Below are 144,179 nucleotides of genomic sequence, written 5' to 3'. Positions count from 1 at the left end.
GAGACAGTGAGGTGGGTCCCTAAGAGGAGCTTAAAGGTTACCCCAGGCTATGCCTCTCAAATTCTGAAGAGTCTAGATTCTTATTTTCTTCCAGGAATCTTTTGATTTTCTCTTTGGATTCATATCTGACCCATTGTTTGTGCAGTAGTGAGTTACTTAATTTCCAGGTGTTAACATTATTTCTCCATTTCTGTTTGTAATTCACTTTTTTTTTAGTGTACATCGTCAGAGAAGATAGGTGATAAAATTTCTATCCTCTTGATATTATGAAGGTATGTTTTATGCCAAGCATGTGGTCTATCTTAGAGTTGTCCCATTTGTATTGGAGAAGAATGTGTATTCAGATTTTGGAAATAAAAAGCCATATATGTGGAGCCTGAGAGATAGCATGGAGGTAAGGCGTTTGCCTTTCATGCAGAAAGTCATCAGTTCGAATCCCGGCATCCCACATGGTCCCCCCGTGCCTGCCAGGAGCAATTTCTGAGCATGGAGCCAGGAGTAACCCCTGAGCACTGCCGGGTGTAACCCAAAAACCACAAAAAAAAAAAAAGCCATATATGTGTGTGTATATAGGTCAGATATATACATTTATATATATATGTAAATATGTTATATAATATATTTAATATATATAAACATATATAACTAAACCACACTCATTTCTTCCTTCAAAGTCAGTATTTCTTTGTTGAGTGTTAACTTGGTTGACAGAGCAGTATTGAAGTTTCCAACTACTACTATGTTGTTACTGATGTCTTTCTTCAAGTCTATTAGCAGATTTTTAAAATTATTTTGCTCCCCCATTAAGTGCATATATGTTTAGTAGTTTGATTTCTTCATGTTTTACATATGCCTTGATTTTTAAAAAAAAAATAACACTCTCTGTCCCTTATAACTTTTTAAAGCCTGAATTCTATGTCATCTGATATTAGAAGGCAACTCTAGACTTTTTAAGCTGGTTGTTTGCTTGAAGGATTTTATTCTAATCTTTAACTTTGAGTCTTTCTTTGCTCTGAATATTAAATGTGTTTCTTGCTAGCAGTAAAATGTTGGATTTAATTTTCTGATTTATTTTGCCACTGTCTCATAACTGGTTCATGTATTTCATCTATGCTGAGAAAGATAATTTTCATGAGGTTTTATGTCATCTTGTAGAAGTTTGGTGTGTTTGAGAGGCTTCTTTGCTTTAAAGAAAATCTTCAGTTTTCATTTAATGTTGATTTTGAATCTGTAAAGTTCCTGAGCTGTTCTTTATTTACAAAAGTGTATATTCTTCAAACCTAAATGAAAATCTGGGTAAAGTATTCTCAGTAAAGTATTCATTTTAATAGTTTTTTTCCCCACTATTTCCCACCAATGCCTTCAATCCTAGAGGATTGCTCATTATAAGTCTGCTATAATTTTTTATTTTTAGTTTTTGGAACACACTGGCAGTACTTGAGGGTTACTACTGGCTTTTCACTCAGAAATTGCCCCTGGCAGACTCAGGAAGCAATATGGGATGCCGGGGATGGTATCCAGTCTATCCAGGGTTGGCAGCATTCAAGGCAAATACCTCATCACTGTGTTATCACTCTAGTTTAAATCTGCTGTAAATCTTAAAGATGCTTCCTTGAATGTTATTTTCTTCTTTGCTCTTTTTAATATTACATATCTATCTGTGATTTTCATCATGGTAACTAGGATGTGCCTTGGATTACTTTTATGTAGGTCTCTTTTATCTGGTACTCTTCAAGCATCCAAGAAATGGCTCATGCACTCTTCAGCTCTGGGTACGTCTCAGCTAAGATTTCTTTAAGCGTTTCTTCTTTATGGGCTTTCTTTTTCATTTTTAAATATAATTTTATTGAAACTAATATGAATTACAAATCTTTCACAGTTATATTTACAGTACACAGAGACAGTGAATTAGAACAATTCCAACCACCTCTGTTAACCTCCCTCCGCCACTTTTCCCAGGATGCATCCCATATCTGCAACTTAGCCCCCTGGTCTGCTAGTTTAACAGGTCCATTTTGTGTATAGCTTGTTATAGTTTGGGTCTCTTTATTCTATTGTCATTGACTTTGGGTTGAAGATTTAGGTCTGATTATTTTTTATTTCTACTCAATGTTCCTGAGACTGCTTTGCCCCTGGTACCATCCACTCGCCCCTCAATTTGTAGGAAGACATATAAATATGAGGCAGAACAAGATGATTTATATTCTATGGTTCTGAGAAATAAAAGAAAACAAAAAGCAGGATACCCTATCTAGCAGCTATAAATATAAATTTAAAAGGAGGGAAAAAAGAAAAGAAAGAAAGAAAAGAGAAAAAAGGGGACCTGGGGGTGATTTCTGGGCATAGAGCCAGGAGTAGCCCCTGAGCACTGTTGGGTGTGACCCCCCAAAAGAAAGGAACTGAGGGTAAAGAGCATTAGTAAGGCAGGATATCGGATTGGATTGGGATTTGGGGATGTAGGAATAGTAGGATTTCTGAAGGTGGGAGGTGGGATAATATATAGAAGGGGCTATATACACCATAGGCATGGATTGTTTTCAATTTAGGTTTGACTCTCAGAGAGGAGTCCTCTGTCTATGAAGTACCTTAATTTTTTTATGTATAAATTAACTCCTCAACTTCCACAGAGGTTCTTGGAGATATTGGATAGACATCCTAACTTCACAATTTGGTGCTTTAACATACTAGACTCCATATACAGTGTTTATTATGACAATGTCCGGATAAAATACTTCAATATACCTATTTCATTTTGAATATGTCTTCTACTATGATCTACGCTTATGACGACAGAGACCACTGAAATAGGCAACTGCACACCATAGACTTATATTATAGGTCTTACTCATTGAGTATGTTTTTGCAAATTACTAATATCCCTTTTCTTTCCTTTTTTGTTTTGTTTTATTTTTCTCCTTTTTCTTTCTTTCTCAATTCAAGCTATGTTACTATTATATCATAATACCCTTCTGTCAGGAACCTTGATGCACAAGACATGGTGGCTTATACTACAAAGGGTATACTTCACTTATAGTGCTCACTACCATATTGCTTAATATCTTGATGTGAAAATTATGATTATCCTAAAATGTTCCTTGCACAATCTAACCCCAAAAGTTTCATTTAGCAGATTTCACCCCTGCCATTGATGAAGTGCCTAGAAATTGGAAAACTTTTCCCCTCCAATATGCTAGCCCAATTTATGTATTTATTTTTCTTTTTTCTTTTCTTCTTTATAAAATCTATTTTGATTAACTATTTTTCTTAATTCAATTAGGTTTTTTGTTTGTTTGTTTTTCTTTTTGTTTTGGGACACACCCCGAGGTTCACAGAAGTTACTTCTGGATCTACACTCAGAAATAGTTTGGGGAACCATATGAGATGCTGGGATTTGAACCCAAGTCAGTCCCAATTTGGCTGCATGCAAGACAAACATGCTACTGCTTTGCTATTACTCTGGCCCTCTCAATTATTTTTTAAGCACTTTGACCCACCCTCTAAGGGGCAGGCCTCCAACTATAACTTATGAATATATCTCCAATGTCTGTCTATAAGTGGGCATGAGTTTTATATAGTGGATTCCTCTGTTTGCTAACCTATATCATAAACAATCCATGCCTATATTGTATATAGCCCCTTTTATATATTATTCCTCTTCTCCTCCACCCCCTTTCAGAACTCCTCCTATCCTTTCATCTTCTCAATCCTGATTCATGGCATTTTCTTCTTGGATCTCTGGATCCAAGATTTTCCTGGATCAATCAATATACTGATTTTAATATTTTTTCTCTTGAATTCACCCCAGAATTCTATTGTCATCTGTTTGCTTATCTTGAGGACTTTTTCCATCTTCTGTTCATTATTTTAAGGTTCATTTCCAACCTCTTCTTTTGTATGGAGGTGTTATGCAACTCATTCTATTCTCTACAACTGTTTCTCATTTTTTTAATATTACGTTTTAATTACTTTATTAAGGTGGTTATATAAGGTTGTTCATAATACAGTTGTTTTTGTTACAAAGTTATTCTTGATTGAGTTTCAGTCATACAATGTAAAATAACCTTCAGCAATGCACATTTCCCACCAACAATGTCCGAGTTTCTCTCCTCAGTTTCTCTCCACTCTCCTGCCTGCCTCTATGGTAGACATTTTCTTTACCTCTATCTCTAACTCCTCTTCCTCTCAATATCTCTCCTTCACTTTCTGCTGTGGCTTCCAGAGTTTTCATTCCATCAGTTTTTCATTTTTGTCATTTCTGTTTTGAATTTTCTCATTTCTACATTTATATCCTTTAGAATCTTACTGGCTTCTAAAGGATATTGAGTCCATGAATTCTTTGAATATCCTCAACATTTTCTCTCTAAAAACCTTTTTAGAGAATCTACATAGGTGGCTGATACTAATTGGATCTTCAGAATTGCCCTCTTTTTTTTTTTTTTTTTTTTAACTAAGTGCAGTTGGGTTCTGTATTGATTTTCCATCGAAATATTTTGCACTTTTGCCATACTTTTTATGTGATGTTCTGGAGCTCTTTTACTAAAAGAACACACAGCCCCAGAGTGAACGAGAGCAGCTGTACACTTCTTGCAAGGCCACTGATCTGGTGCAAGTCATTTCCCTGATGAAAACTAATCAAGTTTCTTATTAGCCTAGATTGGTCTTCCCACTGCCCCCTGCTTCAATTTTCTCACTGCAATCAGTAGGTAAATAGTGGTTTGCTCACTCTTTTTTTTTTGTCCCCCAATTCACAATACATACCCGGCAAGGGGCCTGTGTTGAGGTGTATATGGGGTGCCTTTACTGTACCTCCTCTTTCTATACAGCCAGTGTAAAGAACACAGCCTGTGGTAAGATTTGGGAGGCCTTATCTTATCTTTTATTTATTTTATTTTTTTTTTTTTCTTCAGAGCAAACTAAAGTTGTTTTTTTTTTTAAGTAAGAATTCATTTAAAGGACAAAATTGATTAACATAATGAGGTAAACTAATATAACATAATATAGTGACATAACATAACATATAATATCATTGATATAATAATAATACATGTAAGTCAAAGAAAATTTCTGATTAAAAACACAATTTTTTTTTTTCATAATGGCTTACATATCTTTCACTGTAGTATTTTGGGTACATATTCACATTGAATCAGGGGAATACCCATCACCTAATATGTCCTCTTCTCAATCAAAAATCAAATATGCTGAAAATAGGCAGAGTCCTGTCTAGAGGCTTCCAACCTCAGTTTGAGAGAGGATGCGAAAAAAGTAATTAAAATACCACAACAATACACACACACACACAAAAATATCGAATTAAATAACCGATAAGCACCACAGCAATAAAGACAGGCACCACACAATAATCTCGGTTCTGAAATCAAATCATCATTAGTGAGACTGGTCTGTAGTTTTCTTTTTTGGTGGTGTCTTTGCCTTCTTTAGGAATGAGTGTGATATTAGCCTCATAAAAGGAGTTGGGGAGGATTCCTGTTTTTTCTATGGTTTTGAAAAGCCTATGGAACAGTGGTAATAAGTCTTCTTGAAATGTTTGATAGAATTCACCTGTAAATCCATCTGGGCCTGGGCATTTGTTCTTAGGGAGTCTTTTAATTACGTCTGGGCCTGGGCATTTGTTCTTAGGGAGTCTTTTAATTACGTCTTCAATTTCCTCTGAAGTGATTGGACTGTTTAGAGTTTCTAGGTCTTCCTTTTCCAGTCTTGGAAGAGGGTGTTTGTCCAAGAATCTGTTGATTTCTGGTGGGTTCTCTAGCCTAGTTGAATATAGTTGTTCATAATATGATCTCATGATATGTTGTATTTCTTGGGGTTCTGTTGTAATCTCTCCCCTTTCATTCGTGATCCTAGTGATTTGGGTGTTTTCCCTCTTTTTTTTTGGTAAGTTTTGCCAATGGTTTGTCTATCTTATTTATTTTTTCGAAAAACCAACTCCTGGTCTCATTGATTTTTTGTATTGTTTTCTTAGTCTCTATGTTGTTTATTTCTGCTCTGGTTTTATGGTTTGCTCACTCTTAACAGAATTATTTTTTGTTTATTTGCTTTTTTGGGGCAAAACCCAGTACTGCTCAGGGGTTTGTCCTGGTTCTGATTTAAAAATTTGCTGCTGGTTCAGGGAATCATATGGGGTGCTGTGAATTGAGCCCAAGCGTTTGCAAAGCAAATGCCCTACCACTGTGCTACCACTCCAGTCCCATTAACTGAATTATTTTTAAATGAATCCTTATTTAATCAAAAATTGCAGGTTCCATGTAGTTAACATATGAAGGACTTTTAGGCAGGTTTTTTTTTTTTTGGACACATGAAATAGAAATAAAGTATAAGCAGTGGACTCTCTAAGTTATTGAAGAAAAAACTCTACCAATTTTGAATCCTTCCCTATGTCTTTTACTTTATTTTATTTTTACTTTACTGAATAAAATTGCTGGTTGAATTTTTACTAAAAATGAAACAAATATTTGGCCAGCAAAGTTGCCACTGCTTTCTGCTTTAACCATGCTTTCTATCATCTACTTTTATTCCAACCCTGCTGTCCCAGGACTACCAGCAGTACTGGAATCTGAAGAGAGATCTCTCAAGAATTGATGTATCTGTCAAATGCAGTGGTGACTCAGAAGTGGCCACAAAGGAACCACTTGTTTTTTAAGCTGGCAAGTATTATTGCCTTCAAAAAGTTAAAAATGAGCTTGTATTTTTCCATACTATATCTTCATATTCAGGTTTGAAAAACCATTATGTAGCAAAGCTATAGGATTAACTAAATAATTCAGCTAACATGGATTATGGAAAGTAGTGAGTAGGTACATTGACTAAAGGGGGAAACTGCGAACTAACTATAACATTTTTTTTGAGTTTTACCTAATAGGTCATTGAATCTAGGTAGTGTTGTAGGTTAACTTTGGTCTGCCAGATCTCATGAACTGGCTCTTGGGGTCCTGATGCAGTAGAGGGCATCTTTTAAGTCCTCTTTGAGGAGAGTGGATACACAGATGGTGAAATATGAAGAAAATGAGACAACACAGTGAATGTATTGGAAAACAAGTTCTGGCAAGCATGTTACAACTTTAATATCCATGCTAGGAGTATTTAAGGGGAAAAATGACAATCTTAGGTATGAAAGAATTTCTGCATTGATAAAGAGCAGAAAAACAGAAACATTAGCAGTAGGTTTGTTGGATATACATAACAATCTAGCTGTCTAGGCAGCTCAGATGAAAAGGATCTTATCTGAGAAGTCTTGATTTGGAAGGGGGAAAGTTAGCATATCAAAAAGGAGGGAGCTGCCTGACTGATAGGTTCTGCAGGCTAGCAGGGAAAAGCTGCTTTTGAGTAAAAGAGAGCAAGGTTGGGGCTGGAGCGGTGGCGTGGAGTGGTAAGGCATCTGCTTTCCTGGAGCTACCCTAGGACAGATCGCAGTTTGATCCCCTGGCATCCCATATGGTACCCCAAGCCAGTAGCGATTTCTGAGCATATAGCCAGGAGTAAACGATGAACGCCATCAGGTGTGGCCGAAAAACGAGAGAGAGAGAGGAGAAAGTGAGGAGAGAGAAGAGAGGAGAGAGAGGGGAGAGAGAGAGAGGGGAGAGAGAGGAGAGAGAGAGAGAGAGAGAGAGAGAGAGAGAGAGAGAGAGAGAGAGAGAGAGAGAGAGAGAGAGAGAGAGAGAGAAAGAGAGAGAGAGAGAAAGAGAGAGAGAGAGAGAGAGAGAGAGAGAGAGAGAGAGAGAGAGAGAGAGAGAGAGAGAGCGCACAAGGTTAAAGAAATGTAAGTTTTGTACCTGGCTAGGAGTTATGACTATAGCTAAGTTTCTGATCAATTTTTAGATATAAATAGGCTGACAGAAAGAAGAAAATTGTCTTGGTTTTGTTTAGTACTGAAAATTCTCTGGACAAAAGAATGTGTTTGAGACCATTATTTGGCCTTTAAGTATACAAGGTAGAATAATATGAAGGACATATAATGTCAGTACCATGACATGAATTTCAGAAATATCTCTTTGGGAATTCCTCAACTCTCTACACAGGGGTAGAGCTTCCACAGCTTGCCTATTGATGAAAATCCCATGGGGTTTTTCAGTTCTTCATGGCAGAAAAATGTAGGAATTTTATCTGGCTGGCCTACTGAACCACCCTTTAATTAGAGATATAAAAATTATTTATCAATGGCATAGAGATAGTCTTAATGTGCATTGGTGGCACATTGTAATTTTGAATCATGTAATTCTTTGTGAAGGTGATCTCCTATTCATAAATAGAAGCCTTTTCCCAAGCTTTATGACAGTGATAAATAGCCTTCAGTCTTGAAAAATCTTCTGTAAATTCTAATTCATCACATAATCAAGAACTACAATATATAAACTGTTTTATTCAACCTTGTTATATTATAATAGTAGTGAGAACAGGATCCATACCAGTACTGAGAAAAACAAGTTATAAGAGGACCTGCTTCTGTTATCAAAATTTATTAAAGACTTTGAGGACTTACTATAATCCTATTGAAATTTTCAGGAGCTAGAGTGGTGGCACAAGTGGTAGGACATCTGCCTTGCACGTGCTAACCTAAGACAGACTGTGGTTTGATTTCCCTGGCATTCCATATGGTCCCCCAAACCAGAACAATTTCTGAGTGCATAGCCAGGAAAACCCCTGAGTGTCACCAGGTGTGGCTCAAAAACCAAAAAAAAAAAAAAAAAAAAAAGAAAAAGAAAAAGAAAAAAATTTTTCTATCATGATCTTACTAATATTTGGTAAGGTTTTTTAAATATCTTCCCATAATGTGATATGTAAGTAAAACTATATTAATGCATTTTCTTTAAATGTAGGATATTGTTAATGCATTTCCTCTTCTCCTGGTGGATAGGAGTTTGGGTATTATTATCCTAACCAATGCTTCCAATAGTCCCATAGTATAATATTTTATAAAATAAAGAGTAGCTCTTTGCATGGCACTGGCATTCTCTACAGTCTTTATCAATGTCTTTTCTTTAGTTGACTAGCACAGTTTGCTAATTCTATGAGGGATATTATGTGAATTTGACCAAGGAAAGCACTAGTTACTAGATAGATAGATAGATAGATAGATAGATAGATAGATAGATAGATAGATAGATAGAGATAGGTAGATAGGTAGATAGATAGATAGGTAGATGATCAAACAGGTAATTTACAAATTTTTATCATTTAATTTTAAGGTTAATCCAATAATTGTACTCTGAGGAAAGGTAACTAGAGATTTAAATTTAGATGATAGAGGAATTAGAGAATTTTAAATATAAGTGGTGTTCTTGGATGTGTGGTATTTGAAAACTAAACAATTTCCCAAGGAACTTTCTAGAAGTACTTCAGTGCTTATATACTGATTCATGAAGTCTGGTTAGTAGGTGCCTTGTTAATTAGGAGAAGAGCTTTAAATGTTTTGAATATGATGTGAGGTAAAAGTGCTTTGGGGATTGTAACATACAGATAATTGGATTCTAGTCATTGGGTAATTGAAGCTGACTGATTATAAAAGGCAAAAAATAGGACAAGGAGACCCTAATACCGAGTAGATCTTGCCTTAAATCTAAATAACTGTCTATAACTGAATCTATCTTTTATAATGTACTTCCTCCACATTTAATGATCTTATTTTCATTTAATCCTCTCAAAATCCCTGAGAGGTGAGCAATATTATTATTCTCCATCAGTCAAATTGAAGGGCAGAACTGTGTTTGGAAACCATGGCTCTCTTTGATTATTTATTGGTTTTCTGGATTCCAGAAAATTTAACAAATAAAAGAGACAAATATTCAAAATCTTCTGGAGATGTCACTGTTCATCTTTTATATAAATAAGATTTTATTGAGTTTGGATTATATTGTATCAACATTGTATATCTTTGTGGGCTCATTGAAGAAGTATATTTAATTTCCTAGATTGAAGGAGAGGCTGGGATGAATGTGACCATCATAAGAAGCAGCAAAAGAGCAAGGGCATGGCACCCCAGGATGCTACTTACTGATCTAGAGCCAAGGTAGATCTGAATTCATTAAAAATTTCTTAGTCATCTTATCCCCTTTTCTATATTCAGCACTTCTACTTAATAGTTCCTTTTGTGACTTTTTCTTCATGATATATTTTTTGAGTTGAATTCACTCAATTAAAAATAAAAGCGATTTTGTAAAGATATCTGCACCCCTATGTTCAATGCAACACTATTCACAATAGCTAAAACAATCCAAGTGTCCAACAACAGTTGAGTGGATAAAGAAATCATGGTATCTACAATAGAATACAACTATGCTATAATGTAAGAGAAAAATATGCAATTTAGTGTTATGGGGAAGAAGCTGAAGGGTATTATTTTGAGTGAAGTCAGACAGAAGGAGAGAAACAAATTCACTCTTATGTGGGAAATAAAGAAGCATAATAAAGTAATGACAAATGGTCAAAGGTAATAGGTAGAAACAGTCTACATAACAATGACAGAAAGGAGAAGGGTTTCAGGAATGGTGACCCTGAATCAGTGGTGGCAGGAAGTAGAGGATGTGGACTTGGGGGCTCGGGATATATGAAAACCTATAAAAAACAGTATTATAAATCCTGGTGACTTAGTAAAATGTTTAATTTTTAAATAAAATGGTGAAAAGCAGAATAATTTCAGCTTTGTATTCATTTAGAAAAAGTTGAGCTTCCAAGCTGAGACTTTGGAAAAATGTTCTAAACACCCTGGGACAGAAGATAGATCGAAGCTGTGAGGAAAATAACTGAAAAGAGATGATGAGCTTTCTTCTTTTTTTTCTTCAGTTTTTGATTAACTTACCTATTTTATTATTTAAGAATTCATAACATTTATTTTTGTTGTTTTCCCCTCTCTTTTGGATGCTCTCAGCAGTAGACTTTGGGCTACCAGAAGTATTACCAGTAAGTACTAGAGATATCAAGTTGCATGTAGGAGTACCCAATGTCATGCAATGTTAGGATTCAAACGTGGGATATTCTCCCAAAGATATTTGCACCAGATCTTCGAGATATCTCTTCAATCCCTTCCTTTTATGATTAATATCATGACAAGGTGTAAACACCTTGATTTGTTGTACTCTGACATATAGGAGATAGCACACTTTTGCAATGTAGGGAACCTTAAACAGTAGAGTAGCAGGGACCAAACTTAACAAGACTCACAGTGTGGGGGGAGGGTCTAACTCAAGATCTAAACTAGCAAGGCAAGTGCTATTTTCCTTTAGAACCATACCCAAACTAGCTGGCTCCAGTAAAACTTGAGAAGGAAGGGGAAGGAGGTGGGGGTGGGGGTAGGGACATTAGAGACAGATGCTACTATAATTCGATCATAACATCTAACGTCCGATCAGAATATTAATGTTTACATTTATGTGTACTCATTCTTTCTGTCTCCATCCTGTCATCTTTGATATAGATTTGATATGTTAAACTTTATTTTTTTTTCTCTGTCTTTACCTGATCTGAAAAGGACAAAGCCTCAGCTCATGATAATGTGACTGTCTCCTTGTACACAAGTGTCTTGCTTGAAGTTACTAAAAAAAAAAAAAAAATCAAGATTCCTAAGTCATATAGAGAAAATCAGAGAATGAAAACATTTTGCTGTAGATTCTCTTGAAAGCATATATGGAGCTATAGTGGGATTGGTCCCTTAGGGGGGTCAGCACTTTGCCTGACTCCTCAGACAGCATCACCATACAAGAAGGAGGCATGTCTACAAAAGGTCCTCAAGGGAGCCATTGGAAACCCCCAACTGCTAAGTTTATGGATTTAATTTATACTTCCTTCAAGTCAGAGAATTTTTGGCAATAATTGGGGTGTCAGTGAGCTTCTTAACCTGTTTTTCCTATGCAGGTGGCAAGTCAATGGTGAGCGAGAATTCTTTCATTCTATGACAAATCTGCCCTTCACATAGAGCGTACTTCCTGACAAGTTAAGTATTAGTCTAGCCAATGGCCTTCATTGTGACTGAAAAAGACCAATCACACCCACCACCACTGAATATTCAGAATTGGATAGAAAAAAAGGAAGAAACCCTTTTCTTAGTTTCTATTTAAAGGTACTCATTTTCTAGAAGCACACACAAAGACAAAATTGAAGGAACCATGTTGGTAAACATGCATATCCATTTACCTTAAGGAAAACAGTCACCACCAGAAACTCAGAGCCCACAGTTTGCTTTTAGGCTTTCAAAGATTATTTTGATTGAAAGACTCACACCAAAGTAGTCTATTTGCAAGTCTTCATGGAGGAATGTCCACTTTTTGCATAGGCACATCAAATTTAAAGTTCTTCCCTTTAAGATAACTGAACTAATTATATTTATGTCTAATTAAAATTATGTCTTTTATTACCATTACTATGAATTCTGGAACAAGTATGAGTGTCAAGGGAAGTTTTCCTCAATATGAGCATAAAGAATTAAATGAAGGAAAGCAAACCTGCTTCTGCTTCTTAATGCTGGAATGGTTTTGCCTCGCAGCCTTTCCATTTTTATGTTGGAAATGCTGAAACAAATAAATAGCTTCCCACAATGTTAAATTTAAAATTTTGGAGGCAGTAACAGTATCTCAAGAGATGTATTCTCTTTGGTCTTATAAAGCATATACTCACAAATTTGAATATGTGTACCCTAAGGAGTTGCTTTATATTATTGTTGTATATTATTTTATTTGTTCTATTTTGTTCTGTTTTGGGGCCATGCCAGTCATGCTCAGGGACTATTCCTGATTTTATGCTCTGGAGTGACCCCTTAAAGTGCTCTTTGGATCTTATGTGATGCTAAGGATTCAAAATATGGTCAGCATGATGTAACAAAAACTGCTGCAAGCGGCTTCTGTCTTACAGTGCCAGTGTGATTTCGGTGAATCCAGTTCAGGGAGAGTGGGTTGCTCGAACCGGCATACGGAGAAATATGAAATATGAAATAAATGAAACCACACAGAGAATATGGGGTCAACATGATTCTGGCAGGAGTGTGACAAGTTTAATTTTTGAGCAGGGGGATTTATAGGGGTAAAATTAGCCACAGGTGAAGAATAATTGTAATCACAAAGCCTAGTACAACAATAACAAATTTAAGCTATGGGTGTGACTATAAAAATTCTAAGTTACAAGAGAGAAGGTCACAGCTCAAGGTAACTCTTAGCAAGCTTGCTTTAAATGCAAAATCAGGATTAGAAGATAGATTAGATTAGAATAGGAGATATCTAGAAACTTGGTCTTTCTAGGCTGGACTCTATTGTTTTAGAGGTTAAATGAAGGGAGGTACCAAATCTCCAAGAATGAGCTTCCCTATTTCTAAAGGAGGGTCAAAAGTCAAAATTTGTATTCTGGTTATGCCCTTGATTAGCAGAAACTGCAGCTGCAAAGGACATATTTGAAAAGGAGAGAAAAATTGTCTTTGCTTTTAGGGCTGACTATATCCAGAAAAAGGGGTTCTCAAATAAACTTTGGTGCTGGAATTTCTAAGCCAAATTATTTGATAGAGGCTATTATTTTGCCTGATATATAAAAAGGAGAGATAGTCAAATACTGGCTGAAAATGTAATGCCAAGTGTCTCTTTGGAAATCCCTCAACCATCCATGCAGGGGCCTTTTGAGGAACCCCATGGGGGTTAAATTAGTTCTACCCACCAGGAAAATCTGAGGATACATCTGGTGGGCTGAGTCCTACTAAAAGCTTAGACATGCCCTGGCAAAAAACAAAAATATTTTCTATTTCTAATGCCACTCTTTATTTTGCACTGCACTCTTTGATTAGACATAAAGGGGTTTTGTGTGTGTGTGTGTGTGTGTGTGTGTATGTGTGTGTGTGTGTGTGTGTGTGTGTATCTTTGAAGAATATGCTCTTAATAAACATAGAATTAAAGCCTCTTTCTGTGTTTGAACCTTCTTAAATTATATTTTCTTTGGAGACACCTGTTCTAAACATGTCCAAACGTAAGACAATTCTAATACAGGGATAGGAAAGGATTCCCACTGAAAGAAATGGTGTGACTCTACCAAGCAGCCCTTCATTGTTGTCTTTGTTCTCTGTCCTCACACTGTCCTCTATCCTCATGGCACACCTTTCTTTCTTGTTGCAAAAATAGTAAAACAGAGTCTAAGAGGGCAATGTGCTAACATTAGCAAAAGAGAATTTTATGAGTGAGCTATAACATTTGAGGATTACTATAACTTCCAACCCATTGGAGAACAGCTAGAGGTGAGATACAAAAGTAAATATTACAGTTACCATAGAAACTAAAATTACCTTGTACCAGTAGCACTAATAGTTGAGATTGCACTCACATTGCTTCTGGACAAGCTAATCATGATCAAAAAAAGAGCAGCAAACACATTTAAAAATCAAAATCATTTTTTCTCCAAACAATTTAAGAATTGTTAGTAACTTTTGTTCTCTATAAAAAAAAATCTCCTAGGACATAATTACCTTTGCATTTACTGACCATCTTTACTACATTAGTTTCAGAGAGTGCTAGTAACTTTTCAAGGTGCAGAAAGGCATTTAGATATTTTCCTAACAAAGAAATTAAATTTTGTTTTATTATTCCCTCTTTTTATAAATATACACATATTTAGAACCTAGGAATTCTAGATTACTGTAATGTTTTAGATTTTAAATGTCTATGGTTTTTTTCCTTACTTAAGTTTTGACAGTCTATTAAGTATATGATGATATCAAGAAGTCTGTTATGGGACAGAAATAAATTATTGTTGTTCAAACAAAAGAATTCTTTATAGAATGTAGAGATTAAAAAAGTCTATCTGGCATGGTTGGTTGGATTTAAGTTGTTCTGATTTTAAAAGAAAAATATCTTTATCAACAAAGAGACCATTCTTATATGTTTCTTAGACACTTCAATGACTAAGGAATACATAATTACTTTTATTTTTCAGGTAAATATTTTTATATTATGAAAATATTTTTAAATGATAATGCCAAACATTTCAGATGTTTATAAATTGATGAGTAATATTTTATTCTGGACAGTAATATTAATGTAGGATAATTAAGATGATAAATTGCAAAACTTCCGAGAACATACCTCAATTTCAGAGGTTTAATTAAAGATTATCAGTTGCAAAAAATCAATTTGAAGAATATTTACAATTTTTGGGAGGTTTTGGGCCACATCTGGTGGTGCTCAGAGGTTACATTTGGCTCTGCACTCAGAAATTGCTCCTGGATTGGGGGACCATATGGGATGCCAGGGGATCGAACTGTGGTCCTTCCTAGGTCAGCCATATGCAAAGCAAACGCTTGACCACTGTGCTACTGCTCTGCCCCCCTGTCATTTACAAATCTTAATGCCACTAAAAGAGAACCTCAATTCAGATGTGATTCTTAAGGGGATTCAATGAGAAGCATTAATATCATCTATATCATGTTGTGCCAAAATGCCTCACTGATCAAACAACTCACATACAGGAAATATGGAATAGAGGCGCTTGTCTAAATACCAGAAATATGCAATCAACTAACTCCAAAAAAAATAGATGACACAAATTTAGATCTGTGTGGTTTCTTCAGCAAAAATACTACTACTACTACTACTACTACTACTACTACTACTACTAATAATAATAATAATAATAATAATCTTATTAAAAAATTAAAAGGAGGAAGCAAAAGACTAAAGGTTATTTTGATTAGTTAACCAGCTGTGTTGTATGGTCATTTTGTGGCTTATGAGTTGATATTAATATGAAAAAAATCAACAGAGAAAAACAATAACATTGTTGGGTAAATTTAATATCAACTCAGTATTTGACAATACAAAGAAATTTTTGTTGTGATAACATTGATAAAAATTACAACTTTAGAATCCCAGAGAGAGTGTAGCAATAAGGCACTTGCTTTGTACACAGTTAACCTGGGTTCAATTCCCAGGACTACATAGGGTTCCTATAGCACCAAGAATTGATTGACCCCCTCCCCCCAGAACAGTCAGAAGTAAGTCCTAGTATTGTTGACTGGGCCCCCCAAGTATTTTCCAAATCATAAATTGTTAAAAGTAAAATGGTTGTCCAAAATGGGTGTTCACTTATGAAATTATGGTGTACAAAAACAAGAAAATTAGATAAAAGTTTTAGAATTAATCCTATATTTTTATGAACAGGTTCAGAAGTTCCAGTGTCCCATTTCATTCTTTATCTTTTACCATGAAGGATAGTGACTATGTTTTAAAGTCTAAATTGACATCTGTCTAGAGGAATAGATTTCTCTAATACTTTTTACAGTAATTAAATTCTGACTCTAGATTAGAGTTTGTTATATTTCACGAAGTTCTGGAACTCTCATCATTTCCAAGAGATCTGTGAGGTCCAAATTGTTTGCTTAATAAGATTGCATTTGCTTCTCACTCTTATTCTCTCATGATAATACAAAGGAGTTTTCCAGAGGCTAAATGATAAATAGAAATTTCATTGCTTTGGCATAGAATGGGGCCTGTGTTTATATTTTCTGAAGTCCACCATTATGTTTTCAGATATATTAAACCCACAGACTTAAGCTACATGCACAACATTTCTTTGAACTTGTTGGCAAATAGTTACTGAACTCTTAAATTTGATGCCCATTACTTAAACATCATGTCTCTCTTGAGCAAAACTGTCTCATAAGGTGATAACAGTTTCAAGACACATTATCACAAAATACATCATCTTAGCTCATTGCACATCTTAAACTGAAGGAACTTGAAAAAGCAGAATCAGGAAGAGCATTCTGACATTGCCTACTTTCTCTTCTTCCTTGAGAACAGGAGAAATGTTTCCTATGTGAAACCTAAGTTTCTTTTCACAACTTAAGAAGGGGACACTCATAGGAAACTGGAGCCAAAACGACTCTAAAATCATGTTTCATTATTTATTACCATTGACTCAAATCTTTATCACAAAATTTCACAAATATATTGTTTTCTTCTCACAGATACAAAAACTGTTATGCTTTGTAAACTCCTTTGGATCTTAAATCTCCTGTGAAGGCCTCCTTAAAAGCACATTGTAAAATGTAAAAAAAGTAAATACTGGTGACACAGAACTGATTAAAACTTTTTATAACTGAAAATATATTAAAATGTTTATTATATTATAAATATGTATAATAAATATATGATCTCTATATATTGTATTGTATTACATATAATAAATAATTATATGTATTATGTTAATATAATATTTGTTCCAGCTAATCTTGGACAGTCTAATTTTTACACTCAAATTGAGTGAGAGAAATGTTTTTTTCCCTTATCATATAGATGTGTAAAAATTTTTGTAAAATTAGAAATTTACCAATTTCATATAATAAGCTGTTTTTTACATATTTAATAGTATTTATATTGTAATAGAACTTAGTAGGAGATATGCCTTCATTATAGCCTAATAGTAAGGTAAGGACTGAGACTCGTGGTGAATATGATCAGCAGCTAAGAATGAAAGGACTATTTGCTCTACCTTGCTTTTATGAGTTTCTGTCAGTAATTAAACCAGACAATGTATTCTCAGGAGATTTGAAAATGGAAGTTCAAGAAGTAAATGGAGGATTAAGGAAGAAAGCTGAACAACTATAATGACATAAAACATCTGGATAGAGATAAAATATGAGGGGAGAGAAAAAGCCTGCTAGAGACAGAACAGCAGATCCCAGAAAAAGAAGGTAATGTGAACTTAGCTTTTTTCCCAGAATTACTAAAAAAAACAACATTTTCTTTTCTAACCCTGCTCTGGTTTTTTTTTTCTTGAAGAAGCCTTGAGGACAGTCAAAAGAAGGATAACTTCCTCTACCTCCAGCCCCACCTGCTTGCAAAATTCTGAAGTGACTTACTGGAGATCAAAGAAAGATAGCTAAATGTGATCACAAAGACACATGTTAAATTTTTTTCCTAGGTCCTAGTCAAGTACATCTAATTAAGTACTTTTTCAAGTGTAATTAAAATATATAAAACTATGCTTCTTACGTTTTTAGAAAATTTTGCTTTAGCCCTAGGATTTACCCCCTCCTTTTTAAAAACGATTATTTTAGTGTCAGAATAACAAACTGGTCTTAATGATTTTTGAGTTTCTGGGTTATCTCAGAAATATTTCTTTCAAGACTTTCAAGTCACATTCAGTCTCTTTAGTCTAACTCCATTCTTCCACTTCTCATCATTTATTCTGTCAGTAGGGTTTTACCAGGGTGGGGGGAGTGGTTGGTTTCATACATTTACAGGAAAAAGTAAATCAGAAAAGCAGGAAGGTGACCCAGAACAGAGCGGATAGTTAGCATACTTCAAGAGATGTGAAGTAGAGACCATAGTTCAGAGACCTAGTCCACTCAGTTAAAAGAGTATTTGATTATTTGAGCTGTGTAAGCTCCTTAAGGAACTGCCAACATTTTAAACTAAAAAATTTTTTGAAGTACCTAACACAATGTTCAATACAAAATTTACTTTTAAAAAGTGATGATAATAGTGGCTGCATGAGAGGGTAGATCATGGAAGACATTTTATTTTGTAAGTTGCACAGTGTCATTTTGTGTGCATCTGTCAAAGTGATGATATATTGTTTTCATAGACAGTATTATAATCCAAATGTATGTATAAGTGATTTATGAACAATCTAAAAGCATGTAGTACAGGATCAAAGAAAAACCCAGACATAGTTGAGAGACTAAATAAAAAACAGTCAGTGACAGGAAGAACAAGAAACAGAAATGTGAAAGCTCTGGCATGAATCCATTATCCATTGTCCAAATTAAGGTAGGACACAGATGTGAATTCAAATTATACCTTAGGTAATTGTGCAAAGAAGTGGAGGGAGGATTGTATAAGAGTAAACCATAAATATTATCTGAAACTCTAAAATGAATAGTGGATCAAAAAGTCCAAGGTGTGAAACTCATTTAGATGAAGAAACAGTTTCTCAGATTTCAGAGGCTAAGAGAATGTGTGAAGAATTGATAGAGGGTCTTTTATCTGGTAGAATAGCACTAGAATTTTGGTATGTCTGTGATAAATACTCCATTCATATTAAGCTATACTCCTAAAACTCTTTAGTATTGGAGGCAAATAACTAATCAATTAAAAGGAGAAAGTATACTAATATATATACATTTGGTTTTTGGGCCACACCCGGCGGTGCTCAGGGGTTTCTCCTGGCTGTCTGCTCAGAAATAGCTCCTGGCAAGCATGGGGGACCATATGGGACACCGGGATTTGAACCAACCACCTTTGGTCCTGGATCGGCTGCTTGCAAGGCAAACGCCACTGTGTTATCTCTCCGGGCCCGTATACTAAAATATTTTAATATGATTTTTATTCATTTACTAAAATTAATTCTATCAAGATACTTTTTAACTTGGAAAGGAAACTATTTACATCTAAATTACAACTATTTACATTTAAATTCCTATTTTAAGAAATTTTGCTCTTGATTCTTGATGTATATTTGCAAAATTTCAATTAAGAGCAGTTTTTTATTTTAAGTTTAATAAAAAATGAAGGTAATAAATGCCATGATCAGGTAATGTTGGGATTCCTAAGGGACTAGAGAATGAGAGAGCTGTGCTATGCCACCACAATTCCTTGGTATATAGTTTGTTGACTTTGATCTCAAGAAAAATCTTGAGTATCATACCCCTCACTCTACACCCTACTTGGTGAACTTGTACATTACAGACACTGAGTGAATGGCAACTTTTACAGTTTACAATTACTATGGTTTTTGTGCCTACTGATATATCTTTGCTAACAATGTCTTTTGTAGGGGAACATGAGGCAGTGCTCAAGCTTAGTCATTTCTCTGTATTCAGGAGTCACTCCTAGCATGTCTTAGGGGTCTATATGGTGTACTGAGGATGGAACCCAGGTTCTCGGGTGCAAGCCTAACCTGCTTCTGTATTAGCTCTCCAGTGAAACAATTTAACTTATAACTTAAGTGTGTTTTATCTTTTTGTCTCTCCAACTGTATTTATTAAATCCTTAGATATTCCAAAACACAACTTACATATTATAGGAGCTCAAAAAAAGATAAATGAGAAATACCAACTGAAGATTATCAACTTGATTATAAATTCACGAAATCCATAAATGGACACTTTCTTCGTTGGTAAAGTGGAGAGATGTTTTATTTCAAATAGAGCTTTATATGCTTTAAAATAAAACATATAGAATAAGAGAGTAATATAAGGGGTCGGAGAGAGCACAGCAGTAAGGTGTTTACCTTGCAAGCAGCCGACCAACGGTGGTTCAAATCCTGGCATCCTATATGGTGCCCCATGCCTGCCAGGAGCGATTTCTGAGCGGAGAGCCAGGAGTAACCCCTGAGCGCCGCCACCAGGTGTGGCACAAAAACAAAAACAAAAAACCCAAACAAACAAACAAAAAAGGAAAAGTAATATAAAATATAGAAAACTAATATTCAAAAGGTTATTTACTAATCCCTTAAATAGTGAGCCTCCTGTGCAACTTAGAACTACTACTTTCTATTTTTGTTTGTTTGTTTTGGGCCACACCCAGCAGTGCTCAGGGTTTACTCCTGGTTCTGCATTCAGTTGTTCCTGGCAGCTCAGGGAACCATATGGGATGCCAAGAATCAAACTAGAGTCTGTGAGGGGTTAGCCAGATGCAAGGCAAATGCCCTACCGCTATGCTATCTGTCTGGCCCTATACTTTCTAATTTTTTAAATGTAAATAGCCTCTAGAATTACTTTCATTGGTTATTCTAACATCAAATGTCTAAGTATATTTATATGTTAATTGCTCCTTTAACTTCTTGTAATTAATTTATGGACAATTTTATGTCTTATGTCCTAATAATGTTCCTAAGAAACTGCATATTTTCTCTCTCAGTTATTATAGTATTTTACAGACAGCAACATAAATATAAGAGAGTAAAATATAGTCTATAATTTTCACCATGAAAGGTACACGAATTCTCTCAATATACATTGACAGCACAATATTTACCAGGGTTTGTTCATAAGGTTAAAATAAAACATATAGAACACAAAAGTAATACAAAGTATGTAAAACTAATGTTCAAAAGGTATTGACTAACTCTTTAAATAATAAATAAAACTTCTGTACAGCTTGGAACTAACTTCTACTTTCTATTTTTTTTAAAAATATAAATAGCCTTGGGGCCGGAGAGATAGCATGGAGGTAAGGCGTTTGCCTTTCATGCAGGAGGTCATCGGTTCAAATCCCGGCATCCCATATGGTCCCCCGTGCCTGCCAGGAGCAATTTCTGAGCCTGGAGCCAGAAATAACCCCTGAGCACTGCCGGGTGTGACCCAAAAACCACAAAAAAAAATATAAATAGCCTCTTCATAAGATGTGAAGTCTAAAAAAATAGAAATATTGATAAATTAGTCAATAAAATATGGTAAGTCAATTCTAAAGTCCCTTGAACTTTCAAATATGCAAGAAAATTAGGATCATACATGGATTGACGATAACCTTTATTCTGATCAGTGACTCAACTCTTTGTTGAGCATAAGAAGAAACAATAATTAACACATTAACTATATTTTAGAAATATATAACCTCAATCTTCTGTCTCTATATTACTTTTTAGGTGTATAATATTATGATGTAAAATTAAATAATTTTATCATACTCTCCTTTAATATATAAATCAGATAACATGATCATATCATTTGATGAATAAAAATGAAAAAGATAAGTAAATAAAAGAATTTTAAAAGTCTGAATATACCTCAAATTACATAGAAAATATATTTTTAGTTATTATTTGCTCTTTGAGCTATATTTAGTGGTGTTCATCAGCTTACTCCTGATTCTGTGGTTAGAAAACACTCGAGGTAAAGCTGGCTGCATACAAAAGAAGTGCCCTATCATATAAATACTAGCTTATTTGTTATTTGATATTTAAATATTTGGGATAAGGTTATATTTTCAGGATTATACTACTTTATTTTCCAAAACTCCAGAGTAAAATAAATGACATATCAAAATTTTTTTAAAACTTCTAAACATTTTCTAACAAGCCTATATCACTAAATAAGGATCATGTGCCAAAAATATGGTTCATGTTTCCCTTAGATTCTCTCAGAAAAGACTGTTATTCTGTTTATCAAATAATAATGAGTATTCTATAGAATATGTGGTAATTAATTATAACCTGTAATAAATTTGAACAAGTTTCAAGATCCTTCATGTTTTTTGCTTATACATATCTTACTTGTTGGCTGAGATAGCAAGTATACCTAGGTTTAATACCCTGGCACCTCACATGATCCCCTGAGCTTTGCCAGGAATGATTGTTTTGTTTTGTTTTTGAGTCATACCCAGTGGCACTTGGGGGTTATTCATGGTTCTGGGCTCAGAAATTTCCCCTAGCAGACTCGGGGGACCATATAGGATGCCAAGATTCAAACCACCACCAGTCCTGGGACAGCTGCATGCAAGGCAAATGCCCTACTGCTGTGCTATCTTTCCAGCCAGAAATGATTCTTGAGCAGAGTTAATCCCTGAAGCACTTCTGGTGTGGCCCAAAGAAACAAGCAAACAAACAGCAAAAAATAAAAACACACAAACTAAAGCAAACCATAAACCACAAAAGAAACAAAGAACCTTGAGTACCACTAGTGTGGACCCAAAACAAAGTCAAAATAAAAATAACACTTATAAACTGGAAATAGTGTGGACCCAAAACAAAGTCAAAATAAAATAACACACACAAACTTGAAATAGTATTAGATTTTACACAAGCTCATAAAAATGTAGGCACCTTTGAAAGATATTTCTTTAATTCTTCAATGAACAGACTGGTAAGTAAATTTGAGTTCCTAGGTTATTAATATTATAAATAACAACACTAACATATTTATAATCTAGACTTTGAAAATGCTGTAGGGGAAATATGTACCTATTGAACACAGAAAATGAGTGCAAAAAATAATTACATTAAAAAAATAATCACTGAACAGCTTTGAGCTATTGATGACTCATTACTTGACAATTTCAAATTAATGATTAATTCACTACCTTTAGGGTGACTGATTTAGAAATGAGCTGATATAATATATGAATGTATACTAAAATGTATTTTAATGTCAAATATGAAGTCTCAATGCTTCAATGGTTAAGAACTATAAACTTTTCTCTGTTCCAAAATAAAGTTTAACAGTGCCTTTTGCTATGTATGCATTGTCAATAAAGATTAAAAACATATGGCTTTCTCTGCTCTATTTTTCAGATTCCATACTTCTCATATTCTCACTTTCCTCTCAGTATATGGAAATTAATAAATATGAATGCAAATGAGTCACTTTTTTCTATAGAACTGCTTAAAATATGATGGTTTACAAGGGTAAAATGGTATAATTTTCATGGAATATTTACATAATTAATATATTGTAACACCAGAAACCAATGCAGGAAATAAATGCTAAGAACTAAATTCTAAACTATGCCTTCTTTAATGTTCCCAGTATATCATTTTCTTTTATGCCCACACCATATGGAAATTTCAATGCTATACTTTTTGCCTACAAATTTATATCTTTTTATCTTGTCTCCTAATAAGCTTAAAATATATTAATCAGGTTTAACATTCTTTTTTTTTATAGAATAACTAGACATAAGGTTTGATTAAAATTGAAGAAGATGTGCAATATCTTTATACCTAGTTTCAAGGTATAAAGATTCTGGCACTAATTTATATATAATAATGTGTGTCAGTTTTAATGTCTTAAATTCCAGATCTGTATATTTTTATTATGATGTATTTTATATTTTGTGCCAAAAATATGGTGGGGTTCTTTAGAGGCAACTTCTCTTGAAACAATTAAAATTAAAACAGAATCAGGAGTCACAATCCATACTATTTGGAACTAGAGAATATTAGAAATAGCAAGCTATTAATTGATGAATAGAGAGGAGACAAAAGTTAAAATAATTTCCTTAAATATTTCTGTAATAAAATAGGTACTAAGCCAACTAGAAGTAAATAAAGCGATAAAAAATAAATAAACAAAGCTTTAAATCATGACAAAAATCAACCTGTTATGTTATGATGTTATGAAACCATCAAGATCTTGAGTGCAGATGTTTTCTATACACACTTTTTTTTTGCCACACCTAGCAATGCTCAGCAGTTACTTACTCCTGGCTCAATAATTAGGAATCACACCTGACAGATTCAGGGAATATATGGTGCCCAAGGTCAAACTCATGTCAGCTGTGTGCAAGACAAGTATCCTACCCAATGTACCACCACTCTGGCCCCTCCTAAATATTTTTACTATGTATCTTCTTTTTCTTATACTTTCAGTTAAAAATATGTGTGTATACTTATTTGTATATGTATTTGAATAAGTTTGACTAATAATATAGAAAGGTTTAAGCAATCATTTTTGTCACTTTAATGAACCCTGTTTTGGGATGTCTGATTTATAATTATCATTTTAAGATGCCTTTTTTCAGTACTGAGTATAAAAAACTTCAGTAAAGCAGGTATTTTTCTCTCTTGTGCCATTATCCTGGATGTGAAATCACCCCAGATAGATGGATCTGAAGAAGGCTAGCTGCACTTGCCATATTACCAACCCCAGGTGGATGGGTCTGAGAAGGGCATCTGAGAAAAGGTAATAAACCAAGCCAGTCAAGAGAGAATCATGGAGTCAAGTTGGCTTCTCACCTCATGGTTTCTCTCTGTGCTCTAAGTCAAACTTGAACCTTTATATTTCACCAATATAAATTCAATTGGCAGTGGAAGGGTCGAATGAGATTCAGATGGACTTTTAAATATCAAAGTGATAGGAGTAAAGGAAAGAGGAAGTTGGGGAATGCCTTTGTTTTGGGTAATAGTTGGTTGTCATCTAATACTGGGGAGAAAAGCATATAGAGAAACCAACTGAATTACATCAACTTAAATTCTTAGCCCAATGGACTAAAAATCATAGGATATTGATTATCAGTGTTATACAGCCTACTGCTTATGTAAGAGCTGACCTGGGATTTTTTTTCTCCCTTTGGACTACACCTAGAGGTGCTTAAGGGGTTAATTCTGGCTCTGTACTCAGGAACTGCAACTTAAAAAACTAAGGCACAATTAAAATTGAGAAATTAATTGAACTAGTACGTTGTTTACTCAAGGATAGAACTGTGGTAGCAAAGCCTACTTCTTATGGACACATCCTATATTATAGGCTAAAATGTGTCTTCCTCAATTTTATGTTAAAGTTACTCCATTACCTTAAAATAAAACTATATTTGGAGTTATAAAGAAATGGCCGAGATTAAATGATACTGGTTGAAATGGTTACCAGTATCACTGGTGTCCTTGTGAGAGAAAATATAAACTCAAGTGGTGCACAAAAGTTCATGTGAAGTCACAATGACATTATAGTGAGAATATAGTGGTCTTCTGCTAAACAAGAAGTCAAATCTTAAAAGAAATCAAATATCTTTTTCTTAAACTTCTAGCCTCTAGATCTGTGAGAAAAAATTCTATTGTTCAGTGTGGTGTAGGGTCATAAGATTTTGGTTTATGCAGTAACTTTGTACATCAGAACTTTAAACTTTAACAATATTGTAACTATGTTACTTAAGCTATAATAAAATATTTTAAATATAAATTTCTATAAATCCCTTTAATTACTTGTATTGTTTTAGCTGTCTGGCAACTGGAACAACTCTGAGTTTGAGGCTTTCAGGTCATGGATTTCCCAGAGGTAGAAACACAGTTTATAAGTAATTTCCAATATTTACAAAAGCCTAAAGAAATGTTCAAAATACAACCTTAACTAAATTATAATTTTCACTGCTTTGGGGTAGAATTAAAGTAAGTCAATATGATTATATTAACTCACATTTCTCTGAAGCTTTAATTAGCAGGAAGTTTTTGATGAATTTAAAATAAGGAAATTATCATTGATTAAAATTTATTTTTGATATATAAAAACTTGGACTAGTAAATGGAAAGGTTTCACTGGTTTGAGACACTTTGGGTTTTCCAGGACTTATGCTATTATGTCCTCTTCAAACTGTTAGAACACTATCATGGGATAATGGAGCAAATTACATGGTTTCAGTTCTTTTCACATTAGAAATGTTGACTGGCATGCCTGGAACCCAGAGTCGGTCTTATGCCAATAAACTTCTGGGGTGAGGCCTTCCTATAATCAGGCCAAGGATTTTTTTTTTCCATTTTCCCCATGTTTTTCTAAGCCTATGCAAACAACAGAGATTGCCACGGTCATACTTTTCTATTGTATTTTTTTAACACTTATATAAGGAAAAAAACAGCTTACTGAACTTAAAACAAATAACTGAAGTAGAATGCCTGTCTTGAATACAGGCAGGGGATGGGAAGAGGGGGTTGAGAAGGGGGGCCTTGGGAGGGGGGGAAACATTACTCTGGTGAAGGGGGATATTCTGTTTGTGACTGTAACCCAACTATAGTCATGTTTGTAATCATGTTGCTTAAATAAAAAAAATAAAAAAGAAATGTTGATACTGTTTTTGTTTTTGGAAGTATTAGACTTGATAATGCCATATTTATCTTATATATAGTTATTGTCATCAGAGTAAATAAAAATGAGGGACATGATATAAAGTAGAAGAAATAGAAGTAGATAGAAAGGGAGAGAGAAAGAGATTAAGAGAAAATTACAGATTTGTGGGCGATGAACTTCCATTACAACTCTGAGAAGGATCCAGGAGTTGGAAAACTCTAGTTAACCAGAAAGCCAGGGAAATCTATGGCAGGTCTCAGACTGAGTTCTAAAACCTGAGAACCAGTAGCTTCAATATCAGAAGGAAGAGATAGATGCTCTGCTTAAGCAGATAGGGAATGCAATCCATCCTCTACCGTTTTGTCTATTACACTGCATTAGAGAAGTTGATCATTCTATTTACAGTCTATCACTAATATCACTGGCAGATACTCCCACATATATTTTTTTCAATTTGGCATCTCATAGCCCAGTTACATTTATATATAAAATAAACCACCAGTCCAAATAGAAAAATAGTCTAATTCAATTGGCCAGTGATTCATCTTTTTAAACTAATAGAAACATACTTAAAACGTCCATAGCACCAAGGACATACATAAGGGTATAGATCACCTTTAGTAGAATTCATCTGGAGAATTAATAAATAGTACTTAAAACAATAAAATTTATTTTAAAATAATAGAAAATATATGAACATAGAGTTCTACTAAGAACATAAGTTTATTTATAGTAAAATACTGAGCCCACTCTATTATAATACACAGGTTGATGTTCTAATAAGTAACACTGTGATTAAATTTAAGCAAGCTCAGGATGTCAGTACAAGGTGATATTATGAGAAGCTACAAATACAGAATTGTTTCCTCTTACTTTTTCTCAACATCTACAATATTGACAGTTCAGAAATATTAGGCATTGGGAAAACATTTATAAAATTTCCTGAGTATGCAATTAAACAATTATTAATGAAAAACATCAACTTTTTATGATGGAAACAAGATCCTTAAAATATCTTTATCTGCAGTAACTGAGAACCACAATTGTAAGAATTGGTTACACCTTAGAATGTCCTTGGACTCATAAGGACTTCCAGTACAAAGTAAATTTCAAGGCAATTTATTACCAACCAACTATTTTTAACTCCAAGTTAATACTATGTAAAGACAATAAGAAATGTAACATTCAGTGATTATTCTCCAACTACCATGATCAAAAAATTGAGAAGATATAAGGATGTGAAAATGAAGATCTATTGGATGAATGTACAGATGGCTAGAAAAAAAAAGACTGTGATTAAGAGTATCTAGCACATACTGTATTCATTGGTCAACAGTTTTTTATGTATATAAATACTTCAAGATAAAATTTCTAAAACTATATTAATTATTTAATTTTTCAATTCAATTACAAACAAATTTTAATTCTGAATATCTAAAGTAACAGCTAATAGTATTTTTAATATTTACCTCTAAGACTATCTGGCATTCTTAGCCATGGCTCTGGAATACATGATCTCTTGATAAAAAGTCATGAAAACATAACTGATTTTGGAAAATGCACTACTTACCTAGTATTCACAATAAACTTAACTAATTCATAGTAATTAGCTCATCTTTAATCAATTCATATTATTTAACTCACATAGAAGCTAGATCTTTTGCTTTTAAATTATTTAACCAAATCTATGCTTAAACAATTATTCAGAAAACCATATCGAAGACTTTTTATGTGCACTCAATTTATAACTTATAATTATATGTTCAGTCTCATGTCCAAATTTAGTGCTTCAAGCCCACACATTAGTGTCCTAACTTTTCCAAACTGAGCTCTTTGTTCTATGAATATACTCATCAACCAGCAAATATAAAAGTAAAGTAAGTGATCTTTAATAATGATGGTAGCATTTTGTATTCATAGTAATTAAAGAGATCATGCTTTTAAGACTGGGAAAAACATGTGATAATAAAAAGGATTACAATGATGAATAACCCAAACATAAAACCATGTCCATTACAGAATTAAGCAGCCACATCTAGTACACAACACACCATTTCATTTAAAAGGCTTACAACCAATTCTCTATCAAGAAAACAATGGTAAAAATAGTTTAAAATATATAGCCTGCAAAATTATATATTTTAACATTAAAATCTTGTCTCAGATGTTCCTCGTTTTAGGTTATTACTCAAAAATTCATCATGTTCAAAACTCAAATTATTGTGAGATCTTGAAATCATAAGAAGCTTCTCCTTATTGGTAAAGTCTTTCTTGATTACAACTTGGGGCACAAGCAACCTCTCCATTGGGTCTTCTTTGTTCTCTAGTTTCATGTATCCTTTGCTGTTGCTTCGATCCAAACGAGGCCAACTTGGGTGCTTCCGTTGTTCTGACTGAACAGTTAGGGTGGAAGGACCTCGGTCTAAGTCTAAAGATTTTGAGTGTGATGAGAGCAAATGCAAGGATGTGTTGGAGCCAAACTGTCTTCGAGCAGCCCCAGGAGACAAGAGCTTTCCAGATCCAGGTCCAAGAGTCATAGAAGACTTATACTGGCTTGACAATGACTCCCCAATAGAATGATTCCGTGGCAGTAGAGTGTTGACTGGCTGAAAGGATTCACTGGTGTTGGGCAAAGGCAGAGAATCCATTGATAAATTTCTTGACCTATGTTTGAGATTATCAACATCCTCAGTAATGTTATCTATGCTGGGTTCATCAATAACACAGTTATTAAGTTTGATCACAGGCAAAGTAAAAGCACTGATGGATGATGACACAATAGACTTTGTTTCACATTTCTTAGGACCACTGTTCTTATTATCCACTGTCTTGGAATGAGGTGCATAGAGGCCAAAGACCGAGACAGAGCTGTTAGAAAGTAAAGGGGGCATGAGATGCCCCAAAGTCTTATTATTTTCATTTAATGCAATTTCATCTTCTTCCACAGAGCTGTCCATCCGAAAACTACTCCTAAAACCCGAGAAAGAGGCAACACTATTCGCTGCCAGTTTTGAAGCACAAGAGCTCCCATTCTGTTTTATTTCTGTTTCTCCCATCAAACCAGTGTAGATTCCATTCATATGCTTTTGCTCCTTTATTCTTAGCGTGTGGATGTCAATGACTGTAGAATAGATGTCCCTCATGTGTATGATTTTGGTTTCTCTGTCACGATTCTCATGAAGAATGGCATTGGCACAAATAAAAATAAAAATGCCAATTCCCATTGTGAAAGGGCCAAGCATTTTCATTTTATTAGAATGTAAATGTTGCTCAAAGAAGCGAACTACAACACCACCTTGGTTTCTAATGACTTGGGTTTCATTTGTTGACAACGTTGTCTCAGCATCAATAAAATGCTCTTTTTGGGGCCAATATCCCAGGACTGCCATGGCAATTCCTACAATGGAGATAAGCACTCCTAAAATGAGGAAAAAACCAGATGGCGAATAAAGCCTGATTTTGCCTCGAACAACCACTATATCAGCCCTCGGTCGACGCCTGACTGGTTTCTTCTCTTGAGCCGTGGGTGATGGGCATATATTGACATGTTGCTGTGATCTGGCAGAGTCTTGCCTTTTCAGAGCAGCCAAGCCAGTTATCACTCCACCAGTTGCTATCATAGTTCAGTCTTTTATTCTGAAATGAAGGGAAAACATGATGATTACATAAGATCTTGATGATTATAAAAAAATACTTCTCAACTCAGCAGTTGTTTATATATTTGCTGCTATCAATTTCTACAAGTTGCAGAATAATATCAAGAAAGAAATTCCGTATTGAGTAACAAAAAATTCTAGAGACTACTTTGTCTCATTAACAAAAGAAACACTCTTTAACAATTTCACAATTCTAATTCTTCATTGGAGTAAATATTCTGCTAGGAATAGCAGTAAACAAACTGCTAACAAAGTGGAACTCTTCTATCATATACCAGCTCCATTTGTTTTATTAATGTAATGTGAACTCAAGATACATTAAACTTAAATTATTTGATCACTTAAGGAAACAAGTCTGGTTATGATAATGTCTGTCTCTTTTTCTACACACACACACTGCATTATCTGTTATTTTAGAGAAAGAACAAATATTCCAGAAAATGTAATAGGCCAAAATTAGAGAATGCTTTCCAGCAATTCACAGTTTTAAGAATGTTCCTGTGAAAGTCACCAATAACCACACTTAATTTCACTTTTTAAATTCTCATCTTCCTTCCTTGTAATGCTCTCTTGCCTGGTCATTTATGATATGATTCCTGGGTTCTTCTCTGAGCTCATTATTTTAGTGTTTGCCCATCTTCCCTCACCTGAAAGTAGATCAATTTCCCGCTAAAGCTTTGCCCTTTGCCATAAACTCTCACAAATCTTTGACATTCACAGCCACAGCCACTCCTACGACTTCTACCACTGCCCTTTGCTAATGTATCCTTCAGCTCATTTACAATTGTGGCCTGAATTTCAACTTCACATTTCTAACTTTCCTTTGGGGGAGATATTTACATTCATAAACTCAGCAAAATGGAATTCATCTTCCACCATATACCAGTTCTATAATTTCATTTCCTTGATTTTTAAATGGTGTCAGTACTATTTGATTTTTTAATTATCTTTATTGCCTTCATTTCTTCCACTTCTCATCTCACTTTTACTATTTATTTAATGTTCCATTTCAGTACTAGTCTTCCCTGACTAGAGCAGCTCTTATCAACACATTAGTGTTTTATTTATTGCTCCCGTTTTATTCGGGGAGCGGTGGGCCATATTCAGCAGGGCTTGGGGGTTACTCTTTTTTTTTTTTGTGGTTTTTGGGTCACACCCGGCAGTGCTCAGGGGTTATTCCTGGCTCCAGGCTCAGAAATTGCTCCTGGCAGGCACAGGGGACCATATGGGACGCCGGGATTCGAACTGATGACCTCCTGCATGAAAGGCAAGCGCCCTACCTCCATGCTATCTCTCCGGCCCCTGGGGGTTACTCTTGACTTTGCACTCAGGAGTTACTTTTGACAATGCTTGGATGACCATATGGGATTCCCAGGATTGAACTCAGGTTGATTGCAAGCAAGGCAGCTGCCCTAGCCAAAGTACTATCTTTTTAGACCCAAGCTCTGCCACTGTTATTATGAAAACCATACCTAATGAAACTCAGGTGAAGAACATTGCAAGTAATTTTCTGAAATAAAGTTAGGACCTTGCATATGCAATATATGTGCTCTATGCCTGGCCCTCAACTATCACCAGATCACTCTAATAATATCCTCATTAATTTGTTTTTTTCATTCCATATTATCCACCACCAGATTTATTGTGTCCCACATTCCAGATTTATCCTTCTCCAGTTACAGTATTAACTTCTCTAGTTAAAGACACAGACAAACAAAATTAAAAGCAATGGTAAAGGCAACGTTTTGTGAGTTGGTAAAGATATTTGTCATTATTTATTATCCCCTTCCAGATTCTCCTTTTAGATTAGGATAATCTAAAGTAGATTATCCTAAAATATAGCTCTAGAGTTGTTCAACGAGTAAATTTTGAATAAATTATTTCCTATCAAAGTTGAATCTTGGATTTCATATCCAGAGAGTTTGGCTTTATCTCTAAATGTACCTTTTAATTTAATAAAATAAAAAACTTCCAGTACTGCTTTTACTCTTTTTTTTAAAACTGTTTCTGAGATACTGCTCATATGTTTCAGATACCCTGACTACCAACTCTCATATAATCACATCTGGCAAGTTCTCAAAACTCATACTCTACTTTCTTTATTAAATCTTCTTTAACTGAGTCAGCAAATCCCATACTAATTCTGATTTCAGCAATGTTTCTATGGCATTGGCTGAATGCAGTGCCTTAGTTCTTTTATATCTGTGTAAATACAATTACAATTCTTAATTTTATTAACAGAAACATTTAGTAGAGTAATGAGTAAATGAGTAAAATGAGTAATCCTTCTCCTGAGATGTACTGGCTATCATGTTACAGTATTGACTTCACTAGTTAAAGACATAAACAAACAAAATTAATAGCAAGGAAAAAGGCAACATTTTGTGAGTTGGTAAAATATTTGTCATTATTTGTAATGAATAGTTCTCAAGCTGCCAAATATGACTGGAGGAAATGAAATATATTTTAAACCCGCAAGGTCTCAGGCACATTTTTAGAGTTTCTTCAGCATCTTGTCTTGCAAAATCCAGCTCTCTTTTTCATTTGCTATTTATGATTTCTGAATTGTGTTTAAATAACAGGACTGTGAATAGTGTCAACAGTTTTAGCTAGTTGTTCAAACTAGAGAGTAAAGCCAGCCTTCAGTGGAATTATAGCTAGAAATAAAGTAACTTTAGAAGAACTAAGTACATTATAATTCATAGCATTAGTCAATAAAATTTTATCAATGAATATATATTATTGCTTACTATATATTTCTAAATTTTCAATAAAACAAAACTTTACTTTCTTAAACCAAAAAGAAGTTGCAAATTGTCTGAACACTATCCTCTACTTCAGTCAATTCCAGATGGTGGGGGTAAGAATTTAGACTCAAATATTTCTGAACAGAATGACAACAAAAGCAAAAATCTTACACCTAGTTTTAAAATAACCACCATGAATTACCATTTTGTACACATTCCTAGTCCACTTGTTAAAGCATGATTGATAAGCATTGTCATTTGGGGGGGGGGTTGGGGGGGTGGGCCCCACCCAACAGCACTCAAGGGTTACTCCTGGCTCTCTGCCCAGAAATCGCTCCTGGCAGGCACAGGAGACCATATGGGATGCAGGGATTCGAACCACCAGTGGTCCTGGGTCAGCCGCTTGCAAGGCAAATGCCCTACCGCTGTGCTATCTCTCTGGCTGCAGAATTGCCATTTTTGTTGTTGAACTTAAGAATGGAAGGGGAGCTGCAAGGAAAACATACTTTAAGTATAGTAGATGAAGATAGGAAGGTGAAAAAGAGATATGAACGACTGGGGCTCCTATATGGGTAAACAAAGCAGATTGAACTGGATAGGGTGAAAAAAAAGCAAAAACAGTTTAAAAGTGTTTAAAATGAAAGGAGTAAATATCCTGATGGAGTTTAGAAATGGATATATTAAGGGGAGAAACTGTGCAAGGCATAGATAAAAGAGTCTTAAGAGCTTCATTTGTGCTCGGCAAGAATAACAACTTCTAAGTATCGGCCAGCTCAGTTTGGGTGTGACTATTGTCTTTTAATTTAGTTTAATTGAGTTCCACACTAAGGGATCTTCTATTGTTAGGAAGTTGATCTCAATAAAATGTATAGGTAAGATAACCCCCCCAACCGCATTTTTAATTTGGCAAGACATTTACAGATTTCAGGTGGGCATTAGCAGAGTAGTTTAACATTTAGCACGGTAAAAAAGATATCTTGAGATGGGCAGGATAAATATAATATAGGAATTAAGGCATTTTTTTATATAGCAACTACATTTGAATCTCTGGTACCACATATGGTTACCTGACCAAGAGTGATTTCTGAGTATAGTAAATCCAGAAGTGAGCCATGCGCACAAGACAGATGTGACCCCTCAATCCCTCACCTCCACCCCTGCCAAATGTTAAGCAAACAGCAATTCTGGTAAGATCAGGGCAAGGATAGAAAACAAAGGGCACTGTGGACTTCTGTTAGTATTTAGTATAACACCAACAAACAACAGGTAAAAAGCTAAACAAGCAAAGAAAAGTGGTAAAAGTCATTGCTAAACGCATAAGTTTATATTCAGATACCGAGGGGCTGAATTAGAACATAAGAATGTTACTGCTACCTGAGGAAAATCAATCTCAACTTAAAGATGAAAGTAGAAAAGGGAAATAGGTACTGGAAAACTTCAGGAACACCTAACTAACACTCTAATGAAACTATAAAATCTCTGAGAGTTGTACAGGTCTCTGCATCTTCAAAGTAAAATATCAACTTGATACAAAATGATCAATATATGTAAAACCTCAGCTTAAATCTATTTTTTAACAAGGCTGTCAAACCTTATCTTCCATACAACACTTTCATCACTTTATTTTTTTATAGGTGACAGCATGAATAGGCATTATTTATTCCATAAAGTTCTCTTCTTGGTAAAAAGTGCTATGTCCTTCCAAGTTTTAATAACAGTAATGATAGTAATACTGCCAACACACACTGGCCATACACTTTTCTCGTGCTTTATATATAAGAACATATTTATATTCAACAGTCTGCAAGTGGACATGATCATTATGTTATTACGCAGAACAATGACCTTCAAAGAGTTTGAAAAATGGTTTGGATGAAATGTAGTGTTCTTATGTACTTTGAGGTGAGGTGAATGCACTGATTTTTCTTTCACCTAAGTTTACTTTCATTGTTTTCCATTTTCCTTTTCTTAGTAAAATAGGACCGACTCACAATTTGAAGCTCACCACAAAGTAGTGAATGCTGTTAGGGAAATAACTACACTAACAACTAGCATGACAATGTTAAAGAATGACAAAGAATGTCTATCTGGAATACAGGTGGGGGATGGGGGTGGAAGAAAGGGGGCATTGGTGGTGGGAATGTTGCACTGGTGAAGGGGGGTATTCTGCTTATGAATGAAACCCAACTACAATCATGCTGGTAATCATGGTAATTAAATAAAGATTTTTATAAAAAAAAAGAATATAGGTACTCACAAAAATAGTTTTATTTATGGAATATGGGGAGTGAAGAAGAGAAACAGAAAAAGAGAGGGAGTAAGTATGTATGTGAGAGTGGGCTTCTTCAGAGAAAAGAGAACATAGGGCACCACATAGAGTTAAGAAAAATAAACATCCTAAGATGAAAAGTGGAGGATCTCAAAATGGGGACATAAGAATGTTTTTGTTTTCCTGTTCTGTCAAAATAGCAAAGCCTAAAGTTTGCCTTTAAAAATAAATAGTTTGATATAGTGCTATTTGTTTAGTTTTGCTTTTAGTTTTTTCAAAGTACAAATATTTTGAACGGCAAAAATTTGGAGGCTAAATTAAAAACACAAGCTACTGATTAGGGGAAAATATACACACATATACATAAAGAACAAGCTACTATCCAAGATACACAAAGCACTAGTAACAAAATGAACAATAACTCATCCAAAAAATGAGATTATTTGAACAGACAGTTCTCAGAAGATAGAAATTAAGAAAATGAATTTGTGTCACTTATTATCAGGAGATGCAAAACAAAATAACAGGATATCATCTCACACCAGTGAGAATGATGTATATCAAAAAGGTAGAGAATAATCAGCATTGGCAATTCACAAAGCTACTACTCACAATAAGGAAAGATGTAGTCTGGCAGTTTGCTGCAACTTGGATGGCGCTAGAAGGTATCAATCTAAATAAAAATTATTCAGAGAGAGCAGCACAAATACCAGATGATCTTTTCATCTGCAGTTTATAAGAAACAAACAAAGGAACTGGACAGTATTAAGTGATGGCAAACACTTGGTGTTTAACTATGGAACTAAAATGAGCAAGCAGTGTGGTGGAGGAATAGAGGTTAAGGAAGAGACAGAGTAGAAATGAGATTAGGAGGCAAGGTGGAGAATCTTTGACACTTTGGTGGTGGTGAGGATGCAGCAATTTAATAGATCATAATCATAAATATCAACACTAGTATAACCCTACTACCTAAATTACAGTAATAATTAAATAGTTGGATATTAAAAAAATAAAATGGTGAATATAAATCAACCAACTTCTTTAAATTTCACTGATATTCTGGGAAACTCAATAGGAAATAGATTGGATTAAAGGTGTATACTTGGAAAGCACTGGGCCTTGCACACCTGCCCATGAAGCCCCAATATATATATGTGGAGACTTATATGTAGGTGGAGACTTCCACACCTCTCTACTCCAGTCTGCTTTCTACCATTACTGACAGGGAAGATTCAGGACCTACTTCTCAAATTTCCAAGGGAAAAATTTCATAACACTGAGTTTTATTTTGTTAACCTGGGCACAAAATATTTGCTTATCAATCCATTTGTATCTAAAAACATTACCCAAACATATGGTATCTAAATGAAGAAGAAACAAACCCTTATTATATTCCTACTAGAAGGAAAATTTTGATTTTATAGATTTTAGTCCATATAATTAGTAAAAACTGATACCATGCACTGCTATAAAGGGCTCAAAATATATTCCCTCACCTGGAGAATACAAGAATTGGTAACTAACTGTTCCTTTCAAGAGACTGTTCCACTCATTATAAATAAACCCAACAAGAAGGTCAGTCACATTTAGTGTTCACGAAATGTTCTCAAAAAAGATATTACTGTCAAAAGTCAAATTTAAAAGTAGATATGCTGATATTCTTCTGTTGACAAAAAGAGGTTTCTTTGAATTAACTACATACTATTCTCAGTAAGCAAAAATCAGCCATGATATTGCTAACAATAGCTCTCAGAGTTAAAGGCTAAAAATTGGACAATACATCTCTCTCACTTTGTAAAGTAGGACCCATTGCCTTGTGGCCTACTTAGTAAAGTTTTCAGAATTCATCATTAGGAATTTGGTCTCATTTCTTACCTTTTTGTCTTCTTCTCCATCTTCTTTTTATTTTAAATCATTTCTTGCCTTTTTTTTATCTCTAGATGTAAACTCATACATTTGTTTAAACTATATAGTTTTGGGTACGTACACATTTAAAAGTTTATTTCTGTTTTCTGTAGATTAATTTTTTCTTCCAACCACACTGACACACTGTTCTAATCACACAATAAGCCTACTATACATGAACATGGTGGTAGTTGCATATATATATATATATTTGATATATAAATATATATATAAATATATATGAAATAATGACAGGTAAATAGACTTACAGAGTTGAGAATCTTGGAAGTCAATAAATACAGATAGTTCTTTAGCTTATTAAAGCATGAATAATATTGCCTTTTGGCTCAATAATTAGCAGAGAGAATAACACTATAATTCAATTTTTTTGATTTTATCTTATGACCAGCTAATGTTCATTCCTAGTTGAATAACCTTTCTTCTATTATTCTTCATATTATTCCAATGCTCAGAACAGTTCATTGAATATCAGCAAGTGTCCACTGATTATGAACTGATCTGATGAATGCTTCAGTATGACTGAAATATACATGGCATCAGGAATGAGAAATTAATAAAAAAAAAAAAACCTGATATCAGTTTTCAATGAGCTGGTGAGAAATCGAAGCACACAGTTAAATTGAAATGAATTTGTTGGTGGGAATGCCACCTAGTCCAGCCCTTATAGAAAACAATATGGAGATTACTAAAAAAAAAAAAACAAAAACCAAAAAAAAAAACCCAAAACAACAACAACTGGAAATTGAGCTCCCAATTGACCCAGTTATACCACTTCTAGAGATATACCCTAGGAACACAAAAATCCAATACAAAGATTCCTTCCTCACACCTATATTTATTGCAGCACTATTTACAATAGCCAGACTCTGGAAACAACCAAGATGTCCTTCAACAGATGAATGGCTAAAGAAACTGTGGTACATATACACAATGGAATATTATGCAGTCTTCAGGAGATGAAGTTATAAAATTTTCCTGTATGTGGATATACATGGAATCTATTATGCTGAATGAAATTAGTCAGAGGGAGAGAGAGACAGAGAATATTCTCGCTCACCTATGGGTTTTAAGATAAATTAAAGACATTGAAATAATTCCCAGAGATGAGGGCAAGAAGGACTGGCTCAAGATATGAAGCTCATCACAAAAAGTGGTGAGTGCAGTTAGAGAAATAACTACACTGAGAACTATCATAACAATGTCAGTGAGTGAGGGATGTAGAAAGCCTGTCTCAAATACTGGCGGGGGTAGGGAGGTAAGAGATGGGGGCATTGGTGATGGGAAGGTTGCATAGTTCTTGTTATGACTGAAACCTAACTACAATTATGTTTGTAATCACGGTGTTTAAATAATGAAATTATTTTTTAAAAAAAGAAGGAAAAATGCCACAAAAAATAAAGTCATAGTTTCCAAGCATCTATTATCACCCTAGTCTGAAATCCATACAGGTGAGAAAAATCCCATAAAGAATACTGTTATATTAACGGGATATGGACAATAGAAAAATAAAGTGAATTGAACTAATTGCTATAATGGTGTGATGGAAACATGGGAAAATACTTTACCATAGTCTTAGAAAGAATCAATGGAGGCTTCTAAGAAGAAACTGAAGCTCATGAAGATTTTGTACAATAGGAATTTGTCATGAATATAATCTGCCACATCTATGCCACTGATTGCTTCACTTGTGTGTGTGCCCTATGGTTTTGCGTCATCTTTGTTGAAGTGTTCTGATGATTCTAACTATATTTGGTCACGTCTTACTTAGACATTTGAATATTCATTTTCACTTTCAGGTTTTAACATTCACCAAAATATGAGACTGTTAAAAGGAAATAAAAATTAATTTGTGCCTTCAGAACTAAACAAAAATTATATAAATGTCACATGTGGTATTCAAAAATGTGACAGATGGAAATATTATCTGTTCAAGCAATAACCTTTTTAGGATCTTCTTCCCAGTGACTACATTTAAAATTTTGGAATAGAATTTATATATACATATGTATATACCTTTATACATATGTATGTATAAGGGATGAAATGCCTTTAATTGACTTATAGTTTAGTCATATGTCACATTAAAAATTTTAAAATAGAATAGAAATGTTTTTGTTTTAGGACCACATTTGGTGGTATTCAGCTACTCCTAACTCTGGCTGAAATGCCTGGTGATTTGGGGGGAGAATCAAGTAGCACTGGGGAGTAAACCTGCCTTCCATGTGCTTAATCCTTTTTTTCACCTCTTTAGCACATGAACATTGTAATCAGAGAGACAGGGACTCATATCCTTGCTTCCTGATAGTTATTATTCAACCGTGAAAATTTTCTTTTAAAGTTTTATTATTTAAGTTTATTCATCAGGAAAATCTTCAGTGCATCAATCTTATTTAGTACACAGTATTAAGTACATTGGAGGGAGACCTGGGCATGAGACTTAAGCCCACACAGCAGTAAATATCCAGTCTTGAATACCTGTTTAATCTTTTTGAATCTCAATTTTTCACAAGAACAAAACTGGTAAGACTTTTATAAAATGAAGGAAAGATGATTGATTACAAGTTCATTTACTCAGCTCACTGCCTAGAAATTAAAGTATCAGCTGTGTTTTAGCAGAAGGTAATTTTAAGGGCTTAACAAAGAAATATATATATATATATATATATATATATACATACTATATATTGACTAGAGCAAGTTCTCAAAAACTACTCTATTATTAATTTTAATATCTCATATTATAGACAGTTTAATAGCTCAGCTAGGCCTCCCAAAATATGTCCTAATATTTAAACTACATAAATAATAATGGCTTACTACAGAAAGCAAAGAAGAATAAAAATGACCAAAAAAGAGATTTCAGGTTTATATTAGAATTTTGAGTGAAAAAACTACATAAATAGCAACTATATTTTTGTTAGTTCATTAGTTTGGGAATTACACCTAGTGGTGCTCAGGATTTCCTTCTGTCTCTGTGCTCAAGAAATCATTACTAGCAGGGATCAAAACCAGGTCAGCTGCAAGCTGCATGCAATGCAAGCCCTTACCTACTTAACTATTTTCCACTCTGGAGTCAGTATTTCAGTAACTTGAATAATTTGATAGATGAAAAAAGGAGTTGAGTTTTTATTATAGCAATAGTTTGAAAGTAAAGAACTCAAAGTATTTTAAGTCATATATATTAGAAATTTATAACAAATAAAATGAATAATAAAAGGAAAGAAAAACAAACCAATTCAGCTGCTATTTTGCTTCTTATAAGTGAGCAACTGAATCAAATACATGAGTAATCTGAGTAATTCTGAAAGTCAGCTTCTGTTTTCTTTCAGACATTTGTGTAGAATATAAGACTTCAGGATATTAGGGCTATAGGATCTGCAATGCCATTAAGAATGATTTACATAGGGCTGGAGCAGTGGCGCTAGAGGTAAGGCATCTTGTCTGCTTTGCAAGTGCTAGCCTAGGATGGACCGTGATTCAATCCCTAGGCGTCCAATATGGTCCCCCCAGCCAGAAACGATATCTGAGCACATAGCCAGGAGTAACCCCTGAGTGCCACCGGGTGTGACCTCAAAACAAACCAACAAAAAAGTGATTTATATTAAAAAAATTTTAATGCTATTTTTTAATATTATTTTGGGCCACACCCAGTGGTGCTCAGGGGTTATACTACTGGCTATGCACTCAGAAATCTCTCCTGGCTTGGGGAACCATATGGGAGGCCGGGGGATGGAACCGAGGTCCGAAGTCTGTCCAGGGTCAGCCACATGCAAGGCAAACGCCCTACCATAGTTCTGGTCCCAAGAATGCTATCTTTTGTGAAAAGAAATCTGTCACGATTTTACATACATTCTGAAGAACTTTGCAAGTCTGTCTTGGAGTTACTGGTTTCTTAATATTCAGTATAGTCCTATATTCACATGAATGCTTAAGCCAAAGAGAAACAGAACTTTTTTGATGAATAGCAGAATAACGCTCAAGCTTACTACATCAAACACAAAATATTTCTGTATACCTGAGTAAATCCAAAGTATTAGACAGTCCTGAATATAATATACTTGGAAGCCTATATATGTTCCTTTCCATTGACTCAAAAACTGTCAGATACACAAATTGTGAAATATTAGTCCTAACAAATTCTGAGCTGTTTCACAATGACATGGAACAACTACTCTCCAATAAGGATAAAAATTCATGCAAGTCCAAGGAACACAGAGCCTTCAGGAAGCCAAATAATAAACCCATAATGAGCTATTAGAAAAAGACCTGCTGAGACACACTGGAAGGAATTTTCCCCAGGAACAGTACATATTAGAAGCTACTTGCTCAAAGTAGGAAAATTTTCCCTGCCCTGTATTCAGTTCTTTAAATCTAGACAAACTCTTACCATGACTATCAAAATTCTATTCACTATATTTCCTTGCAAAATGTCGGTATAAAAGAGGGATAAAGAAGCTAACACCAAAGAATGTTACAAATTTACTATAGTTAAGGAAATTAGCTATAATATACTGAATAGAGTTGAAGCATTTAAAACTTAAAAAATTGACATTTTATCTGGGTCCCTATTCTGCAGAGCACATCCAGTAACTTTACATAGTAATATGGTACATCATGTCAAGTTTTTCCAATAAAAAGTATTGCAAAGTGAGACTCTGCCAAACTTTAGAAGTCTAATCAGTATTATTCTCTTCTTGCAGTAATTTTAAATATTTAGAAAAAATTTTAACATATTGTTGATATTTCTGTAAGAGAAGGAACATGTCTTAGAAGTTACAAGACAAGTTATACTGTAAGACAAGAATAAAGCTGGAAGGAAGTGATAAGTTTCCATTCTATTTATTCCTTTTATTCAATTTGTATAAGTCTACAGTGTTATATATAACATGGCTATGACAATACTATTTAGCATATTCAAGTTTTTATTTTCTTATTTATAACTAATAGAAACATCTTTTGCTAGGGTAAAACATCATCAAAATTAGCAATGATCCGTTTCATCTTTTAATCAAGAGTAACATAATGTATATCAGATTTTTTTTTACAAAGTTTTTCAAACTGGTAGCTCAAAACTGCATTCACATTTTAATCTATAACTTTTTGTTTTGTTTTGTTTTTGTTTTTGTGTCACACCTGGCAAAGTTCAGAGTTTCCTCCTGGCTCTGCTCTCAGAAATCTTTTCTGGCAGGCTCGGGGGATCATAGGGAATGCTGGGATTCCAACCAGGGTCCATCCTGGGTTGGCCGACCACTGTGCTATGGCTCTGGCCCCTTCATTAACATTTTAAAATCCTAAAAAAGTTAAGGAAATAGGTAAATAGGTAAAGTAAATCCTTCCCTTGGAGAATTTTATTTCTCTGTAAACAAAATCTGTTTTTTGTTTGTTTGTTTTGAGGCCACACCTAGTGGTACTTAGGGGTTACTCCTGGCTCTGCACTCAGAAATTGCTCCTGGCTGGCTTGGGGAACTTTCTGGTAATCAAACCTGAATCCATCTCTGGTTGGCCACTTGCAAAGCAAATGGCCTACTTCTGTGCTATAGCTCAGGCCCCTTTGTAAAAAAAAATCTGAGCAGAATTACTCTTAAAACAAGATATAGACAAATGTGAATAAGTTATGAGAAGTAGCAAGATCAAACTCTGTGTCACTCACAGAAATAATGAACACAGATATATAAGTTGCATTTTACATTTTTGTTTTGCAATGGTGATGGGGTTTGCCCAGAAGGCCCAGGGTGGGTTTTTTTTTTGACACAGAGTTATAGTTATTCTTACTACCTAGAGATAAGTATAATTTATATTTTAGTATATTTATACTCTCTGTACAAATATATATAAATAAGTATAAAATTTCTGCTGACAAATTTTCTCCTACTGGAAATATAGAATTAATTTGAGAAAAGTATTGCAAACTTTTAGGAGTAATTGATATTCAACAATCCATAGCAGTTTTAATATGGGAGACATATGTGATGCCCAGTGACTATTTCTATTGTCTCTCTTCTACATGTAAGATTAGTGGCTACAAGATGATTGAGGAAAATGAACATTTTTAGTCTTTGAATGAAAATAAAGCATACATCAGTTTGCCTTTCTCCTACTTAGTTGGAAACTTCTTGTGCTTATAGTAAAAACTCGGCATATCAAGCAGTGCAAAGTAAAGCTTACATCTTTTCCAGTTCTGGGTTTTCTAGTTTTTTTCAAAAAAATATTTTGCATGTGCTCTGGTGGTACAGTAGTGAGCATAGTTGCCTTCCAAAGATGGAGAATTTTTTCTCCTTTGTCTTTCAGAATTGAGATATATATATAAATATATATATATTTATATATATTTATATATATTTTATATATGTGTATATAAAAAGATATATATATATATAAAACTCTTCACATATTGAAAAAATACTCACTCATTGTAATATGAATAAAGTGTATATAATATATATTTTAATATTTTATATTATCTTTCACCAAATAGAAAATTTTGATTGAATATGTTATTTTGCATAGGCACAATAAATCAGTTTGCTGATCGATGGTTTCTATATAATAATTACAAAGAATGATTTTATTGTCTAAATCTCTTAAGATTGTTTTCAGATATACCTTTAATATTTTTTAACACTATGGCAGAATTCTTTTTACAGGCAAGGGATCTCCCCTCCCTAGGCTTGAAGTGATACTATATCACCTACTTTATTAATCATATGACATTGGATTAACATTATTCTGGGCCTGGAAAATGGCTCAAAAGCACCTAGGGTTAGTTTCCTGGCATAATGTCCCTGATTACCACAGAGAATAGTCCCCCAGACCCACTAGGTTTTGCCACATCCCCAAATAAAAGCACGTCAACCGAATTACCATTCTGATCTGTTAATCTACCTATTTTCCTGAACCTGATTTAATATGCATTTGTATTAAATTGTATTTGTATCAAAATACATACTTGAATAATAATGAGACTAGCTTATTTTCAATTCTACCCTCTTCAGAAGTTTATTCAACGCTCTATGTTGCTCATTAACTTTAAAATAAATCAGGTTAGTGATTTAGTTGGGATTATGCTAAATCTTTATAAAAAATAGAAGGGGATCTAGAGAGACAGTATGGTGAGCACCACATATGTCTTACATCTGGCCAACTCAGGTTTCATCTCCAGCTCCTCTATAACTTGAGTGCAGCTAGGAGTGATCCCTAGGTGTAAAATATATCCCCACATTGTGAAATTACCCAAGACAGATGGGTCTGAAGAAGGGTAGCCACAAAGTATTACCAAACCAAGCTAGTGAGAAGAGAGTCATGGAGTCAGTGGCTTCTCCCTCAGTTTTTCTGCATGCCCAAGCCAGACTGACTTTTCTTTACTCTCTTAGTACAAATTCCACCAGGCAGGGGAGGATAGAGTGAGATCCAGAAGGGCTTTTACATATCAAAGGGATAGATTTAAAGGAAAAAGAAAGATGGGGGAACACCTTTATTTTGGGTTAATAGCTGGGTGTCATCTCACAATTTCACCCTTTCTGTTCAAAACAAAAAAAAATGAAAAAAATTACAAAAGTTTTATTCTACTGTTCTCTGTCATAGGCAGGAACCCTATATCAGAACTTATAAAAGTGGTTGTTATTTTGCATAGGCACAATAAAGGATGGCTGTAAAAAAGCATCAAAGGTTAGATTGTATACATCATTCTCAAAACAATCAGCTTTTTCTATATCCTTGTCTTATACCTATTACAAAAAAATTTTTATAATCTTTTCTTAATATAAAAATTAGAACCTTAGGGCCGGAGAGATGGCACGGAGGTAAGGAGTTTGCCTTTCATGCAGAACAGTGGTTCAAATCCCGGCATCCCATATGGTTCCCTGTGCCTGCCAGGGGTGATTTCTGAGCATAGAGCCAGGAGTAACCCCTGAACACTGCCGGGTGTGACCCCAAACACCCCCCCAAATTAGAACCTTTCTGCAAGCTATACTTAATTTGAAAATTCTTCAATGTTCTTACACTGAGCATTGTAATACGAGTCTAGAACATCTGAGTTTCTTTTCTATAAACTTCCCTAAACAAAATCACAAGAAAAGAAAATATCTGCAGATATAGTTTGAAGATAAGTTTGATAAATCATTCTTATAATGAGCACTATAATAAGAATCTATTATTCAAGTTCCTTTTTAATTGACTTCTGTGAATAAAGATATTAGAACATATTTCCAGACATAATTTGAGAATAATTTGTTACTTAATATACACAAACATCGTAGCAATTGGGAAACATTCCCAATTAGATAGCTGAGAATCATTAAAAATCTAACAGCATAATGCATTTCCCCATAACTGTGCAAACTAATATTAAACAACTAAAGTTGAATACAAAATTATATCTTTGCAGTGGGGCATGGGACAAATTAATAGAATACACAGTTTAATCAGGAATACAATGATTGATATGAATAGGGTCAAGAGATTAATCTAGAAGAAAGTTTCAGGAGGTTCTGAAAGCAGATTCTCCTTATTTTGGATTCAGCTGGGCTTGGATTTTCCATCCTCTCCATTTTCACCTTCGGTAGCAGGCTGTTGAGGTCATTTGGGACAGAAAGGCTTTCAGTACTTAGCCAGAATCTAGGTGAGCTGACTCACTCGTCTCCATGCTTTTTGTTCCCCTCCAATGGGGCTTTGTCTTTAGGTTCTACCTTATCAGTGACAATGATAAACTGCTGCAGATTGGAGGGGGCTAAGGTCCTGACACAAAGCACTTTTGGTTGAAAACAGACAGTGAGCCTTGGCCTCTGGGATGCTGCTTAGTGTCTTCAGCTCTCTCCCCTTCACTGCCTGCTTCTGCCCCACCTGAGGGGCCTCTGCCTCATTCAGAACAGGGGCTATGTGCACTGTTGTTCTGGCACAGCACACTCAGTCCAGCTGAAGGAGGATGTCATGATGATTAGCCACCAGAGGGTCAAATCACTCACCATCACTGGGGTCTTCTTGAGTCCTCAAGTTACTATTTGAGCACCACTTGTAAAATATATCCCACGTTGTGAAATCACCCAAGGCAGATGGGTCTGAAGATGGGTAGCTGTGAAGGATTAATAAACCAAGCTAGTCAGGAGAGAGTCATGGAGTTAGTGGTCTCTCCATGTGCCCAAGCCAGATTGCTATTTCTTTATTCTCCCACTACAAATTCCTCCAGGCATGGGAGGGTAGAATGAGATTCAGGTGGGCTTTTACATATCCAAAGGATAGGTTTAAAGGAAAGAGGAAGGTGGGAAAACACCTTTGTTTTGGGTTAATAGCTGGGTGTCCTCTTATACCTGGTACAGTTCTGGCACATATAGTTCAGGACAAAGAAAACACACACATACAAAAAGAATAGCCATTGTTATCTAATTTATTTTAAAGCATTTTTTAAATTAAAGTAAAAGACATGATCTTTCCCACTTCTTGCCTCTTTTTTTCTTGAGTATTTTGCCATTATTTTTTATATTGTATATATTCTTTGACATGTTTCTATCTCAAGGTTGTAGTATATAGGAAAACTCATTTTTCTTGTTTTGATCATTAATTTTGTACTGAGTTCTTAGACATCTTTGTTTGGGTCAGGATGTGTGTGGAGTGGGAAATCACAAGTAGTGTTAAGAGGACTGGGAGGTTAATCCTGGTGATCCTTGGCCAAAAGAACCTGGTGAGGGCTCAAGGGTACATTGTTATTTAGGCACTGTGGTGTTAGGATACAGCAATGTTTGGGAGTCTATAAGAGTATTACCTGGAGATAAATGGAGGAACATGCGATGCTCTATTAATGCATACATCTTAACTCTTTAACTGCTTATCTGGCCCCATTATGACCATCTTGGCTTACTCCTAAATTTAATGTGAACACTTACTATTTCACTACTGAAGTGATCATGACAGCAAGAAATTTTAACCTAGATTCCACAGACAAATTGTTTTCCAGCTACTTTTGGAAAAGATCTCCCAAACTGGAGAGAAAAATAAAGAAATTCAAAGAAAGGTTTGAAGGTTACAGGGAAAAATGGAAGAAAAAGGAAAAATTAAACATAGATATAAAGGCCGGAGAGATAGCACAGTGATAGGGCATTTGCTTTGCATTCAGTCAATCCAGGACAGATGGTGGTTTGAATTTCAGCATCACATATGGACCCCCAAACCAGGAATGATTTCTGAGCACAGAGCAAGGAGTGATCCCTGCACTTTGCCGGATGTGACCCCCCCCCAAAAACAAACAAACAAACAACAAAAAAGGTAGACAGTGGAAAAAAGGAGAAAAATATCAGGGAAAATATTTGTTTATATGAAACTGTAAACAACTCCTTTATTTTTGCTTAAAGTTCCTTACTTCTACCATCTCTTCACTTATAGTGTTTAATTTATTGGGGAGAGCTTCCTTTGATAATTTAGCCAGGGGGTGTGGTTGTAGGTCTACCAGTTCAGGAACTGAACTCATATTGGCCATGTTCAGTGTGTTATACTTTGTTGGTCACCAAACTTTAGGCCTTCTAGCATACAATAATGTGCTGAGCCCCCTTAGAACTATCTGGAATTTTCTTTCTTTTATGGGGTAAAAATATTGGGCCATACCCAGTGGTGCTCAGAGCTTGCTCGAGATTTTGTATTCGGGGATCACTCTTGGAAATGCTCAGTTGTACATACACACACACACACACACACACACACACACACACACACACACACACACACACACACACACACACACACACAGTGCCAGGGATCAAAACCAATGCTGCATGAATTGGCCAGGTACAAGGCAAATGCCCTATCTCTTAATTGTTCTGTGTACCCTCATCTTTTATTTAAAAAAATATTTATTTAAGAACAGAAATTGACCCACGATTATTAAATCAACTACCAAATTCTGACTATAAACATGTTAGTAAGAATAAAAATTGAGAAGAATGATAAATTGCTTATAGGAATATTAAAATATGAAAAGGACTGGAAAGAATATTTTCCAGTGAAAATGGTTTCAAGGGAGGTCAAATTTAACAACAGAGAATTTGACTATGTTTCCAAAGCACCATACATGTGTATTACTGCTTTCTAAAAGGGAAGGGTAATTTTGTATTAAACTTAAGATATTATTAGCTTCAAATATCTGTTATAATTTTATAGTTATTGGTTTGATTGGAAATTTCCTGTGCAAGAAAGAAATCAATGGGAAAAATAAACAAAGGACATTAATAGCCAATTCACAGAACTTAAAAAAACAAAGTTTAACAATGAAAAGAGTAATTCAATAGTATGCACATATGCATCTTAAATCAATTTCAAAGGTAAACCTATACTTCATGTACTGATTGACAAAACAAAAACATTGATTATATCCAAATTTGGTAAGCCTTAAAGAAGCAAAATTATCCAAAAAAGAACAAATTGACATTTTGGGGGAAGTTATTTTAGAAATGACTTCTAAAAATTTAAACTTTTGCTTGCCTCACAACATTTACTCCCATAAATAAATACTTTATCAAGATTTGAAGAATACTCATAAAAATATGCCCAAACTGTAGTAATAACATCAGTATAAATAATAAATGGAACAAAATATATGAAATGGAAGCAACTTAAATATCCAGCCTCAAAAGTTTGACTAAATTTGTAGATGGTGCATCTTATATTGGAATATTTTCCAAAAAGTTAAAGTGTTTCACAGATACCAACAAAGAAAATAATTTTATATCAAATACACAGAGCAAGAATTGTTCAGTGATAGAGTACCTGCCTGGGTTTGATCCCTAGTAGGGCAAAACCAACCCACCAGTCAACCTATCAACATGTTCACCTTTGTGAGAATGGAATGCCAAATTTCTGCTTCTCGTTTCCATTTGGAAAATACTTGGCTAAAAAAAGTTAGAGTTGAGCAGAAAGGTTAAACAATCTAATAATATATATTTGAATAATTAGATAAACTTTCTAATTTAGAAAGTCATGTAGCTCTTGATATAAAAATATAGAAGTAGGGCCGGGCGGTGGCGCTGGAGGTAAGGTGCCTGCCTTGCCTGCGCTAGCCTAGGACGGACCGCGGTTCGATCCCCCGGTGTCCCATATGGTCCCCCAAGCCAGGAGCGACTTCTGAGCGCATAGCCAGGAGTAACCCCTGAGCGTCACAGGGTGTGGCCCAAAAACCAAAAAAAAAAAAAAAAATATAGAAGTAGAGGATATAGATGGTGTTGAATGTCAGTAGCCAGCTGCATCCAGAAATTCAGGTAAGAGAGACTCATAGTATGTTTTACTATAGTACAACATAATCTTGAAACAAAAGAATTTTTCTATTGGGCAATACTTGTGTTCACTGTATTATGTGTGTTGTCAATAATTTTAAAAGGAGAGTTGGGAGATGGGGGCTTGTCCTGAAATGTTATTGTGGAAATACATTTTCCTTCTAAATTTGAACCTATAATGCATATTTGCATGAATCTTTGGGAAGGCAATAGTACATCCTTTGCAATTGTTTGAGACATATTCATTCTAATGTTGAGCAAAGTCTAATAATTTCATGCTATTTTATTCTGAGTTGCAACAATACTTTAAATCTTGATTTTTCCATCCAAACCAAATACAAATAGATTATAATGATAATATGAGCATATTTTAAGACAAATGCTTAGCATTTGCTTATGTTTTTGATCCTTAATGTTATCTACACATGAATAGAATTTATTACTAATAAATTACTAATACTGTTTATATCTTCTATTGGTACATAATAAAGCATATATTTTATTTATATTCTTTAGAAATCAAATAATTGTTAATATTTTGTTAATATATGCCAATCAAATATTATAACCTTGGCTCATTAAATACTCATAACTCTCAAGAGAAGTTATCAACATCCCTCTATAAGAATGAGTAAAAATATCTAAAAGACATGTAATTTGTATAAAAGTTAGTAGACTTCTAATTTAAATTCTGACCATAAAACTTCTGTAGCCACTATATTCCTTCCTGGTTATATCTTTGAAATGAAAATGATGTAAAGAATTTAATAAATGGTTCAGCTTGTTCAAACATCAATAATCTTTGCATTACATTGCAGGTACAGAATATAGAGTTATTGTTGTATTACTTTTTGATAGGTAAAGAAGAGACTTCTTCAGAATAAAATTAAATTAAGTAAATGTATTAACAACCCTAATTCTTCCATACAATGCTGGTAACTTATTCAAAATTAGAGGTTACTTTGAAGAGCAGAGAATCTCTCCCTATATAGTCTTGTGTATGCTATTTTTAATCCAGATTACTTACAAAATGTTCAACTTTATCTGGTCCTTTATAGGAGGGATCCAAGTCTGTGATGCCTAACATTTACTTTTATAATCAGCAAATATTTGCTGAATCCTAGCTATGTGCCTGAGCTCCGTCAGTAAATCCAATATTCTCTACTCTTTTATAAACTGAGAGCAAGAAACAGGAAAGTAAGCAAGTATTAAGAAACCCTCTAGACATAAAGAGAAAAGCATTTTTGAAGTAAAGGGAAGAACAAAGGAAACCAGAGAGAGACCTTAGGGGTTGAGCTGCGGGGGGAGGAAAGGAGTCAGAGAAGATCCTAAAGAAGGTAATCCTGTCTTCAAAGAAGTGAGACCGAAGGATAAGAAGAAAAGAGAAATTCCCTGTAAAGAAAAATGAGGAATAAAAAACAAATTTAGCACAAACTAACGTGAATGAATTCAGACTGTGGGATTGAAACTAAGAATCATACCCATTTTATTTCATATCATTTTATATTTTGGTCTTTGGGCAAGCCTTGCAGTGCAGGACTAAGCCATGCGGTGTTGGTATAGAAACTAGATCTCTGGTGTGGAAATATAAGCTACAGCCCTATAAATTGCCTCTTTGGCCCAAAATCACATCTTTTTAACATCAACAATTCCCAAGCATGAGACAAAGTTTTGGGGTAAGATCTGTAAGTCTTATAGAGACACCAGGCACTCTAAGAGAGTCCATACAGGGTTTGCTGCCTGCTCAGTGATGTCCAGATACAGTTTCTTTTTCATAAATAGGTAATGAACTAGTTCTGTTTAAAAGGTTATTTTAGGATTCCTTCAGATTTAAAGGCTATAAAGTTGAATGAAAACTAAGCTCAACCATTTTATTCATATCAAAGTAAATATTAGTTTAATGGGGTCTTTTTTAATAATGATGAATTCCAGAAAGAGAGAAAAAGAGTTTAATTCTGAATTGTCCTTAAGAGAACTGCCAAAAAATAGTTTAAATTATTCATTTGAAGACTTTAGGGAAAAGTATGAAAGTGAGAAAATAAAAAAATAAGAAGAGCTTGGAAATAGTACAGTGGTAAGAAGTAGCTACAGAGCATACAAAGCCTCTGAGAATAGTGAGAACCCTGGCATCACAGGGCTGTTGAACACCTTCTGGTGTGGCCCTGTTGGTCCTGAGCACTGCAGGACCTAGTATTGAACATCAAATTCATTTGGCCAAATATCTTTTTTTTTTTTTTTGGTGGTTTTTGGGTCACACCCGGCAGTGCTCAGGGATTATTCCTGGCTCCAGGCTCAGAAATTGTTCCTGGCAGGCACGGGGGACCATATGGGACGCCGGGATTTGAACCGATGACCTCCTGCATGAAAGGCAAACGCCTTACCTCCCATGCTATCTCTCCGGCCCATTGGCCAAATATCTTGCTGGAAGTAATCTCATGTACCCTCCCCCCCCCCCCCACACACACACTGTCAAGCTGTTTGGGAACTCCTGCAGCCCCAAACTCTCAGACAGACACTATTTTTTCAAATAGAAATGAGATAAAACATAGTATTTATTGAATTCTGGCTATATTTTTAGAAATTTTATCTTCAGGAAAAAAGTTACAAAGGAATAAAAGCTATCATTTGAGCTCAAAAATAATAAACCATTTGCTCAATGCCACAACATCAGGAAATACAAGGGCAAAGTTTCTGATCCAGACAGTCCATTTTCAAGGACATAAAACTTAGGCTCCAATCAGACAAACAATAAGAGAAATATTAATGGGGAGGGTGGTAGAAGTAGAAAACTTTAAAGACAGAAAGGAGATGAGTTAGAGAAAGAAGAGTTTATATTATAATGAATTTAGAATGCAATGAGAAAAATAAGATTTTTAAAAATTTTTAATATGTAATTTTTATTTGGACCATATTGGTTTACATAACTTTCACAATAATATTTTAGGTATTTATTAACATTGAATCAGGGGAATTCCCGTCACCAAATTTGTCCTCCCTCCCACCCCCACTCCCCGTTCCCATCCTGCCTCCCAAATCCCCCATCCTCACCCCCCCCCCCCCCGGGGCCGCCAGAACAGGTGGTCCCCTCTGTGTCCAGTTTACTACTTATTGGTCATATATCTGTTTGGTCCTGGTATCCTCCTTTATTTCCCCCTCTATTTGAGAGGGGGGAAATAAGTTTTTAAAAAGGAGTTACTTAAAGGAGGGCATCATATGTATTTCTGAATTGTAGAGTAGGGTGCCATATCCTCAATACCTTATAATTTCTGGTGAAGATATGATTTCCACTTCTATCTTTTGTAAGAATCTGTTTCTAAAGTTGTGAATATGACTCATGTAGCAAAATTCTTATTGATGAAAGGTTCTGAGTTCAATCCCTGGCTGACCTCATAGTCCCTCAAAATGTACTTCCAGCATAGAATATCTGGGCCAGCATCTTTAAGAATGACTTTCCCCCTTAATCCAACACTGCTTGTTGAAGTCCCTATTTTTTTGAAAAAGATCCTACTTCTATCAAAGGAATCAAAACTGGGTATGAAAAAAGTCTTTTACACATCAGTACAGATACAATAAATATCAAATAACAGCAAATATTTTATGTTACTACAACTACTTAGGTTGTTATGAACCTTGTTATGTGAGGCATAATTCTTATTATCTTATCTCTTTGTTTATTTTGTTCATAGTTTACTGATAGCTCTGCACAGGGATCACTCCCGGTGAGGTTCAGGAGACCATATGTAGTGCTAGAAATTAAACCTGGATTGGTCACAAACAAGATAAGTGCCTACCCATTGCACTATCCTTCTGGTTTCTAGAACATTTAGAGATTACTTGTGCTGAATTGATTGATAATATATATTTTAAGGGGCACACCTCGCTGCACTCAGGGCTTACTTCTGGCTCTGCGCTCATAAATTGGACCATGTGAATGCCAGGGGTCAAACCCAATCTCATTCTGAGTCAGCCGCATGCAAGACACATGTCCTATCACTGTGCTACCACTCTGGCCCCAGATTGATAATATTTTAAACCTAATTATTTTAAGGACTTTTCCGTCGCTTAAGTATGTGAACTATATACTGTGTTTCCTCGAAAATAAGATATCTCCAAAAATAAGACCTACTCACAGGTTTCCTTCTGGGTAAAATATAAAGCATCTGCCCAAAATAAGCCCCCCTCTCCAGGCTCTGTCTTGGCAAGAAAATTAATTTATTGTACATTGGTTATTAGGGCAGCTCTGACCGGCCTCTTTAGGATTCAGTTTGTCTGGTTTGTGTTGACAACTGTCGTACTACCATACCGTATCAGGTAATAAATTTCCTTTATTTTCATTTAACAATAAATGTGTACTGTATTCTTCTTCATGGAAAAATAAGATATTCCTTGAAAATAAGAACTACTGCATCTTTGTGAGCAAAAATTAATAATATAAGACAGTGTCTAATTTTGGAGGAAACAGGATATTAAGAAATTTCCACCAGAGGATTTTTTTTATTTTAGCTATGTATACTTAAACTTTTTCTTTCCTTGCAGAGATGATTTAGCAGCATTAACTTTTTCTTTTAATTATATTCACACAATATAAATTAAACAAAATTTTATTTTTGTGGTAAATTCAAATTTAAAATACTATTGAATCATTCCTGAAGTGTAGAAAATCACTTAATGATGGGGAAAAGTTCCATATTTATTTCAACTGAATATTAAAAACAATATAATAAGTAATTCCATTTGAATATTTTATTTTATATTCACATAGCTGGTGAACAAGAATGAAAATGTAACCACCTATCTATCATTGACTGAGAATTGAACTACATGAATGTTCTTGTGTATCCAGAGAAACACTGAGGAAGATTTACAGAGGAAAAGTACTCATAGAAATAAGTGGAAAATCAATATAACTTTTCCTATGTTTATCTATTAATAAAAACCCTAAATGGAAGATCACTTAAGGCCTGGATTTTCTTCAAATTCAAGTGTGATTCTATTCTCTAAAATCAAATTAACTTTTGTTATATATATAAAGAACTACAATCACAAAAGTATAGATTGAATCAGTAAAGAAAATAGTAAATCCCTTTTAAAGAATGTTATAAAGCAAATATCTCTCCAACCAATGTACTGAAGTAACTCAATTTTAATGATTTCAAAAAGACCAACTGGCAAACCAGCTTTTTAACAGTATAATAAAACAGTCATATAAATTTCTTTAAAGGCTGGTTATAGGGTCCAAATGTCTTTTCTAAAAGGAAACTATTCCTGACTGAATAAAACCTTTGTAAGAGCTAGGCTAGTGACTCCCTCAATTTCCTCTCTATATAAGGTCTTGTTGGATGAGCCAGTTCCCCTGTGTAGAAATTCAGAATCCCTAACCACCAAAACAACATTTGGCAGACTCACAAACAGAAAAGCAGAATTATATCAGAAGGATAAATAATTAGGGTGATTTTAACAGTATAAGAAATAAAAAACTAAGCAAAATCAGTATCTAAAATAACAAAAAGAAAAATAATTTCACCAATAGATATTTATATGACTAGAAAGGTGCTATGACTAGAAAAGAGTTCAGATAGGATAGTGGTATTCAAAGTATGGTCCTCTGCCCTGCAAGCCCATGCTCCTACATCCACTTACTTAAACAGAAATTCTACAGAAGCTCCCTCAAGCCAGGTGATAAAATCTCGAAGGTCACTCTTGCCGGGTGAAGTGTGAGACATTTAGAGAAATTAAGCCCTTATTCAGATGAAGGAGAGAAGAGGGGAGAGAGGAGAAGAAAGGAGAGGAGAGGAGAGGAGTGGAGAGGAGAGGGGAGGGGAGGGGAAGGGAGGGGAAGGGAGGAAAAGGAAGGTGAGAAGAGAGGAGGGGAAGGGAGGGGAGAAGAGAGGAGGGGAAGGGAGGGGAGAAGAGAGAAGGGGAAGGGAGGGGAGAAGAGAAGAGAAGAGAGGTGGGGAAGGAGGAAGGGTAGAGGGAGGGAAGAGGAGGGAAGGGGAGAGGGAGGGAAGAGGAGGGAAGGGAAGAGGGAGGAGAGAAGGGGGGAGGGGAAGAGCGGAGAGGAGGGGGAGGGGAAAGGAGGAGAGGAGGGAGAGGAAAGGAGAGGACAGGGGAAGGGAGGAGAGGGGAGAAGAGGAGAAGAGAGGGGATTGGAGGAGAGGGGAATAGGAGAGGAGGGAAGGGGAAGAGGGGAGAAGGGAAGAGAAGAGTAGAGTAGAGAAGGGAAGGGGAGGGAAGGGGAGGGTAGAAGGGCGAGGTGGCGCTAGAGGTAAGGTGTCTGCCTTACAAGCACTAGCCAAGGAAAGGACCACGGTTCGATCCCCCGGTGTCCCATATGGTCCCCCAAGCCAGGGGCAATTTCTGAGCGCGTAGCCAGGAGTAACCCCTGAGCATCTAACGGGTGTGGCCCAAAAAACCAAAAAAAAAAAAAAAAAAAAAGAGAAAATAATTTTCATCCACTGCTGGTAGGACTGCTGTCTGCTCCAACTACTATGAAAAACAGTATGAAAAGTTCTCAGTAAACTCAAAATTTATCTGCCATGTGACCCAGCAATCCCCCTTTTGGGTATCTGTCCTCAGGACAGGAAAAACACTGATCCTAAAGGATATATGCCCACTATTATTTATGCAGTCCTCAGTACAATAGCGAAGAGTTGAATCAACTTAGATTCCAAAAAGAGATGAGTAGATCATGAAGATACTACATAGCTGTAAGGAATGAGGTAATTATGCAATATGAATGTAACTGGAGATATTATATATAAATGAACTAATCCAGAAGGATAAATGCAGGATTAAATCACTTATATGTGGTATTTATAATAATTGCATGAAGGAATCCAATGGTCTAAAAAGGAGTTGTCTAGAACACTCCTGGCCCCAGAGTATAGCAAGGAGAAAATTGAGTGGATGAGGAGAAACAGAAATGAAGGAATGAGAACGAGGAACCAAGAGGTTTCAGGTACATTGGTGGTGTTAAAAAAAAAAAAAAGAACAAACTAAATATATATTCCAGAGTCAACAACAAGGGAATCAAGAGACCCACATTTTAACAATCAAATCTTAAAACAAGCCTGTTATGCTGGCAGGCTGGGGAGAAGGAGATGGTGGTATAGGAACATTCATGGTGAGAGGTCATCACCTGTGGTGAGATTGGCCCTGAATGGTTTCAATAATTTTTATATATAAAATTTCCAATCTGAGTAACTTTCTAAGTTTGATAAATGGAACCGGTCAACTATCAATCACAATGACCAATTTTTTCCTGATTAAAAGGAAAAAATTAAGAAATAAAATATGAGAAACTTCTCCTAAAGAATGAAAGGGAAAAAAGAAGACTCAAAACTCAGAGGATTTACTTTTGACTGAGCAGGTCTGAACAAGACTTGTTTACTATGAATTTAGAAGAATCAAGTAGCATACAGCAGGGCAGTTTTTATAGCTTCACATGGTACAATGAAATCAGCAACCAAGAACTGGACACTCAAAAATCATGAACTTGCTCCATTGAATTAAATAAAACATGTCAATTTTCTTTATTCTTTAGCAGATTACAAATCACACATATCCGGAAAAATATTTATAATGAGTTACTATCAAACTCATTCAAGTTTCCCATTACTTTCATGTTTCTATGTCTGTGTCATATACTAGGTATGTTTATAGTGTGTATGGCTATAATTTCAATTATTCATTAATATGGTTACCAATATAATTCATAACTATTCCTAACATTTTCTTAATTCTTTTGGTTACCAGTCACCTTGCTTTTGTTTTATATTCACTATCTAAAATCTCCTGTCAACTCAAAAAGAACCAGATACACACAAAGCGTGCTATCTAATATTTCAGTTTTCATTCTAGGATCATAGGCCTATTAAAGAACAGCATTTTGCAAGTCTGTGAAATTAGGCAAAGAGAGCAATCTTGATTGGTAACTAAAATATAAATAATGAAATGTGTCACTTCATGGCAAAAATCTTTGATATGAGTTCCTCTCCTTACTGCAGGTGCCTTAAGCCCCCCCAAAGGGGCCCGGCCAGCAGGATTCAGCTGGGGAGACTTCTGGACAACTGCACTCCTATTTTGCTGAGTAGAATCACAACCACACCTATAAAAAATCTGAGAGAGGTTAATAATAAATGGCCTAAGACAATATCTCACTGTTCAAAGGCAAGTTTATTGGGCTACAGTTTCTTTTTATATAGTGAAGGAGAAAAGGGGCAGTACAAGGTGATGTCAATTATACTTCTGGCGCGAAAGCCAATACATTGCTCCATATAAGGCAAGAATATATTTCCGGGTACAAGAAACAAAGAAATTAAATCATTCTCTAAAATAAGGAAGTGGACAGTGGGCTAGGTGGCAGGAGGGCTTACAAGTCGTGTTGGACGTGTCGTTTCTATGGGAACGTCTTATGACCTTCTAGCTGCATTCCTAACTGCCTAATTAACAGGAGATGGGCAAAGATGTGCTAGCCTCAGTGTTTTTTGAACAGACAAGGTAACATATACTTATTAATAACAGCCTTGTTAGCTTGGGAAGATTTTAAGAAGTGAGGCCTAGTTTCTGATAAGGTACCAGGCAGCTTTTGCTCTTCTCAGGCTGGAACTAAATTTTTATCTTGCAGCTGCATTCATATCTTTTCTCTTTAGTTCAAGGACTTAACAGCAAAAACTACTTGCAGCCTTTTAAGTAAAAGACTGGGTTAATGGCAGAGAAAACAGCAAAGATGGCCTCAAACTGGTCACAGTCCCCAACACCTTACCATGGCAATCAAAATCTTTCTGATGTTAAAATAATCCAGTCATCACAAATTCCTAAGTAAGAATAAAATGATAAGAAAAAAAGAGCTAATCAACTCACAATGGGCATGACTAAGAAATACATCTTAGGCCTATTCCAACTTGTATACGCAGTATTATTCCTGTATTGCTAAGTCTGCCTGAGGGTAAAAAATAGTTTACCAAATACAGAGCTGTATTATAATTGCATAAAAGGTATCTATTTTAATGACTGGTTCTCTGACCAGGAAAAAAAGGAAAGCTGATTCTTCAAAGATTGTCTTTCGTTTCTGCAATTAACTTTGCCAAACTGGTAATGTAATAATGTCTTATAGCTGATAATTGTTCAGAAATTGCCCCAAAATAAGAGATAAATTGTACTGCTCACTGTAATTCAGTGTTACTGAGAGAACTTTCCAAACCTTAGCTTTTCTGATCACTAAAGCACATGATGTTATCATAGTATTCAACTGTCTTACTATCTTTATAGCTCTCGTGAAAACATACAACTTTTGATCCTAATTGTTCTAACCTTGAAGTAAAAATTTAAGATTTGTCATCAAGTTTTCATTGAGATGTGAGAATACTTAATCTTACTCTTCATAGGTTTTTCTGAGGTAGGCTGAGTTTAAAGGATTTAACTGATAAAATCAATAGAATAATAACCAGTAAATAACAGAACTTCAGTTCTGGAACATGTTATGGCTTATCTAGTGACTTATCAATATGCTATGGATTAACTAAAAGAATTGTTAGAATTAATAAACAAATTAATTAATGTAGAACATCAAAATAATATCAGGTATATTTCATTATATAATTAGTAACTGTCAGAAATTAATAAATTACTCTCATTTGATTACATTAAAATTGATTAAGAATATGAAAGATCAGTTTAAGAAATTAAATAATATGCAAATAGGAAGACAGCCTATGTTCATTTATTGGAAAAATAATAGTTTAAATGCTTTGATTACCAAAATAATCTGTAGATTCAATTCAATTTCAACCAAAATTTCAATGCTATTTTCATAGCAATAGACAAATATCAAATAAAATAATAAATTTGTCACTTCATGAATGGAACTAGAGGGTATCAAGTTGAATAAAGTCAGGTAGAAGGAAAATGATAGGTACAGAATGATATTTCTCATATATGGAATACACAGTAAGGGAAGAAAAAATATCCAAAGCAACAGAGTTATAGAATTGGTACTCAGTACTTAGTTTTCATTTGATGGGTGGAGTTGATAAACAGGTGTGGTCCTTGGGGCCTTGATGGATGGAAGTGGGTAGTCTGGCAGTGGATGTGGTATTGGAATAATGTATAAATAAACTATCATTAAAATATTGTAAATCACAATATTCCATTAAAAATCATGTTTAAAAGCCAAGGTTCTTCATAATCTTTTGTCAATCTTTTGTTTCTTGTAATGGTGTTTCCTAATCACCTGGCAGACAGAACGCCTCAGAATAACTATTTCAATAATTCTTGAGGCAGAGCTTTGGAGACACTGCTCCAGATATAGGAAAGAATAGCTCAAAATGGGGTGCCATCCCCCCATAATTAGTGGTTTCTAATCAGGCTTTACTAAGAGTTGGTCTTCCTCCCTTACAGAAATCTCTAGTTAAAGGAGAGATTACTTTTCAATATTGTATTGCTCCTGAGGCATGCCTAAACCCCAATGTTTAAGCTTATCTTCTTCCTGGAGCCTCTAGTTATGCTTCTGCTACATTCTGCCATCCTGCACTTATCCCAGTTCCTCTTATCTTATAAAGCACTGTTGAAATAGAATAAAGTGTATCTGGTCATCAGGCTAGAACTCATTCTCTCCTAGTAGAAGTAAAAAGTGAAGTTAACCCTTGCAGATGTGGCACAATCTCCAACAGCAACAGAGTAACATTGTCTCAATAATCTTGCAAGCTCCATGGGTACCACTTTCCATATATATCTATATCTATATCTGTATCTATCTATCTATATCTATATCTATACATACATGAATATATATATCCATGTATATAGCCATGGATATATATATATATTCATGTATATAGCCAGCTATGTCTCATATTTAACACAAATCATCAGCAGCAAGACAATCACTGTCAATTTTCATAATGATGCAGGCACTATCTACAGAAATTGCAAAGATCTGACCTCTCAGATCTTTTACGGTCTTCAAGCAATGCCCTGTCTTTCACCTGGAGTCTCTTCTACGCTTAGAGAAGTCTGTGGTTCTAATTTTGTACTCTAGTCCCCAATCCATGCTCTTGTTGTCTCTTGTCTCCATGTCTCATGTTGTAAAAGGCAAGGTGGTGGTTCAGGTTTTGCACAATCTATTCCTTATTCTGGATGTTCCAAATGACCATCTGATCCCTGACTCCAGCTGTCCAAGCAACTGTGGAACAGAATATGGAGGTCTAAGTTCTGGGCTCCTGAGCTCCTGGTACCTGAATAAATATGAGCCATATTTCTAGCTGGCTTAGATACTATGCATGGATAGCTGACCAGAGTCCAAGAGGCTGTAGTAAGTCAAGAAGATAGATGGGTAGTAATTATGCAAGAAGGTGAGAGACTAAGACTCAGGTTTGGGCGGAAACTAAAATTATATTTTTAATTCTCTGTTTTTTCAGGGACCTAAACTATTTTTTGCACTGATGTTTGATTACTTTCTCTTCGTTTTAATTTTAAATGTCTTAGTTACAATGAATTTTATTACAACTTTTATTTGGCAAGTAGTTAGAAGTACTATCTTTTTCATTGTTGCTTTCTTAATTAGCAAATTAAGTTTAACAAATATTCCATGGTAATTGCCACTAGAGATCTCTTCTTCAAGTTATAAAATAAATAATACCATAAAATAATGGAAATTAGTCCCCAAACTATTCTTCCATCAGTTATTATTTCACTTTAGTGGAGGAATCCAAAGGTTCTTCTCTTTGAAAAAGGAATAGAATTATAACATTCTAGTCATATTTTGTGCAAAACCTTTAAGGTTTCAAGAAAATTGTTGTTTCAGATACAGAAAGAATGCCAAAGTTCCTCGTACATGAAGAGTGAGAGGGTAAATTGCACAGGCTGAGACTAAAAAAACCCATAAAACTCTAGGATCAGGGTTGTGGCTAGTAATAGAATATTTGTCTTACATGTCTGAGACCTGAAGTTTAAATGCCAGCTACACAAAAGGAAAGAAGAGAAGAAAACAGAAGATAAAAGAAAAGACAAATTAATAGCAGAACTTAAGTGTATTTAAGCAGGTTTGTGATAAAAGCTAATATAAAAACATACTTTGACATTTGTGTGGATAATAGAAAGCAAGGTGTCAAAATGGAAATAAGCTGGTAAGAGGAGAAATGATTTGAACTAGGGTTGAGAGAAGATATGTCAAAGAAAAGAGCAAACTGCAGGCATATACTATTTATAGATCTCTGATTAGAATTGAGAAGAGGAATAAGTTTTATACTATGAAGCACAGTACTAGGAATCAAGAATTTAGGTAATGCATGTTACTGTGATAATAACTGGAGACGAAGACATTGTATAGGAATTAGCTATCAGGGCAGATAACCCAGAGAGCCTAATATACCTCTCAATTCTGATATCTCTCAGGCATCACAATAACATTTTAACACAACTGAAGTGCAATGGCTTGTAATGTGGTATTAGGGCTAACATCTAAGAAGCAATTACACATTCAGAATTAATGGGAAATGTAACATACAGGATATGGGGGAAAACAAACTTAAAAGACCATAGGAAGTAATACTGGTACTTAGTATTTGATTTTCATCTTGTATTACTTTGGACTCAAAATCCTCTGAGGATTATTTTAATACTAGGTTATTAATATTCATGTATATTTTGGAGAAAATTGGCTATAGACTTGCATTCAATGATCACCTTATAAGAATTCAAGTAAACATCTAGACATTTTGTTAAAATATGATGTCTCACATTAAAACACTAAAAATAAATTGACACTTTGGTGCCAGAGCCATGATGCAGTGGTACCTCATTTGCCTTACACACAGCTGACCCCAGGACAAACAGTGTTTCAATCCCCTGGCGTCCCATATGGTCCCCCAAGCCAGGAGCAATTTCTGAGTGCATAGACAGGAGTAACCCCTGAGCGTCACCAAATGTGGCCTAAAAAAAACTGACACATGAATTTTTTTATTTGTTTTCAGCCACACCCAGCAGCACTCAGGGTTTATTCCTGACTCTGCACTCAGAAATAACTCCTGGAAGGCTCAGGGACCATACGGTATGCTGGGAATTGAACCTGGGTCCATCCTGAGTAGGCCATATGCAAGACAAATACCCTATTTGTGCTATCTCTTCAGTCCCAGTATACATGAATATTTAAATAATTTATCTTCAATTATACATCTAGAATGTTGATGAAAATATATGATCATAGACTGGCAAATTATTCTTTAATTTCCAATTCAACATTTATAATGGAGGTTAAGGGAGGCTGTACAAATGGTAGAGCACATGCCTAACATGAGGAAGTCCTGGCTTCAATCCCAAGAACTGGTAGTTCTTAAGCATCAGCAGGCCTAGGAAACATATTGCACTGCCAGGCTCAACGGATCCATCCTTAATTCTAGGCTCAACATAAATGTTAAAAACCAATTGGTTTTTAAAGATAAATAAATAAAATAAAATTGTGTTTTATTTTCTTTTATGAGCAATAAATACAAAATTGTATTTTTTTTTTGTTTTTGGGCCACACCCAGTAACGCTCAGGGGTTACTCCTGGCTATGTGCTCAGAAGTTGCTCCTGGCTTGGGGGACCATATGGGACACCGGGGGATCGAACCGCGGTCCGTCCAAGGCTAGCGCAGGCAAGGCAGGCACCTTACCTTTAGCGCCACCGCCCGGCCCCCACAAAATTGTATTTTGTAGGAATGAGCAAGGCAAAATTCACATAGGTACCAAGACTAGACTGTTATTATTGTCAAGGTTTGATTAGCATGATGTCTTGAACAGGGGTCAGCCTCAACCTGTCTAAAACAATATCATAATCTGATTAAAACACAGTGATAAGTGGTAAGACATAGAATTTCAGAGCCCAAATGTAATAAGGAGAATTTCCACATGGGCTATGTCTCAGGACAGAATGTCAGAGTTTGAGTATGGAGAAATAGGAATCCTGTATAAAAAGGATAGAAGACTAAAGAGTCCATTTAGATATAAGTATTGTGAAGGAAGAATTGCTAGGGCAAAGTAGCCCCAAATGGGCTAGTAAAAGAATTCTGTATGTATTATGATTAAAAAGGAGTTTCCATGGTATGAAGTATGGACATTAGTGATGAGATCCAGTATAGCAACCCAAAAGTGCCTGTGATCAGCAGCAGCAATACCTTAGTATCACTGTGTACCTTTCTCATCCAGATCTTGGCTTCTAAATGCCATTCTACACTGTAAAATAAATCACCACAAACTCCAGATGAATGGATCTAAAGAATATAAACATTAAGAATTAATAAACCAAGCCAGTCAAGAGAGTGTATGGAGTCAATGGCTTCTTGCTTCATGGTCTCTTTATACTAAGCCAGACTGACCCTTCGTAATTAAATCAGTACCAATTCAACCAGATAGGGAAAGGTAGAGTGAGTACCAGCTGGACTTTTATAAAACAAAGGGCTAGGTGAAAGAAATGAGAAAATGGGGGAATACCTTTATTTTGGGTAAATAGCTGTGTGTCATCTAACAATCCAGTAAAAGAAATCATGGCTTTGGAGAAAAATAAAAAATTTCAGAGAGAGGTCAGAGAAGTGTAAGTGAATCTCAAAATAATTAAGACACCAAAACCAGGTAAAAAAAAGGCTTTACTGAAAAATGAAGATATTCCAAATGATTATAGAAGCCAGCATAAATGAACTCCCACTGAATTCATTTTAAAATATAAAAATCAATGTAAGATAATAGTAACAGATTATAATTCTTTAATATAATGATTTCTTAGGAATATGAACTACATATACAAAATAACATTTAAGAATATCGACATAAATTTAACATTTCTTCTAAAATAGTAATTAAAAAATGAGACTAGCAGGAAATTATAGAGTGCCACACATGACTTAATACAGTAATCCAAGTGAACCTAAGTATTATGAAGTAATTTCCACATCTGCACTAACTGGCAAGATGAGAATTTTAAAATGTTATCATAGAGGATCCAAAGGGAAAACCTGTGGCATCAAAATGATCTTATACTAAACATACTAGAGTCCCTACAATATTTTACCTGTATATAAGCAGTGCTGTCTTCAATTTTAAGCATAATAAAATAACTAGTAATAACTCCCATCTTCTCTTTGAGAGAAGCTGGTACTATTGTTACAAAATTATATCTCTTATACACTTTCCCATAGCTCTAAAAGTAATTTTCAAAAGTGATTTACTTTCGAGTGCCTTTTCTCCCCATTCTAAGAAATTCTTTGTTCTCCCAGAAGTGCCTATCTAGACCTCCTCTTTACCTATGAAGATGATTTATAATTCTCAAATACTTAGACCCTCTTTAAGTTACATTCATTAACTCTTGCACACAAGTAATTAAATCTGTTTTACAATCTCTTGCTAAAATATCTTTGGTCAGTTTAATTCCTAGGTATCTAGAAGTGGACAAATGAAAACTTATTTTCATAACTCCAGCCACTACTTTTGCAATAACTGCAATATTCCTAGAATTACTGATATTTCAAGATTGTAAAAGCTAAAAAATGACTATAGAAACATTCCAGTTTGAAAGAGACTAAAGAGACATGACCAGTGATTCTAACATATCGTTTTTATTGGGTTCTTTCATTGTCAGAACCATTAATAAGTTAGGAGAAAAACTTAAGTGAGGGCTGAGGATTAGAAGGCAATAGTGTACAAGTGTTAAAACTTTGAATTTGGTGGTTTTGTTAGGAGTGATTAGAGATATTGTTGTAAGAAATGTATGCTATATGACAGAAAAATAGTATATGGGTCAGGAGCACATGTGTAAGACCTAAATTCAAGGTCTAGCTGTACATGATTACCTACACACACACACACACACACACACACACACACACACACACACACACACAAAATACAGCTATTCATCTGTAAACCACTAAAATATAAAGTTAAGGACGCATAAATTATTAGATAAATGGATTACAAGGAGTATTAGCTTGCTAAAAAATAACAAAGCAGACAATAATATCAAATCATAACATCCACAAATTTTTAAGAACAATGGTGAAACAAAGAAATTCACTTGCTTTGGCAGACAGGGACTCTTGTCCCAGTAAATCAATGAGCTCAAATAAAAACTCCAGCCTCATAAATGAGGAAGTTAAATAAATGCTCCATGCAGTAGATATTGAAATAAAGCAATTACTGGAAGAAAATTTCAACCAACTCAAAGATAAAATTGCTCTAGGGTGTAAAATGTAAATGAAATTTAAGGAGTTTAAAAATACAGTAACAAGCCATAGCAATAGAATTCAACATACATAGAATTGTATCAGTGAGATGGAAGACAAAATACAGGGATCACAAATAATGAGATGACAAGAGAAAAGAGAAGTAAATGAATTGAAAAGAATGTAAGATTTATGATAGATAGCAAGATAAATACTCTTTGAATCATAGAAATTATATATAGGACAGAAAAAAAAACAGGGAAGAACAGCTGAGAGAAGAAATAATAACCAAGAACTTTCCATATCTCTGGTGATAGGGTCCTCCCTACACAGATTCAAGAGCCTCAAAGAGTACCAAACAAATAGACTCAAGCAAAACAAGGTCAAGACACATAGTAAACAAAATCGTAAAATCAAAAGATAAAGACTGCTTAAAACAGCAAAAAAAAAAAAAAAAAAAGAAAAAGAAAGAAGTAAAAAATGCAGAAACAAGGAAATAACCTAATAATTGCAACAGACCTTCTATATGGTATCTTATAAGCAAGGAAAGAGTGGAATGATATATTAAAAGAACTGAATAATAAATTTTCATTCTAGATTTTGCTACCCTGTAAAAATATCACTTAGACTTGATTTCAAACAAGAGGTAGAAGCATTTTCAATAAGCAAACCAATCCTGTAAGAATTACTGGGAAAATTGCCTATAAAAGAAGACTCTTGCACAAACCACTTGATTTCAGACATACACTAAAAAGGCAACACAAATATTTATAACATTAATCTCTCTCAATATCAATAGACCAAACTCCCCATTAAAAAAAACAAAGGGGCCGGTGAGGTGGCACTAGAGGTAAGGTGTCTGCCTTGCAAGCGCTAGTCAAGGAAGGACCATGGTTCGATCCCCCAGCGTCCCATATGGTCCCCCCAAGCCAGGGGCAATTTCTGAGTACTTAGCCAGGAGTAACCCCTGAGCATCAAACGGGTGTAGCCGGAAAAAACAAAACAAAACAAAATGAAAAAAAGAAACGAAGTAGCTGGATGGATGGGGGGGGGGGGAATAAAAAAGTCCATCCAACTAATACCTACAGGAAACACACCCATACTCATAGGACAAATACAGATCAATTTGAAAGACTAGAAAACATATATGCCAATAGAAGACAAAAAAATGAAACTAAAACAAAGAAAGCTGAGACAACCATACTTATATCAGAACAAATAGCATTCAGTATAAAGAAAGTAACTAAAGATAGATTGACACTACTATTATATATAGTTATATATATTATATATATTATATATTATATATATTATATATTATAAGGGAACAATAGTTCAAGAAATACCAGCAACAGAATTTTACACCAAATGAAGGCTCATTAAGACTTGTGTTTCTACTCATGAACCTAAAAAAGCACATTGACAGAAACACAATTGCAATGGGAGATATCAACATCCACTTTTGTCGCTTGTCCTACCAGTAAGACGGAATACCAATAATGAATCAAAAGCCCTCAATGAGGAGCTTTAAGAATTTGTATTGTTGGACATATAAAGGTCTCTTCATGTCCCTCTCTAAATGTATACCTGCTTCTCTAGTGCATATGGAATCTTCTTCAGGATAGATCACATATTAAGGCATAGCTCAAACATGCACAAATTTACAAATATAGAAATTATACAAAGTAGCTTTTCCAATCATACTGCCATGAAAGTAAAAATTAACCGGGGGAGTGGGGAGTTACCCAGATGAGGAAAACTTTGAACACTTGGAGGCTCAATTACTAAACAGCTGGATCAAGAAAAAAATAAAAGATTCCTTGAAACTGATGAATGAAGAAATAAGCGATCAGGATATAAGGGAAACATAAAAAGAACTGTACCAAAGGGGAATCTAAAACTATGCAGGCCTACATTAAAAATAAAAAGAAGAAAAAGCTCAAATTAACAACCTAAACACTCATCTCAAAAATATGAAAAAAAAAAAAAAAGATAGCATGGAGGTAAGGCGTTTGCCTTTCATGCAGGAGGTCATCGGTTTGAATCCCGGCATCCCATATGGTCCCCTGTGCCTGCCAGGAGCAATTTCTGAGCCTGGAGCCAGGAATAACCCCTGAGCACTGCCGGGTGTGACCCAAAAACCAAAAAAAAAAAACAAAAAACAGTAAATGAACTAAAAAAAATAGTAGTAGGAAAACAGTACAAACAAGAGCAGAAACAACATAGAAACCAGAAAAGCAAATCAAGGAATCAATAAAAGCAGGAGTTGATACTTCAAAAAGAATGGACATGCTAGATAAAACCTTAGCCAGACTCCTGAAGGAAAAAAGGAAATTGTTGCAAATTAATAAGATCAGAATTAAAGGAAATAAATGATAATGGATTCTTCAGAAATTCATAAATATAACGAGAGGTTACTATAAACAACTATTCTCTTAAATTAGAGAATTTAGAAAAATCGTTGGATATAATTTTCCAAAGCTGAAGAAGGAGGATTAGGGAGCCTAAACAGAACCATATCAAGTAAGGAAATTGAAAGAGTAACTAAGAATCTCCCCTACTGAAAAACAAAAGTTCTAGTCCATATGGGTAATATCAAGTTTTCAGAGAATATTTATTGCTTTGACTCCATAGCTCTTCAAAAATATCAGACACATAAATCCTTCTTAACACCTTCTATAAAGTTAACATTACTGGGCAGAAGAGATAGCACAGCGGTAGGGTGTTTGCCTTGCACTCAGCTGACCCAGGACTGATGATAGTTCAAATTTCTGCACCTCATATGGTCCTCCAAGCCAGCCATTTCTGAGCACAGAGCCAGAAGTAATCCCTGAGTGCTGCAGATTGTGACCAAAAAAAATGCTAATATTACACAAATATTCAAAGTAGACAGAGATCTTCTAAAAAGAAAATTGCAGACCGATCTCCTTGATAAAAATCTATGCAAAAATCTTAATAAAACCTGAGCTAACTGAAAATATCAATTTATCAAAATATAAAATCCTATACAGTGGGATTCATCCCAGGAATGCAAGGATGGTTCATGATAGACAAATCAACTAAAATGCTCGCTTCGGCAGCACATATACTAAAATTGGAACAATACAGAGAAGATTAGTGTGGCCCCTGTGCAAGGATGACATGCAATTCTTGAAGCGTTCCATATTTAAAAAAGTAATAATACTACAAATTAGAACAAGGAAAAATATCATATTAGTCAAGTCAGTCAATTTAACATTCATGATAGAAACTCTCAAAAAATAGTTGTAGAAGAAATCTTCAAGATAATAAATAATAGCTATCTGTAATAGGTCCACAGACAGTAACATTCCTAATGATGAAAAACTGAAATTATCTCTTCTGTGATCAGGCACAAGGCAAAGATGTCCACTATCTCCCCTTTTATTCAATGAAGTTTCAGAAGTCTTGGCTACAACAATAAGGCAAGAAAAACAAATCAAAGGGATTGAAATTAGAAAAGAAGTCATCACTATTAGCAGATGACATGATAATATACACAGAATACCATAAAGAGTCTACAAAAAGTTCTTAGAAATAATACACTACTGCTCAAAAGTCAATGCACAAAAATTGGTCACACTTCTATATATAAAGAAATTAATCAGATGATGAAACAATAAGGGAGTCTATCTCATTTAAATTAGTATCCAAAAATATCAAGTATCTAGGAATCAAATCAACAAAAGATGTGAATGGTCTATACTACCATAACTTCAAATCAATTAAGAAAGTGATAGAAGACCTTAGAAAATAAAAAAATATTCCAGTCAATCTATGACATCAAATATTGTTTTTAATAATATATTTATTTAAGCAGCATGATAAAAAATGTTTGTAGTTTAGTTTCAGTTATGGAAAAGAACAACCCCCTTCACCAGTGTAACCTTCCCACCACCACTGTCCCCCATTCCCTTCCTCACCCTCCCCACCTGCTTGTATTTGAGACAGGCATTTTATTTCTCTAACTCATTACCATTGTCATGATAGTTGTCAGTGTAATTATTTCTCTTACTGCACTCATTACTCTGTGGTAGCTTCATATCATGGGCTGGTCCTTCCAGCCCTCATCTCTATTGTCTCTGGATATTATTTTATTTTCTTTAAATCCTACAGATGAGTGAGACTAACTCTGTGTCTCTCTCTTCCTCTAACCTATTTCATTCAGTGTAATAGTTTCCATGTACATCCAGTACAGAACAATTTCATGACTTCATTTTGTTCTAATGGCTGCATAGTATTCCAATGTGTATATGTACCACAGTTTCTTTAGCCATTCATCTGTTGTCAGGCATCTGGGTTGTTTCCAGATTCTGTCTATAGTAAGTATAGGTGTGCAGATGGCATTTTTATATTTTGTTTTTGTGTTCTTAGGGTATATCCCTGGGAGTGGTATAACTGGATCATTTGGGAGCTCAATTTCTAAAGCATTGTACAGATTTAATGCAATGTCTCTAAGGATACCCATGACATTCTTTAAAGAAATGGATCAAACACTCCTGAAATTAATTTGGAACAATAAACACCCACAAATAGCTAAAACAACCCTAAGGAAAAAGAAAATGGGAAGCTTCACTTTTCCCAATTTTAAATTGTACTACAAAGCAACAGTCATTAAAGCTGCAAAATATTGCATAAAAACAGACCCTCAGAACAATGGAATAAATTTGAGTATTCAGATAATGTTCCCCAGGCATACAATCAATTAATCTTTGATAAAGGGCAAGCAAAGCAAAATGGGGCAAGGAAAGCCTCTTCAACAAGTGGTTTTAGGACAACTGGTCAGCCACATGCAAAAAAAAGTGAACTTGGGCCTCTATATAACACCTTGCACAAAGGCCAAATCCAAACAGATTAAAGACCTTGATAACAGATGCAGAACCATAAGGTATATAGAAGAACACATAGGTAAAACATTCCATGATATCTTCAATGGCATCTTCAAGGAGGAAACATCATTTTCCAAATGAGTGGAAGCACAAATGGGACTAAATTAAGCTAAAAAGATTTTTCACTTCCAAGGAGATAGTGACTAGGGTACAAAAGGCACCCACAGAATGGGAGAGACTATTTACCCAATACCCATCGGATAAGGGGCTAATATCTAAGATATACAAAGTACTGACTTAACTTAAAATAAAAAATTTTCTAACCCCATCAAAAAATGAGAAGAAATGAACAGACACTTCCTCAAAGAAGAAATATAAATGGACAAAAGGCACATGAATAAAATGCTCCAAAACCACTAATCAGGGAGATGCATATCAAAACAACAATGAGGTACCATCTCATGCCACAGAGACTGGACTACATTACAAAAAACAAGAACAAGGGCCAGAATGAAGGGCCTTTGCCTTGTACATGGCTGCCCAGGATGAACCTGGGTTTGATCCCTGTCGTCCCATATGGTCCCCCAAGCCAGGAGAAACTTCTTAGCGAATTACCAGGAGAAATCCCTGAGCATCAGTGTGTGTGGCCCCCAAACCAAAAATAAACAAACAAAAACTAAAAACAACCAGTGCTGTTGTGGTGTGGTGGGAATGCCATCTAATCTAAAACAATATCAAGGGGTTGGAGTGATGGCACAAGTCGTTAGTTGTCTGCCTTGCCTGCGACAGACCGCTGTTCCATCCCCTGAGTCTTATATGGTTCCCCAAGCCAGGAGCAATTATTAATATATAATAATAATTTTTATTTTGACCAAAGTGGATTACATATCTTTCACAGTAATATTTTAGGTGTATAGTGACATTGAACCAGGAGCGCTTTTTGAGCACATAGCCAGGAGTAATCCCTGAGCATCACTGGGTGTGGCCCAAAATAAACCAAAAACAAATAAATAAATAAATAAAAAATAAAAGAAAACAATATGGAGGGTCCTCAAAAAACAGAATCAAATATTGGTAAAATAGCTATCTTACCTTTGTTATTATGTAGATTCAATGCAATATCCCATTCAAATTATTCACTGACCTAGAAAAGGTAAGGTGCCTGCCTTGCCTGCGCTAACCTTGGACGGACCGCGGTTCGATCCCCCGGTGTCCCATATGGTCCCCCAAGCCAGGAGCAACTTCTGAGCACATAGCCAGGAGTAACCCCTGAGCGTTACTGGGTGTGGCCCAAAAACCAAAAAAAAAAAAAAAAAAAAAAAAAAAAGAAAAGTCAATAAAGAATTTGTATGTAATCAAAAGATATCACAAATAGCCAAACTCATACTGAAAATAAGAATTGAGAAGTTATCTCATTACCTAATTTAGAAACATATTAAAAGTTTTAGTAATAAGAGGCCAGAGCAATAACACACCAGTAAGGTGTTTGCCTTGCATGCAGCCAACACAGGACGGACCCCGTTCTAACCCCAGCATCCCATATGGTCTTCCAGCCTGCCAGGAGCAACTTCTGAGTACAGAATGAGGAGTAACCCCTGAGTGTCACCAGTTATGATCCACCCCCCAAAAATAAGCCAAACAAAAAAAAAAGTTAAAGTGATGAAAACTGCCTGGTACTAGAATAAATATAGGTTCTCTGATCATTGGGTCAAAATCAAATAGCCAAGTACAAAACTCATATATATGGAGACCTAATTTTCAGTAAAGAAGCTGAGAACATGAAATGGAGTAAGATAGCCTCTTCAACAAATGGTGCTAGGAAAACTGGTAACTATGTGTAAAAAAATATGGTGTGGATCCATATTTCACACTTTACACATGAGTCATTTCAAAGTGGTTTAAATACATTGAGATATGACCAAAAACTTTAAAATCAGTTGTGGAAAATACAGAAAGAACACTCCAAGATCTGGAGCTCAAAGGTATATTTAATAATCTAATACCTTGACAAAGTCAACTTAATCAAAGATAAACAAATGGGACTACATCAAATTAAGGAAACTCTGCATAGCAAAAGAAAAATAGGTTAAACGTAAAAGACAACTAACTGCATGAGGAAAATATTTGCATTCAACATATCAAATAATGGCTTGATATTTAGTATATATATATACATACATACATACATACATATATATATAAAGCAGTCCCAAAGGTAAACAATAACAATAAAAATTAAAAAAAATCCTATCAAAAATGGAAAGAAGAAATGAACATACACGTATTAGAGAAAGACAAGTAGATCATCTATAGCACACAGAAAAATACTCAGCATCACTTATTAGGGAAATTCAAATCAAGATACCGGTGAAATATCTTCTCAGACCAGTGAGAATGGCACAAACTAAAAATTGTAGGAACAATCTGTGCTAGTAGAGATGCAGTGAAAAAGGAACTCTCATCGACTACTGGTGGGAACATTGTCTAATTAAACTACTATTAAAAACAGTCTAAAGGATCCTCAGTAAACTTAGAATTGAGTTTCCCTATGATGAGTCATTCCACTTTTGGGTATCTATTCCTAGGACTTAAAAATAGTCATTCAAAAGGACATATGCATACCATTATTCATTGTTCCAGTAAGAACAATTGCTAAAACATGGAATCAAACTAGGTGTCCAATGACAGATGAATGGATATTGAAGATGTGGTATATATAAAAAAATGAAATATTACCTAGCTACAAGAAACAAAAAAAAAAACCATGCAATTTGCTGCAAACTAGAAGATATGTTGAGTGATGTTAGTCAAATGAAAAAGACAAATGCAGATGATCTCACTTACCTATAGTAAATAGAATAACTGAACAAGGACACATATTGTAATAAAGAGGATATGCCTAAATTATCCTTGATCCCAGAATTTGGGGAGGAGAAAGACAGAGAAGAAATAAAATCAGGAGGAGAGGAAGGAAATAGAAGGGAAAGGAGGTTGGGAATAGGGGCCAGGGCTGTGGTTGTACTGATGATGTGGGACATTAGTATATCTATATATCTAATTGAACAATTGAAGAGCTGACAGCAATTTAAATGAATTAAAAATCTATGGATTGATGAAATGTCAAATCCTTGTTTTTTTTTTTAAGAAATGCCTTTTAAATATTAATTAACTAGTTACAAATATGGGCATTTTTCTGCAAGATGTTGCAAAATTAAAAAAAAAAACAAGAATGGGAAAACAATACCATTATAAAATTGTCTCATGGTTATACAAAATCTGTTGGGTGAGAGGATTTTATATGATGTAATAATTTTGCAGTAGTTAGAAACTATGCAGAATAAGACATTTTCCTGTTCAGTGTGGCAAAACTTTGTTTAAACTAGCTAAATAATAATCAGTGAGCATGACAAGAATGATTTTTTCCCAAAGCTCAAGTGAAATCTTAATGAACTTATGTCTTAATTCTGATATGATTGAATTTAGGGGCATGACCTTTTTTTTTTTTTTTTTTTTTACTTAATTAAGAAAATGCTTTCAGTGTTGCTGTAGTGCTAGGAAACCACAGTGTATTGTAGTCTTATCTACTGTACAGAGGTTGCCAGTATTGAGCAGAAGTTTTGAAAAATCAATATAGCATCTCACAATGATATTTGAGCTTTGTTTCAAACCAGTAATTGTGTTGGAATGAGTGGATTGGGCACTAGAGTTAATCAATATCATTTACAAAGTATTTAAAAAAATTTTTTTTTGTTTTTGGGCCACACCCATTTGACGCTCAGGGGTTACTCCTGGCTATGTGCTCAGAAATAGCCCCTGGCTTGGGGGGACCATATAGGACACTGGGGGATGGAACCGCGGTCTGCCCTACGATAGCGCTTGCAAGGCAGACACCTTACCTCTAGCGCCACCTTTCCGGCCCCTATTTTTTAAATCTTAGTTACAGATTTTTTCATCTATTGCAGAGAACATGCTTTCCGAAACTGCTTGAAAATAACTTTCATAAATTCATTTCAAAGATCTATAAATCAATTATTTTTTAATAATTTTTATATTAAAGAACTGTTGAATGGTGAGTTGTGCATTCCACAATCCCCAGAGAGGAAGAGGGATTCTCATGCCCCCCTGTCTGAGTAGGACAAGAGACACAGGACTGACACAGAAAATAATCCACACACAAATAGGAAGGTATAGCAGGCCAAAAACTAACACCACAAGCCAGTCGCTCCACCATGTGGAACCATGAGCCAAGTGTCAGTCGATCCTCCAGGTCACCTGAGTAGCCTTTTTTGGGAAAAATAAAACCCACCCCCAAGGGGAGGGGGGGAAAGCCAGAAAAGGAGGCAATGGGGGAAACATCTTTTTAACACAAAAACCAAAGGAACCAATTGAAAGACATCTAAATAGAAGGCAACATGAGGACCAATCCAAAGACCAATAGAGTGGTCGGCAACATTTTTTTCAACTGAGCCAAATCTCCCCAAAACCACGATTGAAATTTATTTTGAGAGCCACACAGGGCATGCACTGACAGAGTTTAGGAGCAGAGACCTGACTCCTGGAGTGGCCGCCCAGCACACAGAAGAGCCAAATTAAAAGTGCAAAGAAACGCATGTGGCTCGCAAACTGCAAGTTGCCGACCACTGAGTCCTATACCAACAAAGAAACATGATTTGCAAAGTTATTGTTAGTTGAGTTTGAACAGATAATATTTCATCACCAGTTCCATAAACACTGCCAATGTCTCTCCACCAGTGTTTTCACACTTCAGCCTTCATGAAATTGCCTGCCTGTACCATCTTTGACAGGCACATTGCAAAGTTTTGAGAGTTCTTCATTACAAAGAACCATTCTTGGTTCTTTTTACATTTATGCAATATCTTGCAGAAAAGGCCCATATTCATAACTAGTTCATTAATATTTAAAATTAGTCACCATAAATTATGAAGTTATTCATGTTTGGGTTTCAGACATACATTGTTACTGAACCAGTGTTCCTTGCCCTCCATGAATGTTTCAATTTTCCCTCTCCCTCCTAGCCTGCCTCTAGAAAAGGCACTTTATAAATTTTAATAGCTGAGTGGTTGGAGCAATAGTACAGAGAGTAAGTGTAAAATCAACTCATGCACCATATTTCCAACCCCAGGTGAACAGGTCTGAAGAAGGGTAGCCTCGAAGAATTAATAAACCAAGCCAGTCAGGAGAAAATCATGGAGTTATTTTGCTTCTCACTTTGTGGTCTCTGCACTCTAGACAAACTGAAACTAGTTTATTTCACCAGAACAAATTTAACTAACAGTGGAAGCATCCAGTAAAATCCAGGTGGACTTTTACATATCAAAGGGATAGGGGAAATGGAAATAAGTTGGGGGAATGCCTTTGTTTTGGGTAATAGCTGGGTGTCATCTAACAATTTTAACCTTTCTGCTAAAAAAATGGAGAAGCTAGATAAATAGTCACCAGATGTAAAATAAATCCTCAGAGTTGTTAATTTTCATAGTCACAGTAAAAGAAGGGGAAGCAAAAGGAAAAAAATTATTTAGCAGTAAGTAAGGTGGTGAGAAAATTTTTGATTCCTAAAATCCCTGCTTGAGGGTAGTCTTGGCTGTAAAAGCATTATAGATTAGGTTGTGCATGAGTCATTCTCAAAACAATCAGCTTTTTTTCCATATCCTTGTCTTATACATATCACAAATTTTTTCGTAGACTTCTCTGAACATAAACAGTAGAACCTTTCTGCAGGTATACTTAATTTTAAAAATTCTTATACTGAGCACTGTAATATGACTATATAGCATCCAAATTCATTTTCCATAAGTTTCTCTACACAAAATCATAAGAACATTTCTGCAGATATATGTATATATATACATATATATATATAGTTTTAAAATAAGTTTGCTAAAACATTTTTATAATGAGCATTGGAATAATAGTCTATTAATATCCAGGTTCCTTTTCCATCAACTTCTGTGAACAAATACATTAGGACATTTTTTCACAAATAAATTGAGAATAAGTTGCTAAATAATATGCACAATCAAGCATCACAGCAATTGGGGAGCATTCACTAGGATAGCTTGAAACCATTAAATATCTAACAACATTATGCATTTCCCTGGAACTGTGCAAACTAATATTAAACTACTAAAGTTGGATACATAATTATCTGTATGCAGTGGGGCATAGAATCCAAGATCTTAATAGAGAGAATCATGGAGGCAGGTGCTTCTTGCTGCATGGTCTCTCTGAACTCCAAGTCAAACTGAAACCTTTTTATTTCACCACTGGTATAAATTCAACCAGCAGGGGGAGGGTCCAGTGAAATTCAGGTGGACTTTTATATATCAAAGGGATAAGAGAAAAAGAAAGAGGAAATTGGAGGAACACCTCTGTTTTGGGTAATAGCTAACATGGTGAAATGATAAGAAACATAGCTAACATTTGGGTAATCATCTAAAATGTATGCTTCTTGCCTTGCTTGCAGCCACCCAGTTTCTATCTCAGCACAATATACTATACAGTCCTCTGAGCACTTCCAGGAAAGATTCCTAAGTGCATTCAGGATTAAACCCTAAGAATGCTGGATGTGGCCCACAAAAAATTAAATAAAATTTAAACTAATATATATTAGGTATTGTGGTTTACATTACTTCTCATAGGGCTTCATGCTTAAAACATTATCACTTTTTGGCAACCCCCTCCTCCAAAGTGACTCCTTCCCTTCAAAAATGTCACAGATTATTTTCCCTGTCCAATCACTGCAAAGTGGTGCGTTTCCTAGTGAAGATTGCTTCTCACATTCTTCATTTGTACCATATTTTCACATTTCTTCTTCCCAAACAATGTTTCTTTATGTCTGCATATGAGAGAAGTCATTCTATCAGTCTCTCTTTAGCTCCTAACTAAGAGATTTTAATTGTAAAGATGAGAGTAAAGCAGTGAAGTCAAAACACTGAGGTAGGTCCTTAGTTCCTTCTGAATCCTGGTCCACAAAGAGATTTCCGTACATAGAGAGCTCACAAAAATAACTCAGAAAGACATCCAAAAGTCTTCAAGTACATCAGATTTCTTCAATTCCACAATGTAATTTAAACACATTCATTTTAGTTTCAAAAGATATATATTTAATCTTACATTTTAGTTATAAAATGCTTTTATAACTATATCATATGAACTGTAGTAAATATATACTATCTAAAAAGTAAAAATTAATTCCCATATTTTTATGTTGAAGATTAAAACTAACTTCAACATGATTCACAATTCTTACATAGCAAATGTTATTGAAAAGAAAAAAGAATGAGTCAAGCAGATAATTCAAAGGATTAGAGTACATGGCTTGGATGCACTAAAACCTGAATATGATCCCCAGAATAACTTGATCCCTTGGAACACTGTTGGGTAGCTCCAGTAATTGTTAGGGTAGCCTTGGTGGAACTCAATGTACTAGTACCCAGTGGTAGGGCCTTTGCCTTGCAAAGGGCCAACTCAGGACCTACGTTGGTTCAAATCCTGGCATCCTATATAGTCCCTGTGCCTGCCAGGAATGATTTCTGAGCACAGAACCTGAAGTAACCCCGGAGTGCCACCAGGTGTGGTCCAAAAACAAACAAACAAAAAAAAGTGCTAGTCCCAAGCAGTATCACATTCCAGGGCCTGGTATGATAACAGTAGTAATTACATAAAAATATAAAGGATAGAAAATAGAAAAATCAGAGGAAGAAGTCTAATATCAAATCTCTCAAAATTAAAAAAAATCTAAACCCTAACAGACAAATATTTTTTTCAAATAAAACATTTTATATCTCTTCATTTTCTTAAATTCTGCCTATAGTCTAATTCACAATATAAATTACATGTTTATTTTTCTCTTCTATATTTAAAGGAGTTTGAGAGAAATAATCTTATTTATTCATCTTTGGTTTTTCTTAAAGGACTTACCAATGTTCTAAATATATAGATATTTATGACATTGGCCAAATCTAGTAACTCCACAAATACTAAAGTAAAGAAATAAGAAGAACTGGTGATAAATTATTGAGATAATGATTTGAGTAGAGAAATTTTAGACAATAAAGATTTTGGTTTTGAATTTCTTAACTCATTATTTAAATTCTCTACTAAATTTGTGAACACAGCTGTTGAATATTAGCAATCTTATTTTAGTAAAATTACTTGCCCAAATGAGAAGCTATTAATCATACTATCAATTACACAATATTTCACAATTTTGATACCTAAGTGGATCATATTCTTTTTTTTTTTAAGTAAAAGCTGAGTTTATTTGGAGGTACTGAGGAAGGAGAGAGAGAAGATTAGAAAGAGAGAGTACATGGATAGACATGGAAACTATTATGCTGAGTGAAATGAGTCAGAGGGAGAGAGATAGACACAGAATAGTCTCACTCATCTGTGGGATTTAAGAAAAATAAAAGACTTTATTGTAATAGTACTCAGAGATAATAGAGATGAGGCCAGGAAGGACTAGTCCACAGTATGAAGCTTACCAAAAAGAGTTAGTTAGATGCACTTAGAGAAATAACTACATTAACAACTACCATGACAATGATAGTGAGAGAGTGAAATAGAATGCCTGTTCCAAAGACAAGCAAGGGGTAAGGGAGGAGGAAGATGGAAGACATTGTGAAAGGAAGAAAAAAGCTGTACTGCTGAAGAGAGAGATGCACATTTGATGACTGAAACCAACTAGAAACATTTTTGTAACCATGATGCTTAAATAAAAAAAATTATTTAAAAAGGGAGTAACATGTAATGTTCTTCAGAGAGACTGTAGGCTTCTTCAAAGACAGAAAACCCACCATGGAAGTAGGAAAGTCCATATCTCAATAAGGGGAGATGCAGGCAAATGTGCTTTGGCACTAGGCGATATGTGTGCCTAAATAACACTCTTGAGTAAATAGTAGCACTAAGTTAGATGCTCAGCAATTAATTTTACTTCTATCACTGTCATTTAGAAGGTATTTAGGGCCCGGAGAGATAGTACAGCGGTGTTTGCCTTGCAAGCAGCCAATCCAGGACCTAAGGTGTCCCATATGGTCCCCTGTGCCTGCCAGGAGCTATTTCTGAGTAGACAGCCAGGAGTAACCCCTGAGCACTGCCGGGTGTGGCCCAAAAAACAAAACAAAAAAAAAGGTATTTAAAATAAGTTAAAGCATTTTTTAGGTTCATATTTAAGATTCTCTTTTTTCCTATCTTATGTAAACATGCTTAATATGGCACAAGGAGACCTCCAGATCATTATCATAATCCCAGGAGCCTTTCACATTTTGCAGGAAATCTTTCTATACATATTCAAACACATAGAATTTTACAGTAATATCAGGTGCACATATTTGGTGTATATATAGAGATATGTATAAATATATATATATATATATATATATATATATACAAATTTCAAAACCAAGAAATCAAAAACTCATTGAGATTTACCCTTAGCATTTAGCAGAGGAACAAAAAGAGTCAGTAACACTCGGATGTAGATGTACAGTATATCTATATCTATATCTTATCTATATCAATGAGCCACAGAAAAAATCTGAAATATTTCAACGAACGCAATCACACTTAAAAATATGTCTGTTGGGGCCAGTGAGGTGGCGCTAGAAGTAAGGTGTCTGCCTTGCAAGCGCTAGCCACGGAAGGACCGCGGTTCGATCCCCCGGCGTCCCATATGGTCCCCCCCAAGCCAGGGGCGATTTCTGAGTGCTTAGCCAGGAGTAACCCCTGAGCATCAAACAGGTGTGGCCCGAAAAAACAAAACAAAAAAACAAACAAACAAACAAAAATATGTCTGTCAATAAAGAATCTGTCAATGATATCACTTATATGTGGTATTTAGAATTACTTCAGGAAGAAATGCTAATGTATAAGTGGGAGTTGTCAAGAACACTGTAGGCTCCAGATATAGCGAGGAGAAGGAAAGAAATTGATTGGAGGAGGAGAAAGACAAACATCAAATGACCAGGAACAGGGACTAAGTGGTCTCAGATATATCGGTGGTGTTAAAGAGAACTAAATAACCAAGGAACAGTCAACAACAATGAAATCATGAAACCCAAACTTTTATAATAAAAAAGGGGGGGCCTGTTATGATGTGATAGGTGGTATGGGATGAATTCTGGGAACATTGGTGAAGGGAGGTTGGGTGGTAGGATTGTCCTGTAACATTTTATGTCTAAAACCCAACTATGAATAACTTTGAAAATCACAATAATTTAAATAATTTTTTTAAAAATATATGCCTGTCAAAAAAGACATGCTTGTGTGTGTGAAGGTATTAGATATGAAGATATCAAAGAAATAAAACAACTTTACCTTGCAAGCTGATAGTTCTAGGGGAGGTACAGATAATGATCTGAAGGCTCTTAATGTAAATAATGCCAGCACCCCACAGGGAATGCAGCAGTCCTATATAGTCTTTTATCTGTCACCCCTCCAGGAGGAAAATAATCTTTTGAGATTTTACCTTAGTTTCTCTTTCCTCAGTTTCCCTGAGGAGGAAATAATACCAACTGGCAAAAGTAGAGAACAAGAGGCACAGAATAGGTCCAATATATGAAGATAGAAACCACTTAAATGAGATACTAATTCACAAAGTTGCACTACTTTCTTCAGCAACACTGAATAATAACAGCTGTTGGAGCAAAGACTGATAGACCACATGCTTCTATGGATATAAATATTCATTTCTCACTCAGAATGAGTATCCTATCATGACAAGAACTCAACTAATAGAAAGTGAATTTTAAGAAGAAACCAAAGCAAACTGCTACAGTGGTTGGCTGAAGTGATAAGAAAAATTCTTAAGTTTCCAAAACAATTCACTCAAAAAAAGACAGACTGATATATATTTTACTGAAAAATAAAATATATCAAAAGTGTCTTAATATCTAGAACTTGTTTAGGTACCAATGAAAATTAGGAGAAAAATATTCATTCTTTTTCAAAAATGTAATAGCACTTATACTAAAAATACTAATAATATAAGTGATAATAATAAGTCCCTCATTGTAATACTTAAGAGTTTATTTGGCATAAATGCTATATCTTCTCTGGTCATGCATTGTGTGAACAATTAAAAAGGAAATTGTGATCTATAATAAAAAGTTAATTATAAAATGTGAATGTTTACATTTGCAACAGAATTTGTTACAATTTGTAAATCAAGTTCAATTTTGTCATTAGTGAACACTTAATGTAGGCACATATCCCATACATCTCAGGATGGACAACACCACTAAAGTGAGGATTCCAAGACACTAACTAAACTAAAGCAAAAACAGAACCACAAAACAATAAAAGTTGATTTTTTAATTTTTTTTATTTTGAGGCCACATCCAGTGACGCTCAAGGGTTACTCGTGGCTATGTGCTCAGAAATCATTCCTGGCTCAGGGGACCATATGGGACACCGAGAATTGAACCCAGGTCTGTCCTGGGTCAATCGTGTGCAAGCAAGCACCCTACCACTGTGCTATGACTCAGGCCCCTTTGTTGGATTCTTTAATATAGGCTCAGCAGTAGCTGCATCATCCAGAAAGAAGATAAATAAAACATCAAATTTAGACAATGTAGATCACATGGAGACAAAATTTATAAAAAAAAAAGTCCTTATCTAATATAATTTATATTGTTGACAAACTCATTTGGAGCATTTTCTGGGATAAATCATAAATTATGCCACAAAATTAAGACTTAGCAAATTTTACTGATATTACTCCAACTACATTCTCTGACCATCATGACTTTAAATTCTTTCACATCTGCATTAAATTTCACAATAAAACTTTTCAAGCGTCTTGGCTATGTTACGTGCTAAAGAACAGAAGCAAATCCTAAATATAAAGGTCAATATAACTGATGAAATCAATACTCTGGAAAAGAAAAGGAAATATGAAGAGTATAAATGAGGCTTGATTCCTCCAAACAGCACAAAAGACAGTTTCAGGTTGAAACTGAATTTGAACCAGATATAATATTCCACTGTAGAAGGATACTGTAGAAGGAATAAAAAGAGAGCAGTCTTTTAAGAATCTAAAAAGCCAAAATTAATAATCTAAACTTACATATAATCAGCACATTTTTACTGATCAATAAATAAAATAAATAAATAAAACCCAAGCTTCTTTAAAGTTGAATAGATCCCATGTTAATTCCCATTAGTGTAATAAAATTTCTAGTTGTATATAGATGCTGCCTGGCTAGTAAATCTATAATCATGTAAAAATAAGCAAATGGGTAAGTTGATTCTGTTTTTATACTTATTACCATTGCATTCACTAAATCTTTCAACCCTTTTTTTTCTTTTTTATTTATTAAGTGTGCTTTTCCAACTTGTAGCCTTTTACTGTATTTTAAAAAATATTGTATTAAAATCTTTGTGATTTACAAAGTTCTTCATAGTTGGATTTCAGATATAAAATGTTTCAGGGCCAAACCCACTACCAGTGTTGACCTCCTACCACCAGTGTTCCCAGAGGACATCCCATTTCATCCACCTCTGGCTCCCAGCCTGCTAAGCATAACAGGACCATTTTAAATTTTGATTGTTAAAATTTGGGCCTCATGATTTCATTACTGTTGACTCTGGCATGGATATTTATTTTTGTCCCTTTTATTAACACCCCCCCAATGCACCTGAAATCTTTTGGCCTTTGGCCCCATCATTCATTTTATGTTTATCTTCATCCACTCTATTTCTTTTCTTCTCCTCACTCTACTCTGTAGTCGAGAGTGTTCTTGTCAATTCCCATTTAAGCTATTGGATTTCTTTATACCATTATTCTAAATAACACAAATAGTGGTACCATCCTGCATTTATCCATCTTCTGGCTTACTTCATTTAACATAATATCTTCCAGTTCCATCTATGTTGCAGCAAATTGCATGATTTTTATTTTTTGCATCATTGTTTACAGCTATGTAGTAATCCATTAAATATAAGTACCGTACCACATATTTATGATCCACTCATCTATTATTGAACATCTAGGTTGATTTCAATTCTTAGATATTGTACTGCAATAAATAGTGGTAGGTAAATGTTTTTTTGGATCAGTGTTTTTCTGTCTTGGACATAGGTACCCAAAAGTATGATTGCTGGTTCATATTGATTTCTTAGTTTTCTGAGAATGTTCCATACTGTTTTCCATAGGAGTTAAATTAGGCAGCATTCTCACCAGAAGTGTATGAGAATTCCTTTCTCACCACATCCTCACCAACAGAGATTGTTCCTAGTATTTTTGATATGTGCCATTCTCCCTGGTGTAAGATGATATCTTATTGTAGTCTTGATTTGCATTTCCCTAATGGTAAGTGATGATGAGCATATTTTCATGTGCCTGTTGGCCATTTGTTTGTCTTCCTCAGAGAAGTATTTGTTCATTTTTCTATCCCATAAAGAGTAAATAAAAACTCCTAAAAACAATACCAATATAGCAAAGTGGCCAGCTACAGAGTCAGTACACTAAAGACAGTTTCATTCCTTTATACAAATAATGACTCAAAGAAGAAAGAGCTCAAAAGTCCATCCCTTTAACTGGACTTAGTGCCCTAGTTTTCATTCCATAAAAAGTGGTACATGCCATTTATATTACTTTAATAATTAAGTATGTATATGTTTATTCTCATTTGTTTTAAGGAATCCTATCTCCCCCTTGATTTGAACCACACCTAGCTGTACTAAGTGCTTACTTTTAATTCTGCACTTAGGAATTATTCTTAGCAGTGCTCAAGGAACCACATGTGATTCTGAGAATAAAATCCTTTCAAGGCAAGCAATTTACTGGCTGTACTATCTCTCTAGCCCTAAAAAGTATACTAGTCTTTTTTTTTAAATTTTTTTATTGTGACTAATGTGAATTCACAGTTATATTTAAGGTACAGATTGACAGTGCATTAGGGCCATTCCCACCACCAATATTGTCCTCCCTCCAGCCCTGTTCCCAGCATGCATCCCATACCTCCCCACTTTGAGAAAAATACTATTCCTATAGCATTCATCACTTGTTATTACATGAAATACTATAATGAAAACTGAATTATTTTCCTCATAAAAATATTTGAAATTGGGCCTGGAGAGATAGCACAGCGGCGTTTGCCTTGCAAGCAGCCGATCCAGGACCAAAGGTGGTTGGTTCAAATCCCAGTGTCCCATATGGTCCCCGTGCCTGCCAGCCAGGAGCTATTTCTGAGCAGACAGCCAGGAGTAACCATGGAGCAACGCTGGGTGTGGCCCAAACCCCCCCCCCCCAAATTGAAATTTTTCTTTTAAATTTTTGTTATAAAATACCTTAATTTTAAAATGAAGATATAAACACATAAAATTTAGTGGAATACTATGCGTATATAGAAGATTCTAATAAATAACTTCTTTAATAGAAAAGCACCAATAGGACAATATTACAAACATAGGTAAACAGGCCATTTACAAAGTGAAAAAGAAAGAAAAAGCTTATTAAAACATGTCAGATTTTTTTCTTATTAGTAGCAAAATAAAAAATGAATATCTTTTTTTCTTTTACACTTAAAACAACTAAAAGGATATAGTAATGACAAAGGGATAAATTCTTGTGAAAATAAAGTATAACTGGTAGAACTCTTCTGAACAAACGTTCAATAGTTATTCTTTATAATATAAACACTCAATCCCATTAATGCTTTTCTAAGCATTCATTCTACAAATTTGCAAGTGCACATACATGCATGTATAAGGATATCTGTTTATAACATTGTTTAAGGTAGTAGGGAATAATCAAAACATCCTAAATGGTCTCTATTAATGATTGGATAAAATGATTTGACTCAATCAAACAATGAAATACTGTGAAAATAATAATCTCATAATAAATTGATATAAAAGTATATTACCTCATAAGTTTAGTCAAAGAGCAAAAAAAAAATAAGAGTGTGACACTTTTAGGACACATCAAAGTGTGGCATTCTGAGTTAAGACACCCTCTTTGCTATAAATACAAAAAAAAGTGCTGAATAACCACAACTGAAAGTTTAATGTATAGTTAAGTTCTAATAAAAGAAAAGGATGTTCCAATCTTACTTATTTCAAGAAATAAAGAGGTATATGTTTTAGTCCTTTGGATTACTATAACCGAACACCACAGGCCAAGTGGTTTTTCTCCTTCAGTTCTAGGGACTGAGGTGTCACAATCAAAAGATAGGCAGTTTTGGTGTCAGGAGGGTCATAGTTGGTGGCAGATGGACAAATTTTCATTGTATTCTCACATGAAAGACAGGTCAAAGAGTTCCTGAGATCCCTTTTATAAAGGCACTAATCAGTTTCAAGAGGATCCCATTTTCAGAACTTAACACCCCAGGAGCCCAACTTCCTAATACTACCACATCAGAGGATAGGATTTAAACGTATTAATCTTGTAAGATGCATTTATTCCACTTCACACAGAAAAATTTCAGCAGTTAGCAAAGAAATCTGGCATTCATTTCCAACACAGATACAGAGTCCATAACAGGATGATGGGTTTTTGTTTGTTTATTTTTGTTTTTTTTGGGGGGGATCATACCTGGCAGCACTCAGGGGCTACTCCTGGCTCTATGCTCAGAAATTGCCTCTGGCAGGCTCAGGGGACCATATGAGATGCCAGGATTCAAACCACCGTCCTTCTGCATGCAAGCCAAATACCCTATCGCTGTGCTATCTCTCTGGCCCCCATCATAGGACGGTTTTATTTGTTTACTTGGTTTACTTTGTTTTTCTTCTGTACATCCATTTGGGAATAGGCGGTATAAAAGAAAGACCACACTAGGAAGAGGAGAGAATTTGGAATCTCTGCACATAATCAGGGCCCTGGAAGGTCAGTATACTAAAACAAAAACACAAAAAGTGACTTTTAGTGAATAGTCCAAAGGAAGTGGCAAAAAGATGATTATGACTGAGCATCATATCTCTGACTATCTACAACCCAAATTAAATAGCCACAAAGTATTAAAAATATTAAGTCAGAGCAGGATGTTAGGGACTATGCCTAGCACACATACACATGGCTCATATTTGATTCCCAGCACTGAGAACCCTGAAACATCCCCCAGAATCTTAAATTGTAAGCAGAACTCTCAAGTACATTTGAGCTAAGGTGAAAAGCCAGACTAAGCCAAGTAGAAGAAAAGATAAATAACCTCAAATGAAAAGATGACTCATACAAAGACAGACCATGACAGAAATTACTTAGCCAACACTCACCATCATCAAATGAGTTAATATCAAAGTTATATTGACAGTACTAGAACTTTACAAGAAAAAATAATCCAACTCTATTGAAAAATGGGGAGAGGAGAAGAGTAGAAACTTCCTCAAAAAAAAAAAAAAAGAATACTAACAGCAAAAATGGCACATGAAAAAAACATTCTGCGTCACTAATCATCAAGGGATGCAAATCAAAACAGCAATGAGATATAATATCATACCACAGAGAAAGGCTCACAACATGTAGGGAGAAAAACACTTTCACTGCTGGTGAGAATGTTAATTGATCTAATCATTTTGGAAAACAGTACAGACAGTATTCCTAAAAAAATATCTAGGAATTGACCCAGAAACTCCACTTCTTGGAATATAACCACAAACCATAAAACAAAATGGAGAAAGACTTGTAACCCCTATGTTTCTTGAAGTATTATCCACAGTAGCCCAAATCTTTTTTTTTTTTTTTTTTTTTTTTTTGTGGTTTTTGGGTCACACCCGGCAGTGCTCAGGGGTTACTCCTGGCTCCATGCTCAGAAATTGCTCCTGGCAGGCACGGGGGACCATATGGGACGCTGGGATTCGAACCGATGACCTCTTGCATGAAAGGCAAACGCCTTACCTCCATGCTATCTCTCCAGCCCCAGTAGCCCAAATCTTAAAGCAATCTAAGTGTCCAAAAATAAGTGACTGCATAAAGAAACTATGGTACATAAACACAATGAAATTTTATTTAGCCATAAGAAAAGAAATGATCAAGTAATTTGCTATTGTATGGGGGAAAATGGATATTATCATGCTGAATAAACTTAGTCATAGGGAGAGGTTGACACAGAAAGTTCTTTCTCATATGCAGGATATAAAAAATAATGGTAGAATAACAAATACCCAAAGACAATAGAAATCAAAAACTTGAGAAATGATATGTGGTAGGAAACACACCACTTGGAAGGGTGGGCAGTAGGACAGGGAGGGGACAAGGTCTATAGTGGAGAGGAGCCATTCAACCGGGGAGGGGGGGAGTGTTTCTCAAAAGCGGTGTGTTATGTATGAAGTTCTATCAGCAACGGTACTATAAATCACAATGCAAAAAATAATTACCAAAAAAAAGCACTTCCTTGGGCTGGAGAAAGAGTACAACTAATAGGGTAGTTTCCTTAAACACAGCCAGTTGAACTGGGCTCAATCTGGTAGTCCATATGATCCCTCAAGCACAACTAGGAGTACTTCTTAAGTGCAGAGCAAATAGTTGCCCCTAAGCATCCAGGGGTGGATCCCCAAAATAAACAGCAAAGGCAAACTTGGTTAGAGACTCATTGGTGGAGGGAAGAAAACAAGATGAAAGCATTAGGTATTGAAACAAATGCCTGAAACCCAATCATAAATAACACTGTGATTTCAGATGACTAAATTAAAAAGGAAAAGAACAAAACTAGGAATTGAGCTTCTTTACAACCCAGCAATCCCACTCCTTGGAATATACCCCAAGGTTCCAAAAGCACAATGCAGAATAGACATCAGCACTCCTATGTTCACTGCAACACTGTTCACAATAACCAATAACTATAATAATCCAACTGCCCAAAAACAGATGACTGGATAATAAAAACTATACTACATTTACATAATAGAACTCAGCAGTAAGTAAAGATCAAGTCATGCAATTTGCTACTATGTGGATGGATCTGGAGACTCTTACATTGTGTAAAGTTAGACAAAAGGAGAAAGATACAGAATGATCACTCTTCTAACTGGGATATAGAGGAAGTTCATAAGGGAATAACAAAGTCCCAAAGGCAAGAGAAAGAAAGAGCAGGAGAACTAATATGCAGTAGGAAGTGTGTTACTGGGATGTACAGCATGGGATAAGTTAGGAAAGAAACATGAGGACAAAATTGGAGAGGGAAAGTGCCTGTCTCAGATGAGCTTTAGGGAATGGGAGGGAAACTGGGACATTGGTGAAAGGAAGTAGACATTGGCAAAAGAATTGGTATTAGAACACTGTATTACTGAACTTTGTAACTCTATAATTCACAATGATTAAACATTTTAATTAAAATAAACTTTAATGAAGCATTAGTAGATTCCCCAAACAGTTAAGATTCAAACATAAGAACTAGAGAACAATATGAAAGTGAGTAAAAAGTATAAAACTCTTATACAAATAAAATAAGAATTATAAAACATAAGGTAAAAAGCAAGTATAAAAATAACTGGTATACTTAAAGAGAAATATGAATAAGATGAAAGACTAATGAAAAGGAATGAAAATATAATATTTAATTAAAATTGAATAAAGCAACAGATTAGTCACTACTAGAGATTGTCAGTGCTCTAAAAGAACCTTGTTAGAAAAAGAACAGGAATAAAGAACTGGGAAGAATTGGATAGAAGAAAAGAGCCATAATAGCTGATGTTAAAAGATCAATTTGGTTTATTGAGATCTCCTGAAGAACACAATAGAAGATTGGGTAAAAGACAATTAAAGGCAAAAGAGGTTAAAATTTTTCACAAAAGATTAAAAATATAAATTAGTAGGTCAAAGAAGGAGACTAAGATCTTAGGGTGACAAATGTTAAAGCACATTACACAGAACATAAGAAAACAAAATCTAGAAAATAACTGTTAGAAACAATTCTGAGAGAGAGAAGTAGGCCAATAAGAAATAATAGAACCTGGTTTGGAGAGTTAAAAGGCTAAAGAATTTTCCTCACATTTGTCTTATTCTGGTTTGATTCCCTAGTACCATATGTAATGACCTCTAAACATAGAGATAGGAGGAAACCCTCCCTGAGCATATCTGTTGTGGCAGAAAAACAAAAAGAAAGAAAATTTAAAACTAAATGATAGAGCTTAAATAGGGAGTAATAACATCAAAACGGTGGGGTGTTGGATAACAAAACAAAACTACTATCAAACCCAGATAACTTATTATTTACATAGAAGATCCAACTAAAGATATTGTAGGCAAATTTGGGTTGGATTAATGGATATTCAATAAAATAACTACTAAAAGATCATTTTAGTTGGAAGGAATTTGAGATATGAAAGACAATCTGAGATGATGAGATATTAAACAACAGTCAATTAAGGACTAAAGAGCAATTAAAAATGAGTGTAGGGGCCGGAAAGATAGCACAGCGGCGTTTGCCTTACAAGCAGCCAATCAAGAACCTAAGGTGATTGGTTCAAATCCCGGCGTCCCATGTTGTCCCCTGTGCCTGCCAGGAGCAATTTCTGAGCAGATAGCCAGGAGTAACCTCTGAGCGCTGCCGGGTGTGGCCCAAAAACTAAAAAAAAAAAAAAAAAAAAAAAAATTGACTATAAAACATAGGAAAGTAAAGAGTACTTATGAGGGGAGTTAAAAAAGAGACTAGTAAGATAGTAAGCAACAGAGGAGAAGGATAATCAGAATTAATGTACTATAAAATGCTAGCATTATTTAGGATAGAGGTAGTACTATTATGTGACTTTATTTTTCAATTATTTTAGTCAAGAATTCAAGTTAAATTTTTGTGAATAGGTGCTGGAGCCGTGATGCAAGTCATAAGGCATCTGCTTTGCCTTCACTAACCTAAGACAGACCATGGTTATATCCCACAGCATCCCATGTGGTCTGTCCCCCAAGCCAGAAGTGATTTCTGAGCACATAGCCAGGAGTGACCCCTAAGCATTACAGGATGTGGCTGAAAAAATAATTGTGAATAACCTTTTAAATATGACTCCAATTGCTTTTGTGGGGGAGAGGGGTTTAAGTCACACTACACTGTGCTCTGAGCTTACTCTAAACTCTTAGCTTAGGGATCACATTCCTGGTTGTGCTCATGGGACCACATACAATGCTAGAGATCAAACTACCATATCAAACTTCTTTTAAACCTCCTATCTCTTCAACCCCTGATCTTGTATCTTTGTAATAAGAAAATATATGACTTTTAAGCAACAAAGGGAAAAGCTAAACTCTATAAAACAGCAATCAATAAAGTAAGAAAAGTAGGAAAAGGAGAACACAAAATAGAATAGTGGAAATAAATGCAAATATACTAAAAATCAGAGTAAAAACAAATATTAAATTTCCAATAAAAATCAAAGATATAGGGTCAAAGAGACAGTACAGCAAGTAATAATGTTTGCCTTGCACATTGTCATGAATATAAGCTATGAGCACTGCTGGGATAATCCTCCTTAAAAAATAAACTGGTCAAGATGCAAAATAAATTGATAATATTTATTGTATCAGGTTGATCTTTTTCAAAGTTTAAAAAAAGCAAATTGACTTATATAAGTAAGATATAAATGTAAAAGATTTGCCTTCAATACTGCAGGATTCATGTTCAAAGCACGGAAATATTAATTTAATAAATTAAATGTCTGAAAGTAGAAAAATACTTTTGCAGTTTTAATTGATTTTAAGACCCCAACAAAAGTATATTGATTTTGCATACAAGTACATAAAAAGTAAAGTATGTACAATACTTTCATTTAAAAACAATTCTAATATCAAATGTTCTTTCTCATTCTTTTTTTTTGTTTTGGTTTTGGGTTTTTTTGGGGGGGGCACACCCCCAAAAAGGAGGTCCGTCCTGGATCAGCCGTGTGCAAGATAAACACCCTACCACTGCACTTTCACTCCCACCCCTATTTTCTGGTCACAGTCACAGATTGCTATTCTGTCCTTTTTAGAACTGCTATCACAAAATTATAATTATCATAAATGACCACTCTATTAAATCTGTATTTCAACCTGTCACTATTGGCAGCTAAATTTACATGAATTAGATCCTGCTTGAGTTAACACTTAATAACTATAATATAATCCAGTCAAGAAGCATGCAGTGGGCCTAGTTTAGCATCACTACCTGCAAATTCTTCTTTATTTTACCAATGACTCAAAGCATTGTTAGGAGCTGAGATTGTTTCATTAATTTTTGGTTTGTGTGTATGTGTTTTCTGGAGGTGAACCCCATCTGACTGTGCTCAGCTTTCCTCTAGTTCTGTGCTTAGAGGTCACTACAAAATACCACATACATTACCAGGGATTGAACCGGGATTGGTCACATTCAAGGTCAGCTCCATACTACCCCTAATCTTTTGTTCTTAAAAAGATCACTTCCACATAAGTCTGATAAGAACTTTTAAAAAAGTTAATTGAACATTTAAAAGACTCAAAAGTCTTGAATACATTTTCCGAGCAACTTTCACATAAATGAGTTGTTTATATAATTGTTTCCTTGGAAAAACAACTTGTGAGAGCTGTTCTTCTTGCATATGCCTTCCCAGATCTGCTTTTAATGTTTCAGATAGTATAATAGAACATACTGTTCAGGGCAGATGATTGGAGCTGCTTTTCCACAACCTCCAAAATTACAGATTGATTTTGACGTGTTTCAGCTGGCTAGTATTTCAACTAAAAATTCCAACCACTTGAAAGAAGAGAAAATGTCTGAAATGACACCCCCTCCCTTTTCCAGACAACTCAAGAATTATAAGCAAGAACTGTAAGTAGTTCACCCAATAAGACCATGGAGCTATCTCAAAGATTATTTGGAAGAGGTGAGGAATTATTTTTATGCTATATGCAGAAAGGAACTTTCCAGATGCTATTTAATCTGTCTAATATAATTTTTGGAATGTCTGCACTTTCAAAAACTCTAGAAATAGTGAAAATAATACAGCACAAAGAGAAAAATATTATAGTCACTACCCAGGCCAACTGGATAAGCTTGGCAAATCACTCAACAGTACTAGGTCTCAATTTTTCAGTTGAGCAATGAAAGCCACAGTTCACAAAAACCTCAAATTCTTACAAATTCAAGATTGCATGATTCACTGTTCACAAATGTGTCTTAAAATTTTTGCAAGAAGTAAGTAAGTCTTGTCTACCATCCTCTGTTTGTCCTATCCTGTAGTTTCTATTACAAGGAGAAAAATAACTTCTCTAACTTCATGGGAGCTGTACCTTAGAAATTCACCTTTTATTCTTTTTTTTTTTTTGTAATATATCCAGAATTGTTTATTTTAAATGAACTGGTAGATTTATTTATTTTTTAATATATTTTATTTTATTTACACACCTTGATTACATACATGATTGTGTTTGGGTTTCAGTCATGGAAAGAACACCACCCATCACCAGTGCAACATCCCATCACCAATGTCCCAAATCTCCCTCCTCCCCACCCAACCCCCACCTGTACTCTAGACAGGCTTTCTATAACCCTCATACATTCTCATTATTAGGACAGTTCAGAATGTAGTTATTTCTCTAACTAAACTCATCATTCTGTGGTGAGCTTCATGAGGTAAGTTGGAACTTCCAGCTCCTTTTTCTTTTGTGTCTGAAAATTATTATTGCAAGAATGTCTTTCATTTTTCTTAAAACCCATAGATGACTGAGACCATTTTGAGTTTTTCTCTCTCTCTCTGACTTATTTCACTCAGCATAATAGATTCCATGTACATCCATGTATAGGAAAATTTCATGACTTCATCTCTCCTGACAGCTGCATAATATTCCATTGTGTATATGTACCACAGTTTCTTTAGCCATTCGTCTGTTGAAGGGCATCTTGGTTGTTTCCAGAGTCTTGCTGCAATGAATATAGGTGTAAGGAAGGGATTTTTGTATTGTATTTTTGTGTTCCTAGGGTATATTCCTAGGAGTGGTATAGCTGGATCATATGGGAGCTCGATTTCCAGTTTTTGGAGGAATCTCCATATCACTTTCCATAAAGGTTGAACTAGATGGCATTCCCACCAGCAGTGGATAAGAGTTCCTTTCTCTCCACATCCCACCAACACTGTTTGTTCTCATTCTTTGTGATGTGTGCGAATCTCTGTGGTGTGAGGTGGTACCTCATAGTTGCTTTGATTTGCATCTCCCTGATGATTAGTGATGTGGAGCATTTTTTCATGTGTCTTTTGGCCATTTGTATTTCTTCTTTGTTAAAGTGTCTGTCCATTTCTTCTCCCCATTTTTTGATGGGATTAGATGTTTTTTCTTGTAAATTTCTGTCAGTGCCTTGTATGTTTTGGAGATTAGCCCCTTATCTGATGGGTATTGGGTGAATAGTTTCTCCCACTCAGTGGGTGGCTCTTGTATCCTGGGCGCTAAGAAATTCATCTTTTATTCTAATGCTTCATGCTTACATTTTGACATCTTAACAAATGCATAAAGGATGTCAAAAAGAAATAAATAATGTAGCAAGGATGCTGTCAGCCAGACATGAAGAGACAATAATCTGTGCCAAAAATGTCATCCCACATGTAAAGAAACTGGTAATTGGAATTATGAGGAATTCCCCACCTCCCAGAGCAGACTGTGCAGAGGCGGGCACCCCTGCCAAGGCTCAAACCTCCAACAGAAGCAGGAGCAGCGTGGGGAGAGAAGAAAGCTTTGCCACCCTGCTACTCTGTGTATTTACATAGATTCTTTCCAATTCCTGGCAGGAATCTGCTGGCAGAAGTAAGTATTCCCTTTATTAATAACGAAAGGGAATTTCAATGACAGTGGTGAAATAGAAGAATTATATCATGCCTTGATCAAGTTCCTTCCTTGCCTTATCAGTTCAGCATTTCTTTTTAAGATTCTTAAGCTTACAGAATGCAGACAGGGTTTAGGAGAAGGATTTGACCCCCTAAACACAGAATGGTAAAAAACTAGAATGGTATAAAACTAAACACCTAACAAGTGACTCACACATACAGTTTATTGAGTCACTAAATACAACCAGGGATGTCATTCACTGCTATTGATATTTAACCTCAAAAGCAAACCAGTGTACAAATGAGAAAGGACAATACTTTATTATTAAAGAACAATATGTGATTTCAAATTTTCCTATGAAAAAGGGGGTCCCTAGAGATAATGCAGTAGATAGGGCACTTGCCTTACACATTGCTGTTCTGAGAGCAAGCCCCAAAAATGATATTGTCCCCCAAGCACTATCAAGAGAGTTATGATACCTTTGGTTAGATACAGGAAAAATCCCTGAGCAACCTCCAAGTGTAATCCAAAAACAAAAATATCAAGAAAGTCCTTACTAAAAACAATGAAAGTCCTTCCTAAAAAAGTGAGGTGAGATTCTATAAATATAAAGCAATGGTTTGAGATTTTTTTTTCCAGTTTAACTTTCAAAATAACCTTCAAGTTCAATTTGGAGACATGATCTTTGGACCAATAGGACCAATAAGACTCCTTGTAAGAAATCCTGAGTTTAAATCGTTAGTGATTTAAGTGTAAAGAAATTATATAGCATGTTTTCCTACTTTACACATTAAAATAATTTCTCTGAAAAAGAAATCTCAAGACTACTAATTTTTAGCAGAAAACTACTCTAAAGAGCTTCGGTAAAAAATGACAAGCACTGATACATTTTGGGGTGCTTTCAAGGCCATCATTCCACTGAATGAGATTATTAATCTTTAAGTGAAGGTCTAATTGACATTGAAGTCTTGAACTGTTACTAACACTGGAAATCAAATAATGATCACAATGAAGAGAAATTATCTATCTGTACAATGCTTATCTTCTACTGATGTTTAAGCTGACCTTTTATGCTCCCAAACAATAATGTGACACTATTTGTGAAATAGTGTTATTTGAAAAAATTTTATTTCTATTGGCATAACTCTAGGTATATGACTTGTTAACTAGAACTTTTATCATCATAATAACTATTTTTTCTCCTGGTATTTTTTCCTCAAGAGATTAAGATTCTTCAAGCCAGAGAAATAAAAGAAGCAACAAGCCTTAATATCTGGACCCATTAATCTTTTGAATCTATTATTACTCATTTCTTAACAGTCTAAAGAGCTGTATCATTGTTTTCTCTTTTCATATTAAAACACTGGTGGAGGGCCCCTGAATTTATAGTCTATATAATTTCCAAGTGTTTTTTCTCCAAGATTGTTTTCTTATAATATAAACGTTGTGGGTTGAGGAAGGCAACACCTTGGTTATAAGAGCAAAATATTTGAGACATATTACTTAAACAACTAATGGCAAGTTCTTCCATGTTTTAAAAATATTCTTAAATAAGGATTTGCACCTCATCATAGAGTGAAAAAACAACTGAGAAGCAGGAAAAAATACCAAACTACACACAAAAATTACTAAAAACTAATAGGCACTTTTCTTCAAGAAAAAAAATAAAGTTCATATTGTTCTAGGGTAATATTTGCCTCACAAGCCTTTTGAAAAGGTCACCTTTCAAAGGAATCATAATATGCAGTTAGCTCAGTGACCTATAGTTCCTGGTCATACCTTCCTTTCCCCTACCATACAAATATTGAAATATCTAATCTCAGTATGATTTCAGTATGAGCCTTCACTTTTTCTCAAAATCTACACTTGGCATTCCAGGCAGTGTAAAAAAGTGGAAAGTGCCCTCGGCTGAGAGTCAAGACTTCTTCCCCCACCATCTAATTTCTACTTCAGACTCCTTGCTGTTTTAGCAGGTCTCACTTCATTGTTTTCTTATATAATCTGGGAATTACATTTATTTTTTTCCAACTCCAACAATGCATATTTGTAATCTGAAATTATATAAGGGACTGGGAAGATGACTAACAGAGCTAAAGCATTTGACTAATTTAGGGAACCCAATTTCTATCCCTTACCTCATAGACTCATAGTACTACCAGTGTGACCCCCCAAAAAAAAACAATATAAAAAGTGTTAGAATTATATTGTAAGGTTCAATTTATTATACAATTCAATATATGTCACAACTGTATTGCAATATTAAAACAGTAAGGGGGCAGCTGGGGAGAAAGAAAAAATAGTATTAAGGTATCAAATTATCTAAAATAGTGGATTAATATTAGTTTACATTTCAAATATTAGTTTTTATTATGCTTTTTTTGTGTGTGGTTTTTGGGTCACACCCGGCAGTGCTCAGGGGTTATTCCTGGCTCCAGGCTCAGAAAATGCTTCTGGCAGGCACGGGAGGGGTGGGGTGGGGGTGGGGACACCATATGGGACACTGGGATTCGAACCAATGACCTCCTGCATGAAAGGCAAACGCCTTACATCCAGGCTATCTCTGTGGCCCCTATTATGCTTTTATAAAGAAAACATATTTACAAGAAGAATGAGTTATGTTGTTAAAAAGCACAGTTTCTTATTTCTCTTTAAACATGTTAAAATTGCCAAATGTCCTGTATTCAATAGTTTTACAAGCACACAAATTCAAATAAAGTATAATAATTATTCTTTCTGGAAGATTATTTAAGATATTTTCATTTTTAGTTCGAGAAATTTTAGTGTTTACTATTGAATCATGCATGTACTTTTTAGGGTCTGAAATTATATTTAAAACAAATTTATCCTTAAAAAATGTTAATAGGGGTCAGAGAGTATAGCACAACAGTAAGGCATTTGCCTTGCTCGCAGCCAACATAGGATGGACCCACCAGTTCTAATCCCGGCATCCCATATGGTCCCCAGAGCCTGCCAGGAGCTATTTCTGAGCACAGAGACAGGAGTAACTCTTGAGCGCTGTCAGTGTGATCCAAAAACAAAACAAAACAAAACAATAAAATTAATAATCATTATTTCTGTGGCAAGATTGAGAGTGATTATTTAATTATACATGCGCCAAAAGAATCAGTCACCATATAAGAAAAAGGAAAAAAAATTTAAACTTAGATTATTAGTATGAATGTTATTATGACTATTATAATTAAAACATACAAAGTGAATGCAAAAATAATATCAATAGAAACAGAATAAATTGTCTTTTTCTGTGCTTCCCATTTCTCTAAACACAAATAAAATACTATATCTGTAATAAATCCTGAGACTTATGAACTAGGATGCATCATGTAAAGCTTGCTCCCAAATGCTGTCATTTATGTATATGTACTTTTTACATGAAATTTTTCCCTAAAGAGAAAGAGATACAGTAGTTTTCAGGAGAGAAGACAGCAATTATTTTCCTTTTTTTACTTCAATTACAGAAAATTGTGGTCTGAAATATTATAAATATACACAGTAAAGTACTTCGTGAGAGATCACCTTTGTATTTTTCATTATATATAGTATTAAAGTTGTTATAATTATTTTAAATTAAATATAATTGTTATAATTTTTATTATTATCATTCTTTTCTACACTGCACATTATTAAGATTAAATTTTATAAGCACATATATATATTCATTATATATAGATATGGTTGGGTACTGTTTGTTAATTCCAGGAGTCTCCTGGTGTTCTTGGAGCATATCCTATTCAGATAAGGAATAATAACTGTCTGAATCATACCTATGAGACTATGAATATACATGAAGCCTTCTGTTCTCACTGTTTTCCCTCACTCAGCCTGTATCTCCTTATTTGCATAAATAGTCAGATTGGCCATTCCAATCTGACCATCTTAAAAGGCGACTGTATAGAAAAGTCCCTTCCCTAAAGCTCCCCCAATTCCCCACATCTGACTGTATTGCCTCTCTTTTAGCTTTCTTTACCTGTACCAATTTGAGTTCTTAAATCAAGAGTTGTAAAATAGGGGCTGTAGTGATATGATAGCACAGCAGTAGGACTTTTGCCTTCACGCTGCTGACCTGGGATGGACCCAGGTTCGATCCCCTGCATCCCATATAGTCCCCCGAGCCTGCCAGGAGCAACTTCTGAGCCCAGAGCCAGGAGTAACCCCTGAGCGCCACTGCGTGTGGCCCAAAAACCAAGGAGCAAAAATACAATACAATACAATACAATACAATACAATACAATACAATACAATACAATACAATACAATAAAATAAAATAAAATAAAAACCAAGGACCAAAAATACAATACAATACAATATAATACAATACAATAAAATAGCTGTAAAATAAACCTGCAGTGGTTGATGTGCCATCTGCCACTAGAATCCAGAGTAGATTGCTGTCTGTGGTTACACCAATGTTCATCCAACTGGAAACCAATTTAAGAAGTTAGATCAAATCTACCTGACCAACTCAGCCTTAAATACAAAAATTGCTAATCTTTAAAAAATAAAAACCACAACTATCTAAAACTAAAATCTCATCCGGTATAGAGGAATCATGGGAGTATTTGCAAAGACCTTTTTGTTATTACATTATTTGTATTATGAATGTAAGAGGACTGGGTGACAGTAACAAATTGGTAATCCCTCATTCATCATTTTTTGTTTTGTTTTTTGATTTGTTTTGTTTTGTTTTTGGTGTCTTATACCACCGTTTTACACTGATGGAGCTAAAAAGTATCTCAAAGGTCAGAGCCCTCTTAGATGGATAATTAAAGCAACCTTCACTTTCTCACTTTAATAGCATTAAAGGATTCTTGACAGAACAGTTGGGTGAAACCCTCCTCAACTATGTAAAAGAAATACCTATATACTCGAGTATAAGCCGAGATTTTCGGCACAAAATTTGTGCCTGAAAACCCCAAATCGTCTTATATTCGGGTCATACAGGTCATTTGATTCTGTGTGTGTGCACCGAATCAAATGCACGTAATCTCCAGTCGTCTTTTGGCGTAGGCTGGAGGGGGTGGTGCTTCAGCTCAGTCCACAAGTCATGGCTGATCTGAAGAGGTAGGAGGCTGAACTGAAATGTATGCCAAAAAACTATTTACCCCACAATATTCTGTGCTTTGTATGAAACCAACAGCAGTGATGATGATATCTGAGAACTCAGTGATGTTGACAATGTCTAATACTGATATCCTCACATCAGATATAGCTGAGTTCTGTTTAGACATACATATGATGAGGAGAAAGAAAACTAGTTTTGAAGGATTTTACCCTTTGTAATTTAGCTAGATTACCTGTTACACTACGGTTTTCTGCACTTTATTTAAAGTTTTAAAGTTATTAGTGCTAGTTTACAGGTTTTCATTAGCAGTATATATTGACAAATATTTAACCTACTGATTCCTCAATTATTGTAATTATTTTGATTATATATATTTGAAATTTAGCAGTGGCTGCTTCATTTTTTACCTTGGCTTATACTCGAGTCAATAAGTGTTCCCAGTTTTTAGGGTAAAATTAAAAGGGTTGGCTTATACTTGAGTATATGCAGTAGGTTCTCTGTGAGAGAGTACCTGGGAGGACTGCAGGCTAATAAAAAAGGACCTAGACTGGAATGATATGGTTCAACATTTTGCACATTTGCCCTACATGCAGTGGACCCACATCTGATCTCGGCATCTCTTAGGGTTTCCATGAGTCTTCCAGGAGTAATCACTGCGCATAGAGCCAGGAGTGAGTCCTGACCACCACCAGGTGTGGCAAAAAACAAAAATACAAACAAACAAAACAACTAAAAGAATATAAAAGAAATAAAAATTGGGGGCACACTCATGAAACTCGGGTGTTACTCCTGGCTATGCGCCCAGAAATCACTCCTGACTTGGGGACCATATGAGACACAAAGGTATCCAACCGCAGCCCCGAAAAAATGTTTTTAAAAAGAAAGGACCTGGAGCCAGAGCAGTGGCACAAGCAGTGAGGCATCTGCCGTGCACATGCTAGCCTAGGACCAGACCAAGGTTTGATTCCCTGGAATTCCATATGGTCCCCCAAGTCAGGAGTGATTTCTTAGCACATAGCTAGGAGTAATCCCTAAACATCACTGGGTGATGTTCAAAACAAAACAAAACTAAACAAAAACAAAAACAAAAAAAAAGGAAAGGACCTGGTTTTCAAACGCTGGTAATGAAGAAAAGCAAATACTACCTTTTTAAATAATAATAATGACTGGTGAACTTCATGTAGGATATATAGATACTTGATTATAATAATGCATATCTGAAATTTAATTAACAGAATCATTTAATGTTACTTAAATAGAAAAATAAAACAGAAAACATGTCATTAAAATTTTAATATAAAATAGTATTGTATTTATAAGCAAGAAATGTATTAGAAAATTTTTCCAATGCCAATAATTCTAAGATTGCATTCATACTAGCTTATTTTTCTTCTTCTCTTCCATTCTTCTCTTCCTTTCCCTTTGGTGAAAATAAGCTACTTCAGAGCTAATCACCTAGAGCAGCTTTTAAAGGCATGCTTTCCTTTTTGCACTAGACTGTTTTAATGCACTTGATGTTTGAAAGTGGGGGAGGTAAATGGTAGGTGAATGGTAGGTGAGGAACTGACATATAAAATGAAGATTTTAGAAAGCTTCTCTATATCACTTTCCCAGATTCTCTCTACTGGTTTGAAAAAAATTATCGTTTTCCATGTGCCAGCCTTTATGGCTGACAATAGCATGGTTTCCTTTAGTAACTCTAAAAGTAGACTCTAGTGAGAGTGATCAGTTTTCTCTGACAGACTAAATCCAGGCAGTTCTCTGTTCTGCCTTGAACAAACCTAGCCTTCACACCTTTCTGCAGAGATTGTTTTCTTTGAGTACTTAGAGTTATTATTCTTTTTTTTTTTTGTCCCCCACTTCACAATACAGACTAGGCAAAAGGCCTGTGTTGAGGTGTATATGGAGTGCATTTACTGTACCTTCTCTTTCTATACAGTCAGTGTAAAAAACACAGCCTGTAGTAAGAATTGGGAGCTAGAGTTATTATTCTTAAATAATATTATTATTAAATGATACTTTTATTGCATTAAGGTTTTATAAACAACAAACCCAAAATAGAACATTTAAATTCCCTAATAACTTAATTACAACAAAAATTACTCGTTTAGTAGAAACTATATTTTCAGAATTTTTTCCCTGTTATTTTTTCTTTCTTTTTTTTTTTTTAATGCCTGGTGGTATTCAGAGTTTACTCCTGACTCTATTGCTCAGCATAATTCCTGGTGGTGCTTGGGGAACCTAATAGGATTCTAGCAATTGACATTGGTAGGCTGCATGCAAGGCAAATACCCTACCCATTCTACTATTGCTCAGACCACTTCCCTTTAATTTTGTATTGGGTGAATTTATGCTGTTCTTAATCAGCGGTCTTCAGTGAATGTGTTTAAATCCATAACATAACACATTCTATTTGCAATGTACCCTCTGTTTTGAAAACAAACCCAATGTTCCTCAAAGGCTATTCCCTCCTTTATGCTGGGGATGGAAGAAAGGGACTGCTTAGACAGTGCCCCAGGACTATGTGGTATCAGTGATCAAACTCTCTCCCCTCATGCCAAGCACTAGCTCTAGACTTTGAAGCTTGCCTTCTTCTATCTCTATCTCTTTTTAAAAATAGGTAGGTTTTGGCTCCAGTAACTCAGAGGCTTCTCCTGACTCTGTGCTCAGGGGTCAAAAAAATGACCTGGTAAGTGTTGCTAAGAATCAAACCAAAGTTGGCTCACATGCAAGCCATGTGTCCTGTACTATGTATCTGCTCTCTTTAAAAAAAAATACACTTTTTTTTAAAGTAACATTGATTTAAAACTTGGCATAGGTTTTGTGTGTATAGCATAATTCCACATTGTTAAAATATTCAGTGCTAATATGTAAAAATGGCCTCCTCCGTATGCTTTTTAACCTTCCTCTAAGATTCATTGTCAGGACTTGTCATTGTTTGGACTCTGACTTTACTTCCCTTTTTTTATTTCCTTTTTATCCTAACTAATTTATTGACTGCATTCTGTAATCTAAATGTTGTAAATAATAGTTTCTCATGCATATAATCCCAGAACCACACCCAGCACCAGCATTCCCACCCACCTTCTTCGTTCCATCACCACTTCCTATGTTATTATTTCCTTTCAGGAACAGGGTTGGGATCATTGCAGAAAATACATTTTAAAAGTTATTTGAATATCTCAGATTATTCCGATAAATAGTATATTCATTAATATATTAATACATTAGTAATATAAAGTACCTTTACATTAGTAATATAAAGACTAAAACAAACTTCAAGATAGTTCAAGTTTGAGAGCCCTTCCCTTCACAAATACAAAAAATAAATTTCCCAGAGAATGCCCGTATGATATCAGAAAAGAGGGGTTTTCTTTCTTAATTGAAAGGTCATATTTACAACTGTACATTTTATGCATGGACAAAAGATCAAAAGTCCTTGTCAAAATCTCATCTAAATTTTTTCCTTCCAATTATTTATAGAAAAGTCACTGGCATATAAGAGGAATAAACTCCATTTTCTCAAGAAAAACTTATCTTATTTTAAAGCTTGGTAATTGCACATAAATGACTTCTTTAAATAATGATTTAAGAGCATTTTCTTTCAGAGATTTTCCAGGTCAGGAGGAATGCAATACAATCCTGTAAAATAGTCCCCTGTATGAAATTTTTTATAAATATTTTTACAGCAAGTGTTTTACTGGGGTTATTACTTGCCTTTATTGTGCATTAAAATAATTTATTGTGGGGGCCAGAGAGATAGCACAGCGGTAGGGCAGAAGGACAGTGGTTCAAATCCTGGCATTCCATATGGTCTCCCGAGCCTGCCAGGAATGATTTCTGAACGTAGAGCCAAGAGTAACCTCTGAGCACTGCTGGGTGTGACCCAAAAAAACAAAAAAAAATTATTGTGGACCAGAGATATATAATACAATGAGTAAAGCTCTTGCCTTGCATGTGATTGACCCAGGTTTGATTTCCAAAATCCCAGATGATCCCTTAAGCCTGCAAGGAGTGATTCCAGATGGCAGAGCCCGAAGAACCCTCTGAGGGTCACTAGGTGTGGCCCCAAAATTAAACAAAACAAAAAGTATATATTGAAGAACTTTGATTTAGAAAAAGAAACTAAAAAAACATAGCTTTATAACAAAAAAAGGGGGGTGAGCAAAAGAAACAATCTGACAAATTCAACACAATAAGTTTTTTTTTAATTTAAGTGAATTTTTGTCATTTGGAAAATAAAAAAAATATTTAAAATGATTATTAATAGCCAACCAGTCCCACAGAGTGATGATTCACTTTCTGGGGACATGGATCAATAGTGGCTCCACATAGAAATTTAAAATGTTATTATGTTAGATTCAGAATTGATTATACCCCAGGATCTATCAAGAAACATAGCGTTAACAAAGTAAATGACCTTTCTAGATAAAGACTGCTCTTTTTCTGGTTATGTTCTTTCATATTTATATCCAAATGTTGTATTGTAAATGACCAAATGGTCTTCCTATATTTTTATCACTAGTCAAAAAGGCTATAGGCAGAGATCAATCCTTTCACAAAGAGATAATATATTCCAGATGTAAACTTTTATACTATTGCAAGAAAAAATTAGTCCCAGTCTGACACTCTAAACTTTTTAAAAGGTAAATGTCAGATATAAAGGCATCCAAAAAATAAATATGTTTAGCTAGAGAGCTGAAAGTCTAAGGAAAGGGGGAAAAAGGTGACCTAAGGACTCTTAATTTCTAAATTACCAGAATGCTAGCACCCTCAGGGAACACTTGGTGGGACAGTGATCCTGTTTTTACTCTTTTGGCCTGTCACCTCTTCCAGAGGAAGATAATCCACAGAGACTTTACATCAGATTTATCTTCCATACACACCCTTTTTTGAGATGTAAAAATCTGCTTGGCTTAATTAGCATTAGATAGGTAGCTGGCCTTCCTCCCATGGGATTTCCCTAAACTATAAATACTGTACGTGAAGGTCAGTCAAGTTTCTCAGTCCAAGAACCTGTGAGTCCCCTGACCCGGTGCTTTTCTCTCATATGTCTGTTTTGTTTTCTTAATCATCGCAGTCCTTGCTACAGACAGAGACTGGATTCTGGCAGTAAAAAGAAAATTATGTGAAAAGACTTGAGTTACTTGCCTACTGACAAGTTAACTTCAGTAGGATTTCATGATTTCTCAATTATAAACATGATAGAAATTACAAAAGTATCCTGAAATACATCTAGAAAACGTCTTTCTTGAATCAAAGACACTCTAAAGAATAATCCATGAATAATAATTTTTCTTTTATTTTATTTAAAATGTTTTATGAAAACATTTTAAATGTAGGTCATTATGCAATCTTTAAAAATATATGTTTAGAAACTTTTATTAGCATGATATTGGTCATAATTTAAACTCATAAAGAAAAATTTATATAAAACCACTAAAAGCCATTTTAAGATTGACAGTATATAAAGTATATAAAGATTGACAGTATATAAAAATTATTTCTTAAAACCAGAAAGCTATTAGAGTGAACAAATATCCAGCATTGCATGCATCCAACTAAAGTTTACTTTACAGCAGCCCATATGGTCCCCTACCAAGAATGATCTTGGAGCACAGAGCCAGAGTAAGCCCTGAGCACCAGCAGTAAGCCCTGATCACTACCAGTGTGACCCCCCCCCAAATAAGCAAAAAACAATAAAAACAACAACATTTCTTCTCCTTTTTATTGTTTAAATATATAATTCGTGGGGCCAGAGTGGTGGCACAAGAGGTAAGGCGCCTGTCTTGCCTGTGCTAGCCTAGGACGGAGAGCAGTTCTATGTCCCAGAGTCCCATGTGGTCCCCCAAGCCAAGAACGATTTCTGAGCACATAGCCAGGAGTAACCACTGAGCATCACCAGGTGACCCCCCCCAAAACAAAACAAAACAAATATTTATTTATATATTACAATTATATATAAATATATTATATATAAATAAATATATTATGTACATAATATATAAATATATTTATATAATATATGATATAACATAATATAATATAAATATATAAAATATAATATAATTGTAATATATTATGTTATATAATAATATGATAAATAACATATATCATTATATATATAATTCCAGGGGCCAGAGAGATAATACAGCGGTAGGGCATTTGCCTTGCATAGGGCCAACCCAGGACAGACTTGAATTTGATTCCTGGCATCTCATATGCTTCCCTGAGCCTGCCAGGAGTGATTTCTGATCTACTTTATTCTTTTGAAGGGATTTACCATATTTTTAATAACATGGACAATGAGCATACCAGAAACTGTGAAATTTGTATCCAATATACAATGTTTATAATTTTATTATAAGTAATATAATGATGAATTTAACATCTGTTTTGTTTGATTGTTGGCTCAAAGTTTAGTATTTATCAGAATTATTCAAAAGTTTTCAAAGATAAGAATTCATCGTGTGTATACTCGTATTAAGATGGTATTCACCCTTCTCTATATTCATTTTTATCTCTATGTCCACTAAGTATGATTTATTAAAGCATTAAAAATTAAAGGAAAACACTTATCATGTTTTGTGCATGACAGCTTATAATTTATTGCTCAGTATTTTCAGAGATCCAAAATTCAGTATCTAGATACATGCTGAGTTATAATGGCTATAGGGAGTTGAGTATTGTTCACTACTAGACATTCACCTTTCACTTGTAAAATAAAATGGCTTCATAGATATTTCACAATACGAAAATCAAAGTCAAGAAAAGGAAAGATTTATCTCCTGTTATTTAATTCCCCCATCTAGTTATGTTTGGGAATGCCCATATGCCCAGTCTTCCTGTCTCATATTGTCGTCTCACTCCCTTCAGAATGGATGGCATAGAGAATTCTAAGTTAGCCCAGCAGCAAATTTCTAAGTCTGATTCTTCCTCAAAACCTGTTAATAACCGAGACCTGATTAAGACCTGACTCTCAAGATCAGCTATCCTACTGTAGAATGAGGCTGTCTGATTCAGTTTAGTTCAGCAATTCAACCATCACTAGGTGGAGTCATAAACACAAGACCACTCCAGACCCTCAGAAACTCACCGTTCCTTTTTTTTTTTTTTTAATTTATTTAAAGAAAATGCATTACATAGTTGACATAACATTTGTTTTAGGAAGACCAAAGCAACATGATTTAAAAAAAATTGAAAGAAAAACTAAAGAGATGGGAGAGAAAGAAAGAATATTTTTGAAAATTATTGAATCACAGTGAATTAATTAAAGCACCAGCAGAAAGGTTAGTAAGCTCTTCTTTTAAAAAAGAAAAAAGGATAAGAATTAAAAAAAAAATACAGGAATAATGGTGTGAGAACGGCAATTGTTGTTTGCGTAGACCTAGCCAAATATGGGGAAAATGGGGGGAAAAAATCCTTGCCCTAAATACAAGGAGACTTTATCCCAGAAGTTTTCTGGCATAAGACTGACTCTGGGTTCAAGGCATCCTAAATTGTCCAACCCCTGAGTCATTCTCGGTGGTCCAGGTGAAATTTTTTCACACATTAACTGTTGTTGGTGTGAGGTTTCTGTAAAGATTCTGAGAAACTCAGTTCTTTAGGTGGGAGGGTTTGCCTTGCTGTAAAGTCAGTAGTACCCCACCCCAACACCAGCTGGGATCTTGAGGATCTTTCTTTTTTTTTTTTTTTTTATTTTTTTGGGCCACAACCGGTGGCGCTCAGGAGTTGAGATGCGTTCAGACATCTCACCTAGCTTGGGGGACTGTATGGGACGCCGGGGGAATCAAACCACAGTCCGTCCTAGGCTAGCGCCGGCAAGGCAGGCACCTTACCGCTCCACACCACTGCTCTCACACTTTTCTAAGAACATGGAGGAAGAAGTTTCCAAGCGCATAAAGGGAGTACTTCTTGTGGGCTTTCTGTCTCTGTTTAGCAACCTCTACCCCCACCCAATCACCACCCCACTCCATCAAGTGATCTCCAAAATACAAGTGACTCACTGCATCAATAGAGGTGGATGGGTTCTATATTTTGGAAAATGATACTCATGGTAACCTCACAAACCAAAAGGGAAAAAATCAAATTCCTGTCCACTTTCCATTTGTCATATGCTGTTCTGGAAAAACACTGGGTCAATCTTCATTACAAATACCACTAGAGACAGAAAGCAGACAAATTATTATCAGTGCAATCAGGCTTAACTACTGGCAGGAGCAAATTACCTTGAAAGTGCAGGAGCTCTCCCAGGAGAGTCAGGGAGAGACCTCAGAAGTGCAGAGTGTAGACTTTAGAAGAAAGAAAAGCCTTTTTCACCAACAAAGATTTGCCAACTAGGCAGGCACACATTAATTTCACACAAAGCACATGCACCACGAAAGCATGTTAGTATGAGTGGAAATAAAGAAGTGGGTGGGAGAGAATGATGACACTTGGTGAGTCCACTCCATGGCTTCCATTACTTTACTTATATATGATCTTTCAGAATATCAAAAACCTTACAAGAAATTTATGTTTCACTCTACAGATGCACAAATAAAACTTAAAATACATATAGCTCTTTGGTTGTAAACTTAATTTCTCAAGTGATTCTACTATTAACAATACTCATTTAGAATATAGACATAATAATCCACAATTATATATGTTGATTATGTATTTTAAAAATATATCATTGAAGGAGAGTCACTTTGAAGGAGAGTCGCTTTGAAGAAAAGTCAGCTATGAACCTGCTGACAGAGAAATGTGGACTGAACAGAAGAGATAGCAGTCAGAAAGAGGGGGTTCATCCACAAAGGCCTCAGATAGAATGGGCCATCATATTATCAAAGTTTAAGAACCCTTTTGACAATGTATCAAATCTTCTAAACTATAGAAAACCAATGGCTAAAAATCAAATTAAATTTTAAAACTTTGTCTCTAACCATAATCTACTTTGCATGTATGTATCTCAATAGAAAAAAGAGTTATATTTGTTACTGAGCTATAATACTCAACATACATATATATACTGTATATATATACTTATATACCTTGTTGGAAACGAGGTAGCTTTGGAAATATCACTCAATATGCTGCACTCACCACAAAAATACAGCAGATGTTCTGCCAGTACTGTATTTGCAGAGATATAAATGGAATCCACAGCTTAGGAATCCAAGGCTTGTTATAATTTTTAAGTCAACTTCTACACCAGATAATCACACAAGGGAAAATCAATATTCACAAATACTTATAAAAGATCAGCCAGAACTAGAAAATAATGCTACTCCTTTTTGAAAATGTATCTTTAGAGATGGTTCATGCAAAACAGGATTTGATCCACCAAAATTCTATTTTTTCCTTCTTGCTTGGGGATAAACTTAAAAAAAAATTGAATATGACAAGCACTGAATCTTAGTGTACATTGCTGGTGAAGGACTTCTATACTGATGAGAGCTTATGCTATGACATACTTAGCTGCTGGTATGTTTCCTGTCTAAGTAATCAAGTATATAGAAAAAGGCTCCCAAGGTTCTATTGGAGGCTCCTTATTGGAACAGAAGGCCCACAGCTGCACAGATGCTAACTACCAAGGTCTCAGTGTCCAAGAAAATGTTCATTTTTCTGCCTTTTAATCATAATTTAAAAAGTACGTGAAGAACCAGAGACATAGAATAAGTGGTCAGTTACTAGCCTTGAACATGGCTAACCTAGTAGGTCCCTTGCCCCACATAGGATTCCCTAAGAATGGCCAAGCATGATCCCTTAGTATATAGTACAGGAGTAGGCCTTGATCACAGCAAGATGCACTCCAAACGTTCCTCCCCAAAAGATAGGACATAAATATAACCATTATTAAAGTGCTCCAATAATGTTGTTTTAGAAATATGGTTATTTCCAAATCTAGGGGCTGGAGCGGTAGGTAAGGTGTTTGCCTTTGCACATGGCTGGACCAGGACCAATGCGAGTTCCATCCCCAGCATCCCAAAAGGTCCCCCAAAGCAGGAGCAATTTCTGAGTGCAGATCTGAGTACCACAAGGTGTGCTTCCCCCCCAAATAAACCAAAAAAGGAAAAAATAATGTTATTTTCAAATCTTACTTTATTAATGTGGTCAATTTTTTAAATGTAAAACTATATTAAAGAGAAAATATCATGAATTAAACAGTTAATAAACTCTAATATGACAATTTGCACTTAAGAATATTTTTTATAGGTTCACATTACTTTTCATGTATTGTTAGCAATTCTCCACTATATTTCCCTATAGGAAGATAAGAATAAGGATGTTATTTTCCCTCAGGGTCTACCATCACACAGAATAAGCTACACTGATCTCCCAGATGGAATGGTTAGAGACAAGCTCCAATAACAGGTGCCTTTCCTCTTCAATTTTAATGAGCTAAAATGCATTTGTAATTAGTGTCAGGGTAATCCTCAGAGTCATCTGCTCACTTGCTGTTCAAGCATATCTCTTTTAAATAAAATACTTTCCTGATGGTGCTCTGGAAAATAAATACTCTCCTTAAAATGACTTAAATCTCTATATGTAGTTTTAAAAACTATCACCAAAATAACATTTGACCTGATAATGCTTTAAAATGAATACACAAATGCTTTAAAGAGAATAGAAACATATCAATTTAGACTACAACAGCAGAGCTAATGGTAAGAATAAATTACTCGACATGATAAAAAAACTGACCTGAGAGAAACTATCCTATAATATTTTTAAAGTATAAATTTTGTCTATTCTAATTCAGTATCTATAAATATTAGATGAAAAAATGGTGAAAAACAAGTATCTTAACCCTGTGATATCTCTTCAGTGCCTGGAAACTGACTGTCAGTCTTTTAACCTTGAAAGTTATTGTTCTTACTAATTTTATTCCAAATGTCACAGATTTTCTCATTCCTTTATATATGTGTATCTCCTATATCACTAAAGAACAAATATTTAGAAGAAAAAGATCCTTAAAACTTAACAAATTGTTAATTAATTAAATAAATATAAAGAATCTATTAAGCTAATCATAATTAGATAATCCTGTATTAATTTCTAATGGCATTTAATGTACTCAATACAATCACTTTAGAAAGATGATCTGGCATGGTAGCACTTTAGTTCTAAAACATAGAAACATTGGTTATGGGAATGTTGCACTGGTGAAGGGGGTGTTCTTTAAATGACTAAAAACCTAAGTATAATCATATTTCTAATCAAGGTGTTTAAATAAAGATATTAAAAAAATTTTCCACAAAAAAAGAACATAGAACACTGGACTTTTAAGTCAATGTTACACCAAATAAATATAAATTTTTATAAGAGATGACCAGTTAATCTAGACATCATATTTTTCACAGATGATAGATAGATAGATAGATAGATAGATAGGTAGATAGATAGATAGAGAGAGAGATGATGGATGGATGATAGGTAGATGATAGATGATGATAGATAAATGATAGATAATAGATAGATAGATAGATAGATAGATAGATAGATAGATAGATAGATAGATGATGGATGGATGGATGATAGGTAGATGATAGATAAATGATAGATAATATATAGATAGATAGATGATGGATGGATGGATGATAGGTAGATGATAGATAAATGATAGATAATAGATAGATAGATAGATGATGGATGGATGGATGATAGGTAGATGATAGATGATGATAGATAGATAGATAAATGATAGATAATAGATAGTAGATAGATAGATAGATATAGATAGATAGATGATAGATAGATAGATAGATAGATAGACAGACAGATACAAAGATAGAGATGATAGATTTCTCTCATGGATTTTATCATATTCTGAATCTGGAATTGTACACAATTTTCAACCCAATTCAAGCAACTAAAGTAAAACAAGTGAAAGCAACAGCCTTAACCTCCATTCACTGACATTTCCTTCTTAGAGTAGCAATGACTATGAAGATAGATCCAACAAAGTTCCATTCCCACTGTAGGTTATGATTCTGATGTCATAAATATGTCATAACTTAACCCTTGCAATCCACATTGCTCAAAGTCCAAAGTTTCCTGGTGACCCCTCGTCCCTCTGCAAACTCCTGCTTTTTTTAATTCACTCTGGCCTTTTGCTAGTCAAACATCGCAAACCAATCCAAAATTCACAAAATAGCTTTAACTTCCCCTTAAAGCATTTGCACTTCCGGGGTCCCTACCTATCTTTCTCTTCTCCTAGACATTCTTCAGATTTCTTTGCTTGCACATTCATCCGAGTCTTGCTCAATTGTCAGACCTGATCACAAAGGTTTCCTATAACTACAGAGCAGTATTCCATATCCCAATCACTCTCCACCACACTCCCTGCTTTAAATTTTTCTAAAGTTTACCACAATAAATCATATATGTATCATTTTTCTTCAACTGATATATAAGTATCAGGAAAAGTTAATTTCCCATTTTGTGTGATTTCCTCATTCCTTTTTAAATTTTTCAAAATCTTTTATAATGAAAGTAATGTGTTATAGATTCAGTGACCAAGACAGTACAGTACATTGTAAGTACTAAGAAAATAGTAATTGAATAAATGCAGACATGAGTTGCATCATATATAAGTGTAATCAGCACACATAGCTAAGGAGTTTAATACATTGTCTAGGTTTTCCTACGTGTACTCCGATAATCACTCAATTACAAAATTGCCTATTGATGCATATCTAAGAAGGCACCCCACCATTAAGAGTACATGACTGAATGCTGGCCCAACTGTGAGAAACTGTGAGTGTTGCCTGTGTGTGTTTGTCTCCTGTCCTGTCTCCTAAACCTCTTGGGAGTGGGCTGAAAAGGGCCCAGAAAATTTGCTATCCCAGAGGTTCCAGAAGAGCACTTAGCTCTGCTTCGCTATGCGGCCGTGCACTCTTTCTAAAGAAAGAACGCCACTGCAAAAGAAGAAGAAAATAATTACACTAAGAACTGAGCTGAATCACTGAAGCCCAGCATCTCTCCCTGGACGGTCTACTCTGCTCTGTGCTCACGCCTAAAATGTAATCCTCTGTGAGGCTTCAACACAGAGGGCTCCCTTACATTGGAGGCAAGTCGACCCACCCAGAAAGGGCGGAGCCAGAGGAGCGTGGCCCTGCACATCATTTAGCCAATGAATACCACCACAACACGTAGAAAAACCCACAATACAAAAGTGACAATGGGGAAAAAATGCTGGTCAGCATCAGACATAGAGAATGAAGATGACAATTTTGATGACCAGAAAATGGCCAACCAACTAATCAGTCTCTCAGATAAGAAGTTTAGACAACTTCAGAGCATAAAAACCGGCTATCCTTTGCAAAAGCTGGCTCCCTGTGTGTGACACCAGGCGGGGAAAATCCGCAAAAGTACACCGGCCCAGTGGGGCTCAGCTGTGAAAGACTGTGAGTGTGACCTGTCTATGTCTGTCTACTGTCCTCTTGCGTGAAACTCTTGCGAGTGGGGCAAAAAGAGCCTCCAGAAACCTCGCTCGCCCAGACGCCATTTTCAGGGAGGGACTTCAGAGCATAAAAACCGGCTATCCTTTGCAAAAGCTGGCTCCCTGTGTGTGACACCAGGCGGGGAAAATCCGCAAAAGTACACCGGCCCAGTGGGGCTCAGCTGTGAAAGACTGTGAGTGTGACCTGTCTATGTCTGTCTACTGTCCTCTTGCGTGAAACTCTTGCGAGTGGGGCAAAAAGAGCCTCCAGAAACCTCGCTCGCCCAGACGCCATTTTCAGGGAGGGACTTCAGAGCATAAAAACCGGCTATCCTTTGCAAAAGCTGGCTCCCTGTGTGTGACACCAGGCGGGGAAAATCCGCAAAAGTACACCGGCCCAGTGGGGCTCAGCTGTGAAAGACTGTGAGTGTGACCTGTCTATGTCTGTCTACTGTCCTCTTGCGTGAAACTCTTGCGAGTGGGGCAAAAAGAGCCTCCAGAAACCTCGCTCGCCCAGACGCCATTTTCAGGGAGGGACTTCAGAGCATAAAAACCGGCTATCCTTTGCAAAAGCTGGCTCCCTGTGTGTGACACCAGGCGGGGAAAATCCGCAAAAGTACACCGGCCCAGTGGGGCTCAGCTGTGAAAGACTGTGAGTGTGACCTGTCTATGTCTGTCTACTGTCCTCTTGCGTGAAACTCTTGCGAGTGGGGCAAAAAGAGGCTCAGAGGAGCACGGCCGCTCCGCTTCGCTACGCGGCCGTGCACTCTTTCTAAGGAAAGAACTCCATAGCAACAAGAAGGAAAAATCACACTAAGAACGGTGCTATATCACAGAAGCAAACATTTCTCTCTGGACTGTCTTCTCTGTTGCATGCTCGGGCCTAAGATTTGTCCCAGTGTGAGGCTTCATCCACGGAGGACTCCCCTCCCTTAGAGGCAAGTCAGCCCATCCAGAAAGGGAGAAGCCAGAGGAGTGTGCTGCCTACATCATATAGACAATGAATACCACTACAACACGTAGAAAAACCCACAATACAAGTGTGACAATGGGGAAACAACGCAGGCCAGCATCAGACATAGAGAATGAAGATGACAATTCTGAGGACCAGATAATGACTGAACAACTAATCAACCTCTCAGATAAGGACTTTAGACTAGCAATATGGAAGGTGCTCAACAGACTCCAAGAAACCATGGATCGAGTTGAACAGAACACTAATAAGAACCAAGAAAATATGAAGGCAGAAATGACAAAACTCCAAACTGAAATAACATGTCAACTAACAGGACTGAAAAAGTCAGTAAACGAAGTGAATGACAAAATGGATAAGCTCTGGGACAGGGTATCAGAAGCTGAGAATAGACTTGGTGCTGTGGAAGATGAGATACATAACAATTCCATACAGCAGGAGAGATTAGACAAAAAACTTAAAGCAAATGAGCAGACAATGGAAAAATTAGTCAAAGAATGGGAACAGACGAAAATAGAAGTCTATGATAAGATCAACAGAAACAACTTAAGAATCATTGGAGTCCCAGAGACCCAGGAAGAAAATTTCCAGGAAGAATCAATGGTCAAGAACATCATTAAAGAGAAACTTCCAGAGCTAAAGAATATATGTGATCAAATCCTGCATGCCCGAAGAGTACCAACCAAAAGAGACCCCAGAAAAACCACCCCAAGACACATCCTAGTCACAATGACAAATCCCACAGATAGAGACAGAATTCTGAAAACAGCAAGATCAAAAGGGGAAATCATGTTCAAGCAAGCTTCCCTGAGATTTACAGCAGACCTGTCACCAGAAACGCTCAATGCCAGAAAGCAGTGGTGGGATATTGTGACAAGACTGAATGAAATGAATGCTTCACCCAGAATACTATACCCAGCAAAACTCACTTTCCGGTTTGATGGAAGAATACATGGTTTCACAGACAAAAAACAGCTCAGAAACTTCACAGACACAAAACCAGTCTTAAGAGAAAAACTGAAAGACCTAATCTAAGACAAGACTACCCAAAAGACACACCAAATTTTGAAATAAAGATGGCGTTAAATCCCAGGACAATTCTTTCTCTCAACGTCAATGGACTAAATGCACCAGTTAAGAGACACAGGGTGGCTAAATGGATCAAAAAACTCAATCCAACCTTCTGCTGCCTACAAGAAACGCACCTGAATAGTCAGAACAAACATAGACTCAAAATAAAAGGCTGGAGAAAAGTTATCCAAGCAAACAACACCCATAAAAAAGCTGGAGTGGCCATACTAATATCAGATAATGCAAACTTTATACTCAGGAAGGTTGTAAGGGACAAAGACGGACATTTTATATTAATCAAGGGGTACGTAGAGCAGGAAGAATTCACTCTCCTAAACATATATGCACCGAATGAGGGGCCAGCAAAATATTTAATACAACTGTTGACAAATCTGAAAAATAATATCAACAACAACACAATAATTGTGGGGGACCTTAACACGGCTTTGTCAACACTGGACAGGTCAACCAGACTGAAACCCAACAAGAATATACTAGACCTGAGGAGAGAAATGGAAGAAAGAGGCCTAGTGGATATATATAGGACACTCCATCCCCAGAAACCTGGATACACATTCTTCTCCAATGTACATGGGACATTCTCCAGGATAGACTACATGCTGGCACATAAAACATACCTCCATAAAGTCAAGAGGATAGAAATTTTGCAGACTACCTTCGCTGACCACAAGGCTCTGAAATTATTTGTGAACTCCAAAGGGACTCAGAAGAAACACTTTAACACCTGGAAGTTAAACAGCCTCATGCTCAATAACCAGTGGGTCCGAGATGAAATCAAGGAGGAAATAAAAAGGTTCCTGGAAACAAATGACAATAAAGACACAAACTCTCAGAACTTATGGGACACAGCAAAAGCAGTACTGAGAGGAAAATTTATAGCTTTGCAAGCACACATCAGGAAGGAAGAAGGAGCTTACCTGAGTAGCTTAATGACACAGCTAATAGAACTAGAAAATGCTCAACAAAAGGACCCAAGAATAGGAAGACAGAAGGAAATAACAAAGCTGAGAGCAGAAATCAACGAAGTGGAAACTCAAAAAACAATCCGAAAGATCAACGAAAGCAGAAGTTGGTTCTTTGAAAAAATAAACAAGATTGATAGACCACTGGCAAACCTAACAAAGAAAGAGAGAGAGAGAAACTTGATAACTCGTATCAGGAATGAAAAAGGAGAGATCACTACTGATATGACAGAGATTCAAAGGGTAATCAGAAACTACTTTGAAAAACTCTACGCCACTAAAAATGAGAACCTGGAAGAAATGGATAAATTCTTGGACTCTTATAATCTTCCACAGTTGAAGGAAGAGGATGTAGCATATCTAAACACCCCCATCACCATTGATGAAATTAAAACAGTAATCAAATGTCTGCCGAAAAACAAAAGCCCAGGTCCAGATGGATTCACTAATGAATTCTATCAAACTTTCCAAGAGGAACTACTGCCAATCTTGGCAAGACTCTTTCATGAAATTGAACAAACAGAAACACTTCCAAATAGCTTTTATGAAGCCAACATCACCTTGATACCTAAACCAGACAGAGACGCTACCAAAAAAGAAAATTACAGACCAATATCACTGATGAATGCAGATGCAAAGATCCTCAACAAAATCCTGGCAAATAGGATTCAATGCCTCGTTAAGAAGATCATCCACTACGATCAAGTAGGTTTCATCCCAGGAATGCAAGGCTGGTTTAACATCCGTAAATCTATCAACATAATACACAACATCAATAACAAGAAAAATAAAAACCACATGATCATATCAATAGATGCAGAGAAAGCATTTGATAAGGTCCAACACCCATTCTTGATCAAAACTCTCAGCAAGATGGGAATGGAGGGAACCTTTCTCAATATAGTGAAGGCCATCTACCACAAGCCAGTGGCAAATATTATCCTCAATGGAAAAAAACTGAAAGCCTTCCCTCTAAATTCTGGCACAAGACAAGGCTGTCCTCTCTCACCACTCCTATTCAACATAGCACTGGAAGTACTTGCTATAGCGATTAGGCAAGAAAAGGATATCAAGGGAATCCAGATAGGAAAGGAAGAAGTCAAGCTCTCACTGTTTGCAGATGACATGATACTCTAATTAGAAAACCCTAAAGACTCTATCAAAAAGCTTCTAGAAACAATAGACTCATATAGCAAGGTGGCAGGCTACAAAATTAACACACAAAAATCAATGGCCTTTCTATATACCAATAGTAATAAGGATGAAATGGACATTAAGAAAACAACCCCATTCACAATAGTACCACACAAACTCAAATATCTTGGAATCAACTTGACTAAATATGTGAAGGACCTATACAAAGAAAACTATAAAACTCTGCTCCAAGAAATAAGAGAGGACACACGGAAATGGAAACACATACCCTGCTCATGGATTGGCAGGATTAACATCATCAAAATATCAATACTCCCCAAGGCATTATACAGATTTAATGCCATCCCTCTAAAGATACCCATGACATTCTTCAAAGAAGTGGATCAGACACTTTTGAAATTCATTTGGAACAATAAACACCCTCGAATAGCTAAAGCAATCATTGGGAAAAAGAATATGGGAGGAATTACTTTTCCCAACTTTAAACTGTACTACAAAGCAACAATTATCAAAACAGCATGGTATTGGAATAAGGATAGGTCCTCAGATCAGTGGAATAGGCTTGAATACTCAGAAAATGTTCCCCAGAGATACAACCATCTAATTTTTGATAAAGGAGCAGGAAATCCTAAATGGAGCAGGGAAAGCCTCTTCAACAAGTGGTGTTGGCACAATTGGATAGCCACTTGCAAAAAATTAAACTTAGACCCCCAGCTAACATCATGTACAAAGGTAAAATCCAAATGGATTAAAGACCTCGATATCAGCCCCAAAACCATAAGATATATAGAACAGCACATAGGCAAAACACTCCAGGACATTACAGGCATCTTCAAGGAGGAAACTGCACTCTCCAAGCAAGTGAAAGCAGAGATTAACAGATGGGAATATATTAAGCTGAGAAGCTTCTGCACCTCAAAGGAAATAGTGCCCAGGATACAAGAGCCACCCACTGAGTGGGAGAAACTATTCACCCAATACCCATCAGATAAGGGGCTAATCTCCAAAATATACAAGGCACTGACAGAACTTTACAAGAAAAAAACATCTAACCCCATCAAAAAATGGGGAGAAGAAATGAACAGACACTTTGACAAAGAAGAAATACGCATGGCCAAAAGACACATGAAAAAATGTTCCACATCACTAATCATCAGGGAGATGCAAATCAAAACAACGATGAGATACCACCTCACACCCCAGAGAATGGCACACATCACAAAGAATGAGAATAAACAGTGTTGGCGGGGATGTGGAGAGAAAGAAACTCTTATCCACTGCTGGTGGGAATGCTGTCTAGTTCAACCTTTATGGAAAGCGATATGGAGATTCCTCCAAAAACTGGAAATCGAGCTCCCATACGATCCAGCTATACCACTCCTAGGAATATACCCTAGGAACACAAAAATACAATACAAAAACCCCTTCCTTACACCTATATTCATTGCAGCTCTATTTACCATAGCAAGACTCTGGAAACAACCAAGATGCCCTTCAACAGACGAATGGCTAAAGAAACTGTGGTACATATACACAATGGAATATTATGCAGCTGTCAGGAGAGATGAAGTCATGAAATTTTCCTATACATGGATGTACATGGAATCTATTATGCTGAGTGAAATAAGTCAGAGAGAGAGAGAAAAACGCAGAATGGTCTCACTCATCTATGGGTTTTAAGAAAAATGAAAGACACCCTTGTAATAATAATTTTCAGACACAAAAGAGAAAAGAGCTGGAAGTTCCAGCTCACCTCAGGAAGCTCACCACAAAGAGTGATGAGTTTAGTTAGAGAAATAACTACATTTTGAACTGTCCTAATATTGAGAATGTATGAGGGAAATGTAGAGCCTGTTTAGGGTACAGGCGGGGGTTGGGGGGGGAGGAGGGAGATTTGGGACTTGGGTGATGGGAATGTTGCACTGGTGATGGGTGGTGTTCCTTTTATGACTGAAACCCAAACACAATCATGTATGTAATCAAGGTGTTTAAATAAAAAAAAAATTAAAAAAAAAGAAGTTTAGACAAGAAATATGGACGATGCTCAAAGAACTCAAAGAAACCATGAATCAAATTGAAAAGAACACTAATAAGAACCAAGAAAATATGAAGACAGAAATCACAAAACTCCAAACTGAAATAACAGATCAAATAACAGGTCTGAAAAACTCAGTAAACGAATTGAATGGCAAAATGGATACGCTCTTTAACAGGCTAACAAAAGCTGAGAATAGAATTGGTGCTGTGGAAGATGAGATAAATAACAACTCCATACAGTGGGAGATATTGAAAAAAAAAACTTACATCAAATGAACAGATAATGAAAAACTTAGTTAAAGAATGGGAACAGATGAAAATAGAAGTCTATGATAAGCTCAACAGAAACAACTTCAGAATTATTGGAGTCCCAGAGACCAAAGAAGAAAATCTCCAGGAAGAATCAACGGTCAAAAACATCATTAAAGAGAACCTTCCAGAGTTAAAGAATATATGCGATCAAACCTTACATGCCCGAAGAGTACCAACCAAAAAAGACCCCAGAAAAAATACCCCAAGACACATCCTAGTCACAATGACGAATCCCACAGATAGAGACAGAATTCTGAAAGCAGCAAGATCAAAAAGGGAAATTATATTCAAGGGAGCATCCTTGAGATTTACAGCAGACCTGTCACCAGAAACACTCAAGGCCAGAAAGCAATAGTGGGGCATAGTGACAAAACTCAGTGAAATAGATGCTTCTCATAGAATACTACACCCAGCAAAACTCACTTTCAGGTCTGATGGAAAAATACATGGTTTCGCAGACAAACAACAGCTCAGAAACTTTACAGACTCAAAACCAGTCTTAAGAGAAAAACTGAAAGACCTAATTAAGACAAGACTGACCAGAAGACACACTAAATTTCTATATAAAGATGGCATTAAATCCAAGGACAATTCTTTCTCTCAATGTCAATGGACTAAATGCAACAGTTAATAGACACAGAGTGGCTAAATGGATTAAAAAACTCAATCCAACCTTCTGCTGCCTACAAGAAACACACCTAAAAAGTTAGAACAAACATAGACTCAAAATAAAAGGCTGGAGAAAAATCATCCAAGCAAACAACACCCAAAATAAGCTGAAATGGCCATACTAATATCAGATAATGCAAACTTTATACTTAGGAAAGTTGTAAGGGACAAAGATGGACATTTTGTATTAATCAAGGGATACATACAGCAGGAAGAAATCACTCTCCAAAACATATATATGCACCGAATGAGGGGCCAGCAAAATATTTAATTAAATTGTTGACAAATCTGAAAAAATAATATCAATAACAACACAATAATTGTGGGGCACATCAACACGGTTTGTCAACACTGGATAGGTCAACCAGAATGAAAGGCAACAAGAATATACTAGACTTGAGAAGAGAAATGGAAGAAAGAGGCCTAGTAGATATATATAGGACACTCCATCCCCAGAAACCTGGATAAACATTTTTCTCGAATGCACATGGGACATTCTCCAGGATAGACTATATGCTGACACATAAAACATATCTCCATAATATCAAGAAGATAGAAATTTTGCAGGCTACCTGCGCTGACCACAAGGCTCTAAAATTATATGTGAATTCCAGAGGGACACAGAAGAAAAACTTTAACACCTGGAAGTTAAACAGCTTCATACTGAATAACCAGTCAATCCAAGATGAACTCAAAGAGAAAATCAAAACTTCCCTGGAAACAAATGATAATAAAGACACAAACTATTATAACTGATGGACCACATCAAAAGTAATACTGAGAGGAAAATTTATAGCTTTGCAAGAACACATCAGGAAGGAAGAAGGGGCCTACCAGAATAGTTAAATGACGCAGCTCATAGAATTAGAAAGTGCTCAACAAAAGGAACCAAAAAAGAAAGACAGGAGGAAATAACAAAGCTGAGAGCAGATATCAATGAAGTGGAAATCTAAAAAACAATCTGAAAGATCAACGAAAGCAGAAGTTGGTTCTTCGAAAAAATAAACAAGATTGATAGACCACTGACAAAACTAACAAAGAAAGAGAGAGAAATTTGATAACTCGTATTAGGAATGAAAAAGGAGAGATCACTAATGATATGGCAGAGATACAAAGGGTAATCAGAAACTACTTTGAGAAACTCTATGCCACTAAAAATGAGAACCTGGAAGAAATGGATAAATTCTTGGATTCTTGTAGTCTTCCACGGTTGAATGAAGAGGATGTAACATAACTAAACATCCCCCTTAACTATTGATGAAATTAAAATGGTAATAAATATCTGCCCAAATATCAGGCCCCTTCTTCCTTCCTGATGTGTTCTTGCAAAGCCCAGGCCCAGTTGGATTCACTAATGAATTCTTTCAAACTTTCCAAGAGGAACTACTACCAATCCTGTCAAGATCTTTCATAAAATTGAGAAAACGGGAACACTTCCAAATAGCTTTTATGAAGCCAACATCACCTTGATACCTAAACCAGACAAAGATGCTACGAAAAAAGAAAATTACAGACCAATATCGCTGATGAATGCAGATGCAAAGATCCTCAACAAAATCCTGGCAAATAGTATTCCATGCCTCATTAAGAAGATCATCCACTATGATCAAGTAGGTTTCATCCCAGGAATGCAAGGATGGTTTAACATCCGTAAATCTATCAACATAATACACAACATCAACAACAAGAAAAAGAAAAATAAGATAAAAATAAAAAATAAAAACTTAGAAAGCATTTGATAAGGTCCAACACCCATTCTTGATCAAAACTCTCAACAAGATGGGAATGGAAGGAACTTTTCTCAATATAGTTAAGGCCATCTACCACAAGCCCGTGGCAAATATTATCCTCAATGAAGAAAAACTAAAAGCCTTCTCTCTAAATTCTGGCACAAGACAAGGCTGTCCTCTCTCACCACTCCTATTCAAGATAGCACTGGAAGTACTCATTATAGCGATTAGGCAAGAAAAAGATATCAAGGGAATCCAGATAGGAAAGGAAGAAGACTCATATAGCTAGGTGGCAGGCTACAAAATTAACACACAAAAATTAGTGGCCTTTCTATACACCAATAGTAATAAGGAAGAAATGGACATTAAGAAAACAACCCCATTCACAATAGTGCCACACAAACTCAAATACCTTGGAATCAACTTGACTAAAAATGTGAAGGACCTATACAAAGAAAACTATAAAACTCTGCTCCAAGAAATAAGAGAGGACACGTGGAAATGGAAACACATACCCTGCTCATGGATTGGCAGGATTAACATCATCAAAATGGCAATACTCCCCAAAGCATTGTACAGATTTAATGTGATCCCTCTAAAGATACCGGTGACATTCTTCAAAGAAGTGGATCAGGCAGTTTTGAAATTCATTTGGAATAATAAACACCCTAGAATAGCTAAAGCAGTCACTGGGGAAAAGGATATGGGAGGAATTACTTTCCCCCACTTTAAACTTTACTACAAAGCAATAGTGATCAAAACAGCATGGTATTGGAATAAAGACATTCCCTCAGATCAGTGGAATAAACTGAATACTGAGAGAGTGTTCCCCAGACATACAATCACCTAATTTTTGATAAAGGAGCAAGAAATCCTAAATGGAGCAAAGAAAGCCTCTTCAACAAGTGGTCTTGGCACAACTGGATGGCCACTTGCAAAAAAATTGTACTTAGTCCCCAGTTAACATCATGTACAAAGGTAAAATCCAAATAGATTAAAGACCCCGATATCAGACCTGAAACCTTAAGATATATAGAACAACACGTAGGCAACACACTCCAGGACATTGAGACTAAAGGCATCTTCAGGAGGAAACTGCACTCTCCAAGCAAGTGAAAGCAGAGATTAACAGATGGGAATATATTAAGCTGAGAAGCTTCTGCACCTCAAAGGAAATAGTGCCCAGGATACAAGAGCCCCCCACTGAGTGGGAGAAACTATTCACCCAATACCCATCAGATAAGGGGCTATTCTCCAAAATATACAAGGTACTGACAGAACTTTACAAGAAAAAACATCAAATCCCATCAAAAACTGGGGAGAAGTAATGGACAGACACTTTGACAAAGAAATACAAATGGCCTAATAATACATAAAAAAATGGTCCACATCACTAATTATCAGGGAGATGCAAATCAAAACAACTATGAGGTACCACCTCACACCCCAGAGATTGGCACACATCACAAAGAATGAGAACAAGCAGTGTTGGCGGGTATGTGGAGAGAAAGGAACTCTTATCCACTGCTGGTGGGAATGCCGTCTACTCCAGCCTTTTGGAAAAATAATATAGAGATTCCTTAAAAAAGCTGGAAATTGAGGTCCCATATGATCCAACTATACCACTCCTTGGAATATACCCTAGGAACACAAAAATACAATACAAAAATCCCTTCCTTACACCTGTATTCATTGCAACACTATTTACTATAGCAAGACTCTGGAAACAACCAAGATGCCCCTCAATAGACGAATGACTAAAGAAACTGTGGTACATAATGAAATATTATGCAGCTGTCAGGAGAGATGAAGTCATGAAATTTTCCTATACTTGGATGTACATGGAATCTATTATGCTGAGTGAAATAATTCAGAGAGAGAGAGAAAAAAAAGAATGGTCTCACTCATCTTGGGTTTTAAGAAAAATGAAAGACATTCTTGCAATAATAATTTTCAGACCCAAAAGAGAGAAGGGCTGGATGTTACAGCTCAGCTCATGAAGCTCACCACAAACAGGGATGAGTTTAGTTAGAGAAATAACTACATTTTGAAGTATCCTAATAATGAAAATGTATGAGGGAAATAGAAAGCCTGTAAAGGCAGGGATTGTGTGGGGAGTAGTTTTGGGACACTGGTGATGGAAATGTTGCACTGGTGATGGGGGGTGTTCTTTACATGACTGAAACCCAAACACAATCATGTATGTACTCAAGATGTTTAAATAAAATATAAAAAGAAAGAGCACATGACTGGGAATAATTGAATGAGTAGTACTCTATCAGAAATCAAAAAGACAGAACTGAGAAGCTGCCAACCAAAACTTAAGGATCATGTAAAGGTAGCGAAGAATAAGATGAATTCTCCATCAGATGAATTTCACAAAAGCAAAACTAAAAGGTAACTTTCCCTTCCTTTAGCCTTTTACTTAGTAGGAGGCCAAAAATGGGAGAGTTTGGCCCATATGGCAGAAAGTAGACTTGAATCCTTGAGCCTTCCTAGTCAAGGATCTTTATAAATTAGCAACCTGGCAGTTGGGAGAAAAAAAGAATCCCCAAAGTTATTTCTGTAAAATTGAGGATCGTCTTATTACTGAGAGGTAGATGGCATGTAATGTCTTTTCACCATTCTCTTATGTTTCCAAGTATTTTTTAAAAGTACTTAAGCAGGGGCCGGAGAGATAGCATAGAGGTAGGGTGTTTGCCTTGCATGCAGAAGGTCAGTGGTTGGAATCCCAGCATCCCATATGGTCTCCCAAGCCTGCTAGGAGCGATTTCTGAGCATAGAGTCAGGAGTAACCCCTGAGCACTGCCAGGTGTGACCGAAAAACCAAAAAAAAAAATGTACTTAAGCAAATTCAAAGTGGTAGGCTTTTGTGAATGAATTCACACTCTCCCTAAATACTCTCTCTTCTTCCTGGGCTTACATTCAGGAAGACACATATATCATCTTCTAAAATTCTCACTCTCCCCTTATTACTTACCATTTGTTTTATCCATTCTGAGCTCCTTAAGAAGAGGGACTAGGACACTTGTAGCACTGACCAGTGAGTGGCACTTAGCACACCCTAAAAATGTCTGATCTGTAAGTTGTTTTGAACTAGGTATTCCAGAAGACATCACACTCAAGGAACATAAACATACATCACTGAGTTTATATGCTTATTTAATATTAATTCAACCATGCAGAGATTGACAGATAAATTTTTGAACAAGGTTCTGAACATTCAGAATAGATAAGGAAACCTAAATAATCAAAAAATATATTTCCACATATGTCATAGGGTGACAAGACTTATGAAATGCAAAAGAAATTTTATCAAACATGTGGGTTTTAAGAGACTTCTACTTATACTAGAATCAATAAGCACATAAGAAATTCATCATTGTTGTGTATTTTGTCTTTATTTTCAATAGTTTAATTCTAACATTGAATATTATTTTTAAATATTATTTAGTTTAAAACTAAGATTTTATTTACTTGCTTTCAGATAAATAAGGTTGATTTTCTAATCAAATACTGTGCTTATGTGGGATTTTACATCCTAGCATAATTTTTTCTGACATTATAGAAGATTTACTATAATTAACCAAGAAAGCATGAATAAATACATACAATATATAGGTCACTATGCTTGGCATAGTTAAAACATTATATGTTTAATTACTTTATGTAAACACTATGGTACAAAATTGTTCATAATTGAGTTTCAGTCATACAATGTATATCACTTCACCAATGCACATTTCTCACCACCAATGTCCACAGTATGCCCTTGACTTCCTCTAGGGCAGACATTTTACTTCTCTCTCTTCCTTTTTTGTCCCTTTTAGATACTGTGGTTTGCACTATTGTTAATGAAGGGGTGCCATGCATATCACTTTATCTCCTTTGAGCACACAGTTCTTGTCCAGAGTGATCAGTTTTAAAATTGCTCCTTTCTCTATGCTAAATGAACTGCTCCACTATTTGTGGCAAGCTTTCTACCATGGACTGGTTCTCATGGCCTTTATCTCAATTGCCTTTGGATATTTTTGGCATACTATCCTCTTTTTCTTATATGCCACAAATAAATTTTATCATTCTGTGTCTACTCATCTTCACTGACTTATTTCACTCAGCATAATATTCTCCATATGCATCCAAAACATTGTATTATATAACAACCAAAAACTTTCACTAAACTAACCTAATGAGTATTATGTTTAAATTAATGCCTAATATTTACAATTATATGAAAACCCCTACAGTTAGGCCATAAAGGAAATGTTTTCATCTACATAATTATATATCTTGAACTGCCTGAGTATAATGACAAAGGAGTTTGTGATGTAATGTCTGTTTCTGTTCCAAACCATTATGATAGATAATACCCTGCATCTTTAACCACTATCCTTATTTTTTAAACAAATGACTTCAAATATCATTTTTCAAAATAAAAACTTTCTAATAGTTTCCCAATGCTCAGTGAGTATATATGCCTAAAAATCACACTACCAGTAGCAAGTACTTAGTTTTAGTTCTCAGTTCAAATGCCTCACAGACCACTTTCCCAAGTCATCTGAACCACAACATACCTGGCACTTGCTGGCATCAGATTCTTTTTTGTTTTATTTTTAATGAATATATTTTTAATTGGATCACAATGAGCTATACAGTCACAAAGTTGTTTATGCTTTTCAATCATACAATATGCAATGACCTTTACTAATGCATATTTTCTCTCTTTTTCCTTTTAAACATGTGTTTGTGTTTATATTTATGTGTGTTTGCAATATTGTTACTGAAAGGGGATCATGTATATAACTTTATCTCCTTTCAGCATACAGTCTTTGTCCAGAGTGATCATTTCCAGCCATCACTGTCATAAGCCCCTTCTCTGCCCTAACTACACACCCCACAATTTGTGGCAAGCTTCCTACCATGGACTGGGTTCTCCTGACCCTACTCTCTATTTTCTTTGGATATTAATACCATATCATTTTTATATCCCACAAATGAGTCCAAATACTCTATATCCATCCTTCCCCCTTCTTTGCTCATTTTACTCAGCATAATTTCATATATAAGCAAATTTCATTACTTTCTTTTTCAAAGCTGTGTAAATGTACCAGTTTCTTTAGCCATTCATGTGCATCATATTCTTGAACTTTCTTCCTTACATTTCACCATTGAAAATTCCCTTATCTTTCTCCCACTAGAATGTCCATTATACCACCACCTTTGTTTTTTATCTCTTGTGTTATATCAGTTATTCATTAATGAATTTCCTAAGTGACTGAATTTACTATCTTATGCCATCTATGAAATTTTACATGTTATTCGAAAGCAAATAATAAAGGTATAGGTATGCTTTCCTACATAACTTTTAATATCTTTACATAAGATGCAATTCACTTGATATAGTATAAGTATAGCAGAAACTATCAAATAAATCAAACTAAATAAAAATTTTGTGAACAAATGAATGAACTTTGAAACTTTGAAACTTTGTTTCAAGTTATTGAATGAGATCCACAAAATAATAAAATAATAAATCATAAAAAAATCTCCTCTTTTAAATTTTAGGAAAAAAAATCCTTGTTTTAGCTTTAAATTATTTGGTAGGAAAATTAAAGCTATGGAAAACCTGAAAATGGCATGTTGAAACTACCTCAAATTGATTACTACAATTGAATTATTCTCCTGTAAACTTAAGCAATGATTTTGGACAACAAAAATCCTTCCAGAAGCTTACTCAAGATCAAAGTTCCTGACCTTGCAGAATAAGTTCAAGTTTATCATTTTGAAAACTACATACTACACTAGGGCACGGTGGTAATACAATGGTTAGAGTGCTTGCCTTGCACACAGCTAATCCTGGTTAGATCCCTGGTATCCCATATGGTGCCCTGAGTCTACTAGGAGTGATCCCTGAGTGAAGAGCCAGGAATATGTTTGGAATAATCAATTGGATGTGGCCAATAAGCAAATAATAACAAGTTACATACCATGATAACATTGGCTTTTCCTTGAAAAGGGATAAGATCAAATGGTTTAAAATTCAGAATTTAGTTGTTTGTTAATGGTGGATCAGTGACTAACAGAGAAGAGTTTTTTTAGTCTTGCCCAGCATCTTAAACTGTGGTTTAAGTTAATGTGTAAATCTTGACATTTTATTTCAAAAAGTAAACTTACATTTTATTAGAAGTAGCTGTTTGATTTTTGTGTTTATTTTATATACTTGATGTCATGTAAAATTTTATCAGGCCAAAGTGGACCCTAATAGGAAAATTTTAAGAAGTCCTGCTCTAGAGGCCAATCTCAAGTGTTTCTCACATTCCGTCTATCTTTACTACTTGGTATTGGGTCAATGCTGGCAAAACAGGCACAAAAAACAATGGAAACAAGCTGCTCTCCCTTGGCCCAATGGTAACAAACTCAAGTATTGGGAGAACCTGACCAGCTCACTGCAAAGTCAGGATTAGGAAAGAGTTTACTTCAGAAAGTAAGATTTTGTCTATCACCATCATGCACAGTTTCTCAGTTGAAAGTCTGAGGGTGCTCTCATAGGAATACTACTGAAATAAAATAAAATAGCCGGGCCTCTTGTGAATAGTGAAAAAAATGTATTGAATGTGTGGGGATTCTGCTAAGTAAAATAAAACTTAAAAAGAAAAATACTATTATTTTTTTCATAGGAAGAGATAAAACAATGCAAATGAACAAATAAAATGAAACATAAACTCTAAGACACAGAGAATAGATGGGTGAGAAAGTGGTATGTGTTTGGGGTGCTGAATGAAAGATAAAAGGATCATATTTTATAGCGAAGAATGGAAACTAGAGTTTGGTGATTATCATATAATGTAGTATGTACAAAAATACAGCAAATATAATGTACACCTGAATTCATTTCATGATGCAAATCAACTCATAGTCAATCTAATTTTTAAAAGATTATCAATTAAGCACTTTTGAGCTGTTAGGATCTCCAAGATACATTCTCAGAAACATGTATAAAAATTTATAAATGAGTGATCCATCATGAAATCCTAATAATCTACATTATAAAAGAGAATTTGGTGGTTACAAAGGAATAGAATTAATGTCATCAAAACTGGCTTATTTTTAAATGGCAGCTTCTCTTGTACAAAACTAATGCAAAATCTGTGCAGGTATGGTAAAGGGTTATTTCTTACACACTGTCAACTACCAGTTGAACTTCAGCTCAACTGAAGAACTTCAGTTCTTCTTAATGAAAATTAGTTTTTATTAAGTAGCAATATTTTTTAAATATTCACAATTTGAAGTTTGAATAAAGATTTCATCATAATTTCATTTGTAATATAACTCAAAATTGCAAAATTTGAAAAAAGCCTAAAGGTTTAATTTTTACAGGAATATTTACCAATCTAGTGTGTATCCATAGACAATTATATAACTGTGATAAAATTTTTCTAGACTTTGCAAAATACTTATGTTAATAAGCAAATTGTAATATACTATTAACTACATAAAATAATTAAAAATAAGGAGAAAAAGTCAAAATCTTAGAGGTTTTTATGGTCATAAGATTATTTAAAAAATTTCTTCCTACTTTTTGATTTTCTTTTTTTTACTTACTTTACTTTATTGGGAATATGTATTTCTTTGATAAAAATTTTAAATATATGTTTATAAATTCTAAGTAAATCACATTTGAAATATTCCTATATGTTCCTGAGCTGATTAATTAGAAGTGATTATTTATACAGTTTGCCATGTAAGCCAAAATGGTTTATTTTTCTATGTTAAAATCAAGTTAGAAAAAGTGTCGAATTTCTTTGGGGTTATCTGTCAGCCTCTAAATGCTAATTCTCCTAAAAGAAAACATTCTTTTGCAGCTGCCAACTATTAGCACCTCTCATTCTATCTACATGCAAGAGACTGCTGTTTAGCAACATTACTTTTATCCCAGGCAATTTGTTTCTTATTTTTTAACTATTTACTTACATGGGTTTGGGTTTTTGGACCACACTCTGTGGTGCTTAGGACATACTCCTGCCTCTGTGCTCAGAAATCATTCCTGAAGGACTCAGGGAACTATCTGGAGTTCTGGAGATTGAACATAAACTTACAAAGCCCCACCTAGCTCTGATAACTCAATCCCCCTATTTACCTTTCTTTACATATTTATATATCTCTACCACAACTTTATTTCAATGTAATATAATCATTGTCTCACGTCTTAACTTTTCATTACATAACAATTTTAAACCACTTTTCTTGAGGTTTCATGATTTATAATACTGTTAATTATACTTTTCATACAGAGTTCCTGCTTTTATCTACCAAGGATACTCCCATCCCCTACATCTCCCATCATGTTAATTCTGTCAACAAAATCTTCACTTCTAAATATTTTGAGTTAAACCATGAGATTCTATTTTCTTTTTTTCTTTGTTCTTGGTTTTTTGGTTTAGGGTCACACACCTGGCAGCGCTCAGAGGTTACTCCTGACTTTATGCTCAGAAATCGCCCATGGCTGGCACGGGAACCATATGGGATGCTGGAATTTGAACCACCACCCTTCTGTATGTAAGGCAAACGCCTTGCCTCCATGCTATCTCTTGAGCCCCCTCCTGAAATTCTTTTGGAGAAATAAACATCCACAAATAGATAAAGCATCCTTGGCAAAAAAATAAAAAATATTTTAAAAAGTTTTAACTTTACTCCAATTTGTGTGGCCTTGTCCTTCGATCTCTGGACCCTAACATTTGGGGGGTCTGCCGGGATTCGAATGACAGTGACCTAGCTGCCAAGGCTTCCTAGGCCCCAGGAATCCACCGGGACACCCTCGAGGTATGTAAAGGCCTAGAAGTGGAGCTCCGGGGAAGCCCTAAGGAGAAACTGGAGGGCAGGGGACTAGCGATGCTCTAGTCTCCCAGGGGTCACACGGGGGCGGGGGCACTCACGTAGGTTCTAGTCACATTTGCATCACCGCCAGGGTTGATAATTCCACTAGGGAATCCTGTGGGTTTGAGTCCCACAGAGGTTCCACAGAAAACCCGTGGGTTCGAGTCCCACCGGGATTCCCGTGTCCCGCAGGATTCCACTGGAATCTCGCGGGCTCAAATCCCACAGAGGTTCCAGTCACTCTGTCTTTGTGTCCGGTCCTGAGGCTATTTTTGTCTGTTTTTTTGTTGTTTTTGTTTGTTTTGCTTTTGTGTGTAGCTGTGGTTAGTGGTAGTGTTTTGTTTTGTGCTCATTGCAAATTTATCTTTCTGCCTTCATTCATAGCAGCCAGAAGGTTCGGAAACACCAGACACTATACTAGGCCGAGAAGGACTTAATTGTCCAGAGGTGCTTTGTCTTTTTCAACCGACTTCAGCTGCTTTTCTGGTTCTTTCCCTTCCTTTTGTCAAATTGTCTTCTTCAGTGTGCCATTGTCCTGTTTGCTGAGAACATGGGCCAGAAAAGTTCTAAGGAGAATGACACCCCTCTGGGGCACCATTTCAGGGATTTTAAGACTAAAGCCGCTATGTCTGGGGATTCTGTCTATCGCAGAAAGCTGCGAAACCTCTGCCAGCTGGAGTGGCCGATGCTCCAAACTGGATGGCCCCCTGAGGTAACGTTCTCTAAAGCCCAGATTTATCCCACACAGGAAGCAGTGTTCAATAACTGTCTGGACCAGACACCATACATCGTGGCCTGGAGATACTTGGTGGAGGAACCACCAAGATGGTTCAAGTCTCATCTTCCCCTCGCTACCAAACCATCTCTCTCCCAATACTGGAGGAAGACTAAGGTCTCTCTTCCTACAGGCGCAGGGATTGCAGAGGGCTCCACCCAACAGGGACCCACTCCTGTTCTTCCACCTTCGAAGGAAACGGAATTCCTGCCGCCTCCATACTCTCGTCCCTTCCGATCCTACCTCCTTCTCCAACTGCTCCCTCTCCTCCTGAACCCCCATCACTGGAGAGTCCACACCACACCAGGACAGGCTGCCTATATGGACCCTCAAGACAGGCCCTTGAGGTGCTTAGGCAAGGGTGGGAGCAGGAGAGAGGGGTGGAGCCTGGGGGAAGCATGACTAGGAGAGAGAGAAGGGGGTAGCATAGCAGGGAATGCAAATGCAAATGTGTAAAAGAGAACAAACCTAAGGAAAGTAAATCTACTATTTGATGCCACTCCGTGAAATCCCCACAGCCAAAGGAGAAATGTTTCTTCCTGCTCGGAACCTAAGAAGAAGCCTGCCATGTGGCTTTTATAAATTGGCGTCCCTCATTGTTCAGAATTGAGGTCCCAACAGAACACAAGTTCAGTATCTGCAAGGCAAGCTCCTACTTGCTGTACTTTCTATCCCTTCAATCCTCCTTTTTGGTTACATATAAAAGCATGGTAGCATCATTTTTGATACAATACAAAAACCAGGATTATTCCCACTTCCATAAAGAATAAAGCCCTACCTTAAAGCTTCTCTGAAGTCACGTAACACAATTGAAAATTATGAAATTATTATCTCTAACACCCTCTGACAACAATATACCATATAAATCTTCCTATGGTATATATATTCCCTTTACTTGTATTTGGTAACAAATTCTGTCTAATTACATATATGTCATGTCCTGGTGATCCTTGGCACTGGGACATTACGAAGTTTTTAACCCAACCTTTAATGTCTCTGTACAAATTTCACCTATACAAATCCCACAGAAATCACTGTATCCTCCAAGCTTCTCTCTGATCATTTTTTTTAGGTTTCATATTATTCCATTCTTTTAGTCTCTGCAACATTTAAATTTAATTATTATCAAATATGTATGGAATATGGTCATCTACAATCTTTATTCTAGCTTTAAAATTGTGTTAGTCTATTGTATCACTTCAGAAAATTTTTGCATGTGGCTTGACCTTTTCAACTTGGTATGAGTTCTTATAAATATGTTTTAAAATTTCATTTCCTTATTTCATTTTCATTTATATCCCCTGTCAGTCTTTTTACTCTTATAAATCGAGAACTTCACATAGCAAACATTTAAGTCCAAAACACCCAAGCAAATACAAAGTTGACCTTGTATTTGTTGCATAACGTGATGTCATTCATTCAATTAGTAAATAGCTTCACTCAGAGCATCTCCAAGTACAGACTTTTACAGCCTGAAGTTTGTTCTAAGTGCCTTCCAGATTCAGTCTGTTAGTCCTCTCCTCCTTTCTGCCACATTCTGTCTGTCCTTCCACCTCTCTTGACTGCTCTTCTACTTTCTCCCTCTTTTTATCTTTAATTTCTATATTTCAGGCAAACTACCTGTATGAATCAAGGTAAATTCAGGCCATAGCAGCTGGCAGAAGTCCCTTCTCCTCTACTGAAATCAGTAACTAAAATTAAGCCTTCCAGACATCTGACTGCTGACGTATCTATCCTGCATAATGACGGAGATCCTGCACTAAGGGGGAAAAACCCTACTAGATTACTGAGCTTTCTACCAAGACTGAATATAATCCTGTTGAACAACTCTCCCCAGATGACAGGCTGTTTGTCCACAGTCAGAAATCTAAATGCTAACTGTGGCCTCCTTTCACAGCAATGTATCATATTTTCTGTTTCTATTCCCTAGACTTCAAATTGAGTTTGCCCTGCCAGGACCAAGAGGTTTCTGGATGATTCAGGCTGAGGTTTAAATTAAGGCAGATTTGGGTTTCCATAACAGCTCCATATTCTTCTAATTAGCCTACAGCAACTCAGGCAAATAATTTAACCTCTGTAAGCCTCCATTTCTTTTTGTCTTGTTTTGTTTTGGGGTCACACTCTGCAGTGCACAGCAGTTATTCCTGGCTCTGCTCTCAGAAATCGCTCCTGGCAGGTTTGGGGGGGACCTATAGGATGCTGGGGATTGAACTCAGGTCCATCCTTGGTTGGCCTCATACAAGATAAACACCCTATTGCTATGCTATCTCTCTGGCCCCAGCCTCCATTTCCTGACTTAAAAAAAATCATAAAATATTTACTTTCCTGGGCCTACAATGAAGATTTGATAAGATTATGTAGCGAAGGCACATGGCAAGTGCTCTATAAATATTAGCTTCCACCCCACTTCCAGACTACTTGACAACGAATAAAATTATTTCCCTCTCTGGAAAACTGCCTATTTCATATTCTTTCTCAAACCAGGAAAAATATTTAAGCCAGGGCAGATGGTAAAATTCCTGTTCTCAGATCAATAATCAAGTCCTGGTTGTTCTATTGCCCTGCACATCTGCTCAACTTCCTGATACAGTTTTCACTCACTATCTTTGTTATACACCAGACCCTAGACCACAGAATTGGTGTGTACAATATTTCTGTTGGGGCCTGACCTTGGTATTCACATCAGATTTGCCTACAGATGGATATAAATCTATAGATGGATATAAATGCTCTGCTCCTTCATCTGATAACTTGTAGTCTATACACTTTGTAGGACCTTAACTTTTGGAATCTGGTTGCTTTCAAAAAACACACACACTTTGCACCATCCTTTAATTTTTCTCAATATATCACATTCTGACTTTGGTCTGAAGGGCTGTTGCACTGTTTACTAAAGCGCATATATTTTTAAATGAATTTCCAGAATTTGGATACTAATTCTAATCTTGATGATCTCAGTCTTGAACTAGTTAACTAATATAACTAATATAATAATAATAACATAAGAAATCTAAAGCTTATACTAGGTGGGGCTAGTTTTAACACATAGGTTAAAACTCTTGGACTTGCAGCTACAGACTTTCTTTTTTCACAAACTAGTTGCCATGAATCTATACACAATATACAACTACTTTGAAGCCTCATCCTCCACCCTTTCTCCCTAGGTAACTTGACCTTACCTGCAAGACCCCGTCCATTCCTGGGAGGGGTCTTGGAAAAGGTAGATAAAGACTTTGACCCAGGGGATTCGGCCCTTTTTGGGTCTCTGCCCTTTTGGTCTTTGGCCAGCGTGGAGGTGAAAGGGAAAATGGCTGAAAGGAGTTAAGAAGCAGGGCTAGCTAAGAATAGTAATTGCTTAAAAGGTTATGATATAGGCCACACACATGTGGTGGATAGGGCGTGAATAAAGATGATGCTTCCTGACGCCTGTCTCTGAATGAGTCTGATTCCGCCGTTCACCTAAACCTGGGACCCGCCAGCTGAATGGGGGTGGCGGAGCCACGTGGCCTGGGATGGCAGAGAAGAATCTCTCCATCCATCGCCATCCATCACAATCGTTAATTATTTAATGCAACACTACTTCACTTACTGGCCCATTCTATAATGAAAATAAATTTAAATATAAACATTTCTGTTAGTACAGATGACCTTCCATCATGACACTCAATCTCACTGAGACTTTGATAATGTGACTCATACCTGCTAATATTCTCATTTGAGACATATAACTTAAGCCTACTCAGTGATAATTCTAAAATGTGGCTGCTGCCTTCTCTCTCCCCATCTTCTTTGAGTCAAAGAATGTTCATAAACAATAGATCTATGTTAATCACCTCACATTCGTATCACTTCTCTTTCACTTGCAAATTTTTTTATTTTTGGTTTTTGGGCCACACCTGGTGATGCTCAGGGGTTACTCCTGGCTATGTGCTCAGAAATTGCTCCTGGTTTGGAGGACCATATGGGACACCTGGTGATCAAACCGCGGTCCATTTTAGGCTAGCACACGCTAGATGCCTAATGGCTTCTGCCACTGCTCTGGCCCCTCATTTGCAAATTTTAACTAGATTAATAATTCTCAATATTGGGATCTCTAATTTCACCACTGGAAAGTCCCAGGCTAGAAATAAGACAGGGGTATTTTCTAAAAGTACATAGAGATGAATACATACTGGGTTTCTTTTTCAATGTGATCTAATATCTACACTAGTATCAACTATACAAACATGGAGGGCAATATTTCCTAACAGGCCTTTGCCTTGATTGGGAGTTCCTAATTTTACATGGGTAGAGACACCAAGTACAAATTTCATATTACTGTACAGAAAAAAGAAGGCAAATTTCCTCAATAAATGTGTTTATGGCTGGGACCATAGAAATAGCACAGCAGGTAGAGCATTTGCTTTGTACACAGTGAACTGAGTTCAATTCTCGGCATCTTTTATGGTCCCCCAAGCCTGCCAACAAGAGATTTCTGAGTGCAGAGCCAAGAATAACCCCTGAGCACCACTGGGTTTGATTAAAAAAATGAATAAATAAACGTTTACATGGCAAAGAAAGCTTTGGCTGAAATAAAGACACCCTGCTGGATGGGAGAAACTATTTTCATTCAAATAAATCAAATAAAAGATTATTGTCCAAGATATAAGAAACAACCATCAAGTTTATCATCCATCAAGTTCAACAACAAAATAATAGCTTATCAAATATTATGAAGATGAAGTTAGCAGACACCCATAGAGATACATAGATTACCAATAGGAAGATCAAAAATTGTCCTTTATTTAGTATTATTGAAATGCAAATTTATAAATATTATCCCACACCAGTGAGAGCTTCATTTATCCAAATGACTGGAATCCATAAACTCTGATTGGATGTGGTAAAGGAAAAAAAGGAGGGGCCCTCATCCATTGTTGATGGGTATGTCATTTGGTTCAGCATCTATAAAAATTAGTTGAAGAATCCTCAGAAAAGTGAAAGTAAAACTTCAATCTGATCCAGTGATTTCACTTCTGGGCATTTATCTTCCAAAACACAAAAGAAAAGAAGCAAATAACCAGCATTCATTACAGTGCTTAGTATAATAGTCAAGATATGAAACAACACAAACTTCCAATGACAGCTGAATTTAAAAAAAGAGATAGCAGTGTATGTACACAATGGATTACTATGAAACTATAGAAAAAGATGAAATAATGCAGTTCACTCTTGCAAGAAAGACACTTGAGGGCATCTTAAGAGAAAACAGACCAGAGTGAAGACAAATACCAAATAATTTCACTCATCTGTGGTATACAAAGAAATAAAACAAGAGAATAGGTCATATCAAGCAATAGTGACCACTCTGGGATGACAAAACTGAATATCAAAACTGGTTAGGAGGTATGAAGATCAGATCAGAGTCTTGGGCACTGGTGTTGCTGGGATGAAGGTACTTCACACACATGATCAAAAGTCCCGTGAGCAACTCCATTTCCCAAGAACAAAGAGTGGGGACATGAAGGGGGTGGGGAGACTGTTTGCTCTCAGTGCCGTTCATGCTTAGTTTAGAGTAGAATGACAGGACATGGCTACAAGAAGAAAAATCTACATCTTCACACACTATTCACATTCTCATCTTTATCTCACATAATAAAGCTTTCAAATAGCATTTTGTTCCTGTAACACACTAAGAATCACTAACGTTTTAATAAAAATTTCCTTTCTTCAGTTAACTAAAAACTTTTGGATGAACATTATCAATAATTTTGTAATAATAAATCCCCAGAATTCCTACTGCAGAAAAGGAGGAAGCCAAGGTAGAGGAAAAACATAGAAGATGTTATAAAAGCAATAAGAAGAAACACCACAAACAAAATTCAATATATTTGAATTTTTGATATCTCAAACTTGTAATTGTAGACTCATATTCCTGAACATGAGCTAAATTTTCACTCAAAAATTTGAACCCCTACTAAAATCCAATGTTAATCTTATCCCTCTCCCATGCAAATAGCTTCTAAAGTCAGTTCTAGCTTCTCTCTCTTCAGAGGCAAAATACAATGGAGCATAGTGGTGCAAATGTGTTTTGCAGGATTAATTTTGTATCACCTTTTTATTCTAAATGCCTCTTAGGGTGGTTATTAAAACTATTTGCCATCACTGTGAAAATGCCTCAAAATAATAAGCAGCTAAAACTGTTATTTTTAACTATCAAATTTTATAAATTGAGATTATCAGTCCCAGGTCAGATGTCCCAGGTATCTGTCTGCCTCTCTCTGTCTCTGTCTCTGTCTCTGTATCTCTCTCTTTCTCTCTCCTTTTGTACCAGATCTCACCACACCATCCTTTTTACTTCAGGTTGGGGGGAGGGTGCTCGGGGATCATGCATAAAGCAAAAGATCAAATTAGGGAGGAGCACATGGAAAACAATTCTCCACTATAAAAAATGGTGAAAAGATCAGTCATAGATGATAATAAAAGCCAAGGGATATAATAAATGGCTTCAGACAGGATAAAAACAACTATGGTTTTCAATATTTAAGGTCTATGTAAACCTATCACAATGATCATTCATGTGTACTAGAGCCATGAATACTAGTACTCAAGGACCACCTCCAACTGGTTAGTAATGTATGGTGTATTCACCAGTACTATCCTTTCTAGCCTGTTAGTGATCATGGGATAAGTTCCCTTGTATTGCACGTACATACATGATACCACTGATGTTCATCTGTGTTTTCTGTCTACTTGGTACCATCAAGCAGAACTTAAGTCCCAAAATAAATGTATCTAATAAAACTGCAAATCACAAATTTGTTTATAAAATTAATGGCCTGTCACATTACAGACATTTTTTTCTCTACATAAATTCTTTTCTTCAAATGTTTCTTGTTTCTTGAATACACCCCATTTAGTCTCCTATTTAGGGAAATAAACACTAAATAGAACTTATTTTTCAGCTATCTCATCTTTTAAATTCTGAATTCTATTTGTAAGTAATGTGCATCTCCATAGGGACTTATTTTTAACTTCTGCTAATTTTGTCTAAGAAATATAAAAGGTGGCATCTGCTTTTATCTCTGTTCATATCTGTTTTACTAAAACTAAATATAAATTTAATTTTAATCTCTGTGAAAATAAGAGAATTTAAAATCCAGTATAGATCCATTTTCCCTGCCCTTCAGTATTTATCGGGTTCAGCCCCATGAAATGTTATTAAAATTTTGGAACTACACAAGTCAAACTGTAGCAATCTAAGTCTTGGACCATTAAAAAACATCATTTTAAAGCTCTTTCAAGCTAAAATAATAAGTGCTGCCATCCTGTTCTATAAAGAACAATCCTGATACTACAGACACTTAGGTGAACCCAACTCAAAAGCAACAAGTTCTACCTATGTCAGCTGCCAGACAAATTCTTATAAAGACTTCTCAAACAATACTCTCTTGAATAGCTTCCTAAGATTAGGATGGGCAACTTAGTATATAACAGTTACCAAGTACTGTTAAATCATCTAGTAACTAAACTGATAGGAATTCATTCATGAATATCATTCTTACTCCCTGCTATATATATTTAAGAGTAATAAATAATTAATAAATTGCTAAATCATTTAAAGAAAACAGTGTTTTTTGCTTAAAGGAACTTGTATTATATTATTCACTGAAGCTGTTTGTAAAGAATCAAACTACAACCAGATGCTTCTATGTGGATAAACAGTAGAGGAAGAGACGAAGCTTATAAGTTTTAGAATATAGCCGACATTTCACACAATTCGGGTAGCAGCAGCCAAATATACAGAAGATCATATTTTAGCAAGTTTTTCTATAAGGAATGACATGGCAGACCATTAAAGTAAAGTTTTCACAGGAAAAGTATGCATATAGCACTATAGAAAGTATCTTTCAAAACTTGGGTTTGACTCAAAACCCTAAAGAGTTCAAATGGGGTGAAACTATAGTATTCAGAAGTTAGGTCCTATCAAAGGCATTCAAATTTCAGAACCTTTATGTTCCCCCAAATCTTCCAAGAGTGATCTCTGAACTCGGAACCAGTCATAACCCCTCAGCCATGCCAAGTCTGGTCCCCAAACTAAGCAAAACAAAGAATTCAATATTCTTCCCAAAATACAAGAATCTTCAGTGAATCTTTCTATGCACTTGTCCACAAGTACTTCAGAAAGTCTCTGAAGAAAAAAAAAATAAAAACTTTAGTTGGATATATTAAGTTCTGAAATTACAACAGACTAAGAATTGCACTTAGCCAAAATCTAATTAGTAAAGTATATATATAAATACATATATATATAAATACATATATATATATACACATTTGATTTTATGACATTACTAATGTCTGGTACTTAACAATGAACTGTTTTTATTATACATACAGACACACATCCACACTTCTCATCTACATCAGAGCCTGTCAACATACAGAGAAGGTGTGCACACACATACAGTAATACATGTTAGCATAGACAATCATGATTAATGGAACCAATCTGGTAAACGCTCAACCCTTTTTCTTAAAAGCAGACTGACAGCCCAGGGGAAATGAATTGGGCTGAATTTGGCAAATAATTGCTTCTCCCTCTCCATTTTGCTTAGATAGATACTACCATCTACACTGCTTTAACCACACTTTGTTCCTGCCCATGCATGATGCTATATATGAACGCCATGGGCATCTTTCCGGAGACTGCTGAGTCTCTGGAACTGAGACAAAGGAGGGTGTAGCTTGGAAAAAACACGCCAGGCGCTCCAAGGCTCTCGTTTCTCCCGACACTTGCTCCATAGGATTTCTTTCTCTCGCGCTCCGAAGACGAGGGAGTCGGAAAAGAATGGCGGACTTGGTTGCATTTCCCCAAACTTCAGGACACAGCGTTATCCTAACTCTGACGACTGGACCGGAGGGAAAGGAGAGAACAAGCACCTAGTTTCGGCTGTGCGCCAGTCTCTCCAGCCCTGGCAGGATTCACTCCTTCTCCACTCACCTGTCCTGAGCAAGGGGCCTCGGTCTCTCTCCGCTCTCACTCCCGAAGCTAGAGGGGCGTCCGCTGGTTCGGGAAAGCAGCCCAGGGAACCCTGGGGTTGGGCGCTGTCAGCGAGAATCCTGGCTGCCGCGAGCAGCCACGGTCTCCCTCCCCATCCCACCGGACTCGGGCTTGGACGCGCGGCGCGGCCACCGCAGATGAATGAATCAGGCGAGAGGGCGGCGACGAGTGGGGGTCGGTGAAGGTTGCGGGGGCGTCTCTAATCCTGCGATCCTGGGGCGCAAGCACAGCCCTGATCCTCTGGGGGTCTCGCGGGGGGCGACCTGACACCATGCGTTGAACCGAGCGCTCCAGCCCCTACGAGTTCCCCGGGCGCTCCTAGCCAGAGAGCCAGGCGCACAGCTCCGACGTCGACGCCGCCTTCAAGAAAGACAAAAGGTGCCCTAGTGTTGGCAGAAGAAAAAAGTTTCTGCTCGGTCCAGACTCATTCCTGCTCCAGAACCCGCCAGAGCGCCGGTGGGGTGCAGGGGTGTAAGGGTGCAGGGGTGCAGGGAGGGCTCTCCAGAGTAGCCCAGGCACTGCGCCAGTCCTGCTGCCCACCGCGACCCGTGGAACTTCCCTGAACCTACTGTGCCCCAACCCCCGACTGAGGCCCGCCCTCCACATGGAGGGTGCCCCCAAGACCCACTCACCCCTTCTTCATATACCCCAATTTTCCAGATCTGTAGCCTAGTCTCAAAGTTACACTTTCTGGAGCCAGAACACCCGCAGACAAAACCTACCTACTAGCAAAGAAATCCCCGTTCTCGGAGCTCTTCCCGGCCGAAGGTCAGGAGGTAGCAAGGGCACACCCTCCTGTTCCGCGCGCCTCTGGTGGCCAAAGGAACCCGGAGTTCCCGATTCGCGGGTCTAGACACCTCCAGTCACCCCCTGGAGCAGTGAAGGGAGCCCCTATCTCTCGGAGGTTTTATTGGAGCAGACGCCTTAGGACCCTGTGCTCCACGCCCCTCCCGATGCTTTCTTATCAGACTCTTCCTGGGCGGGTGGGGGTCCCCCTGGTGGGCTGTGCTGGCCCTGCGCGATCCTAGCCAAAGGCTGAGCGCGGTTAGGAGAGCGCATGGGGTACACCCTCTTGGGAACCTAAACATCAGTCTCTGGTGGCTCTAGAAAGGGGTTTTAGGTGAGCGAGATTGCTGAAGAAAGAGCAGAGTCAAAGGAGAATGGAGTCACCCAGAGCCATGCTGAAGTTTAGGTGCAAACAAAGCCAAGAAGTACAGTTTAGTCCCCCCTTGTCCTCACTCCAAGTCCTGTTGATGAAGTAAAACAGCCTGACAGTTATCTCCAGTTCAGCAGACAGAAGTGATGATTGTTCATAAATTCCTCTGCTCGGGTCACTCAGTAAATGAAGTAGACCTGTGGGTTGCCATTCTAATTCATAGTTAGAGCACATCAGACCTTTAGTCCTGGAAGTAGATGTACCTGTGTTTTTGTTCGTAGACAGATGGCAAGTAGGGTGGTCTAGAGCTGTGGTTTCAAAGCGTTAACTGTTGGTAACAGGTTTAGGAAGAGGTGTTTTCTGGGATAACTCGAAAAAAAAAATCTTTTATCTGGACCAGGGATGTGGCTCAAGGAGTAGAACATATGCCCCGCATGTGCAAATCCCCAAGTTCCATTCCTGGCATCCATATTGAATAATCCATGGAGCACCAAGGGAAGCTACCCTGATATTGCTGTGAATCCCTCTTACTCCCCTCACACTCTTTTAAAGAGCATAATAACATCACAAAAAAGAGAGGAAGGGAAAGAGAATTTCATGCAAAGTTTACCACGTTAAAAAAGCTGTCAGGAGAGATGAAGTCATGAAATTTTCCTATACATGGATGTACATGGAATCTATTATGCTGAGTGAAATAAGTCAGAGAGAGAGAGAAAAACGCAGAATGGTCTCACTCATCTATGGGTTTTAAGAAAAATGAAAGACACCCTTGTAATAATAATTTTCAGACACAAAAGAGAAAAGAGCTGGAAGTTCCAGCTCACCTCAGGAAGCTCACCACAAAGAGTGATGAGTTTAGTTAGAGAAATAACTACATTTTGAACTGTCCTAATATTGAGAATGTATGAGGGAAATGTAGAGCCTGTTTAGGGTACAGGCGGGGGTTGGGTGGGGAGGAGGGTGATTTGGGACTTGGGTGATGGGAATGTTGCACTGGTGATGGGTGGTGTTCCTTTTATGACTGAAACCCAAACACAATCATGTATGTAATCAAGGTGTTTAAATAAAAAAAAAATTAAAAAAAAAAAAAAATATCTGGGCTGGGTCTGATCCTGGTTGTTCCATTGGGTCTTTCGAACCTGCCAGAAGTAATTTCTGAGCGAAGAACCAGGAATAACCCCTGAGCACAGCTGGATGTGGCTAAAATAAATCTGGGTAACAAAAGTCGGTTACCCAGACTTCGACAATGATTTTTTGGTGTCAACAATCTTCCAGTGTTGACTGGAAGTATTGAAGATTTGACAATTTTAGTACATCTTTCACAATCAAGACAATTTCCTTAAAAAAACTGAAAGGTTTGGTAGAGGGGGTGGAGAAATGAGTCACCTCTAAACACCATCTGTAGTTTTATTTTTACCCCACCTGCATCTAATACTCTTTAGCCCACAGCCACCTGCTCAACTCTTAGATTTTCTTTACACATTTCTTAAGGCTCTTTCTACTGACGAAAAGGAGTGTGAGGCCACTGAGCCATGAATTTACTTCTAATCTCTCCATTTTATAAGGAAATACCTTGAAGCTACAGTTCTCTGAGAGACACTGATAGTGGTCCCTGCTGGTTACATTGGCAAGCTTCCTGGGGAATAATTAATATACTCACAGTGTCCACATAAAGCCTAAACCTGACAATCTGTCTAAAGTGTTAAATCTTTTAAATGATTGTCTAAATATTCTAAGTACTAAACAGTTGAGTCTACCTCAAAGAAGGATTAATAAGGGTCATAAAAGAAAGAACAAGAACATTTTTCTTGTTTTGTTTTTATTTCAAGGGCACATCCATCAGTGCTCAGGGGTTACTCATGCCTATGTCCTCGGGGATTCCTCTTGGCAGAACTCAGTGAACTTTATCGGGTGCCAGAGATTGAACTCAGATCCACCATGTGCAAGACAAGGATTTATCCACTTTATCATCTTTTTAGCCCTCTCAACATTCTTGAGATCATAAATATTGCGAACTCCTTATTCTGAATTGACTTCTTTGGTAATTAAATAAACAAATAAGAGAAATGAACCACCATAAAACTACCATATTAGAATTATTCATGAATATCTACATTTTTTAAAGATAATTACTACTAGACTGAGAAAGAATGCAGGTAAAATGTTCTTTACTAGGGAAATTATGGTAGAGCAGTAAGCTCAAAAGACAAATGCTGTAATTTCTTTTCTTGTATTGGATATCCAAAGCAATTCCAAGTGAATTATTTAATCTCTGCTAATGGCTAACACCTCTGCTTTTTATTTTTTAAAAGGCCTATGAATTTATCATGACAGTAATGGACTTTGAACTTAGTTTCATATCTCTTTAGAAGTAATAAATGGGGCCTCTCACCATCAAGCTCTATTGTACTTCACACGTATTTTTATGTCATGCCCTGAATTGTGTAAATTTTCTCTAGAAAAGCCCATTTTCTAGAGTAAAGTGTCAAGGGAATAATACGTTTTGAAATGTTAGCTCCATTATTTTTTAACAGAGAACCTTATTTGTAATGTCTTTTAAGTGCTTTAAAATGTTAGACTATGTACTGAGTTATGAAAATCTCCCCCATAGATCCTATTTGAGAGTTTGGGGGATAATGATGCCGCACCTATTCCACTGTCCATGGTACTGAATTAACTACTAGATATAAACACCTGACCTCAAAGTATGGCCTGAGAATAATTTGCAACATTGGCATCATTAGGAAACAATTAGTGTCTCAGACTCCAGACCAAATCTAACAAAACAAACTCAAGAGTTAACA

General features: G+C 35.8%; 1 protein-coding gene and 3 non-coding genes across 6 annotated transcripts; 1 reads left to right on the top strand and 3 right to left on the bottom strand.

Annotated features, from left to right (window-relative positions):
• Positions 1-4,731: 4,731 nt before the first annotated feature.
• LOC126007878 (small nucleolar RNA SNORA51) lies at positions 4,732-4,864 on the bottom strand. The gene has a single exon (XR_007495354.1). It is a non-coding gene; the product is annotated as a small nucleolar RNA SNORA51 (small nucleolar RNA).
• Positions 4,865-28,623: 23,759 nt separating this feature from the next.
• Positions 28,624-141,158, bottom strand: TMEM200A (transmembrane protein 200A). 3 transcript variants are annotated; one of them, XM_049771113.1, is made up of 3 exons: positions 140,942-141,158; positions 71,458-71,509; positions 28,624-30,112 (listed from the first exon to the last, which is right to left on the bottom strand). In XM_049771113.1, the coding sequence occupies exon 3, from the start codon at positions 30,094-30,096 to the stop codon at positions 28,624-28,626; it is 1,473 nt and encodes a 490-aa protein (XP_049627070.1). In that variant the 5' UTR covers positions 30,097-30,112; positions 71,458-71,509; positions 140,942-141,158. The 3 variants fall into 3 exon arrangements, with proteins under 3 accessions (XP_049627070.1, XP_049627071.1, XP_049627072.1); XM_049771114.1 differs by lacking the exon at positions 71,458-71,509; XM_049771115.1 differs by lacking the exons at positions 71,458-71,509; positions 140,942-141,158 and adding an exon at positions 140,160-140,343.
• On the top strand, positions 68,583-68,688 carry LOC126007482 (U6 spliceosomal RNA). The gene has a single exon (XR_007495048.1). It is a non-coding gene; the product is annotated as a U6 spliceosomal RNA (small nuclear RNA).
• Positions 101,016-101,148, bottom strand: LOC126007967 (small nucleolar RNA SNORA51). Its single transcript, XR_007495429.1, has one exon. It is a non-coding gene; the product is annotated as a small nucleolar RNA SNORA51 (small nucleolar RNA).
• Positions 141,159-144,179: the final 3,021 nt, after the last annotated feature.

The sequence above is a fragment of the Suncus etruscus genome, chromosome 4, assembly GCF_024139225.1.
Source record: "Suncus etruscus isolate mSunEtr1 chromosome 4, mSunEtr1.pri.cur, whole genome shotgun sequence".
Classification (NCBI taxonomy): domain Eukaryota; kingdom Metazoa; phylum Chordata; class Mammalia; order Eulipotyphla; family Soricidae; genus Suncus; species Suncus etruscus.
The sequence above is the reverse complement of the archived record's forward strand: the minus strand, read 5'-3'. Positions and strand labels throughout refer to the sequence as shown.

Coding starts and splice junctions, on each gene's coding strand:
- TMEM200A (XM_049771113.1), bottom strand. CDS start 30,096: ATGATAGCAACTGGTGGAGTGATAACTGGCTTGGCTGCTCTGAAAAGG.